The following is a 115,855-nucleotide window of genomic DNA, read 5'->3' on the forward strand; positions in this document are numbered from 1 at the left end:
GGAAGATGCTGCAGACCATGGCTCGTGGTGAACTCGTGGGCCTGTTCCTTGCTGATGTGGGCCTTAGGGGAGCAGAGTGGCAGGCATGAGCTCCCACCTTCCGTGTCCTCCAAAATCAGTATCCTTGGGAGGGCAGGAGGGCAGGCCAGGTGGCTGGCCTCTGTTTCAGGGGCAAGAGCTTCTGGGAGCACAAGCTGAGCAGGAAGGAAAGAAATCTGCCAAAACATTCATTTTCGGCGGGGGCTCAGATTCAGAGCAAGGAAGTCATTGGGTTTTCTCTCCTCTGTGTTGATTGCCAAGTACCAGCTGCCCAGCCACGTCCTCCTGAAGGGTTGCAAACCTGGGACACTAGGCAATGGGAGACAGTGTTGGGGTTACCGAGTCACTCCTTGGCAGCCAAGGATTTCTGAATCCCTAACACAAAGCAGATCCTCTGAGCTTGTCTTTTCCAGCAACAAAAAATAGGTCCAGCCACTGCCTCCACTGAGGGAAAAATGCACACCCAAGAGCAAAAGACTCTGCTCTGCAATGCCTCTTGGAGCTACTGTTCTGCATCAGAGAGCCCATCACACTGTTCAAGCCAGCCTGCTTTCGAGTCAGGGGGCCTCCTGTCTGAATTGTGGCCGCACTGTTGACTGTGTGACCTTGGCACGCAGCCTGACCTTCCTCAGCACCAACCTCTGCATCTGTAAACAGTGGACAGTGAAGACCCAAGGCTGCAACGAAGAGTCAGGCAGGCCCTCCGCACAGCTTCAAGCACAGAGCAATGTTAAACTGATTGTAGTTAACTTACTAGTGTTTCTTCTCCTGTCCATGTAGGGGGATGGACAGCGAGGTTTGCAATGAAACAAGGACCCTTCCTGGGGACTAGAGCCAAATTTAGGAGTTGCCTGGCAGGGACTGGGGTTATGATGTGAAACCCTTGGTCCATGTTGGAGACATTGGAATGCTTGATTCTATTCAGCCACTGTTCTCTAAACAGATGAGAGGACCCCTCAGAGCATCCCTCCAACCCTCCTGGAGGCCCCCTGGTATGGATAAGTCAATGGTTTGTGGGTAGAGCCCTGACAAGGATTCAGGAGGCCTGGGTTGGAGTCCCAGCTCTGGCACAAATATGCTGTGTGACATGCAACAAATCACTTGCCCTCTCTGGGCTCTGGTGTCCTCATCTATAAAATGGGTCATTCCTCCCTTACTTACCAAACTCACAGAATTGTTGGGAGGATCAGGTAGGAGAGTGTTTTAGAAAGCATTAGCTGTTTGATGAATTAAAGGAAGATTGTTACTAAAACTGAAAGGACTACAGGAAATCTCTGTACCTTCAGCTCTGTGCCTTTGCTATGAACCTAAAAGTGCTCTAAAAAACAAAGTCCATTAAAAAAAAAAAAAGGAACCCTAGATTTTCCAGCAAAGACCCTCTAAAGCCTTTAAGTCAGGCAATATAGTGCGGGTTCAGGTTCTAGCTTGTAACTTGCGTGACTTTGGGCAAATGAGTTAACCGCTGGCACTGCCAGAGGTTTGGTGTTCCTTCTGCAGAGGCAGTAGCCCTGGAGCAAGAGAAGGACTGGGAAGATGCTGCAAGATACAGGATAGATGAGATGAGGCAGAGAAGCCCAGCAGCCTCCCAACACCCTGGACAAGCAGGGAGGAGGGTTCCCCACCTGAATTTGAGCTGAGGTGGGGGCTACCTGTTCCAGTTTGCATCCCCTGCAAGCAGCCCTCTGGATCTCAGCTCCACCCCAGGTAGATAGTGACTCAAGTTGTTCTGCAGAGACTGGTCCCTCTGCCCCTGTTGCTATGGCGCTGCAGCACAGCCTGGCCAATCAGGAAGGAGATGTGTATCTGAGCCTCTGTTGCTAAAGCCGGAGCAGGACGCCCAGCCAATGGGAAGGGCAGCAGAGTGGAGCCACCGTGGAAACCTCAGCCGCGAGATTCCAACCGGGTTTTTGTCTCCATGCCTTATTTGCAGGGGGTAGGCTGGGTTTTCTACATTCCTTTTTTGCAAAGAGCATTTTGCAGCCCTTGGAGGACACCCAGGAGTCACAGCAGGGGTGCACGACCAGAGGCATCTTCAATAAGTCAGAAAGGACCCCAGCTCAGCAGGACACAGCTTCAGATGTCCCTTCATCACTCTTCTCCCAGATGCTCAGCATCACCTGTGTCTATGATCTTAGCCCATCCCCACAGCTCTGCCTAGCCCCATCTGTCCTGAGACGTGGAGGTAGGCTGCAGAAAAATCCCCACCCCCAAAGTAAGCAGAGGACCATGGGGCTCACCCCAAAGGGTGCTCTTATTCCCTGTAGCTTTGTGGCTCTACACAAACTGTTCCTCCTCTTCTGCTACGTGCAGGGTCGGGCAGGAAGAGAGAGAGGAGGATCAGACACAGGTGCTGCACCTCTGTAAAATCAGAGGATGGGGCAAGCGGGCTCTGTGAGTCCTTTCAGAGCTCACATTCTAGACTCAACGCTATTTTAACCTTCAGGCTCTGGATAAAGGGGATCTACAAGGAATAACTTTCCAAGGGGGAGCCCTGTAAATAATGCCAGTGGACACGAATAAGACTCAGATTGCTTTATGCCCTTAAAATGCCTGACCAGCAGGGCTGTCGGTTGTAGAGCTGAAGCCCACAGGGGTGAAGCTGCCCCCTCAAGGTCACACAGCTACCTGGATGCAGAGCCAAGACTGGAAGGCTAGCTCCCCGGCCCAGCTCTTCAGCCTGGAACGTGCAGCCTCCTTAAACCAGCCTTCTCACCCCTGAGCAGGCGTTCAGGGAGCGGTGCACACCCACACTCCTGACACCATTATTTTGCAAACACAGACTTAACAACAGCAAGGGAAAGTGTGTCCCACCCCTTCCCTGCGCTCTCCTGGCTTTCACTCTGTTGCCTGGCAACAGTTCCATCCAGAAACCTGGGTATCATCCTAGGCAACTCCCTCACCCTCATTCTTCCCACCACACACATCTCCCCATCATGTCCATTTATCTCTTAAATGGCCTCACGCACTCCTCCCCTCCCCAACCCCTTCCCAGTCCGAGGTTCCATCATGGATTTCCTGGACAACTACATTGGCTTCTCACAGGTCTCCTGTTTTACACCTGCCCGTCCCATCCCCCCACTTCCATTTTCTATAACCATAGCCAGACGGTCTTTAAAAAATACAAATCTGATCATGTCACCTGATGCTTGCTTAGAACCTCCAAGGATAAAAATTGAAATCCTGAACATGCCCAGGAGGTCCTGCATCATCGGGCTGACGCCCCCCAACTTCATCTTGCCATGGCATGTGCTCTGCCCTCTCTGCCTGAAACATTCCCCACCCCCAATACACTTCCAATTCTAGTTACTCCAACTTGCCTGTGAGTTCTCAGTTCAGTGGTCACTTCCCTGGGGAGACTTTCCTGACCTCCCTGTATAGGTTGAATTGCTCTGTTTTGGACTCTCCTGGCACCATGAACCCCTTTGACCTGTAGCACTTACCACAGTTGCAGTTTTACACTTATTCATGTCATTATTTGATTCATATCTGTAAGCCCTGCCCCCCTTGATGTAAGCTTCGAGTGGCTTTGTCTTGTTCTCTGCCTGAAACATGGATGGATGGATAGATGGGTGGATGGATGGATGTGTATGTATGTATGTGCATGCTATTGGATGATGGACAGGTGTATGGCTATATGGAAGGATGCTCTTATTTTCCCCAGGTCACTTAGAATCTAATCACATCTCCCTCTATTCTGTGGCAGCCAGTCCTGCTCATACAACATGCACCAAGCATCTCTCATGAGCCAGGAATGTGCCCACAGAGCCATGGGAGCCCAGGGAAAGAGATTGCCATGCCCTTGAAATTTAGGTAATAATAATAGCTACTGAACTTCCCTGGAGGTGCAGTGGTTAAGAATCCGCCTGCCAATGCAGGGGACACGGCTTCAAGCCCTGGTCCGGGAAGATCCCACATACCGCGGAGGAACTAAGCCCGTGAGCCACAACTATTGAAGGCCACGTGCCTACAGCCCATGCTCCGCAGCAAGAGAAGCCACCACAGTGAGAAGCCCGTGCACCACAACGAAGAGTAGCCCCCACTCGCCGCAACTAGAGAAAGCCCACGCGCAGCAGCGAAGACCCAACGCAGCCAAAATAAACAAATTTATATTTTAAAAAAATAGCTACTTACTAGACCCGTACTTAATAGACCACTATATGCTCTCCTCCCTGGAAGCTCCCCACTCCTTCCTCTCTACTTATCCAGACCCAGGCAGCGTCTCAAGGTTCAGTTTAAGTGTTACCTACTTCCCTGATCGCCCATACTCAGAAAGGCCCCAGCACAGACGTCTGGGCCACTCTTGCCGGTCCTTGCTCGTAAGTTGCTTCACATTATCCTTTCTCTGTGAGTCTGCTGCTCTCTACCAGACTCTAAGTAAGCTCCCTGGGGGCAGGATTCACATCTCCTAAAGGCCTCACTCCCTTTTTTAATCCTCACGGGGCCCTGAGGGTGGCAATACTTACCCCCATTTTTAATAAGAGGAAACAGAATTGCCCAGGGTCACACGGATAGTAAGTGGTGAAACCGGTGCTGAAAGCAGGTTGAATCTAAGACCAAGACCCTTAATTGGTAACCCCCAGGCCCGAATATTTTCTCCACCAGGCCCCAATGGAGCTGCCCCACCTGTGCCTGAACACTGCCGGGTGGGGCAGCCTTGTCTGTTGTTGAATACTTGCCTGTCAGAAACTATTCTAAGCCATGAACGTGCCCACCCGAAACTGCTCCCCAGAGACCCCAGGGGTGCAGGCAGAACAAGCGTGTCCCCTCTTCCACATGGCAGCCCTTTGGTAATTTGCAGCCAGCTCTCATGTCTCTCCTGCATCTTATCTTCTCCAGGGAGGGGCTGCAGAGTGGAGAGGCAGTTAAACTGGAACCAGCAACCCAGGTTCTCATCCCTGCTCAGCCACTGTCCACGGACCAGGAAATTTCAAAAGAAATTAAGTAGGTGATTTGACAAGCCATTAAGAAGGAAGAAAGAGAGAGAGAGAGAAAGAAAGGGAGGGAGGGAGGGAGGAGGAAGGAAGGAAGGAAGGAAGGAAGGAAGGGAGAAAGAAAAAAGAAAAGAAAGAAAGAAAAGAAAGAAAGAAAAAGAAAGAAAGAAAGAAAAAGAAGGAAAGAAAGAAAAAAGAAAAGCAGGAAGGGAGGAAGGAAAACCTATCACTGGGACTTCCCTGGCGGTCCAGTGGTTAGGACTCCATGCTTCCACTGCAGGGGGCACAGGTTCGATCCCTGGTCCAGGAACTAAGATCCCACATGCCGTGCAGGAAAAAAAAAGAGAGAGAGAGAGAATCTTATCACTACGTCCATCAACCTTATTTCATAAACGAAAGGGCATCCTGACACACAAAAAAGGAGGACAATCTGAGAATTAATTTAGCCTTATGAGAACACCCTATAGTGTCCCTATTTTTCTCATTTTGCCATGTCCTGTCTCAGACTCGAGGCAGGGGGACTGGCCCAGGACTGAAGCCTGCGAGGACCTCTATTCCAAGCAATCAAAGGAAATACCGTCAGCCAGAAAAACCAGAGCAGAGCACTCGGCCTTCAGGACCCCAGAGTTACCCTGTTTTGAGAGGGAAGGAAGAGCTGGATGTCTGGCCGTGAGCCAGCAGAGCTCAGGAAGCCAGACAGACTTCCCCATCGCGTCGCTGCTTCACATCCAGTTTCTATCTTGGCTTCACCGAGCAAAGGCTCTCCCAACTTCTGTAACTCTGTGGGCACTGTGTGAAAGAAAGCAGCATGCAAGCAGCGGCTGCCCCAGGCCACGTTGCAAGCAAGTGGACCCTACTGGAAGTCAGGACGGCTGTTCCAGCTCTGTGGCCAGAGGCCGGTGAGAAAGGCTGGTTGGTTCTGCAAAGGCAGCAGATTTTCTCTTGGGGTGTTGTGTGCCCAGCCCAAAGGCTTTCTCCCCACTCCTTCACTTAATATTTACTGAACACTTACCATGTGCAAACACCGTGAGTACAAAGGTGGGCAAAGGATGACTGGGTCTTTGCTCTCGTGGAGCTTAGGGTCTCGTAGGAAAGGCACGGATCGATCCAGGGAAGGAGTGAGTGCCCGCTCACAGCTATGAAAAGGGCTGCAGCGCAGGTTCACAGTGCCTGGGGGCGTGCAGGGAGGCTGAGAGGCCATGGCCACACTGAGGAGGCATCAACCAGGGGCAGGAGGAGGGAAAGGTCATTCCAGGCAGGGTGCCTGGCATGGGACGAGCATAAATCACGCGAAGAACTGACATGAGGCCCATGTGACTGCAGGGAATGGAGCAAGGGGGAAAGTCATGCAAGGTGAGGCTGGAGAGGGAGGTGGGGCTGCCAGGCTACTTCCAGGGGCTTGGTCTCTTCCCAAGTGGATTAGGAAGCCACTAAAGGGTGCTGAGCAGGCAAAGTGGCCAGGTAAGTGTTATTACTTGAAGGCAGAGAGGAAACACCAGTCAAACTGGTGATGACGGTGGTGATCACAGCAGTAGAGCTAATGGTACTGAACGCTGGGTCCCATGCACTGCAATTAAGCCTCTTCCTGCATTAATGTAATTCTCACATTCGCCCTATGAGGCGGGCACTGTTACTATCCCCACTTTACAGCCGACAAAACCGAGGCACAGAGAGAATAAGTAATTTGCCCAAGGTCACGTAGTTTGTAGGTGGTAGAGCGGCCAAGTAAATGAGCAACCCCTGAGCACTTAAAGAAATTATTGTCTTCAAGAAGTCAAAGGACAGGGAACTGCTGTCCTACAAGAGAGTCCGGGGACAGCAACCCGGGATGAACCTGATTTGTAGCTTAGGCCCTTGTGGTTGGTTCTGTGAACAATCACTCATTGAGCGCCTACTGCATGACAGGCACACTGTAGTAAGTACTGAGGACGTGGAGGGGATGAAAAACAGTCCTGGAACATGCATTCCAGTGATGAGAGAAGACAGTGCACAAGTGTGCCAGTGATGCAGGTGGTTTTGGGTGATGACAAGGGCTGTGCGGGGGAGATAACAAGGCAGTGTGATGGGCAGTGGCGGGCAGAGGGGTGGTGCTTCTCTAGACACGGGAGTCAGGCAGGGCGACAAGCAACACCAACAATGAGGAAGCAACGGAGCCATGATTTTGGGAGGAGGATTCCAAGAAGAGGGGAGAGTCATGCAAAGCCCCCGAGGCAGGGGCAACCTTGGGACGTCCACAGAACAGAAAGAGGAGACACTGCATGGTTCAGAATGAACAAGAGAAGGTGAAAACGGAGGTGGAGGCTTCCAGAAGCCCAGGCCCCATAGGGCAAGGAGTTGGGGTTTCATCCCAAATTGTCGGGAAGTCACTGGAGAGTCTTCAAGCAGGGGAGGGATGCAACCTGTTATGTGTTTGAAAGACAGTATGTTGGTTGCTGTGAGGAGAATAAATTCTTCAAGGCAAAGGAGGATGCAGGAGGACCAGTTTGGTGGCTGCTGCACCAGAGAAAGGTGGAGATGGGAAGAAGGGTCAGATTACAATATATTTTTGCTGATGGATTAGATCTGGGGGTTGAGAGAAGGAAAGACAGAATAACTCCAAGGCTTTCAGCCTGAAAAACTGGGTAGATGATGGTACAGTGACTAAAACTGGGAAGACTGTAGGTAGAGCAGGTTTGGCTGGGAGCTGGGAGGACACAGCTAAATCAAGAGCTGCGTATGTTTTTTGTTGTTGCTGTTCTTGCTTTTTTTTTTCGGCCCTGTGGTGCGGCTTGTGGGATCTTAGTTCCCTGATCAGGAATTGAACCCCGGGCCCTCGGCAGTGAAAGCATGGACTCCTAACCACTAGACTGCCAGGGAATTCCCAAGAGCTGTGTTTTAGACACAACCAGTTTGTTATGCTCTCAGGTCTCTAGAGACCGGCCAAGAAGGCAGCTGGACAAATGGGTTGGAGTTCAGAGTTCAAGGCTAGAGGTCTCACATGGAGACCCACAGGCATGTAGATGGTAATTAGAACTACAGGACCAGGTTGCCTGGGGAATGAGATGCAGAAAGGAAGTCCAGGGGCTCCGGGCTGGGATCCTCCAACGTGCGGAGACTGGACAGGGGCCCAGAGGCCAGCAAGGGAGGTCACGAAGGAGGCACAAAGAAAGCCCACCGGCTCTGCGCCAACCAACCCTGTAACCTCAGGCAAGCTGCTCTCCACCTCTAGACCTCAGCTTCCTCTCTGTAAACCAGAAGAGTGGCTCCACCCATCACTGAGGTGCCTCTAGCTTGTGTGACATTCCCGCAGCCCCTTGCCGAATGAAGAAACCAAAGCTCAGCCTTGCCCACCTTGTTTCCAGGCCTCCTACAATACCCTCACACCGGATGAAATACAAAAATACAGCAAAACCCAGCCCAAAGGGCCACTACCAAGGGGCAGGGGGCAGGGCAAGGTCACGGCGACCTGGAGTAGAATCCAGACTCTGCCACTTGTCAGTTGGGTGACCCCAATCCTCAGTTCCTTATCTGTAAAAGTGGCCAGTAATACCCAGCATGAGGGGTTGTTGCTAGAACAAAGCCAGGTAGCAAGCAGAGCACCTGCATGGCTCCAGGCACGTGTGCCCCGGGTCAGGTCCTTTCCCCTCTAGGGAGATTCCTTCCCTGAATGAGAAGAGAGGGATTCCAGGGTGGCTCTACTGTTGCAGAATAATGCAGTCCTGCTGCCGGTCAACCCCGGGGCTGCCAGCTCTGCGTCACCCCTGTCCCTCGCCTGCAGGCACGTGGCTGCCATCACAGAGACTAGCTGATCAGTCATCTGCCGGAACCTGGGGCGCCGCGGGGGCTGGGAGGTGGGAGAGGACATCGGCTCCTGGGCTGGCCATGGCTGTGGACCAGAGCCTCTTCCCAGGCTGCATTAGCGTGGCTGGCAAAGGGCAGTGAAATGACAGCAGGGAAATGCTTTATCAGAGAGCTAGTTGGAACTCAGGCCAATGTGTTCAGCCCCGATGACGGCTCCTGGCTCCGTGTCTCTTAGAAGCAGCCCTGGGCGGGGGGTGGGGGGGTGGGGGGTAGGGGTGGGGAGGCAGGAACTGCAGGCACAGCCATTGGAGGGGGAGTCGGGCTGGAGCCTGGATTCTTGGCCTGCCTCGGTCACAATTAGACTAATGGCTGCACTTACAGGGCACCTCCACCGTGCCAGACGCCGCGCCAGTGCTTTCCATAAAGGCTCATCAACACCCCTGCAAGGACTGCAAACATGTTCCTACTGAAAAGATGAGGAAACCGAGGCAAGAGGGAGGAGGAGAAAGACTTGCCCAAGGTCCCCCAGCCTTCAACACTCCTCTTGAGGATGCATCCAACAGGCGGAACCCTTACATAGCTTGCAAGATCTTGCGTGATCCGGTCTCTGCAGTGACACCAGTCCCCCTGTCCCTCTCCCTCCTGCCCCCCAAGCTTCTTTCCATCACAGGGTCTCAGCCTCTTCCAGCCAGGTCTTCCCCCTCTCTGTCATCTCTGCCCTTTGCAAGCCCTGGCATCCAACAGGTCTCCACAGAAATGCCCCAGAGCCTCCCCTGAGCCCCATATGTGGTCGGGGGCCCGTCAGACCTCCCACAGTGGTCTTTGGAGCACTTTTCACAACTATTCTTATTCCACAGCCACAACCATAGTTATTTGTGTGGTTTTTGTTCATGCCCTTCTCCCTCCTGTATCCACACAATGCCTGGCACACAGATGGTTCTTAATATATTGGTTGATGGGAGAGTGGAGGTTGAGTGTGTGAACAATGAATGAGCGAACAAACCACAAATGAACCTCCCTCGTGCAGCGATGGGCTGGCTGTAGCTCTGCCGGGAGACCGTCTCCCTTAGAGCCTAAATCATAAAAACTGGAAACAGTATGTTGCAATCACAGGGATTCTGCCCAAGGAGGCGTGCACGGTGGGAAGTAGACCCCAGCTCCCTGTGTGGTTCCCCAGACCAGGCCGGCTTCTCTTTGTCATTCCCCAGTCTCAGATCCCAGCGGTGGCAGCCAGGCTCCTGCAGGAGGTGGTGGTGAGGGGGTGGTCGGACTTGCCTCCTGTCTTGCAAGGGGAAGTGTGCCCCATTTCACTTCTGCTTTGAGGTGAGACACATCCCGTGTGTCAGACCACCCTGGAGTGCTCCCATCCTCCGAGCGCCAACAACCAACGGTGGCTAGTGCGGTGGTCAGGCCCTGGGGAGGCCAGACACGGCCCTCATCACTGTGCAGGGAGTCTAGGCCACAAGCCCTGTCCTCCCTATTTCCAGGACGTGGCTGCCCCACCCTGAAAGCCACTGTCGGTGGGCTGCTTTCTCCCACATCCCCCCCTTCTCTGTCTAAGGGAAGAGCTGTGAGGTGGAGAGTCCCTGAGCCCAATCCTTCCTCTGCCATGTGCGTGCTCAGTAACCCAGGGTAAGTCCCTCCACTTCCCTGAGAAGCGGGGGAACTGTCCTCAGGCTCCAGCACTAGGACAATGGATGCACACTAGCTTGGGGTCCAATGTTACTTTTCTTCTGTTTTCTTTCCCTCCCTTCTCAAGCTTCCAACCGGCTGGTGGTGTACCAGGCTCTCAGTGGACCTCCAGACACAATCAGAACGTTTGGACGGCCTCAATGCCCCTTTCTCTAGTCTTCCCCAGCCCCCCTGTGCAGATTTAAGCCCCCTCCTCTATTTCTGTAGTGCTTTACATGTCTGCTGCCCTCCACCAAGAAAGCAGGGCCACCTTGGTTCGGCTTTGCATAAATGTTGGGCTGAAAAAATGAATTCAACCGATTCTAAATGAGCACCTTTGTGAGACCCGCAGTGGAGGATACAAGATGAGCAAGATGTGCTCTCTGCTCTTGGGGAGCTTAGATACAGCTGGAGAGGCAAGCCACGTGTACAAGGGAAGGGAAACACAAGAGCCGCATCGTAGCACGTGGGTGCTAAATACGACCAGGATTCTGACCCTGGTTCTGTCGATAACCTGCTATGTGCCTCTAAGCAGGTCTCTTAGCCACTCTGGTCTTGGAACCCAGCAAGAGAAATTGCTACAGGACATTGGGGATGGGGATGCCATCAAGAAAGGATTCAGATCTCCACCATCAGGGGCAAGTGGCAGGCCCTCTTCCTCCAAAGTCACAGGAGGGAGGGGCCCCCCATCTGGACCGCTTTCCCCATCAGAATCTAGTTCAGGGCTTCTCAACATCAACACTACTGACATTTGGGACTGAATAATTCTTTGTGGCAGGAGCTGTCCCGTGCATCATACAGTGTCCAGAAGCAGCCACTGGATGCAGGTAGCACCTCCCGCAGTGTGACAACCAACTGTCCCCACATGTCCCTTGGGGGTCAAAATTGCCCCCAGCTGAGAGGCCGTGGCCTCTCCTGATTCTCCTCCAGCGCTGTAGCCAGGGGCTGGACAAATGTTTCTCGGGCTTGCCTCTGGCAGAGCCCTGCCCACCCCCTTGAGCTTGTGTCAGCTCAGGTTCTGAGGACACAGGGCTTGAGGAAAGGCAGGACATGACACCTTGAAAAGGGGACCCTTCCCCAAGACAGCAGCTGATCACGCCTCCCAGAGCTCTCATCATGGGTAGGAGGAGGACCCAGGATGTGAACCACTAGGGTTGGATGAACATCAAAGGCACTAGGGAAACGTTTCTCTCCTGGGATGCCACGGGCTTAAAAATAAAATTTTCTGCTGCGTAAGAGACATTTGAGGATGAACAGGGATGGGGGGCAGGGGGACGGGAATGGAGCCTGGATAAGCAACCTGGTACGTGAGACTCCATTCCAGTCACGGCCGCCACAAGCTGCCGAGGGATCGACAGGGACGCCAGCCCTCTGGGAACTCAGCTTCCCGTCAGTTGAGAAGGAGAAGTCTGGAATCTTGTGGGCTCCCAGGTTTCACCCAGACTCACTGCCAAGGGAGACAGCACTCAGAGAGCAAGGGGCCTCCCCTCACCCTCATGGGGGAAGAGGGCACCTTCTTGGAAGGACAGTGTCGTGATTCCCTGAGAAACAGATGGGTCTTGCTGCAGCCAGAGAAGCGGGTGGAGGTCAAATTTAAAGGCTGGTGTGACTGAGTTCATGGTACCCACACATTCCAGGCCAGGCTTGGGGCCAGTGTGAAGGCCAGGAGCTGCCTGGAGCACTTGCAGGCTGAAGTCAGGGGCCAGAGGGGAGGAGCCTGGGGGGAGAGGAAAGACCCCGCCCCCTTCCTACCAGAGCCTTGAGGCCATGCCCACACCTGCACCCCAGCAGGGCCACACCACACACGGAGCATAGTCAGCCAAAAGGGAGAGAGGGGCCCCCAGGACGGAGCAGAGGGTGACACCTCACTGTCCCAGCTGCAGCCGGAGGGGAGGGGGACAGCACAGTGGGCAGGGCTGGGTTCTGGGGCCCCACAGACCTGATTCCAGCCGCTGCCGGCTCTGTGGCCTGAGGCTCCGCCACCTGGGGCTCCTACCCCACATCTGGTGTGACTCCGCCAAAGATTACAAGATGGAAAGGCATGTAAAGTATGCTACACTGCCCAGAACACAGGGAACGCTCGAGAAATGGGGCAACCATTTTTATTTCATGCATCTGAAACTATTCAGTCTTCTCTCCCACTCTTTCCACTTTAGCAAAACCTCGTGGTGTCTCAGGTGTGTATTGTGTACTTGTTCCTCGTAATACCTGAAGTTTCCATTTTGTTTTGATGGGTCTCTTCCTACAAATGGGAGACGGGCTTCCGTGACTCTCCAACATAGAATTTGGCAGTGTTGGCCCATCGTTTGGGGGTCCCGTGCCTGTAGGGGTCCCGTGCCCTGGGAGGTTCTCTGTCCACCCCTGCTGCCATCGTGCTGTCACTTGTCGTTTCACCCTGCTCTTGAGTTCTCTGCCTTCCGGTGTGTGGCGACCTCTGCTCTGCTTTGGTCTGAGAACCAGATTTCCAGGCTGGTTAGGCCTGCGTGTAAAGTAAGAGGGAAGAATCCCAGAGAGGGGTTCTGCAGCAGGGTTTCTCAAATGGACCACCAAGACCGGAGTCACTCGAGCATCTGTTTACAGCGCAGAGTCCAGACCCCTTGAATCAGAATCTCTGGGGTAGGCTGTGGAATCTGTGATTTAAGCAGCTCTTAGGCACAGGAGCCTTGAGGAATCATGGGTGGGACTAACGCAGCTCCTTCTGCTTTGAAGCCCCTTTGGCTGATTTCTCGTTCCTTCGGTAAAGGGATGTGTTTCTTTCCCCATCATGTTTTCTGCATCCCACACATGTGTGATTCCTTACCCCAGACTCATTTCTACGTCCAGGAGGCTGACTGGCGCCGCCCCAGGTGTACAGGGGCCCGTGTGCATCCACCTGCCCCCAGCACAACCACAGAACTGAGAAATGTCTCCAGAGCTGCCAGCCTCGGGCCACAACCCTGTTCCCAGTGGGCAGGAGCCAGGAGGCCCTTCTTCCTGCTCTTAGCAACACGGCACCTCTGCCAACAGAGGAAACTTCCCAGCAGAAGTTCTTGGGACCCAGATAAGGCAGAACAGCCACAGCTGTTAGAGGAGTGCAGCCTCTTGACCACACCGACTCCTACACATCCTACAAGGCCCAAGGCTCCTTCCTCTTTAAAGACTGCCTCGTCCATTCCTGCCCTCTGTGGTCATTCCCATCTCTAATCCCCTGGGGTTCACAGAGTCCCAGGCAGTCATCACCATCGGCATAACAGCTCATGTTTAGGAAGGGCTCACAACCTTCCAGGCACCGTCTTAGCTCTTTATGCGAATTCTCTCAGGCAATTTTCACAACCCCACGAGGGTATTATTGTCTCATTTTTCAGATGAGAAAACCAGGGCTCTGAGAGGCGCAGTAACTCACTCAGGGTCACATGCTGGCAAGTGGCTCTGCTGAAATCTGGATCCGGTGCCTAGAAAGGTACTAGGCCGGGAGCCGGAGGTCCTGGGTCCTCCTGCTGGTCCCACCCTGAGCCTGGGGCAGGTCACTGTCTTATCTGGGAGAAAATGAAGAGGTTGGACCAGATGTCCAAGAACCTCCTGCTCTGGGGCTCTTGCCTTATGGGACCAGCCTCATCTCCACCTGCAGTGGGGTGACCCAAGGCATGTCACGCATGTGTTGGGGACTCAATGGCGTCAATTCTCAACACGAATGAGTGCCTTCCAGGAGTCAATTTAGGAAGCCAGACCGGGGATCCCTTCAAGGTGTTTCTCACAGTTCTTGTGTCCCTCCTACATGCTGGACCCCGTGAGGGGCCCTGCAGCGTGCACCAGCTCCCTTGATCTCACCAACTCATTCTTCTCTCATTAGCTGAAGAATGTGCCAGAAGAAAGTCCCAGTAAGTGAGCTGAAACGGGTCAGCAAATAATGACAGTGTCACAAGCACAGAAAAAGAGAAACACTCAGAGGCGAGCTCGCAGGTTTGTGTGTCCGGGTGGGGGCTGGGGAGGAAGCTGAGGCCACACCATCCCTAAGGGGAAGAAACAGGCTCAAGAGACAGAACCACCCCTGGTTCTCACAGCTAAGAGATGGCAGGGCTGGAATTTAAAGCCAGGTCCTCTTGGGCCCAAGCCCACTGCTTTTCTCTTTCCACCAACTAACGGCTATCACATCCTTACACCCGGTGGTGGCCTTGCGATCCGCACCTGTCCTCCGAGTCTAATCAAACCGTGCCCTCCCCAAAGGCCGGGCTCCACACCTGGGCAGCAGGGAGGGAGGGAGGTGGTGGGCGGGCCTGAGGGACAGGTGGGAGTCTGATGGAGGAGGACTGAGTTTGACTCCCAGGTTCGGTCTTGGACAAGTGGGTGGAAGGAGGTGTGGAGCAGCGGGAGGAGGGATGCAGGGGGAGCAGTTCGAGGGCACATGTTTCACGCCCAGCTCCCAAGGATGGGTGACTCGGGATTCTAACTTGTCAGCTGCCCCTTCTCCCACCAAATCATTCTCTGAGCCTTCTCCCGGGTCATCTTTGGAAGAGGGAAGAGGGCAGAAAGCAGGGGCGATTGCTGGCCTTACACGCAGGACACCAAGGATCACAGGTATGGCGGTGGGTGACCTGATCTGAATGGGCCAGCGGCTGCCGTGTCCACACAATGACTCAGGAAGCTGGCTCAGAAGCACATGAAGACTCCCGGCCTGGGGACATGAGGGTGGGCAGCCTGCATTTGTGTACTGCCTGCTGGTAAGTCAGCTCTTTCATATACATCTGTCTTTAGATCCTCCAACCACCCTGGGAGACAGCCTTCCATTTTATAAGGGAAGGACACTGATGCTTAGAAAGGAGCAAAGATTCAGCAGAGGGAAGGGAAGGCGAAAAAGGAAAAGAAAATGGGTTTTTATGGAGGACCTGCTACATGCCAGGAATCAGCAAGTGCGGTCTCACATACGTTAACAGACCTATTCTTTCAAAATCTCTACAGGCAGCATCAACACCTGCATTTGCAGAGGAGAAAACAGGCTCCATTAAATAAGCTGGAAGCCCAGGGAGTGAGGGAGAGATTCAGACGGGACACCCAGTGCCTGGCCCTCGAGCCCAGAGCTCATTCATTCACCCCATGCGCTGGGCCAACAACCACTTCTCCAGCATCTTCCATTAGGCCAAACATTTAGGAAAAAAGGATGAACAAAATAGTCAAGCCCCCTGCCACATGCCGCGTGTGGTGGGAGGAGGGCAAGGTGCCGTGGGAAGACATGACGGGGTCCCACGGAGCTTCTCTGGAGAAGGGACCTTTGAGCTGAGGGCGGATGGATGACGGCCAGGATGAGTGAGGAGTGTTCCAGGCAGATGGAACAGCGTGTGCAAAGGGTCTGAGCCCATAAAGAGTTTCTGATGTTCCTGGTTGCTGGAGAGGAAGCCTGGGACCAGATTGTGCAGCTATGTCTAAGAGTTTTGAAGTTCAAGTCACCAAAGAGGTCTAAATAGGTGGGGGGAACAATCAGAGTGGTGACTGCCGAGTGGAGAAGGGCCTGGAGGGAAAGCAGAGACGAGGTGGGAGGTGCTCCTAGCCATGCAGGAGGAGGAAGAGGTGAGGGCCAGGCTGAGAGCGGCTGCAGGGCTCCTGGGAGAGGGGTACGGACTAGCAGGCCATTGAGGTGGTAGATCAATAGGGCTTGTGATTAACTCGGGGTGGAGGGCAAGTCGCGGGCGGGGAAGTGGTGGGAGCTGTCAGGTCCCCCCACCCTCTACCCCCTGGCCAGTGAGGGCGGGGCTGAGGTTGAGGACCATGCTGAGTCTTATCCCATGGAGCAGTGGGTCCTAACCTCAGCCAGAGTCAACAGAGGCTTCCTTGGATTTTTTTCGGAATGCCACGACATTTGTGCGTCATGCCAGGCTCACCTACTTAGCAAGACTCGCCTCCCACAACCAGGCCCGCAGGATCCCAGCACCTCGTCCTGTCTGCTCATGAGGCCTGCCCGGAACTCTCCTCTCCTGCCCGAGGGCCCGTGAAGAGAAACCTTTCAGTAAACTCACAGCCAGACCCCCAAGTGAATTCTGGAGTCCTCCCCAGCATCTGTGGCCGCCTCATCGGCCTCCCAGGCCCCAGCGACAGGGCACGACTGCCCAGCCGAAGACAGGATTGCTGCTGCCCGGTACCAGGCTGGGGACAGAGATGCCACACGGGCCAGTTTATTCCTGTTACTGCTCTGTACAGGTATATACAGTTGGTGTGAGCCTATGGTACATTATTTCACAAAGTTATCTTACATCCTTTGCACACTCCTCCTGGGCGGGAAGTACCTGCGGGCGGTGGAGGAAAGGACGCTCACGGGAGCCACTCTGTTGCTGAGGACGTGCACAGGGGTGCCCTCCCACCTGCTCCCGGGTGCCAGAGGCTTCTGCAGTCTTCCTCCTGGAGCGGATAGAGACTGGCGGGGGCCAAGCAGCACCCACAGCCCCCACCACCCCAGCCTGCCTGACCCCACCGAGTACCATCAGCAGCAGGACAGTATCCCCCGGCCCCTCGCCCCCCCGCCCATCACGGGGCGCTGGCGTGCATCTTCTCCAGGCAGCTCGTCCAGAAGGTCACCAGCCGGTTGTCACGGTTGACGCAGAAGTCCGTGAAGTCCTTCAGCAGCCGGTCAGCGAACCTCTCGTCACCGGTGGCGCTGGAGCGCCAGGTCTTGGTCAGCATGGTGTTGTAGGCCCAGCTGTAGCCCACCCTCTCCTCGCAGAACAGGCTCTGGCTGGCGGAGCTGGTGGAGTTGCGGCGCCGCCGTGGCTGCCCTGAGAACTTGCGCTTGGAGTAGGGCAGCTGCAGGAACACCGTGCCTGTGGGGACAGGGGCCAGGTCACAGCTCCGGGAAGGAGGGAGGGAGGGTGCCCAGGCCAGCCCCCCGCCCCCCACTCCGGGGCTCCCGGTCCTACCTCGGCCGCCCCAGACCCCGCCCCGTCCACACTGCGCCTGGAGCGCCTCACCTGTGACATGGATGTACTGAGGCTTGGTCTCAGCAGGGAAGTTGAAAGCAGAGGCAGAATATTTATCTTGAACAAACCCAAACCTAAGGGAAGGACAGGGAGACAGGCCGATGAGGGCCCCCTGGGCTACAGGGACACGGCGGGGGGGCGAGGGGCGTGCTTGCGGGAGCGAGGCTAACACGACTGTCCGACAGCCAAGGGATCTGGAAAGTCTCTTTCAGGTGGAACATTCAGGCTGCTTCTCACTGTCCTCACCACTTCCCACCATCCCGGCCCCCTTTCTTCTCTGGGTGCTGAGAGCCTCTCACCTGCCCAGCTCTCCCTCATCCAGCCTTCATCTCCACCCAGCCACCCCCCACTCCATCGCATCAGCTCTCCCCCCCGCGCCCACCCCCAAGACTGTCAGCTCCCCCGGGGAAGGCCCTTATCTTAACTCTGCTGAGCCGGGCCCCTCTCCCCTTCCTCTGTTCCCCCACACTAAGCACACAGTAGTTCTCAATAAAGGCTTTGCATTGAGAAATATCATAACTGGAGTCCCTTCCTTAAGGCGAGGAAAGCTGGAGCCCTGCCTCGCTGTGTTCTGGAAACAGGCAGGAGGGACCATTTTTCATCCATGGCTTGTTCTATTCCTGGTTTTTTAATTTCCACAAAGTGCATTTATTACACTTTACCCGCTAAGTGCTGTAAAGGATGCATTGGCAGATATGGCCCCTGCCCTGAGTCTGAGGGGTTTATGTAATGAAGCCTGTGATGAGGCAGAACTATAGCAGGGAAAACCCTGTCTCCCTTCCTGGACTGAGCTCCAGGGAGGTGCTGTGTTGCATTCTCTACAGAAGCTGCCGGCTTTACACGGGCACTTGATAATTATTTACTGAAGAACATGTGAAGTCAGACGCATAAACAGATCAGCTGATGGGCACTGCCAGCTCATCACTGTCAGCTGGTTCTAGCACATGCAGGAACGGCTCTGGAGTCTGCCCTTCTTCCTCTCTACTTTCCGATCAAGGCTCTCTATTTACTCAGCGTGGATCAGCAGGACCTGCTGACAAACTCGTCTTCCTCATAATAACTACCATCTCCTGGGGCCCTACTAGGTGTTGGGAACGTCAGGGAACCCTCCCAACAAACCCTGTGAAGGGGGAGAACTCGAAGGCAAAGCACCTCACGGTTCCTCAGCCAGATGCCGGTGGAGGCCGAGGTAGGTGAACCAGGCCTGTCCGCTTCCCACATCAAAGTCCTTTCCCACCGACCTCTTCATTGACCACCCCGAATCGCACCCCCTCCTCCTGGACAGAGGAAGTCAGGTCCCCTGGCATTCATTTCACAGCCTTTACCAAGCATCGAAGAAAAGGGCTGAGTAAGGTCTAAGGCAGGCCTGGGCCGGCTTGGGTGGGGGAGGCTGAAGAGTCCGGACTTTATCCTGCGGTTGGTGGGGGGCTGTGCACGGAGAGGGGTGTGCCAGGTGGGGCGGGGACAGCTGAAGGCGCCTGAACAAGATGATATGACACTGAAGCAGGCACAGGAGGCTCTGATTTTCTATGAATAACACAAGGCAGCAACCGGACACTGAGTTAGTGATGTTCTAGAGACACAGCTGGACCGGCCTGGGGGATACAGCTAAGCCTAGGAAAGGCTCTCCCTGGTATACATATTAGGTACCAGTAAATATCTACTGAACGTATCTATTGCTTTTTAACCATTCATTGTCTTCTCAATATGTGTCAAGAGGCTCCTGACAGATTCTACAGTTTTTCATTTCTTGGAGAGTTTGGCTCCAGGTCTTGTAGGAGGCTGAGGAGAGAGCTCTCTGCTCTCCTACAAACTGGAAGAAGAGGGAAGCAAGTCTGAAAAACTACAGCTCCAGGAACTGGACAGGTGGTGCTCATCTCTGAAACCAAGGCAGAGGGACTAGTCAGAGATAAGCAGTGAATCTGTCACTGGTGGACTGGGTCCATCTCCCCAGAAAGGGAATGAACTGGGCTTCGCTGTGGTAACTGCTATTTGAGACAAACACTGATGCCTCCCCATGCTTCCCTCTTGCTATGGGACAAACCTGTGTGCAATGGCTTCCTGGAAAAGGTGCATTCGGTCCCAGTATGTTTCTGGTTCAAAGCCTAAAAGGAAAAAAGAGTAAATGCCGAGTTGTGATTCCAAGATTTGCAAATCTCCCTGGGTCCAGCCTTGGGTATCCTTCACTACTCTTGGCAATGCTCCCCCCCTTGAGCCTGAGCTCTGCTTTTTCACACCACCTGCTTTCAGAAAGACCAGCCTCCACCCCAAGGAGGGCTATCCTAAAGATAGTGACAGCCCTCAAGCTTCATCAGGGTCTAGAAAGGAGAGGAATATGAGTCCTCAGCGACCAGTGTGAGCTACTAGAACTTGGTATAAGACTCATTCTAATGACCGTCTGTGCCAAAAGCGGAAAGGAGCAGGATATTAAAATACAACCAAAAGATAAGCTTGAAATGAATGTCATTTACTTCTAAGGAGAAAAAAAAAAAATCCCAATCTTCCATTTTAGGGGTGGGGAAATTGAAGCAAATCAATATAAAATGATTTTTGGAAACGTGATCAGCTGGGGAGGGGAGGGGAAGGGAGGGGGCAGAGCAGGTGAATGCCCGCCCCCACCGCCCACTTCGTGCTCCAGCCTGGCTGGTGTGAGGACAGGAGCAGGGTGAGCAGGTGGCAGGGCTGAGGCAGCTGTCACACAGCAGAGGCAACAGGCCGGGGCTGCTCTTGGGATCAAGGTGTGGAGGGCTGGGGCAGCAACCACACGAGACCTCGTCCCAGAGGCCAGGGGTGCCTGCAGGGGCTTTGTTGCTCTTTCCGTATTTGGAATTTTATATCTAGGTTAGATTTGAGGATTCTGGGTAACCAAAGAGCAGAAAAGAGAAAAGACTTTGGCTTTAACAGATAAAAACAGACAGCGTATTCTTGTCAGATTTTTAAGATTTTGAATTCCCTGTTATCAGAATGGGAGATAACAGGAAGAGAGGTGGCACAGAAGCAAGAAAATTGATTTTTAGATTCAAGTCCTTATTCCTTTCAACTAGGACTCTTTTCGTTCAGCTGTAACCATGGCAACCAACAGAGGATGCTGTTCTCGAAGACTGGGTTACGACTGGCAGGGAAAACCATCGGTTCACACAGAAATGTCCTCCAGTGCCAGCCCTGCGAGCACCCCTGTGCTGTTACAGCGAAGGTGGAAAACCCCAGAAGAGTCTTTGGGTGGTATGGGGGGAGATCTAACCTTCCCCTCAACATATTAAAAACAGCAGTAGGAGGCGGTGCCTGGCTTAAAGTCATCAGATGCAGACATAATCACCTGCCATTTCAGGACGGCAAAAAACAGTCCCCCCTCGGCCACATCGTGAGGGTAAATGAGAACGTGTGTGTGCGGGGGGTTGGGGGGTGCTTTGTAAACCCTAAAGATCCCAGGATCTTCAGCCGCCAGGGGCCGTGGGGCTCACCTGGAACCCCAACTATCACTTAAAACACTGTGTCTATACACAAATGTCTTCCAAGATATAAAGAATGTACAGGTGGGCCTTTGGAACAAAAGCTCTTTGCACCCCGGGGGTGGGGGGGCCGTTTCTCTGCCACCAAACACAGCACAGACTCATAAGAACACAGGAAAAATCATCTCCTTCGCCTCAAAAGTTTTTTTCTCCACACTGATAATTTCTACGCCTGAGAGTCTACAGGGCTCTGACACACCAGCAGCGACTCTAGCTTTTTGTTATAAAAAGATCATCCATGAGCTCATGGGGTGCTTTGTAGGAGCTAATTACATGCTCATTGAAATGAGTGCTTGGTGATGAAAAGTCCGTGCTGTGTGAAGTCAGCTCATCCCTCCATCTGTCTACACCTGCCCTCAGAGTCTGGTGGACGAGGGTGGAGCAGCGGGTGGGGTCGGCCCCATGGTCTCCATTCTGGGGAAGCACTCTGAGGGGGTCCCGCGTCCTCCAGGTGCTGACGCATCTCAGCTTTGCACAACAGCACACTGTGTCCTGTTTTTGCTTTCAATGCCTCCCATTTCTGGCCTTTATTCGTGGAGCAGCAGATCCAAGCCTCCAGTGAGGATCAGATTCCTGCCGCCCAAACCAGTAAGGCTGGAGCGGAGAGAGGAGGGTGTAGGGAGAAGCCTGGTGCTGCTCGAGATTTACAGAGCACAGCGCCCTCTCCCACCCACCGTCCCCTCCAGGCCTTACGAGGGTCTTCTTGAGCTAGTGAGGCAGCTCTGGTCGCCCCCATTTCAGGAATAAGGCATTTGAGGCTCAGAGACATTAAGTGACTTGCCCAGGGTTGCTCAGCCACTAAGTAAAGAATCAGGATTAAAACTCTGGCCCCAGCACTTCCCTGGTGGAGCAGTGGTTGGGAATCCGCCTTCCAGTGCATGGGACACGGGTTCAAGCCCTGGTCCAGGAGGATCCCACATGCCACGGAGAAACTAGGCCTGTGTGCCACAAATACTAAGCCCGCACTCTGGAGCCCACGAGCAACAACTACTGAGCCTGAGTGACACAACTACTGCAGCCGGTGTGCCTAGAGCCTGTGCTCCGCAACAAGGAGGGGCCACCGCAATGAGAAGCCCGCACACTGCAACGAAGAGTAGCCCCCGCTCGCCACAACTGGAGAAAGCCCGCGCGCAGCAACGAAGACCCAACGCGGCCAATAAATAAATAAATTTATAAAAAACAAACAAAACCCTCTAGCCCCCTGTCTACAAGGCTCCTTCTTTTCACTAGCCCGTGAAAAGCTGGCCTCCATTTTACCAAATTGAAAAAAAAAAAAAAAAAAAAGCTGGCCTCCAGGCGCCTAGAGAGGCGACCCTGGCGGAAGGGTCTACGCGGGTAACAGGCCCTCCGGAGAGGGGTGTCTCTTACTGTCAAACAGGTGCTCGCTGCCCTCCTTGAGCAGGCAGCTGATGTTGAGCGGGATGAAGAGCTGGGCCCGGAGCGGGTCGCCATACAGGTAACTGGGCAGCGCAAAGGGACCCTCCAAAACTGGCACCAACAAAAAGCCACAGGACGTGGCCTTGCGATGCCAACCTTGGACCTGGTGGGAAGCACAGAAACACACAGCGTCACCTCCAAGTTCATTCTGACAAGAGAAGTAACTTCCTGAGAAGCGAAGCCACCGGAGTGATGGCCTGCGTATTGATCCACAGGTTCACTGATTAATGTCCACCGGCTCCAGACCCGCCCTGGGAGGAAGAAACACCGTTGAACCTCCTGTGAATCCTTGGAAGACCGGGAGGTAAGCGCATGGCTCCTCACAGCCTGAGCTTCTGCAACTTCAGGGGCTCTTTCGGGAGGAACAGGCTACAGAGACCTATGTCCTGCCTCTTCTTGCTCCATAGGATGTTGGAGGAAAGTCACAACATATAGGTTAAGTCCTTCTAATTTTGTCCTTTATCAAAAATTTACTAAGTCCAAGGTATCAAATAGGAAAACAATGCACTCAGGCTGGCTGAGAGGGACAAGACGCGGGCTGCAAGATGATCATGGTGGCCTCTGGCCAAAAGTGACAAGCGCTGACCTCGCAGAATGAGAGCTGCTCTCTGCAAGCTCCCGAACGCCATCTGTCTGAAGATTGACCGAGAATAAAAGTTACTGGGGCTTAACGACAAACCTCCCCACTCTTAGCTTTTCTCCCAGGAACACTCCTAACCATGACCAAAACACCAAGGTCTCTGCTTGACCAAGTAATTTCTAAGGCTTATGTAATATTTATCTAAATAAAATGTGGTTTATAACAAATGTGGACATGGCCTTAAAATAATAATTAACCTACACTTGAGATTCTTAAAAACTTAATAAAATCATGATAAAAATGAGCAGCTTTCAGTGGGTTTTACATGAATTGATGTGAAAAGTGTACTTTTTAAAAGATAGATGCTAAACTCCTCTGAGGAAATAAATACTCTTCTTCCCACCAAATTATAACTGTATCTGTGTGTGTGTGTGTGTGTGTGTGTGTGTGTGCGTGTGTGAGTGACAGAGAACACTGTGGCTGTGTGGTTCTGAGACAGTGTCACCTGGTGGGGCTTCTGAGGAGGACGCTATCGCACTGGGCCAGAGGGTTAGTTCTGGCTGGAGGGAGTGGTCATCCCAGCGCTGACCCGTTGGGGAAGAGCTGGTGTCCCCTGCAAGCTGAGCGGAATGGGCAGCTGGGTGTCTTTTTTGATTTGGACCTTAACAATGTTCCCTGGATGGGAATGTCTCCATGGGAGGGGTCCTCAAAGACAGTAATGCCATTTGGAGGCAGACAGGGGTTGGGCAGACAGAGACGTGGACCAATCTCTTCCACGTCTTATGGGGATAAAACTAGGCTTTTGAGCCCCGGACAAAAAAACCTGTACGTTGCCAGCCGACGCTGTGCTCCTTTCCCTTTGGTCATCTCCTAGGCTCTTCACAAACTGTTTTTGAACTTTCCAGCTGCTTTCAGCTGTGCAATGAGATGTTTGGACCAGTGTTGGAGGGGCGTGGGATTCAGTTGAAGCCACAGAGAAATACTCTTTGGGGCTGAAGGACAGAGCATATAAGAAAGAGTAGGAGACCGTAAAGATGGCTCACGAAGGCTCCTGGAAGACACTGACAGCTCGGCTAAGGAGCATTTATTTTAGACACACAGCCTGGGACGGGGGGTGGCCAGGAGCAATGAGTGACCTGATGGGGCAGCTGGACCAGGGTGGACGAGAAGCAGAAACAGTCAGGAGACCAACCGAAACAGGGCTTCTCAGCTTTGGCACTCGAGACACTGGGGCTGGGGGATTCTTTGCCGTAGAGGCTGTGTTGTGCTCTGTGCTATAGGATGATGGGCTACATCCCTGGTCTCCCCACCACCCGCTAGACCCCAGGGGCACCCCCACCATTTGGGGCAAGTAAAAATGTCTCCAGATATGCCAAATGCTCCTAACAGGTCACAACCACACACCTCCCCCACCCCTGTAGAGAACCAGTTAATAGCAGTGATATTCACGATCAGAGGATTGTGTAGATAAACTATGATACAAACAAGCAATAGAGTATTCTTAAAATACTCTTAAAAATAATGAGGCAGTGTCTTCCAAATTGAGCTGATGTAGTATGTTCTTGGTTACCAAAATACTCAGGTAGCTTTGGAACTTTGAAATGGTAAATATTCATGGTGTATAAAAAAAACATGATACAGGGACTTCCCTGGTGGTCCAGTGGTTAAGAGTCTGTGCTTCCACTGCAGGGGCCGCTGGTTCGATCCCTGGTTGGAGAAGTAAGATCTCACATGCCACACAGTGCAGCCCAACAAAAACAAAACACATGATACATAACTGTAGAATCTTAATTACATAAAAATGGATGCTTAGTTGCATAGATACACAAACGGGACCTAGAAGGACATGTCAGACTCTAAAATACTTGTGATTACAGATGACTTTGATTTTTACTTCTTGTGTTTTTTAGTTTCCTATTACACACATGTTAACTTTTAAGAAACAAATGTTATTTTAAAAACTTTCCCCCCCAAATGAGGCAAAACAAATTAAAAAACAACAACAGCGAAGCCGACTTATTTCTATTGATACAGAAGATATATAGGTGATAGGAAAAGCACAACATGAATAGTAAATATTCTGAGCTCCTATGTCTGTTAAAAAAAAAAAAAAGTAAAAGTAACAGGGCCTCTATATGCACAGAATCTCTCTGCAAGTACCAGCAAAGTGGCAGGGCAGTAGATGGAAGTCCCAGGGAACAGGGTGAGGGTGAGAGAGAGGGTTACATTCTGCTCTACACCAGTGATTCTCAGCTGGAGGCAATGCCTCCCCTCCCTGGGGACATCAGCAATATCTGGAGACATTTTTGGTTGTCACAGGAGGGTACGCTACTGGGATTTGGTGGGCAGAGGCCAGGGATGTTGTTCAACATCCTACAAAGCACAGGCCGGGCCCCCCCATGACAGAACCATTGGCCCTACGTGTCAGTAGCACACCAAGGGTCAGAAACCCTGATCTACATACCCTTTTCGACTGTTTGAATTTTTCACTATGCTTAATATTTTGAAAGAGGCTAATCCAACGGTCCACATGAAGGTAATAGGAGCCTGAAGTGAAAATTTTTTGAGTGACGTGAATCTCTACCGAGCACCCGCGCGCCCGTCTGCCAGGTGAGCCCAGGCCTGGCCGCACGTAAGGGAGTCTCACCATCTCAAAGAGCACAGCGGCGGTCACCGCCATCCAGTGCAGCTTGATCTCGAAGGCCGCGTTCAGTGAGAAGTTGCCGTGGTAGTAACAGCTGCACCACTCCAGTCGGTCTGTGCGGTTGTTCACATCCACGTCCAGGGTCACGGTCCTCTGTTCTGGGACAGTGGCAGCTACATGGCATGGGGGGAGGTTGGTGGCCGAGGGGAGGGAAAGGAAGGCAGGGGGTGAGGAGGAAGAGAAAACAACTGAGCATCCAGATGTGAAACTGCAGACTCCAGATGCTTCCTGGAAATCAGCTAGTCCAGGGCTCGGCAAATGCTTTCCATAAAGGTCCACGTAGTAAATATTTTAGGTTTTGCAGGCTACAAGGTCTCTGTTTCAACTATTTAATGCTGCTGTTATAGTGCAAAAGCAGCCTCAGGTATTACCTAAACGAGTGGGCGCAGCTGTGTTCCAGTAAAACTTTACAAAAACAAATGGATTTTTAGGGCAGTCAGGCTACTCTGTGTGACACAATAATGGTGAATACATGTCATTATACATTTGTCAAAACCCATAAAATGCACAGCACCAAGAGTGAACCCTAAGGGAAACCATGGGCTTTGGGTGATAATGATATGTCAGTGTAGGGTCGTCGATTGTAACAAATGTCCCACTCCAGTGGTGACGCTGATAGCAGGGGAGGCTGTGCATGTGTGCAGGTTGCGGGGTGGGCCAGGAGTATATGGAAACTGTACTTTCTGCTCAGTTTCGCTGTGAACCTGAAAGTGCTCTAAAAATAAAGTTTATTATAAAACAAACAAATGAACAAACAGGTGACAGGCCAGATGTGGCTGGTTAAACCATAGTTCACTTCCCCTAATCTAATCCAATTCCTGATTTACAGATGAGGAAACAGCAACCCATGGAGGAAAAACGTCTTGGCCAAGATCAGAGTCAGAACCTCAGCCAGGCTGAGCCCCAGATCTTCCAATTCCAGTGACCACGAAGGGACATGATGGGACACACAGCCCGGACCACAGCAAGGAGAAGGTCTTGCTTTTCTGGTTTCAACCCAGGAAGGCAATAGTTCTATAATCGTTTCTCAAGAAATGAAACCTCTTAATGAAGGCTAACGCTCTGTCCCAACAACCGTGTGCTGCCCAAGGATGTCAGGTCAGTGCCAAAGTGGCTCATCCAATCTGGGCTCCTGCTCAGAAATCCTTCTCAACCAAGACAGGGGTGTTTTAGAGACGGGTCAGACTGTCAAGTTCCTGACCAGACTAAAGGCCCGAAGCTGGCTCAGAAGTAAGAAGATCAGGGCTCTGCCCCGCCTGGCTGGGCACTGCCACACGTGGGGCTTCCGCAAACTACGATCGGACCCTCTTTCTCCCCTGCCCCCTTGAACCCAGTGACATTTCTTTGCGGCAGTCAGCTTAGTTCTGGGTTCTGCAGGTAGAAGCCCCGAGTGGCTTTTATCACACACAAGTAATGGCTCTTGAGTCAGCAATTTGAATGAACTTGTGCTGGGGGGGCAGTGGAGCTGCCGCTCGGACACTGAACGGGACCCGGGCAGACCAACACTCAGCTGTGAGGTACACAGCTTGTCATTCTCTCAAAACCAGAACGTGCAAAGTGGGAGACGCTGTCGACTTGGACTGGGAAGACCTAAGCCCTGCCGTCCAAGCCCTGCACCCCTGAGAACATTGCTCCACCCCTCCTGGTTTGGCTCCTCATCTGCAAACTGAGAGGGCGCCCGTCCAGTTGCTCTGCAGAGAAGAGGGGAGGGTCAAGTGAAACATGGATGAGAAGGGCTCTCGGACTCCCCTCCTGCCTTCTCCTCTGGCCACCCTCCCTTGTGACTCTCCTCCTTTCCTCCTGCTCCTGTTATTCCTTCCTCCCAGTTTAAGCCAAGGGTTTATCACCACTGCTCCATCAGAGGTCTGCCTAAGACTCCCATGGACGCTGCTTAAGCCTAAAGAACTAGGTGGCTCTGGTGCTAAAAGTCTCATCAAAACGAGTTTCTGTCTCTGCCTCGTGCTCCTGACTCCTGACACCGCCAGAGGAACCCTTTACTGAACAGCCCAAACTCAAGGAAGGAAGTTTGCTCTCTGGGCTTGGACAGTGTGTTCTCTGTAGGTGAAAAGCCCCAGTCACAGAAGAAAGGGCACTCAGAAAACACCAGCAGTGACCTTGCACATGTCTCCTCTCCCATGTGGCACGTCAAGTTCAGAACAGGCTGGTCTGAGGAAGCCAGAGGAAGCGCACTGTTCAGCCTAGTGGTTACGGGCTCAAGATACCACTGGCTTCACTCCTCAATAGGGGAGGTGACAGTGCAGACGCTGCGGGCTGAGGCTGCTGACAATGGTGTGAGCCCAGCTGAGGTGCAGCCCCTGGCCAGTTCTCTGCATCTCTTCTCGACTTCCACGAGGACCAGCTTGTTCCCCTTGGGATAGGGAGATATAGCGAGGCCAGTGAATAAGGACAAACCCAGGCTGAGCACCCTTCACCCGTGTCACAGAGATGGGTTGTCAAAGACCTGAGGAGAGGATCGGTGTCACAAGAGGAGAAAGAACAGCATCTCAGGGAGGGGAGTGAAGGTAAAGGTAACAACCAGCTCTGCCCATCGACAGAACGAGCGATCTCAGGAGTGAGTGCCACGTGGGTGGGAGTTTTCAAAAAGCGGCTGGCTCCCCACTCCTCAGGGCTGCTATGGAAGACTCAAACATCAGGGTTTGGACCGAGGTGCCCTACAGCCCCTTCTGAGCCTCAGATCCGGTGGGCTGCAAGAGAAGGCTGAGAAGTAAAAGGCATGGGACTGGCTCAAGGGATGCAGCGCTGCCTCTTCCGGGGTCTCGGATCCCCTGAACTTCACGGCTCAGCGACACAAGATGACAGGGGTGGGGAAGTGGAGCCACCACAGACCAAGCCAGACAGGACCATGTGCCACCGTCAGGCATTTCAAAACAGTTTTCTGCTGCTAACTTCCAACTGAGAATTAGGAATGTCTAAAAAGGAACACATCAAAATGAATGAACGAAAAAGGGAGCAGGTCATAAATGATACAAAGGCCTTCTTCCCCTTCTATGTCCTTTTGATTTTTTTCTGAGAAGACGACTCAACACTACAGATAGACCAATTTCACTTAAGTAAACAATACAGTAAAAGTCTATATTCTAACCTGAAAAAATGCTGGGAAGAAGGATCTCATGTCCTAACACAGAGGTGGGAGGGGTGTTACTGGAGAGAAGTAGCTGTAATAATGCCGTGTTGGGTTTAAAAGGAACAGAAACCCACTTCCTGTGGGAGGGGTGGTGGGAAAGGAAGCCAATGGAGTAAAATTCCGCTATAACAATCATGGGAGCCACTGAAAACCTAGTAAGTGGATGTTTTCCCAGAAAACATGCACATATGAAAGATTCCGCCTAGTTTCAGAACCACTGACCCTCCTGACACCCCTGCACAGGGTGAACAATACCCCAGGTTGATAAACTACCCGCTGTAGACATAAATCTCTTTGCCCCTACTCTTCCTCGTTTTTGGACATATTTTCCCATACGCTTTTCCTTTTTGACCACACTTTTTAAAGTAACTAAGAACCAAAGCTAAACCAAATGACACAAATCTCATCCTGAGCTTCAGATGATGGCAGTCACAAGAGGGTCGTACCAGCGGCTGCGGGAGAAGACTCTGGAAATGAGGATGTCCCTATAGAGACTGTCAAGATAGCCTCCAGAAGCAGTAACCCTAACCAAGGGGTAAGTGCAGCACATGGGCTGGGACCCTGCACACACTCCCGTGGAGACCTTGGTGAGAAGGGTCTGTCCCCTGCCTCTCACACAGAGCACTGGCCACACTGGCCCTGAGCAACTCTGAGAATCTGGAAACTGTGATGACTTGTAACGTTTCCATTCCACCAGCTAGGCAAGAATTCCAATTAGCCGGGCACTTCTGGGCTAACCAAGTAGAATGGGGGATTTCCCTGGAGTTCGGCCTATGTTACGTTTGCTTCCCTCCATCCAGAGAGCTTTGAGGGTCTCTCCAACCTGCCTTTGAGGGAAATCTCACGACGCCCTGCCTAGAGCACGCATTTTCTAAAGACGCTCACATCTCGACCCATCAGTCCGGTCCTTGAGAGCAGAGGTCACCACTGTTCAATAAGCAGGTGCTCACTCCATCTTAGGGCTGCAGGAACCGAGGAGGGGAAAGAAGAATCCCGGTGTGCATCCCTTGATGGGGTAAGCACATTTGGGGAGGGAGGGCAGAGAGGAGGGTCACGCACAGGGTGAGTGCCTGGAGTGGACCACCTCTGAGGTCCCTTCTTCTTCTGAGGTCCTAGGATGTTGCAGTCATGGGACAGCCTCTGGCAAGAGCTAAACCAGCAGTGAGCACCAGCTCACGTCCCCTGTGTCCTGAGCCTCTTGGGAAAAGTGGCCACACCGTCTGTCCCCTCCTATCCATGGATGATTGGTGTCCTGCCCTGATCTGACAACTGCTGAGCCCTGTTGGTTGGTTGGGACAATGATGAGCTTGACCCACTAGGCTGGTGAAAGCCGCACAGGAGCCGCGGTGCTAACAGTCACAGTGTGACAGCCACGGGGGCCCTAACCCTGGTTCCCGTGGCACCGCCCCTTTGGCTGCCCCTCTGCTCAGCCACCCACCAGTGTGTCCCCGGGCTCCGTCTGCTTGGGCACCTACCTAAAAGCGCAGCCGCCTGGCTCCGGCCCCCGAAGCTGCGGCTGAAGGAGCTGTGCCTGCTGGCGTAGGAGGCTGGCCGGCTGGGCAGCCAGGGCAACAGGAAGGCAGGGATCTCCGAGTGCAAGAGCTCCTCGGCCACGAAGGCCACCTCAAACCACTTGCGCTGGAAGCTGGCAAAGTCGTCCACCGCCGTCGTGTGCCAGGCAGTGGGCTGCTGCACGGCCACTGGGAAGGGCAGAGGGGAGGGGGGAGCCCTCAGTACAAGCTCTCGTGTTCTCACCGGTTCACGCCCAACACGGGTGAACCTGAAAACACAATGCTAACGAGCCAGACACAAAAGACCACAGAGTGTGTGAGGCCGCTTGGGTGAAATGTCCAGAACAGGCCAGTCTTTAGAGACAGAAAGCTGATTGGTGGTGGCGAGGGCCTGGGGGAAGAGGAGTTTTGGAGGGAGCCCTAATGAGGACGGGGTTTCCTTTCAGGGCGATGGAAGAGGTCTGGAACTAGATAGAGGTGGTGGTTGCATGACACTTAGAATACTCCATGCCACTGCCTTTTAAAATGGTTAGTTTTTGGAACTCCTTGGTGGTCCAGTGGTTAGGACTCAGTGCTTTCACTGCAGTGGCCCAGCCAGATTCAACCAAGATCCCGCAAGCCGTGCCCCACGGCCAAAAAAAAAAAAAAGCCAAATAAATAAAAAACTAAAATGGTTAGTTTTATGTTATGCAACCTCTCCTTCAACTAAAAAAATATTTTATCCCCAGTTTCAGACCTCTAATTTCAGAGCATGTGACAGTAACTGGGGGTTTTTCACCTTGAAGGTAAAGTGGGTATCTACTGGTCAAACTCAGAATTTAAGGGAAGAGGAGTGATGGACACACTTGGTGTCTACGAGGAAAAAACCTAGACGGATCCACTTCCAATACATGCTTGGATAAGAGCGCCAGTGAGTGGCATCAGCCACTTCATCTGATGGAGTATTCCCAAAGCCCAGAGGTAGAGAAGCCGTCTGTCTGCAGGGTAGGAGTCACTCCCCTCCAAGGTCCCTGTGTGCTCAGGAGGGACTGGAGATGCTGGTCGGAACCCTGGGTGCCTGCAGCTCTGACCAGGCTGGAAATTGCTCCCCTTCTGGGAATTCCTTTTATTCATTAAAAAACAAAATACTTGAAATTTATCTTGGAAAGCTTGCTAGTCATCCTGGGGGAAGAGATGGAGTCTGAAGTCCCAGCAAGTAATAAGTGCTCTCAGTTAGATGAGAGCTGTCATGTTATACTCAGACCCACCTGCACTGGGTGGGGGTCGGGGGCGCTGTGAGTAAAGACAGAGACCAGCAAATGAGCCGCGGGCATTTCCTTATCATCTCCCTCAGCCTCTTTTAGGCTTATCTTCCATCCACACTGTGCTCACCAAGAATGTACTGTGGCTTTAAGAAACCCTTTGTCACTCTGGTGATGCTCAAAGTAAGTACAGATGCTCAAGGAGGCTGACGGATCCATCAGCTTAGGGGACAGCATCACGTGAGGAGCCCGAGAAGCACCGTCATTTAATGGAGCATGTCACCAGGAAACACCTGCCCCACGGGCAACAGTTCGCCTCACCTCGCTCAGGCTCTCTGTCCATCACTATCTTGTAGAAATAGAAGCCATATATGAAGGTCCGCCAGACTTCACCAGAGGCGTGTGTGATGAGCTGCTCTTCCAGCATTTTCTAGAAGGAGAGACAACGAAGCTCTGAAATTCCTGCAGGGGAACATCTCAGAGGTGCAGCCCTCAAGCCCCACTCTCCACCCCCATTAGCGGTGACGACTGCGCTGTGTTAAATGCTGTGCCTGGCGTAAATTATATTATAAAATGCAAATGCATAATACAGTATCATCAGATATTTCAAACATACAGAAAAGTATAAAGAAAATCCAGGTCATGCCATCAGCTAAATTCAACTAATTTAACTTTTTGCTATACAGACTTCAGAGATTTTTGTTTAAAAAAAAAAAAATCTCAGGAATTCCCTGGCAGTCCAGTGGTCAGGACTTTCACTGCCGAGGGTGTGGGTTCGATCCCTGGTCGGGGAACTAAGATCCCACAAGCTGTGCAGTGCGGCCAAATAAAATAAAATTAAAATTAAAAAATCTCTGTGGAGTCTCCCATGTCTCACTCCCCTTCCTCTCTCTCCAGAAATAAATGGTTAGCGAAATGTAATTCTCATGCATGTTTTTAATAATTTTATTATAGAGACAAGTATTGATCAAACAGCACGGATTCCCCATGGGGGCCTCTGTGTGGACAGTACGGTGTGAACCGACCTCTCCCTTTCCCCTTCTCTCGAGTTTAATTCCAGTTCAGAACAGTGTCATTAAATTCAGCGAGTGCTTGCTCAGTGCCTACCATGTGCCAAGCAACACGGCGGGCACTGGTGACGTGGAAACGCACAGTAAGGGATGGCCTGCGCTCGGGGGGCCTGGTCAGGGCAGAGGACGAATGAGGTGTGGACCCCACTCTGCAGTGCCCAGTGCTCGACAGAGGACGCGCAGGGTGCCAGAAAGATGCTGAGGCAGAGGGAGGGCGCTGCCTGGGGATCCTTCACAGAGACTCCCCCAAGGTTCAAAGGCACAGATTCTGCCCAAAACATTTCAGTTCCGGTGGCAGATTATGCCCGATGTTTAAGTCAAGGTAAAGTAGCGCCTTTCGAACCAAGACCTGCTCTATGATTCATTGATCCCAGACAGGCCTCACACTGACTAAAAACAGACTCTTACTCCACCTGGCGACCTCGTTACTGGCGAGGGCCCCCGCTCTGTGGTCTCACCTGCATGATGTCGATGGCCATGGCCTGCGTCTGCACCCCATCCACGTTGCTCACCAGCCAGTGCACCACCTCTGCACTGATGAAGCAGCACGGTGAGAGGCCCTTCTGCTCCGGGAGCAGCTGGACTCCTGTCCTGAGTTCCAAGGCGGCAACAAGCAGAAAGAGAAGGTAAAAAAGAAGGGACCCCCACTAAAGCATTTGATATCTGAAGTGAGGATCCGCACAGCTCAATTTCTCCACATTAATCCTAGACTCAGAGAAGTCCCTGCGACAGGACAAAAGAAGGTGTTACAGGGGAAAAGGAGAAGGGGGAGGAGAGAACCTGGCCTTCAGAGAACACCTATGCTTGTCCGGCGTTACACTGGGTAATTTACATGATTATTTCATTCAATCCTCACATCGATCCTGTGAATCAACCATTATAATCCCACTTTACAAACAAGGTAACAGAGGCTCAGAGAAGTCAAGTAACTCACCCAAGGTCTCACAGCTGCTGAGCAGTAGTCAGGTATACACCCACCAAACCACGCTGCCTGAGCACCACCCCAGCTTGGGCCACGGGATCCTCCCACCCCTGCACTCATTCATGAGAGAAGCCACTTACGAGGGGTGCTTCATGGCCTCCAGGATCTCCACCAGGGTGGAGGAGGACGTCAAGGAGCTGGCCGCCAACTGCTGAGAGCTGTAACACAGAGAAGCAGAGTGAAATTCCCGAGTCTTGACCCTCTTGCTTTGCTTCTTACAGAGCTGGAAACCAGGCTGATATGGACACTGAAGGCATTCAAGCAAATTCTGGATGGTTACATCCTGGAGATATATCACAGGGGGGTTCCTGCTTCCAACGTGTATACATTTTTAAAAAAAAAGGATTCAAAGTGGTTTTGTGTCCAAACTTGCTTCCTTTAATAAGCATCTCCCCTCTGAATAATATGTCAGGCTTGACCCCTTCCAAGAAATCTCTCTAGAAGAATGCTCTGGGCCTTTCACACATCACATCATTTAATCTCACCAAAGAACGCTAGGTAACATGGTCAGAACACAGGGCGCAGAATCCCAGGATCATCACCATCAGCTGGAGGGCCTCTGGTTTTTCTTGGCCTAAGTTTCCCCATCTGAAAACTGGGGATGATACTGTTCCTGTCTTCCAGGGTTGCTGTGAGGTTAGTGTATGTAAAATACTGTGCATGGGACTGACACCCACAAAGTCCAAAATTGTAGACCATACTAAACACAGTAACAGTAACATCCACCCTTTGGAACTTGGAGATGTAAAAGGAGCTGGTGAAGGTCAGAGCTGGGAAGCGTCAGGGTCAACATTTGAATCCCGTCTGTCTGCTCCAGCGCCCAGATCTTTCCGTCACCTGCTGCCCGAGTTCTTCCTCGATGGTACTATGGTCCCTTAAACATGCTTAATACTCAGCGACCGAGCCCAGATTACTGGGCATGGGACACACAGGGCCACCCATCACACCAAACCTGGGGCTTATCCGGAAGCTCCTTAAACCCCTCCCATTCCTCAGTCCCAGCCTCCTCTTCCTACGAGGCAGTTCCAGGACCCACTGGAGCATTTCAGAATCTCAGGGTTAAAGAAGACTTTAAAGACCCTGGAAGTGAACTAATGCCTGAGTCCTCGCGACAAGAGTCTGGACAGAGGCCGCTCCATTGTGTGAACATCTTCAGCGGCAGAACCAGCTGCTTGGGAGCTCTTTATCGTGAGATGGAGTGTGTTCTCTGTAATTCAGTCATTGGTCCTGATTCGTGTTGTTTTTGGCCTTCTCATCTCCAGCCTAAACATTCCCAGTTCCTCTTCCAAAAGCAGAAGAGAACCTGCCACGTGAGCAACGAGGAAGCAGAGAAGTGCACGCCTTTCCTGTGCCCTGGGCTGCCGGAGCCGAAGCGTCTGCCAGACTTGGCAGGGACGTGGGCCTGGGGAGACGACAGAGGCCAGACAAGGCCAGGCCTGCGGCCGCCTCCAAACTGACCACCTCTACCAGCCAGTATAGACGAGATGCAGGTAAATCCAGCACCGGATGTGTGACATGCAAAGGAAACTGCGTGGCCGCTGATGGGGACCAGCCAGGTGAGCTGCCTCAGATGACCTTCTGCGCTCAGGTGAAAGGTCCAAAGTCATGTCTCTTAGACCATTTAGCTGAGGACCACTCAGTCAGTGCAGTGAGGGAACAAGAGCAGACTGGGCAGAATTACGATAAACCAAACGCAGCTGGGAAGGAGATAAAAAAGAAGTTTCTCAGATTTGACAACAGCATTAAAAGCTGGGCACTTCCTCCAGCAAATGAGCTCCAAGCAGCTTCTTTTCCCCCTGGTTATTCAGGAACAAGAAAAGAGCCACGGAGGGACTTCCCTGGCAGTCGGGTGGTTAGGACTCTGCGCTTCCACTGCAGGGGGCACGGTTTCCATACCTGGTTAGGCAACTAAAATCCCACATCCCACACAGCGCGGCCAAAATAAAAAAAAAAAGAAAGAAGAGAAAAGAGCCACATTGGGCACGATAATCGACCCATTCACTGTTCATCCATTTCCTCGGGTGGCGTGGACTGACTGCACCTGACATAGGCAAGGCATCGGGCCACAGGCGCCCGTGCAGCAGGACGGGTTCGCTCTGGGCCCCCTTCCCAAAGCCCACTCCTGCACAGTGCCTGATGCTTCTCTGTGTCTCTGCGGCAACCTCTTAGCTGTCCTGTGAGGAAGGCAGGGCACTGACCGCTAGCCCTGTCGAAAGGTGCTGGTGAGGACTGACTGTCTGGGCTCCCAGATATAACTTATGGCCGAGTCAGACCTTGGGCCTGGGATCCGGACCCTCGGCCTCTGCAGCCTTTGAGGTCAGACCAGCCTCACTGCCCAGGAGCATGAGTTTGGCCTTTCTGAGTCTCACCTGCTGTCACTGGAGTTTGCAGAGGGGAAGCCCTGTTCCGCTGAGCTCTGCGAGTTCCCAAAGGTCTGGCTGTTGCCTCTGTCCACGGACTGGCCTGTGCTCACCCCCAGACTGGTGCTGTCCGACATCGGGGTGGCCGTCTGGTCCACAGACACCTGTAGGAGATTTAAAAGTTAACACCAAAGGGAAAAAAAAAATCTTTCAGGCTATTCACATGCACGGTCCTACCCATTCCTCTCATTCCCAGTCCCCACTAGTCCCTGGTTGAGGAGCTAAAGGAGTCCAGGGACCACCCTGCTGGCGTGTGCCCCCTTCTATCGGAGCCAGTTTTGGGGGGGTATTCCTGTGCCCCAAACTGAGGCCACGGGAGGCCAAGGTGCACAGTGAACCCCTGGGACCAGGACCTGACTCAAACCACAAGATTTACACTAAAGAAAACCCCCACCAAGGGAGTAAAGAGTCAACATCATTCCTCAGGGCTGGGAGAAGGGAGAGAGCACGGTTAGAGACAAGCAGCTCTCCTGGCCCCCAGTCTTCCTCACTCGCACGTGTCGCAGGTGCAATCAGTCTTCCCATTTGCCCAGGTTCACAGCTCAGGTGCATCTGAAGCTCCCTTCTCCAGCTTCACCTCTAGAGGCCTCGTCCTGTGGCCTCCCCTCTGCCGACTCCCACGACCCCTCAGGCGTGCCTGCCCCACTGCCTGGCTCCCACTGACCCCCCAGCTCACACACACCCTACCTGTGAGCACTCCAGCTTCATCTTCCTAAAGGATAGCTCCAATCCCATCACTCCGTTACTCTGAAATCTTTCAAGCCTCCCCACGAGCTACCAAACTGAGAACCGACTCGCGGCACCGGAGCTCTGGCTCAAACTGCCCCATCCACGCTCACCCACGGCTCTGTTTCCAGCCGAGTCAACCCTGTGTGTTTAAAACTGTCTGTGTGCCCCACCAACCTGGGACGCCCCTTCCCCACCACCACAGGCTACAAACGCTGTGTTTCAAATGCTGCTCCCTTAGTGAAACATTCCCTGACTCACTCTGCCCCCATCCCCAAACAGAAACTGTCTCTCTACTTTGGGTCTCTGACCCCTGCCTGGGAGCTGCCAGGTTTTGCTTCACGTCATGGTTTTCTATCTGTCTCATTCCCTTTAAACGGCCTGGAGGGCAGGACTATGACCTGCCCACCTAGAGAGGCTGCACCCCACAGCAAAAATCTGGAGAGAACAGCAAGCCTTCCAGAGCACTTCTGGAAAAATCTAAGACTCCTAGTCCCTCTTACATGGGGTTCTCGAGTACTTCCAGAATGGAGCCTTATATTATCAGATACTCTATTGGATGATAGAAAAATCACTCCTTCTAAAACAGGGTATCTCGGGACTTCCCTGGTGGCGCAGTGGTTAAGACTCCACACTCCCAATGCAGGGGCCCCGGGTTTGATCCCTAGCCAGGGAACTAGATCCCACATGCATGCTGCAACTAAGAGTTCACATGCCACAACTAAGGACCTGGAGAACCACAAGTAAGGAACCCACCTGCTGCAACTAAGACACAGCTCAACCAAATAAATAAACAGTAAAAAATAATAATAATAAAATAAATAAAACAGGGCATCTCAACCACGGCATTATCGCCGTTCGGGGCCAGATAAGCCTTTGTTGTGGGGACTGTCCTGTGCGTCCTCGGGTGCTGAGCAGCTCCCTGGCTCCTACTCACCAGATGCTAGTAATGAACCCCTTATCATCGCCCTCTGCTCCAGCTGTGACAAATAAAAATGTTTCCAGGTATTACCAATCGTCCCCTAGGAGACAAAATCACCCCTGGTTCTAAAAGAACCAATTTGCTCTCCTACATCAGGTTCAATGAACTGCCAAAAAAAAAAGGACCAATAAGTCTTTGCCAGCACCCTAAATACTGAGAAATGCAGCAAGAAGCAGCTTGCAATTACCAGCCACCACCTGCCCCCAACCAGTAAGACTTAGGAATAGATGCTACACCGAAAAATTAAGTGAGAAGCTAACGGAGGGGACTAGACTCAGTTCTCAGGCACAGAAGCCTCTAGGTACTGCCTCTCTGGTGGGGTCATCTCTCGTCTACTGCCCCTGAGAATTGCCCCACCAGCCGGAGCCAGGAAGTGGTTAAGAATTATCCTCTAAATCAGAAATTGGCAAATATTTTCTGTCAAGGACCAGATGGTAATTATTTTAGGCTTTGTGGGCTATAAAGCCTGTTGAAACTTATACAGTTTCTGTATAAGTGAAAAAGCACAAAAGCAGCCATCAATGATGTAAATGAAGGGGTGTGGCTTTGTCCTGATAAAACTTTATTGACAAAAGCAGATGGTGGGCCAGATCTGCCCCTCCCCTGCTCCATATCACACAACGTCCATCTTTCAAGAGGCTGCTCAGATGGGACTCCTCTGGTGGTCCAGTGGGTAAGACTCTGCACTCCCAATGCAGGGGGCCCAGGTTCAATCCCTGGTCGGGGAACTAGATCCCACATGCATGCCACAACTAAGAGCCTGCATGCTGCAACTAAACATGCCTCAGTGAAGATCCTGTGTGCCACAACTAAGACCCAGTGCAGCCTATATAAACGAATATTTAAAAAATAAAAAAATAAAAAAGAGGCCACAGAGAAAGGCATTTTGCTCAGATCTTAATACCAGGAAAAGTTATGCTTCTCCCCAACAACTGGTTTGTCTTTATCTCATGACCACTCTGAATCCTGGAACAGATGTTTCCCACTTTTCTTTGGCTACCAGGAAGTGCAGAGCTGAATTTAGCAGGAAACTCTAAGTACGTTATAAGACCTCGTAGGATGTCCTGTCTTATTTTTTCTTTTCCTGAATTTCCCCATCTAGTCACGTTTTTATTCTGGAGGTTGCATTTATTTCCATAATCCACCCGAAGAAACTTTTTGGAATAAGACCAGTGGGAAAAAGACAGACAAAGAGATGGACAGAACCGCCGTTGTCTCACACGGAGAGCTGAAAAGAGCCAATCAGAGGGAGGTGCTTGGTCTGGGATGGGTTTTGTCTTAGGAACCTCATTCAAAACCTTCCTTACAGAAGGACCCTATTAAACCTGTGCAGATGGGACCTTCCAGAGGTGAGTTTAATCTCCTGTCTCCTCTTTGGAGTGGGCTAGATTTAGTGACCTGCTTCCAGAGTATGGAAAGGGGAAACAGCAGCTTCACAGTGGAGACAGCTGGCAAGTACCACGTCACCAAGCGATGACGGTTCACATCACCAATGATGTTGTGTGGACCTTGTGGACCTCCATGGGATGTGATGAGATGGGTACTTCACCTCTGAGGATTCTTTTCAAAAACCTATAACTCCCGTCTCGCCATGAGAAAAACATCAAACCAACCCAGATTTGGAGACTTTCTATAGGATATCTGGCCAGGACTCCTCCAGACCATCAAGGTCATTAAAAAAAAAAAAAAAAAAAACCCAACCCAAATAACAAGAAAAGACTGAGAAAATGTCACAGACCAGAGGAGACTGGGGAGACATGGCAGCTAAATGCAACATGGTGCCCCGGATTGGACCCTGGAACAGAGAGGACGTTCACAGAAAAACCAGTGAAATCCAAATAAAGTTTGGCATTTAGTTAATTAAACAAACAAACCAACAACCGTCAGCAGCAACACCAACCCCTTCTCCTCCCACCTTCCCACAGGCCCAAAGCTGTGGGAGAAGCTGAGGGAGGGACCTTTCCCAAGGACGCCTCTGAGATGAGCATCAACCACAACACGTGCCCGCATGGCCCCCAACCCCATGCCTGTCAGAGCCCTGCTTGCTCCTGCTGGAGGACAACCAGCCACCAGGACACAGCAGGACCCGCCAGCCCAGCCCTCAGCTGTGCATTGAGGCCAGTGTCCCACCTGGAGACGAGGTGGGTTAAGCAGGGCTCCTGGCCTCCAGCCACCCAGCACCATCCGGGCACAGAGAGGCCTTGTAAAAGCACTCATGACAGAATCCCATATACCTTGCAGAGCTGGAGAATAACCCCAGTCCCACAGCCAGGATGTTTTCCAAGGTTTATATCATCAGAGAAGGAAGGAATATCACCCCTCATCAAAACCCTCCCCTGAAGTTTGCGACTGACATGTACACACTGTTATATTTAAAATAGATAACCAACAAGGACCTATTGAATAGCACAGGGAACTCTGCTCAATATTATGTAACAACCTAAATGGGAAAAGAATTTGAAAAAGAAACAAACAAAAAAAAAACCCCAAAAAACAAACTTCCCCTGCCCTCATGGTGCTCACCCTCTGGGGGTGAGGAGGGGGGAACAGACATCAAACAAGCAACATCCACAGGGTGTCGTGTTCATCCCTGTATCTCCCACGGCACTCAGCACAGCTCAATTTAACTTCATGTCAGTACAGAGCGCTCCCTTACTACATCTTACATGGGATCGTTTTTTTTTTAATGGTGGGTAACATAAACTCCTCATCTCTGTTTGCTGTTTCCAATTCCAGGAACTTATCCACTTCTGTTCTTCCAGTGAATTCCACCACGTGAACCTGTGTGGAGTATTATAGGATGTATAAAACAATTCTCTCCCGCTCTGTTGATTTTTCTTAGGTTAAGTTCTAATCTAAGTCTGAAGCTTTTCACAAGAGGGTCTATTGTTAAAAAGTAAAAGGTTAAAAACTCCAACCGGAGTCTGTTTTAATCCACAAGGACAGGTTGCCTCCTACGGATGGTGATTGCTGGATTAGGACTCAGAGGCCCCAATGGGGACCTGCCCAGGGTCACGCTTTCACTGGGAAGAGCCCAGCACAGACCCAAGATGCCCTCTGGCCTCCCAAGAAAGGGAAGACACCAGTGTGAACTACAGAACAGTGGAGGGGCTCTGCCACTTGCTAGTTCCGGGCCCTTTGACCAGGCAACATACTTAAGCCTCAGTTTCTTCATCTGGAAAATGGGGTGATAATACATGTACCTCATGGACTCACAGGCTGTTTGCAAAGCCCTTTGCACAGTAGCTGGCGGAGCAGGTCCTCAATCCATGTTGGTTTTCTCACTTCCACCAAATAAGGGTTCCTAAACCTTTGCCCCGAACCTCCCACATCTGTCCTCCTGAGCCTGCCCTGCTCTGCATAAACCCTCTCCTCCCTTTCAAATCTCTGTGACCAGGTCAATCACATATACTCAGGGGCCTCAATAAAGGGCAGGGAGCCCAGGTTCTCTTCACCAAGATCTGTCAGCACAGCAATGACCGATGCTAATTATGGGGTGGGGGTAATGAATCAAGCATCTTGGTCTTGATTTAAATCCCAGCTCAACCCTGTACTGTGTGAAGCACAAGTTCTTTGGCCCTCAATTTCTCCATCTGTAGAACTGGGATAAAACTTCTGCTTAACTCATAGGCTACGCTGTGAGGATGAGATGAAATAATACCATGAGCCTGGCACATAGTAAGTGAAGAGTTTTAAGGCTTGGAAGCCCCTTGAGATGGGTCCAAACCCTTTATGTGACACGCGAGTTCAGGACAGTCCAGAGGCAAGCTGCCCAGGGACGCACACCCTCAGTCTATGACAAAGCACATGCCTGGTAGTAATTGCTTGCTCTGTTTTTCACCACTTCCTGCCGCACTGCTATAAATTTATCTGCTTGTACTAGGAAGAAAAAAATAAGAGTTCTGTCCTTAAGTCAGCATGTATCATGTTGCTTATGTCATATGGCCAAAAACACCTAAATAGGAAGATGCTGCCCCGTGGCCAGGAGTCAGTGGCAACACATGACAAAGACGGGAACACATTAAGCCACACGTGCCAGCGTGTTTTCTGACGTTAATCTCCTCATCCCCCTGTGTCACCACAAACACCAAGAAAGGAAATGCACCTCTGAGACTGAATTCAGTTTCAACTGCCCCTCAAACTCGGCTTCGGCCCAATTCCACGCGTTCAGAGCCGAGCTGAAGGCCAGGTCGCGGCTTCTGCGACGGACAGGCATGCACGGGCCTCGGGGCCCTGGGGTTGGACTGACCTGCGGGTAGAAGGTGGACGATGCTGTGCGTGGGCTGCGGACAAACTCCATAAAGAAGGCCCCGTCCTGAGGTCAGAGCGGCAGGAAGCGGCAGCAGGTGCGAGGGGGCGGAGGGACGGAACGTGGCCCAGCAGCGAACCATCGGGGAAGGAGGGGGGGACGAGAGCAAAAAACAAAACAAGGAGGGAAGGAGAGAAAGAAGGGCACATGAGGGGAAAGGGAAAAAAAAAAAGAGAGGGAGAGAGAGAGAGAAAGAGAGAGAGATCCACCCAGGAGGAAAATATCCAAATGCAAAGCATTAGCAGAAACTCACACCTTCCTGGGCAGAATATCCCAGTGGGGTGGGAGCCAGCACCTGGGGGAGAAGGTGTGTCCAAGCGCCTCAGATCTCATCAGAGCCTGGCTTGGCTGCTTGCTTCCTCCCACATAGCTCTGAACATCCTCAGACCTATGCCGAAGGGAGGAGAAGGCCGCAGGGCAGCTTGCAGAGGGGCGCATGGGGCAGGATTGGGGGCAGCGTCCTGGCCTCCCGCCTGGCTGGGTGACCAGGAGGCCTCTGGGAGACGCACGGAGGCCTGACGTTTGCGTTTCCGCCTGTAACATGGCAGCCAGATGGGAGAAGAGGATTCACTGCAGGAGAAGTTTTTTGTTTTTTGTTTTTTATTTTCTATATAGATCATATATTGAAAGTGATGGTATTTTGGATACATTATGCAGGAAAAGTTCTTGTTTAATTTTCTGAGCAACCTGGGGACACAGGAGCAGCAATACCTTCTCCCCCACTGGTTGTGTAACAAAATCATATGCAGTCCCCGGGAGGGGCTCCTGAAGCAGCCTTCCCCTCCCCACCCTATTCTTGTGGGGTTCAAGCTGCCGTGTACTTGAAACATAAATGACAGAGAGAACTTTTCCAAAGACCCACTCCCTCCCTCTTTCTTAAGGTCAAGAAGTGTCCTCTTGTCCCTTCAAAATCTTTTTACTTTTTATGCTTTATTATCACTGAAATTCGGAAATGCCACTTGATACACCTGAAGGTCCCTGCTTTCCTAAAACTTTTTAAATTCTAAAAGTAGAATCACTGAAGTATTTCGGTGTCCATTTTACCAGGACTGCTGCCACGCCCATCAGCCACTACGAGCTCAAGTAACAAGCTGAGGAAATGCATGTCTGCGGAGATGCACACTTGGGTACCCTCTACGCATCCTGACACAGCTGCTGCCTGGAGAGTGCTGGGCCATCTCCTAACACCTCTGCTTCTCCTGGACCACTTGGGAATCTACACCCAGCAGACCGATGGCTATCCACATGGATTTCAGTGTCCAGCTGGAAGATGAAGGGAGTGTTCTAGACCACGATCTCCTATTTGGCTGTTGGTGTATTTTAACCATAATGCTTGTGGTTCTGTAATTTCTGTACTTCTCAGTACTGTCCCCCGCACTGTTTCTAATCCTCAAAGACAGCAGTGGGTGGACGTAACAGCTAGTGAACAGCACACAGGCACTTGTGTGTTCTCACGTTCTATTTGCGTCCCTTCTCTGCCAGAACATACAGAAGCAGAGGTGCTAACGCTGCTGAGATGATGTACCCATGAGTGAGGACAGGTGAAAAGACTTTCTTCACCAACAGGTCATTCTTGACGCACAGACTATCCTTGAGACTGTACCTAGAGTCACTGCCTTAGAGCTGGGTTTGCGGAAACGACAGCCTACAGCCTAATCCAGTCACCTGGTTATTCCAGCCTGTGAGCTGAGAACCATTAAGATTTTAAATGGTTACAGAAGAGCCCACACAATAGCCTTGATCTTCCCTCTCAGCCCACAAAGCCTAAAATATTTATTGAGGCTTGCTGTCTCTGGCCTATGGATGCTACACACTGCCTGCAGCCTCAGTTGCTACTTTTTCTCAGATTTTAATCCCTCCATCCTAGAAGTCTAATTCTAGGAACTTACCCTGTAGAAACAATCAGAGATGTGATCAAATAATTATGTGCAAGGATGTTTGCAGTATTACTTGTAATTTTGATACACTGCAGAATAACTATACAAACTTATGGAATGATTGCCAAAAACTATTTTTAAAAATCTGAAACCACCTTTTTTAACAAAAAATGAAGTTATTAACAAAAGGTCTAATCATATGATGAAATATTATATAGTTATTTTTTAAAATCAAACTTTGGAGAAATAATGACATGGGGAAATTTTCACGATGTGAAAGTAAAATAAATAAATATGCAGATGGATATACAAGTTGACCACAATGCTGAAAAATAAAATACATCTATTGAATCTCCTTCATTTCCGAGTGAGAGAGACCAGGTAAGAGAATGTGTGGCCAGCTCACCCTGCCACATCAGAACGATATCAGATTCTGAATTTCCAAGGAGAAGGAGTTGGCAGAGACACATCTATTGGTCTTAAAAGCTACAACAAGCCTGACCTGTGGAGCTTTCAGCTCCTCTACTGTACTTGCTATTCCGTATAGAGGCCAAAGCCTCAGGTTTTGGTTTCCGTCTCCCAGGATGCTCCCGTCTGACTACTTCTTAGAAGTCTAAGCAAACTGATGGGAATTTCATTCACCAAACAGTGAGCTCTCCCAGAAGCCGCTTCAGTCATTTTCTACCTCCCTCCCGCCACCAGGAGGGCTGAAGATGGGGCTGAAAGAAAACCAGAGGCCAGTGTCACAGCTTGAGCCAGATCTCGGATAGATAGAGTTTAGCTTGACTGATTTACACCCGCTTTCATCTAGCAGTTAGCGTCCTTACAACCGTGAGCAGGCAAGTCCCTGCATCAAAATAGCAGTGCTGTAAAGGGTTCCTCCAAATCCTCAGCACACTTAGTCCTGGACTCATGGGCTGCGTTACCCTCCATACCGGGTCCCTGAGCGCACACGCCAGCCGCCCGCCGGAGGGGCTCCTTTACCTTTCGTGGGCTGTCCACATAGGTGGGAGTCATGGCTACGCCGCTGCTCTCGGCTGGGGGTGCGGAGCTCTTGCCCCCATGCACCGCCGCCTGCTGTTCTCCCAGGCACCTGCAAGGGGGGAAAACACAGGGCGGTCCTTGCTCAGAGCCCCCTGGGGAAGGACCCACGTTAACCACAACGAAGCGAAGGCAGCTCTGTTGCCAGCACCTTCGAAACACGCTCTTCCGCTTTGTTAATCCTCAGGCCCTACGTGGTGCCCTTAATTTCATTCATTGTCCTGAACAATCACCAGCTGCCACGGAAAATCAGAAAACAGCTCAATTTTGAAAGCCTCTTGGCAGCACCTGGGCTTATGTATTACTTTGAAAAGGCAAGTGACATGGTTTGAGTGACTCTGTCCATGAACACCATTTTTTTTTAACTCTCTGGGAGAAACTTTTTCTCCGTTTTTATTAAATATACCAGCAGAAGCACATTCTGAACGTTAGGGCTGCGTTACCATTCCGCATTAACTAAACAGGGTGAAATGTGTCGACTCTTTATACATTTTGAAGATCCGTTAATCTTGCAAATGCACACACTTGAGCCCTCCCCACCCCCCAAAAAATGCCACACACTAATCTAACAGGCATTTATCTCAGACACAAGACAACTATGGTTTTCTTATGACATCTCCTCCCATCTCAGTTCTGGTATCCATAAATGCCTACTTTCACATATATTTTCCTAATTTTTTTTTCCGTACTAAGATAAGCCATGAACTATGGTAACTTAAATGCTACCCCCAAATTAGACTGTTTTAATATACCACTGAATTTTTATTTGGTAAGTTCCAGGAGGCTCACATTACAGTCTAAAGTGCTTCATTGTTACCATAACACACACTTCTCATGGTGGGAACTTCGAGGCGCCACCCAGACCCTCTGCCGTGGCCCTGCTGACACGGGAGCTGGGCATGTTGTCCCCCTCCAGAGACGGCCCAGCTGCAGAGCCCGAGCCCCTCCCTGGGCTGCCTGTGGACAGTGAACCATCACCAAGGGGTGTAAAGGCCTGGCCCTGTTGGTCCAACCCGGCTCATCTCCAAATGTGGCTCTAGCTCCAGGGCTTGAGGGAGTTGCTCGAGGCCATCACTGGGCTTTCCTGCATCTCAGCTTCTTCCTCTGTCCCCTCCGCCTTCCGCCCCCTCCCTCCCACGGGGGCTGAGCCCACGACTAAATTCTGTCTCCATCCGTTTCCCTGGGAAGCCAATTTGTGACATTTCCCTCATCTTAAATCCTGACACATCTCTTACTGATGGTGAAGTAACCTCATATCGGAGATTAAAAATCAGTTTCCATAGTAACCTGTTACACTCTCTCTTTTTGGTTTTTGTCATGGAAAATTTTCAAACCCATATGAAAATAAGGAGGATAATGTAATCGAACTCTTATCTACCTGGACCCCAGAATTATTTATTGATAGAGCCAATCTTGTTTCATCTATCCCTATCCACCCGATTATTTGGAAGCAAAACTCACACATGCTATTACTTCATCTATAAACACTTCAGTATATATTGTATCTTTAAAAGATTTTAGGACTTCCCTGATGGCTCAGTGGCTAAGAATCTGCCTGCCAATGCAGGGGACACGGGTTCAATCCCTGGTCCAGGAAGATCCCACATGCCAGAGAGCAACTAAGCCCGTGTGCCACAACTACAGAGCCTGCATTCTAGAGCCCGCGAGCCACAACTACTGAAGCCGGTGCACCTAGATCCCGTGCTCTGCAACAAGAGAAGCCACCGCAATGAGAAGCCCACGCACTGCAACTAGAGAAAGCCCACATGCAGCAACGAAGATCCAAATATAATAAATAAATTTTTTTAAAAAATGATTTTACTGTGTTTGTTCAAAACAGGATTCAGTTAAAATCCCTACAATGCAGTCAGTTATGTCTCTCAAGTATTCTTTAAGCTAAAAGCTCCACTCATCCCTCCATCTCCCTGCAATTTATTTGTGGAAGAAAGTAGCTCACTCGTCCTGTAAATTTACAGTCTGGATATGCTGATCATATCCCTTTACTGTTTACCGTGTTCCTCTGCGCCCCATACTTCCTGAGCACTAGAAATTATATTTAGAGGTTTGAGCACATTTAGGTTTGATGGGGCAGTAATTCTTCCTCAGTGTGTTGTGTGCTTCTACATGGAGGCCCACAGCATCTGGCAATGTGAGCGGTCACTGGTGATCTCTGCTAGGTCCGTGAGCGCATCAGAGCCCACATGTGGTAATGTTCCAGTGCTCCTTCTGGACCCATTAGCTGGAATATCAGAGAGAGACGCCTCCTGCACCAATCACTTGGGTACTCTGAGGTGTAATTCATATAAGAAAAGCAGACTAAGAGCCTGACTCTGCCTGGTCCACGTACAGAGCACTGTCTCTGTACCACATCGTGGTGTGTTCCTCTGGGCCTCATCCGCAAACACACACTGGGACGTTCTCCTGCGCCTCCTGGGGGCTGTGGCCTAGACCGTGGCTGGGACGGTGGTGGCAGGAAGCCTCGGTTGCCCCCCAGGGTCCCCTCGTCTGATGCACATGACAACCCCCATGTACTGAGCTGCCATCTATGTGCTGACCCGTGGACTAGGAGTCGGGGATTCAGAGACAAGTAGGACCCGTCCTTGCCCTCAGAGGTTCCTTGTCTCACGGTTCAGGAGAGGGGATGTCACAAAAGGACTAACTATACTGTGCAAGCCCACACGTGAGAACACGCATGGGGCACGCTACCTTCTTCCCAGAGGCTGCAACAGTTGCTACGTGGGCTCTCTCCCCGCTCTGACTCCCCGACATCAGTTTATCCCCATCTAACAGGAGCCGCAGAGCTGCGGACTGGCACCTGCAGCCCAGACTGCCCACAGCCACGCTCCTGGGACCTCTGCCTCCCACGAGAGCCTGACAACAGGTGCACGTCTCCAGGTAAAGACCCAGGGGAAATGGAGGAAACAGACACGCGTGGTAAGATGACAGGACTACGGGTGAAACTTCTGAAACTCTTCTTCATATGGCTATAACAGTTTTCCATAATAAAATTGGATCTGCTTGGTGTAGCAAAACAATAAAGAAAAACACAAAGTAAAAAATGCTGTGTGAGCAAACGTCATGTAAAGGTCTCGCTCCCTCTGCTCGGCCTCCGGCTCTGAGAAATCACACCACATCACCCAGGAGCGGTCATCTGTCCTGCCTCCTGCTGTGGGGTCAGCTGAGTTCCCCACACACACCCAGGGACACTACCACCCCAAAGTACCTGTCCTCTTCAAGTCTGAGCAGAAAGAGGCTCCTTGGGGTGCACTGAACGATGACTCACTGACACATTAAAATAAGATTCCCCTGCACCCAACTTCACACCCCTCCCAGCAACATATGTTCCTTGTTCTTTTTTCCAGCAGGAAAGGTCTGTGATTAGCTACAGGGACAACCTGCCAGGTGGAGTTCTGGGGTCTTTCCTTGGTCAGATAAAGGTATTTTCTGGAGGCCCCAGCGCCCTCAGTAATGAGCCCGACCTACCCCAGCTCTCCTCCTCTCATCTGCTCCCCTGTCACCATGGCCACGCTCTTCCCTTCTCTCTCTGCATCCCTTCCTCTCCATCCCATCCTCACCCTCTAGCCTCTTCTGCCTCTTGCCTGGACTAGTGAGGCCTCTGCCTCCTGGGCCCACCCACCAGGCCTTCCTGTACGCAGGACCCATTTCTGCAAACACCACTTCTGCCAAAAATGCTGAATGAATATTACATGATATTAAGGAACTGCTGTGACTTTTTAGGTAAATTATGGTATTACAGTTTTGTTTTAGGAGTACTTATCTTTCAGAGATGCACACTGAAATATTATAGACAAAGGGGTGTGATGTCTGGGATTTCATAAGAAATAAAAAGGAAGATGTGAGCAAGCAGGATATAAATGAAACAAGATTGGCTGTGAGTTGATAATCATTGAAGCTGGGTGATGGGTAAACAGGGATTTATTACACGAGTCTACTTTTTTTTAATCTGTTTGAAATTTTCCATTAAAATAAACTTTCAAAGAGTCGCTCTTGCTATGAGAATGTATAAGAACAGCCTGGAATCCGATTTCCCATGCTGTCTTTGCAACTGCATCTCCCACTGGGCCTCGGACTCACTCATGTTACCTTCTGAAAGCTTAACATATTTGGGCTCCTGTGGGCATGGCACGGACCCCCTCACCAGACAGACACCAGGAAGTACAGCAGGGATCTGATCTGCCTGGAAGGCTGGAGGGGGCAGGGAAGGCCTCCCAGAGTAGGTCCCACCTGCTCGTGGCAATGTTTTCCCCTTTTCCCCAAGTCCTCCCCCTACCCCCCATATAAATGCATCCCTTTCTACAAGGACATCTTAAATCCTACCTCCTGTGACACTGTCCCTGCCCTCCCAAAGCAAGATGTGGTCCCATGGGGGTCCTAAGAGCTGCAGCACCTACTGTTTACAAAGGGACCACACACTCAAATGCCTAGAGAAGCTGGTCAGGTGGCCCTTGTCTGAGGGGCCAAGACAAGTTCAAGAGCAGACGGCGTGCTGGTTCTACAGTAAACCAGGGGCAGTAGTCCACCTAAAGTGCCAGCCCATCGTGGCTGGGCTTGAACGTGGACCCAGTGGTAACTGAGCCTCCACCACTTCGAGCAAAGTTGGATTTTACATATTACCCATAATATAATTTCGTATTACATTATCTATATTTTTTATACAATATAACCATGTTATATATTTTTTCATGTAAGAATTCATTAAGAAATCAAGATTTTTATATGAAATCTTCAAACGAAAAAAATTTGGCTCAAATATTTAAAAAGTATTTTGTGTTTTTAGGGCAATGTTAACTACTCTATAACGGTGGCTACATGTCATTATAAGTTTGTTTAAACCCATAGAATGTGCAACACCAAGAGTGAACCCTGATGTAAATAAACTGTGCTCTTTGGGTGACTATGATGTGTTAATGCAGGTCCATCGATTGTAACAAATGTACGGTTCAGTGAGGGATGTGGATAATGTGCAGGGACAGGGTGTAGATGGGAACTCTCTGTACCTTCCATTCAATTTTGCCTTGAACCTAAAACTGCCCTAAAAAAGAAAGTCTATTAAAAATACAAAACAAACAAAAGACCAACCAACCAAATAAAAAACCACCTTGTGGACCAAACCAACTGTATCTGTAGTTCAAATCAAGTCCCAGACTGCAAGTTTTTAACTTCTGACCTACTTCATGACATTCGACACTTACCAGGTATTAACCTAGCTTTCTTTTCACATATGTGTCTTTTTGTCAGTTACTGGCTCCTTGGTAGACAGAAGTCACATTTCACAGCACTGGGGCCTGGGGGATGGGAACGAGTCTCTGTCCACCAGGTACTTACTTCTGAGTGGCTTCCATTTCCAGCAGGGCAGACAGAGCTGAGGTTCCCTTCTTCCCAACCGGGGGGCCGGTCGACTCGAGGGAGTGGGTAGGGATGGGCCCAGCCATCTGCAAGCCTTTCATGGCGGCCCCTTTCTAAAGCACAGAGGAGGAGACAGGCCATCAGATGCTGCTGCGTCTGCTGTGCCTCAGGCTCTGGGGGCCCATCAGTGCAGTTAGGGAAGACGGGGTCTCAGGATCAGGAAATGCCAGGAAATGGCTTTTTGCTTGAACTGAAGGTCCCAAATAGCTGTGGACTCAAAACACACTGCCTCCTTGAGGCGGTTTACGTATAGCATCTCATTTTATTCTCAATCAACGGCTCAAGGATTTCCTTGTAAATAACATCACATCTAATTTATGGAAAAAGAAGCTAAGTCTCAGAGAAGTGAAGTAACTTATCCCAAATCGCACTGCAGCTGGAATTCAAACTCCAGTTAACTGACTTCAAAACCAAGGTTCTGGGCTTCCTTGGTGGCGCAGGGGTTGAGTCCACCTGCCGATGCAGGGGACATGGGTTCGTGCCCCGGTCCGGGAAGATCCCACATGCCACAGAGCGGCTGGGCCCGTGGGCCATGGCCGCTGAGTCTGCGCGTCCGGAGCCTGTGCTCCGCAACGGGAGAGGCCACAACAGTGAGAGGCCCGCATACCGCAAAAAAAAAAAAAAAAAAAAAAAACTAAGGTTCTTTCCACTTCATAAGCTCTCCCAGAAATGATGCTGTGTACGAGAGGCAGCTGGCCTGGGTTAAAGAACACTGAACTTGAGGTTAAAAACAAAAAATAAAAACATGGCTGATGATGGAACACTACTCAGCAATGGAAAGGAATGAACCGTGGATTTCAGCGACAAGTTGGATGAACCCCAAAGGCATTATGCTGAGTGGAAGAAAGCAGCCTCGAAAGGTTACGTATCGTATGATTTCACTTATAGGATATTTGGAAAAGACAACAGTATAGTGATGGAGGACAGACCAGTGGCTGCCAGGGGTTAGAGATGGGGGGACAGTGTGACTCTAAAGGGTAGTGTGAGAGTTTTTTTGCACTGATGGAACTATTCCATGTCCTGCTTGTGGTGGGGGGGGTGGTTATGTGAATCTATACATTTGTAAAATTCACAGAGCTGTTATGTGTACACACACACATACACACACACACACACACACACACACACACACTCTGAAATCACCCCAGATCAGCCCTTTATTAGCTTGGTGTCCTCAGACACATCCCATCACCCCCACGAGCCTCAGCGTCCTCACTGGGGAGTGAGCGGTTGAATGAAGGCCCAAGGGTGCAGGAAACACTACAAGTGACATTGCTGCTGTCACCCTCTTGAGCGAGTTTCTATCCAGCAATCCAGCACCAGCAATCCAGTCACATAAGCAACTGTGCCTGACGCCGGGTCCCCAGTGGGGAGCTCACAAAGGACTGTATCCTCAGGTCAGATGCGTGGCCCCAGCCCGGTGGCTGGCTGTGTACCCTGCTCCACCCTGCTCTGGAGGAGAACCCACTTCTTTGGACTGAAGATAAATGCTGGGCAGCTGTGGAGTAAAGAAACTGGCCGGCGAGAGGCCTCAGACACAGGAGGAGACGGTCCCTGCATCCCAGACCGGGCCCAGCCCCCAAGGGGTCTGTGGTGCCTCACCCGCATCATGCGATCGGAGCGGTGCCGCCGGCGGATCCGGTTTAGGCCCTCCACGAATCGGATGAAGCCATCCAGGAGCTGCCACTCCTCCTCGTCTGCCCGAGGCCTGTCCCCGTAGATGTCACAGTGGGCCTCGCCCTCCGTGATGCGCTTGGTGGCGGTGACACAGGCTGGCAGCAGCAGGAAGCGGGTCCTCCAGAACTTCAGAGACTCAATTAAGCTACAGAGGGCCAGAGGGGAAAAGGGGTGGTGGTGAGAAAAAGTAGATGATAAAAGCACCCCAGTAAGCATCTCATCTCAACACCCACGCCCCCGGGAGTGAGTGTGCAAGCGTCCATCTGCCCAGGAGCACGTGCTCATCTGATGCTGCATCTCACGCAGGCTGAGAGGGAAGAACTCCAAGGCTGCTTTTACTTTCTATCCCAGAGACGTCAGAATGCTTCTGTGCACCCAGGCCCAGTGCCGCTGTGGCCTTTTATCATCACAACCATAAATCATGCATAAAAATGAAAAATTGAAAACAAGATGTCACAGGGAATTCCCTGGTGGTCCACTGGTTAGGACTCGGCACTTCCACTGCTGTGCGCCCAGGTTCAATCCCTGGTCAGGGAACTAAGATCCTGCATGCCTCGTAGCATGGCCAAAAAAATAAAATAAAATAAAATAAAAACAAGACGTCACAAAGCTTTTATATATAGAATGGATAAACAACAAGGTCCTACTGTATAGCACAGAGAACTATATTCAATATCCTATGATAATAAAAAAACAGTGAAATAATGCTATTTGCAGGGATATGGATGGCCCTAGAGATAGTCATACTGAATGAAGTAAGTCAGAGAAAGACAAATATCATATGATATCACTTATATGTGGAATCTAAAAAAAAAAAATGGTACAAATAGACCTATTTATAAAATAGAAATTGAGTCACAGATGTAGAAAACAAACTTATGGTTACCAAGGGGGAAAGGGGCGGGGAGGGACAAATTGGGAGACTGGGATTGACATATACACACTACTATATATAAAACAGATAACTAATAAGAACCTACTATGTAGCACAGGGAACTCTATTCAGTACTCTGTAATGACCTACATGGGAATAGAATCTAAAAAAGAGTGGGTATATGTATATGTATAACTGATTCACTTTGCTGTACAGCAGAAGCTAACACACATTGTAAATCAACTATGCTCCAATAAAAAGAAAGAAAAAATCTATATTTATATGAAACCATCACATTGTACACCTTAAATATGTACAATTTTTGTCAGTTATACCTCAATAAAGCTGAAAAACGATTTTTAAAAAGTCCTATGATAAACCATAATGGAAAAGAATACAAAAAGAAAAGAATGTATATATGTGTATAACGGAACCACTTTGCTCGACAGCAGAAATTAACACAACATTGTAAATCAACTAGACTTCAATTAAAAAAAAAAAAGATGTCACAAGCAGTCAGGAAAATGTGAAGAGCACTGACATTCCACCAAAGAGCACATTTTGGGACTTCCCTTGTGGCACAGTGGTTAAAACTCCGCACTCCCATTGCAGGGACCCAGGTTCGATCCCTGGTCAGGGAACTAGATCCCACATGCATGCCGCAACTAAGAGTTCACATGCCACAACTAAGGAGACTGTGTGTGGCAACTATGGACCCAGAGAGCCACAACTAAGGAGCTCATGTGCTGCAACTAAAGAAGCCCGTCTGCTGCAACTAAGGAGCCCATGAGCCACAACTAAGGAGCCCACCTGCTGCAACTAAGAGCCGGTGCAACCAAATAAATAAATAAATATTTTTTAAAGAAAGAGCACATCTTCACCAGGTTTTTTGCTGTTGTTTGCTGTTTCATGTGGTAAAATATACATAACAAATTTACCACTTTAATGATCTCTAAGTGCACAATTCAGCAGCATTCAGTACATTCACACTGTTGCACAACCATCCATGTCCGTCTCATCACTGAGTTTTTAACCCAATGTAGATGTGCTATTTCCCTCCATTTTCTTTTTCTTTTTTTTCTTCTAAAACAGGCATCATTTTGCAATCAGGAGAAAGGACAGAGACATTAAAATACGGACACACGCAAGGCGGCGAGGATGGAAAGTGAAATCGGGGTCTCTGACCTGAAGTCCTCGGAGCCGGCAGAACAGATGTACTGGTCTAAGTAATTCCACTTGTACTCCTCCAGCCGCTCGTGCGAGAATTCCACCCAACAGGAGACAAACTCCGAGTCTGAGTGGGAGGGGCAGAGGCTGTAGGTGTAGTGGATCTGGGCAGATTCGTAAGGGTACCTGAAAAACAAAGGGTGTGGCCTGAGGTCCAAACAAGGATCCCCCCCCTCCCCCCAAGTCTCCTGTACCTTTTCTGTCTCAAGACACTTAGCAGTATCCTTGGCACTCGACCCTCGACCACAGTAACCAAAACTCATCCCAGGGAACTGGTAATGGAGATTTCTCAGTTCTTCTTAAACTTTCTCATTCTTCTAGCCTCATACTCTTTATTTTTAATTGGCATGTTAAGACTCATGCTAAACATTATAAGCTGGATCAAATTCCTTTTGGAAGTAGGTGAGCTACAACCATAAAATACAACCCTAGAGAGTAAAACAGTAACTGAAAGAAAAACCAATTACTCACCCTCCTTGGTTTGAATTATGTGTTATACACATATTTCAGTATGTGGACAGTATGTGTTAGAAACATAACTTAGTAGCTTGACATAATTTAGGACAGAGCTGAAAACTTTAAATACCCAAGGGACTCACTTGGGAAGGTATCGTGTCACTGTGATCATCTTATCCTTCAGTGTGACTTTGTGGAAAGTTCTGCCCATGCTCAGCCAGTACTGGTCTTCCTCCTCAGGGCGGTTTCGGGACACAAGGCCTAATAGGGAAAAAAATAAATAATTTCCTCCATCTGGTTGAGGGTCATTCCTTTAACAGGCAATTGCTCTCTTCCATGTAGATTTAGAAAAGGAGAAACAAAAGAGGCAACACTTTCTTTCCAGGGGCAGTTTCATGGAGAAGAAATATTCTTGGTTTAAAAAAAAAAAAAAAGTCCTGAAGTGGGCAGATTTTTCTGTTACTGAACCAGCCAGCAGGAGGTTAGAGCCTGGGGGGTGCCTACAACAGCTGGCCGAACAGCCCAATGCCTCGTCCTCTGTGAAGGAAAGTTCCGGAGTATATGTTAATTGGCTAAAATGGAACTCCACTCCCCTCAGGCACAAGCTGCCACCCAGCATCTGAGGCCCTCAACCGCGGGGGTGGCCAACCTAGCTTTCGGCCCTCAGCCCCCATGACGCCCACACTGCTGCACCACATTTCAGACTTATTTGCTCGAATTTCCTTCTCCAAACATTTGCTCCTGTTGCTTCTTCTGCCTTCTCTTCCTGGGCAACTGTCGAAATCCTAGGGATCATTTAAGGTCACCATCAAATGCCACTTCCTCCAGAAAGCTATCAGACCCTATCAGTGGTGAATTCTACCCTGGATGTAGCTCCTTGTGTGCCTCTGTCTCACACCCTGACAAACCAAAAGTTCCAGGAGGCCAGGACCCAAATCTTGTTCGTCTTTGTATTTTCAGTAGCACCTGATAAAGTGCTATTTCACAGAAAAGGAAGTAGGCAACCTGGATGGAGCCACTGACATGAAAAGCAGATTCATCCCACTGCTCTTGGGATAAGAACAAAATCCTTCACGTGGGCCTGTGCAGCCTGGGTCTCCTGACATCTCCGGCCACATTGCTGGCTTATTCCCAGTGCTCTCCACGCCAGTCTTCTTTCGGGTGCCTAGAAAGTCTCACGAGGTCTTCCAGCCAACAGGGCCTTTGCACATACTAACCCTGCTGCCTGGCATGCTTGGCCCACCTGTTCCTGCCCTCCACTCCTCTCTCACTAAAAACTCCTGCATGTGTTTCAGGTACAGCAGCAGCTCAAACATCAACTCCTCAAAGAAGCCGCCCCTGACTCTCCAGACCAGATCAGGTCCTGTATTAAATATTCTCGCAGACCTCTGATTTTTCCCTCACGGTCGTTATTGAAACGTGGAATTGTATACATAGTTTGACTAATGTTATTTTCCCCCACAGAGCAGAAGCTTCAAAAATATTAATGAGGGGCTTCCCTGGTGGCGCAGTGGTTGAGAGTCCACCTGCCGATGCAGGGGACACGGGTTCGTGCCCCGGTCCGGGAAGATCCCACATGCCACAGAGCGGCTGGGCCCGTGAGCCATGGCCGCTGAGCCTGCGCGTCCGGAGCCTATGCTCCGCAACAGGAGAGGCCACAACAGTGAGAGGCCCGTGTACTGCAAAAAAAAAAAAAAAAAAAAAAATACTAATGAGGACTTTCCTGGTGGCGCAGTGGTTAATAATCTGCCTGCCAGTGCAGGGGACACGGGTTCGATCCCTGGACCAGGAAGATCCCACATGTGGTGGAGCAACTAAGCCCGTGCGCCACAACTACTGAGCCTGCGCTCTAGAGCTCACGTGCCACAACTACTGAAGCCCATGCACTCTAGGGCCCGTGCTCCACAACAAGAGAAGCCACCGCAATGAGAAGCCTGTGCACCGCAACGAAGAGTAGCCCCTGCTCGCCACAACTAGAGAAAGCCCGCGCGCAACAATGAAGACCCAACAGAGCCAAAAGAAAAAATACTAATGAACGAATGAATGAACACAGTCATATATTCATCAAGACACACTGTCGTACACCAGGCACAGTGGTTTCTGTGGTGGAGGACAACAAGATGCAGCTGAAATCATCCTGGCACTCAGAAAGGTTACTATTCAGTACAGTCTACAATGTGCAAAAAAGGCATCACGTGATACATATCACAAGGGGCTTTTAGAGAAAATCCAGAGGGAATCCAAAGCTTTGTCGTGAACAACAGGGCCTGGACTGGAGGACTGCTAAGCTCCCATTAACAGGTCCACGCTTCTTTGATCCTCTAACCAGAGGAGATTTTTTTTTAATTTTTGGTTGCTTTGGGTCTTCATTGCTGCGCACGGGCTTTTCTCTAGTTGCGGTGTGCGAGCTTCTCATTGCAGTGGCTTCTCTTGTTGCGGAGCACAGGCTCTAGGCAAGTGGGCTTCAGTAGTTGCATCACGCAGGCTCAGTAGTTGCGGGTCCGGGCTCTAGAGCGCAGGCTCAGTAGCTGTGGCACATGGGCCTAGCTGCTCCGTGGCATGTGGGATCTTCCCGGACCAGGCTCGAACACGTGTCCCCTGCATTGGCAGGCAGATTCCTAACTACTGCGCCACCAGGGAAGTCCCCAGAGGAGCTTTAATGAAGCCAAAGATGGCCTGAGGTTTGGTGCTGGCTGGTTAGGGAGGAGGGGAGCTCATTAGCTACAAGGAGGAAGCAGGGGACTATCAGATGCTCAGTGATGGTTCCAGGAAGTGACCGCCGCTGTGTGGTTCCAGGCCCCTGCATGTAATTCTCGCTGCCTGATTTGTTTCAGAGGAGCCCTCCAGAGCCCAGCTCTCACTCAGCCGGTGCCACTGAGTCTCCACCGCCCACTAGCCTCTGCCACTCAGGGACAAACCATCCCGGCCTCAAGTCACTGAGCTGCAGTGACAAACAAGAGAACATGAATCCAGAATGGGAAAAAAACCCAAAAAACAACAAGTATAAACTTGAGATTCAGGTAACATGAGAAGACCTACTGTGTCAGGCACTGTGTAAGACATAAACCCAGGCTCCTGGGTCTGGAATATTCACCCTGTAGTTTGACAGTTCAGCCCCTGCTTGGCTGCCTGGGACCCCGAGGTACTGCTCAAGCCAGGCTGGAACTTCCTGAACTTGGTCATACCCTCTACCTTAAAAGGAGAGTTTTAAGATAACTCTGAACCCAGTGGAGAGTTTAATTCTCATGTAAAGTTAGATTTAGAGGGAAAAAAAATGTGTGTTGAAAAACAATGACTCCTAAATGTATGTATTCCCTACTATCTTGAGAACCTGCTTGCACAAACTTAGTAGAGAAGAGAAACTACAGTCCAAAGAGGACAGCTCACCACGGCCATAGAGCGGGCTGCTGCTCAGCGGGGGCGGGCCAGCGGGGCTGGGCTGCTGTGCCCTGGGCTGCACGATGATCTGGTAGCCCTGCATGAGCCGCTGGCAGACAAACTCCTCAAACACCTGCTGAGCCGTCATCTGCACACCTTCCTCGTCCCTCCTGAAAAGACAGACGGCTGTTCACAGGACATGCCTGGCCCAGGGCCATGTGACACTCATAGAGTCCCCTGGTCCTTGGCTTCATCCCCACAAGCCAGCCCTGATGACCCTTCCGTGGTGGTAAGTGAAACTAACGATTTGTAAACCAGTCTTGGGAGAAACAAAAGCTGTGCGCCTTTCCTCTGCCACCGACCTGTCGATGTCGGCCTCTGGGAGGAGATCGTAGCAGCCCTCTGTGTAGTCATTCTGCAGGCCCTGGCGGTCGGGGAAGTAGTCCGTGGTGAGGGGGAGGCACGCCGGAGTAGTGAGAGACTTCCAGTCCACGCCAACTGTGCAACAGAAGCCTGGCACTACAGGGGGAGCAGACAGCGTCAGAACTGCCTCGTGTGAACAGGGAGGAAGGTACGTGTAGTCACCAGGCAGGTGTAGGATGGCGGGGGGGGGGGGGGGGACGGGGGGGAGGGACGAAGGGAGGGGGAAGGAGAAAGTAGGTGGTGACAGGTGATAAAATTGCCAGGAAAGGGGTGGGGGGGGGAGAAAGAGAGAGAAACAGAGGCTGTTAGACAACGCAGTGCTTATCCAATCCCATCATGCAAATGGGATGCACAGCCGATACTTTTCATTTTCTGCTGATCATGAGCTACAGCCGCGATGCCAGTGAGGTTACTGCAGTGCAGGCCAGGCCAGGCAGTTACACATCGAAGCAAATCAACATTCCGAAACTGGAAGAGAGGCTCGAGCTGGAAGCCTCCCCTGGGCTGATGGAGAGGCTGGGTGGGGAGAGGAGGAGAGCGCAGCCGGATTTTGGAGCTGGATTTTGGAGCGAATAGCACACGGGAGCAGAATTCAGGAACACTTTCAGGATTGCAAAAATAAGTCACAGATCCAAAAGGGTAGGAAGAGGAATCAAGGAAGGATGTCCGGGAGTTACAAGGCCGGAACTTTAGGAGACAGAGTTTAACAATCTAGAAATGAAAGCTGCCATCAGCAGAGTGGGCCCGACCACATGGGTCTGTCCAAAACCTCCTGCTCTTTGGGTAAAGCAGGATTTCTCCACCTCGGGGCATGAAGGCTATTCTAGACCAGATAACTCTTTGTTGTGGGGGCTGTCCTGGGCATTGTAGGATGTGAGCAGCGTCCCTGGTCCCTACTCACTAGATGCCAGTGACATCTTCTGGTTGTGAAAACCAAAAACGTCTGTAGACATGACCAAAAGTGCCCTGAAGTGCAAAATATTCCCCGGTTGAGAATCAGAGTTAAAGTAATGGGGCGGTAATCTCTCTAAGTCATTTAAGTGAAAATTATTTGTCAAATCTCCATGCGAGGGAGCAATGAGCAACAGAAACACTCCACGCCTCTGCCTCTGCATTCCCAGTGAGACCCTCACGCACCTCACTTCTCGTGGTGCCCTGTGACTTACCGTGTGCTGTACCCCCTCACATCACCTCCTCCGAGCAGGTGTGGAGGCATCATCGGCCCCTTTAAACACCTGGCCGAGCCGAACCCACCAGAGGTCACAGGGCCAGAAGCCACTCTGCTCAGGGATCTTTCCTCCATACAGTGACCGACACACACCACCCAGGGCAATAGAGCCTCCCTGAGCCCAGAGTTAGGGACAAGAAGGGGATTGCACCCTGAGTCCCAGCAGGAAACATGCCCTGTGTGGCAGCCCTGCTTTGGGGAAGATGACTTGACCTGCAACAGGCCTAACTCCACGGTCTCCACTCCAGGTCCTGGGCTGACTTTTGGTTGGTTGGTTTGAATTTTATTTTATTGTGGTAAGAACACTTAGCGTGAGATCTACTATCTTAGCAAATTTTTAAGTGTAGTGGAGGGTAGGGTGAGGCGGGGTGGGATGAATTGGGAGAATGGGATTGACATATATACACTAATATGTATAAAACAGATAACTAATTAGAACCTGCTGTGTAATAAATAAATAAAAATAAATAAAATTTAAAAAAACAAACAACAAAATTTGTAAGTGTCCAATTCAGTATTGTTAACTGAGGACGGTGCCGAGCAGCAGGTCTCCAGAACTTACTCATCTCCCAGGAATGAAGCTTTACGCCCACCAATCAGCAACACCCCCCCCCCCCCACTGCCCACCTCCCCACAGGCCCCAGGCAATCACCACTCCACTCTCTGAGTCTATGCGTTTGACTCTATACAGGTCTTGTTAACTCCTTAATACTTCAAGAACTCAAAACACAGCCAAGGGGGAAGGTGGGAGGGAGAGGGATGGACTGGGAGTTTGGGGTTGGTAGATGCAAACTATTACATTTAGGACGGATAAACGACAAGGTCCTAATGTATAGCACAGGGAACTATACTCAGTCTCCTGTGATAAACCATAATGCAAAAGAATATGGAAAAAAAAAGCCTATATGTGTATAACCGAGTCACTTTGCTGTACAGCAGAGATTGGCACAATGTTGTAAATCAACTAGACTTCAATTAAAAAAAAATAATTTTTAAAAAACGACACAGCCCACGATAACCTAGTTAACACTCCAATTCCCCATAGGGCAGACGAGGGATGAATTTGTTCACATTTCTTGGTTAGAACCAGCAGCAGAAGGTGGGCACACAATACAGCCCCCGTGGGGAGGCCAGAAACAGAAGACACTCTATTACTTTGCCTTCTTACATCGTTCTGGCCGTCACCAGCTTTCTGACCCTCAAGATTATAAAAACCTTTTAGAAATGGTGTCTGCGGGCACACACTGAGATACGGAGAATTCAAACCCTGTGGTGAGAAAAGCTCCCAATTCTTAGCTTGATGATGTTCTTTTCATGGGTAAAAGGTCTGTGTGGCCTCTTTTCTACCTCCAGTATCTTCAGGCCCTGCAGAGGCCTCTGAGGAGGTCTCACCTCAGAATCATTCAGTTAACAGTAATAAACACAGATGACAAAATCCAGTGCTGGGGTTGTAGAGAAGAAACAGGCTCATCTATTCAGGGCTGGCAGCTTTCTAGAAAACAATCAATCTGCCAACTATTCTTTGGAATATATTCCGAGGATCTGAACCAAGAGAAAAAAACACACCCACTGCACCATGCATTATATGCTAAAAAACTTGAAATCACCCAAATGGCCACCATTAAGACATGATTATCCAAAGCACGATTTAATGATGTGTTTGATATTGCCATGAAAAATGACCAGTATGCCGGACCTGGAGAAGTAGTGAAATGATTGTTAAGTTCCTCAAAAGTGGGGATAAAAAGACTTGGTGATGTACATATACCCACTGGTCACAATGAAGTAAAGCAAAATCGACCAAGCAGCAGAAATTTTTTTTTCTGGTCTTTTGCTATTGTTGATATTTAGATGTTCAGCTATTTCAATAGACAAGGATGATCAAAGCAAATGCAACCCAGACAAACACTTCCAACTACAGGGATGTAAACAGTTTCGGGTCTTATTCCTCCCGACTTCTCCCCAGAGCCATCATTAAGCATTTGAGAGCCAAGGCCAGCTCTGGGAATTCTGCTACCCTTCCTGTGTGGCCCCGAATCACATTCCAGAACAGGTCATTTGGCCTCCCTGCCACTCATGTTCCATCGGAGAGGCTGCAGAGTTTCCCCTCTCCCCTCACCACCCAGAGACATGTGAACTTCCAGACCATTCTCTTCCCAAAGGGCTCCCTCTTGCTCCCCCAGTGCCTTGACCATCCACCCCCACGCCCCCACCTCCCTGCCACCTTCCCCCATCAGCAGGCCTCTCTTACTTGGGTCTGGAGAGGTAGAAACACTGTCCTCTAAAGAATCCTTATTCTGGGTCCTAGGATTCATACCTGTGGAAAGATGAAAAGAATCTGTGTCAGTGAGACTCATTCTGCAATAAAAGTTCTGACCAGTTATGGTTTTAAAAAAAAGCCCCAAACTGTAGCTAAAAATAAAAAACCAAGTACAAATTCTGTGTTGAGTATCTCCAACAGCACAAAAGAATCCATCAAAGAAAAATGAGCAATCTAAAGTTCGGGAAGGAGCCAGAACTTTACTCTGAGGTTATCAATACTGTTCGCCTAACGAGACCTTTAGGGTACATGCACAAAAGCAAACAGCAACCCACCACTTAGAATAAGAAATGGGACGGGGCTTCCCTGGTGGCGCAGTGGTTGAGAATCTGCCTGCCGACACAGGGGACACGGGTTCGTGCCCCGGTCCGGGAAGATCCCACATGCCGCGGAGCGGCTGGGCCTATGAGCCATGGCTGCTGAGCCTGCGCGTCTGGAGCCTGTGCTCCTCAACAGGAGAGGCCACAACAGTGAGAGGCCTGTGTACCGCAAAAAAAAAAAAAAAAAAAAAAAGAAAGAAAAACAGAAACGGGACGAATTTCAAAGTAATTTCAACTAATTAGAGCAAGCTTTAGCAAACACAAGATGACCTATTTAAATTTAGTCCACTTAACAGTCATCCTCCGAAATTTTCTTTCCTGAATCATGGCTCCCTGGAATATGACACAGGACATCAAAACTCACTACTGCAAGAGAAAAGCAATGATTTTGCCTGTAACTGGGCTGAAAGGAAAAACAGAGAGTCTTTGAAATGCAACTTATTGACTGAAAAGTAATAGAACTAATTTCAAAACACACATTTCAATATTTAAATGTCCCTTTCAGGGCTTCCCTGGTAGCGTAGCGGTTAAGAATCCGCCTGCCAGTGCAGGGGACACAGGTTCGAGCCCTGGTCCGGGAAAGTCCCACATGCCACGGAGCAACTAAGCCCGTGCACCACAATTACTGAGCCTGCGCTCTGGAGTCTGTGCTCCGCAACAAGAGAAGCCACCGCAATGAAGAGTAGCTCCCTCTCGCTGCAACTAGAGAAAGCCCGCCTGCAGCAACAAAGACCCAACGCAGCCAAAAATAAATAAAAATTAAAAAATTAAATGTCCCTTTCAAAACACATTTACTAGGGAATTCCCTGTCAGTCCAGGGGTGAGGACACCGCGTTTTCACTGCCAAGGGCAGGGGTTCAATCCCTGGTTGGGGAACTAAGATCCCGAAAGCCGCGCGTTTACATTTACTAGAAAATTAGGATAGGACTGGAAAGACCCTCACAAAACTGTCAACAGTGGCTATCTCCTAGAAGAAAGCTGGAGGAAGTGGTGGGAGGGAAAGGAGATCTTTGGCTTTTTACTGTAAATACTTTCGTGTCAGCTGAATCTTTTCTAACAAGAACAAATACTTACAAATCCCTTGTGAAATTTTTGAAAGGACAAGCTACGACCTGTGAGAAAGTATTTGCAAATCGCACCTCTGGCAGAGGACATGTATCCAGAACACATAAAGAACTCTAAAAACTCCAGAGCAGGAGAACAACCTGATGAGGAAATGGACAAAAGATATGGACACACATACAGAAGGCACGCGAAAAGATGCTCAATGTCATTAGTCATTAGAGAAATGGCAAATCAGAAGTTCGGTGGGATACCTCTGCACCCGGGTCTCTTGGGATGGCTAGAAGGACTGCTCAAGCCAAGTGCTGACCAGGATGTGCAGCAACAGAAACCCTTATCCACTGATTGTAGGAATACAAAATGGCACACCACTTTGGAAAACAGTATTGCAGTTTCTTTAAAGGTTAAACATATATTGACCATTTGACCCAGCAATCCCACTCCTAGGAATTCACCTAAGAGAAATGAAGGTTGATGCTTACACAAAAACCTGTTATGTAAGTTACGTAAGTGTGGCTTTATTCACAACCCAAATGTCTTCCACCTGGTGAAGGGATAAACTAATACATCTATACAATGGAATACGATACGGCAATAAAAAGTACTGAACAGGACTGGGGATGCCGGCAACAACTTGGATGAATCTCGAATTATGCTCAGTGAAAGAAGCCAGACTCAGAAGGCTTCAAGTTGTATGATTCCATGTGCAAGACTTGCTGGGAGAGACTAAAGGGACAGAGAACAGATCGGTGGTTGCCAGGGGAGGAGGGAGGGATTGAGTACAAAGAAGCAGCACAAAGAATCTGAGGGGTAATGGAAATGTTCTGTATCTTGATGTCTTTGTTGGTGCTTATGACTCTATGCATTTGTCAAAACTCATAGAACTGTACACTAAACAGAGTGAATTTTACTGTATGTAGATTTAAAAGTAAATAATTTTTTTTTTAATTCAGAAAGATGATGTCACTTGGCCAAAACAATTTTAGAACTTCTTTTTTGGAGCTGCCTTCAGTAGATTTTTAAAAATTACTAGCCATCATAATAAGAAGATACAATCTATTAAGTCAGAAAAATAACAGTGCTTCATTTTATTCAAACCCACACTGAGGCAAATGTGAGGTAGGTGTTATCCCTTTTCCACAGATAAAGAAACTGAGGCACAGAGAAGTTAAGTAATTAACTGAAGATCACACGGTAAGGAAGTGACACCTGCATTTAGACTCTTTCTGCGCAACTCTACAGATGCTTTATTTCCTGACTATCCAAATGGGGCACCAGTTTTCATCTACTGAAAATGTTATCTGTTCTCTGCCAACAGCCAAAAGCCATTTGTAGCTAAATTTTCTGAAAAAGCTAGCCTGACTGACAGCATCCATTTTCACACAAACACAAAGCATAACAAAGAAGAAGCAATGGGGTGGTTTTCCTTGTCTGGCCTGAGAACTGGTATGAAGGCAATTATAAAACCGGCATTCTCCAAGCGATGCGAGCAATAGGAGAATTACTAATACATCGCCTCATGGGTTTGGATTCTAAATTTCATCATCAGAGCACCTTTTTTTTTTTTAACCCAATCCAGACTTCGTCTACGAGAATTGAAATTCTTACCCTCATAAAGAAACAGTTCAACTTAAGAATTGTGTGAGCAATTGTTTGAGTTCAAAGAGGCAACCCATCAAAGGGTTCTCGGAGCACCTCTGGCTTCTAGGCCCAGAGCAGACCTGCCCATCTCTAAGGGATAAAGCACGCTCAGCCTTTTGTGCCTCCCCTGTCTTCCGTCCCCAAACACATTTTATTTGAAAGAAATGAAAAGAATTTAATGAAAAGAATTTGAAGAAATAAATATTTTAAAGGCTTCTTCGAAGCTACTTTCACAGTTTCCTTGCAGCTCAAGCCCAGCACACAGCCTCTCCCTGCAGCTCTGTCTCTGAGGCTCAGCTTTAGGCCCACAGACTCACCACTGGCATGTGAAGAACCCAACGACCTGGGAGGGCGGGGGAGGCGGGGGGAGACCTCCTGGGCAGGCGGCTCTGCTACAACCCAACATTTGGGAATGAACCTCACTCTCAAAGTTGAAAGCCAGACGCACCGCTCGGGGAGCCAATGCTCAGAAGAGTCAACTCAGCTCTGTCTCTTCTGACAGCTGTTCGGAGTCAAGCAGTGTGAATGTGTTCGCTGGTTGCTAACGTTTGGCCAAAAAAGGTAATCCATGTGGGGCCTTTGGGGCTGCTTCCAGGGGACACCTGTGCCTGGGGCGAGTCACTTCTTCTCTCTGGGCTACAGAGATGGTACTTCCCCACAAACACCCAGCCTGGCCTGGGTGAGTAGCTCTGTGCGCTCTGATTTACTTTGCCTGGTAGCTCTCGGCCCAAATCTGCTGCATGTACCTAAAACTCAACACAAACACCAAGTTGCAGATTCTGAGTCCCGACAGTAAAGAGAAAGAAAACTTGGCATCCACTGATTTTCTTTATCAAAATTCTCTAGCACAGTTACCCGCATCAGGGGGATGACACTAACAAGTCTTATAAACGGGTGCCCAGTTAAAGAAACAGAGGGATAAACGCTGCCTGCCCAGACCAACCAACCACCTGGTTCCTGCTGGGCAGCACAGGGCCAGGAGAGACACCCGCAGAGATGCCAGCCCTGTGAATCACAGCTCACCTATGAGTCAGGTCCAAATGCAGGCGAAATCGGAGTCATGCCTGCATGCCTGCACATGGTGCAAACCGCCAAGGCCAGGAGGCAGAGGTGGGTCACAGATGAGGTTTTCCCATTTCTCTTCCATTTTTTAATGAGGGAAATGTTCACTAGTTTTGTTTCGGCCCCCACTTTGTCCCCAGACAAGGACCCAATGTGATAATTTTGCCCTTAAGGAACCCGATCTACTTCTGGTCCTTCAACAACTCTGTGAGGCAGGCAGGCAGTCAGGTGAAGATCTTTATGTCCATTTCATGATCTAACTTCTATTTTCCAAGGGTCACTCTGAACCACTGTGCTGAAAATAAACTCTATGGAAGGGCAAAGGGAGGAGGCTGAGAGACCAGTCAGCAGGCCACTGCAACAATCCAGGTGAAAGATGAAGGCCTCTTGGGTTGGGCTATGAATGGTGGAAGTGATGAGACATGCTAAGATTCTGGATATACCTGAAGGTAGATCTGACAGTAACTGGTCATTGCACACGGTAATACAAATTAGAATGATTTTCCCTAATTTCTCTCTGTGGTTAGCTGACATAATTGATCAAGAAGTACAAGAGCGGGCTTCCCTGGTGGCGCAGTGGTTGAGAATCCACCTGCCAATGCAGGGGACACGGGTTCGAGCCCCGGTCTGGGAAGATCCCACATGCCACGGAGCAACTAAGCCCGTGCGCCACAACTACTGAGCCTGTGCTCTAGAGCCCACGCTCCTCAGCAAGAGAATCCACCGCAATGAGAAGCCTGCACACCACAACAAAGAGTAGCCCCCACTCGCCACAACTGGAGAAAGCCCGCGTGCAGCAACGAAGACCCAGCGCAGCCAAAGAAAAATAAACAAACGCAGAAACAAACAGTGGGCCCAGGATATGCCAAGTGTACAACTGCGTCTGGAGTTACGTGGAAATGTGCCTCACACCTCCTGGGAAGGCGCAGGGGGAAGCAAAACCACCAGGGAGGGCTCCAAGGAGGAGCTGTTGTTGGAGCTGATCCATAAAGACCAAGTGGATGTTTACAAGGCAGAATCAGGGGTTGAAGATAAAGGAAAAAGCATATTCTTTAGACGGACTAGTCTATGCACAGAAACATGAGGACAAAGATCTTCTGAGAAGGCACGACAACAGCTGGAATATAAACTGTGTTCATCTAATAAGAATAATGACAACAACAGCTCTCGTTTGCTGAGTGCTCACCACGCGTGCCAGGCACTGTCCTTAGTGCTTTGCGTGGATTATTATCACACTTAATACTCAACCCTCCTCACAGATGAAGAAACCGAGGTACAGAGCAGTTAAGTACCTGGCCCAAGGGCCTCGCTGCTCTTTAGAGGTGGAGTCAGGACTCACGTCCTAAGATTCCAGAGCCTGTGTTCTTCCCACATGCAGGGCTACGTGGGAGTAGAGGCAGGTGAAGGTGTAAAGGCAGGTGGGGCCCAGGTGACGACAGGCATTACAAGCTGTGAAGAACCAATAAACGGTTCATATGTGGGACAGAGAGGGTGATCAGACCAGACCTGCATTTGGAAATGGCTCATTGGTGACAGTACAGGAGATGGATCGGAGGGGACACGAACAGAGCAGGAGGATGATTTGAAGGCTACGGTGACAATCGTGGCCAGAAATGACATGGGTCTGAAACAAAGCAACGGTGGTGAGAATGGATAATGTGGCCCAGAGTCAGAAAAGGAGGGGCAGGTGGGCAGGCGGGGGGACAGCAAGACGCGAGCTCAGCTGCCGGTAATTAAGGATGAGGTAGCCGGGGGTCATCCAGGTGGGGAGGCCCGTCAGGTAGATGGATCTATGACTCAGGAGCCCAACAGCGAGAAGGTGAACCCGAGGTGCAGGGGGCAGCAACCGCTTTCCCAATGCATGTGCACCAGGGAACTCTTAGCTCAGAGGCCTCTAGGATGGTGTCATTTGAGGATCTTCCACACCAATCGCTGAATAAGGATTCTTTGCAACTTCCTGCTTTTCCCCAGACTAGATTGTAAAGTTCCAAGACTCGTCTTCTGAGGAATCATCTGGTCTACGTGAGCTACCCACCCCAGGCCCGGAAGCACTCCACGACCACTGTGGGCAAATCCTGGTGCTGTTACCACCTGAGCCCATGGTTCCCCAGCTTCAGGTCACCAGGAAACTCGCTCAAAGTGTGGTCCCATGAGCCCCAGAGCAGCCCTGCTTGGTACAACCTGACCCCAAACAGCCAGGAAGGTCAAACACTGGGTTCCTATAAAATGGCTCCTTCTTTTAGCAAAACAATAGAAATGTTCCCTTTAGCATATTCTGAAGGTGCCTTAAAAGAGTCTGGTAGACAAGTAACATTTTTAGCCCCCTGAGTACAGGGATAAAAAGTATCTTACTCATCCCCCAATTTTTATTCAATTTGTTTTCTCATTCAAAATAATGACAGAAAAGATGCACTAGAAATAGGAAGGAAATAAGTATAATCCTTTAGTAATTCTCTCACTGCCAGTCCAGTTTCCGAGGCTTAGCTATAGGCCTCTAGAAACGTCGCTGGCTGAATTCACCCGTGAATGGAGGAAAACTTCATTCACCAACTTAATACAACTTCACTTTCATTACGCCTTCCTTAAGCCAAGTTCCACAAATGCAAGTTAACTGATAGAAAACTAAGACACAAAGTAGCAGCACCATTTTTTCTTTCCGTTTTAATGTTTTTCATATTCATTTTGTACAATTATCTGTCCTTTGAGGCTTTCCAAAATCTGCCCCCCACCCATCCAAATTCATGTTCCCCTACCCCGGTAAAGGCTCTCTGAATACTGCTGCTGAAATCAGAAACAGCAGGACACCTGGCTACTGGCCTGAGAGATCAGTGTAACATCTCCACATCTCTGGGTGTTATGTTGCCGTATATGTAAAATATACTTAATAACCTACTCCCTACTGGGATGATCGCATAAGAGAACAGATATACAAGTGCTTCCAAAAAGCATAAACCCTGTATTAATACAAGTTCCTACTCTCCCTCCACTTAGAATCCCTCACCTTCTCACTCTCCTCCTGACCAAATCCTACCCCTTCGCGTCTGAGATGCGTGCCCACTTCTGTAAGCAACAACGTCACCCTTCCCTTCTCTGAACTCGTAGCTGGAACCACACTGCTCCCTCTGGGTCTCTCCTGATTGTTTTTATGGGGGTGGGTTTGCCCACACACACACACATAATTTAAAGCTCTCAGGCCTGGTGTTGCCCACTACAGTGATCTCATAAGCAGCCCTCAATCATGACTCACTGACAGTCCAATGATAAATGTGTTCTTGACCAACACGTTCTCTGCTAAAAATGTAAAGTGCAGCCCATTTATAATTCCGTGCATTATACAGCACTGCTTCTAAATAGGTCACCCGAAATTGTGGCTGAAATGATCCGGAAATAGACATGGTCCTGCTTTTCTGATTCCCACCTTGCTTCTAGGTGTAGGCCTGCTCTGAGCATCCCCACTCTGTTACCTCTTGGGTTGCTTACCTGCACCACTGCTACTGAGCAGGCTGACAGAAAGCTCTTCTGTTCCAGTGAAGTTCAAGAAGGATGTGCCATCGCCAGGCTGGTGGGAAGTGCTGTGCCTGCAGAGAACAAAGCCCAGCCGCCTGGCTTAATGCGGATCATCACCTCTTTTATCCTGCTCACCCTGTCTCCAGGGGGTTTTCATCAAAACCAGGCCTGAACATTTGGCCACAAAGGCTGGCAAACACTAAGACCCATACCATGGCCGCCAGGCTGCGGGGCTTGGAGTGTGTGCCAGCTCTGGCCTCCTGCCCTGGCACCCCAGCTGCTTCCCCACTGCCACGTCAGACGCCTGCCCCCTCTGTCCTAAGCCTCCCCTTGCTGATACCCACAGGACAATGTGAGGTGCTTGAATAGAGGTACCAAGTTAACCTGGGAAAGAGGTTATGCCCTGCCTGTATCCCTCATCCATCCCATGGGATGTTGGGATGACGGAAAAGGGATCAAAGATTGCTCTTTGCAAAGGTAACAGATCACAGCAACAGCGGGTAGTGTAGCATGGACTCGAGCATGTCAAGGCTTAAATGACTCTTCCTAGGCTGACTCTCCTCGGATGCCTTGTAACACATTCAGGATCCTGGTTTGAAAAGACTTGTTTCTATAAACACAGGCCTTGGTTTCCATTGCTTTTAGCATCAACTTCTTCTAAACCCAACAGTGGAATTCCTCAATGACCAAAATGACAAAAGTCATAGACTGACTGCCCAAAACACACAGCGGGAACCACCTGCCTTGGAACTTGTTTTCTCCCATGACTGAGGATTAGGAGAAACTCATGTTTGAGGTTGACAAAGCGTGTTTTGACTTAAAGGAGAAGCTAAAGCAGGGCCTGGGGAACATCTCTGGCAAAAGCATCTCAGGCTATTTGCTGTGCACTGGCCCGGCGGCAGGGACGACGCTGACAGAGGAAAGGCCCGCACGCGTGCACACGGTGTCTCCGAGTCTCACGGACGAGATGTTTCGCGGGCAGTCTATTCTGCTGTTGCCCTGGGTGCCCGAGCGCGTTCTCGCAGTACCTCCCACCCAGTACCCCGTGCCCGGCCTCACCTTCCAGTGGCTTCATGGTATGCCAACTCCAGCAGCTCTGCAGAGGAGTGGGTCGGGTCCCTCTGCCCGCTGCCCTGCAGCTCTGCCATGTTCTGTCGGGTCTGGTGATGGATCTGGATGGCCTCTCCAGATGGTCCTGCCCAGACAAAGATCCACTGAGCATCATTCCCCCGACAGCCAGTGCTGTGTACCTCACCTCAACCTTCCTTCCTTCCCGCTGCTGGGACGCGGGTGATTGAAAGGTGACCACACCACAGAGGCGTGTCCTGTCTGTGACCCTCTGGCTCCCAGATGGGACATCGCCTCTTCCAAGCAAGGCTCATCCTCCTGTGAGGCCTCAGTCTAAAAATATTTGGGGGTCCTCTGTCTCGCACATGTCAACTGAGACACAGTAAAGAAAGATAACAGTATGGGAGACAAGGGTCCCTCCCAGGACGGTCAACGTGGGCGAAACGAGAAGGGACACACGAGAGAAACACCGATGACTCTGTTAGTACCTGAGATGATAACAGCTCCTACTTCAAGAGCAGAGGACGCACAAGGGCAAAACGGACATCGAGTAGGAGATAAGTGAGAATTAGTCGCATCTACGGAAACATGCTTCCTGGAGAATGATAGGTTTCAGAGCTGAGTGTCCAACCAGGTTAGCGGGGATTGAAGGAGAGGGTATTGGGCAAACCCCAAACGTGGAAGAGGCAAAACACAAGCTGGAGGCCACAAACTCGCTTGGGAAAGAGAAAAACCTCTGAGGATGGGGGTGAGGAGGCGGGAGGTTGGGCAGCCTGGCAGAGGAGGGCCTCGGCTCTTAGAGGGCCAGGTGGGCAGAGTATTTAGTAAATACATTTAGCTTTAGAAAAGCGTGTGTGATGGGGGGTGGGGGGAAGCACAGAAGCAGGAAGAGCTGACGGTCATGGAAGAAACATCAATAGTTCTCGTAAGAGAACCTGAAGGGAGCCAGTGGGGATGATGATGGGGAGGAAGGGACACCAGAAAGAAACAGGTAAGGTGACAGATTAGGATAGAGATAAGAGGGGCAAAAAGGGGGCTGGGAATGACCCCCAATTACAGCCAAAAGAACCAGATTCATTGCTCACTTATTTAACTTGTAACTCCGAAAGCAAGTACCAAAGAAAATAACTAGACACTTGCAAGCATTCAGCAGGATGGCTTCATGAAAACACCCAGGAGGTTAATGTACCTGTTCCTCCCCAGCCCAGTAACAGCCCATCAAGCTGAAGTTTAATTTTAGCCACAGCTTTATAAAACCTTACTGTCATCTTCTTTAGGACAGAACACAGATCAAAAAGGATGAGCTAGGAAAAACAGTGAATTTGAAATAAAAAAATTTATTTTTTAGTTTTGATTGGTTTTGAACCTTATTTAAATGGTATCATACAGAAAGTACACTTTTATGGCAGGCTTCTTTCATTATGTTTGTAAATTTAAACATGGTTTGGAATATGGCTGTAGTTTGTTTTTATTTCAGCTTCCCATTATAAAAAATAGAACTCGTTTATTTTAAGCTTTTTTCCCCCAATTTATTTAAACTAAAAAAAAGAAAAAGAAGAAAAAGAAATTGTTCACCCATTTCTCAAAAAAAAAAAATTTTTTTTTCCTGCTGTCAGAGACCCTGAGAGGAAACAAAGTAACATAACTCCGTGTAACAAAGACTGTAACACTGACATCCAGAGAGTAAGGAAAGGAAGGAGTGAACAAGAAGAGGGACATTCGTCTCAGGAAAGAAAGCAGGTGGCAAAGCACAGTCCCTGTCAAACAGAAAAAGGAGCCCTTGGGTCTACACAGCTGGCTAGCTACAAAGTCCTCAAGGATCCTCACAAGAGCCCCAGGACAGACAAAGTGGGCATGGCCACCCCATCTTCCAGGTGGGGCACCACAGGTGCAGAGAAAATGACACCCTTGACCAAGGCCACTCAGGGGACGCCAGGACTAGGAGTTCCCAGTCAGGGCTCTTTCCCGAGCGCCCAACTTACCCACAGGAAAAGTGTGCATCCAGCGCCTCCTGTTGGACGTAAGCTTCATGGGCATCCGCGAGGGTGCAAAGGGGTTGATCAGTGCCCGCTGGGGCATGTATCCCCCAGGTCGAAAGTGCAGCATGGACTCTGCGCTGCCCACGTGGAACCTCCCCGGTGCACTGGAGTCCCGCTGTGGTGGCTCCATCATGTTCTCCAGGACATCTGCCGGTTACCGTGGGGTGGGGGAGGCACAGAGAGAAAGCACAGGGTCACGGTGAAAGCAGAACTAGGAGGACGATCTGCGGAGGCTGACAAGGACCTTGGAGAGCGTACATGTTAGGGAACGAGGGAAATGAGTGAAATCGCCAAACTATAAAGGAATGAAATATTGGGTTTACTTTTTAAATACCTGGGAGAAGGGGGTTCTGGTTCCTAAATTACTGGCCCAGTGAAGCCACACCCAAACCTGATGGGGAGGACCACACACTGCCTGGAGACCTTAGATGTTGAGCTGGATGCAATGACTCAATAGTGGGTCTTGAGTTGTCTCCCTTTGGGGAATGGGGCGGGTGCATTCGGCATGTGGGAGGAACAATACATGTAGATATTTGGTGACCAGAAGGGCAGACCCTAGCAGAGATAGCCAATGTGTTCACTAGACCTGTTTGATTTTCCTCTGAGACACACAAGGAGACTGTAGTTTCCAGTCCCTTTGCGCTGGGGCCAAATAATTGAGTTCCAGCCAAGAGAACACAGGCAGAAGTGACATGCTCTACCCGAAGGCCTGGACCACAAACCTCTCCACGCATGATCTCCATTCTCCTCTGCCCTGCTGTGGAAACTTTGGAGACCAGTGTTGATGACCATGGCATCCCGGGATGGAAGGACCATGGGGCCCTGAGTGACTGGGTGGATCAGAAACCCCTCCCATTAATGCAGTGGCCTGGAACATGAGTAAGCAATCAAACATTACTGTGTTAAAAAATCTAAATTCTTGGGAGAAAAGAATGAAGAAATGGATGCATCCAGCCTTGACCAGGTAAGGAGACGGCATGATATTTAGGCTCAACCTGTCCCATTCAATGGCAGACAGGTCCCTAACCTGAGTAGATCAAAGAGCTGAAACCTACAACCAACTCTGTTGGTGAGCATCCCATGTTTACTAAGCAAACACCCAGGTTAGAAAGTGGGTCCAGCAGATACAAATTCCATGGCATCAAGGAATGTCTTGTCCACCATTATCTACCCAATTCCTACCAAAGAACATGGTACATAGTAATATTTAATTCCTCAAGCCATTGTGCATGCAAGAAGAGAACATTCAGTTCTCCATGAAAACTGCATTTTTCACTGTAAACTAATGAAATTGATGGTCCAATTTATCAAATTAGAAAGAATACAGTCTAGCTAGTTATCATGGAAATAAAAGGAGAGAACTCAACTTTAAAAAAGGTGAGTACACACTTTGAAAAGGGTAAGAAATAGGACTAAGGGCTAAAATGGGTCAAAAATATGGGTAGAGGAAAGGGGAAATGTTTCCTATGCTACACTGGGTAGGTGGATGGGTGAGAAGCCCTAAATATAACAGAGAAACTGGAAACAAAGGCCATGTGGATGGCATTGCCTGACATCGTTCCAGTGAATTGCTTTTTGGCTTTTCCAATAAACTCTCACATATCATTAAGGATGTTGAAATCAATTCTACCATTCAGATAATTTTTAGGAAAACTTGTTTTCAGGGGCTTCGCTGGTGGCGCAGTGGTTGAGAGCCCGCCTGCCGACGCAGGGGACACGGGTTCGTGCCCCGGTCCGGGAAGATCCCACATACCGCGGAGCGGCTGGGCCAGTAAGCCATGGCCACTGAGCCTGCGCATCTGGAGCCTGTGCTCCGCAGCGGGAGAGGCCACAGCAGTGAGGGGCCCTTGTACCGCAAAAAAAGAAATACTTGTTTTCAAAGCTACTTGGATTGGGACTTCCCTGGTGGCGCAGTGGTTAAGAATCCGCCTGCCAATGCAGGGGACACGGGTTTGAACCCTGGTCCGGGAAGATCCCACATGCCGCCGAGCAACTAAGCCTGTGCGCCACAACTACTGAGCCTGCGCTCTAGAGCCCACGAGCCACAACTACTGAAGCCCACGTGCCACAACTACTGAAGCTCGCACACCTAGAGACCGTGCTCCACAACAAGAGAAGCCAACGCAATAAGAAGCCCGCACACCACAACGAAGAGTAGCCCCCGCTCACCGCAACTAGAGAAAGCACACGTGCAGCAACGAAGACCCAATGCAGCCATAAATAAATATATATATAATTTAAAAAAATAAAAAGCTACTTGGATTAAGAGCAAATTTATCTCCTCAGAGGAGAACTGGCTTTTAGAATAACAAAGGTTTTTAAAGGATTAATGTGTAGTTTAACTTTTACTACAGACCCTTCTAAGAATACGTTTAACAGAATGGGAATATAACTGTCATGCAAACTCAGAAATTTCCAGAAGGTGGGAAAAAGCTAACCTAGAATTTTTTTTTTTTTTTGGCCGCAGAGTTTGCGGGATCTTAGTTCACCAACCAGGGTTTGAACCCGAGCCCTCAGCAGTGAAAGTGTGGAGTCGGGGAATTCCTAGAAATCTTCAAATGTATTAAAATTCTTTTGAATACTAACCCTAATTAATGTAGGTGACATAGGTTATATCCTATAGTTGTGTAATTAAATATCTCCTTTCTCTTTCAGAATTTCCTTTTTATACTTTGAACCAGTTTAAAAAAAAAAAACACTTTTTTCAGCAGTCAAAAGATTTCTGGCTGTTGGCTCAGTGTCTATGGTGCCTAATGAATGAAAGATGAAAGCGCCCTGCTCCTCGGTCCTCAGGCCCCAGGAGCCACCAGCTTCCCCTTCAAAGTGCTGGGAAACACCCCTCACCCTTTGGGAATCCTTCCAGGGCAACAGGAGGCAGCTGTGTGCATACAACAGTCCTAAATCAGTGATTAAAAGTCAGGAGGGCTACTCCTCCATTTAGAAAACATTCTTGAAAATCAAAATTATGGAGGAGAATGATTAGTGGGAGGGTATGGCTCTAGAGGGGTAGCAGAAGAGAGGCCGTGAGGATGGAATATCTTAATTGTGGTGTGGTTACATATGTCTACACATGTGCTAAAACTTCACAGACACACACACACCCACACACACCCACAAATGCATGTACGACCAGTGAGCTCCGAATAAGCTCTGTGGATTGTACAAAGGTCATGTTCCTGGTTTTAATACTGTACTAGTTATGCGAGATGTTATCACTGGGGAAAATGAGTGAAAGCTACACAAGACCTCCCTGGATTTTTATTTTTGGCATTTCCTATAAATCCATAATTATTTCACAACAGAAAGTTTTCCAAACAGGCAGGAGGGGGCTGTATACTTGAGTTGCAGATGCCACTGGATGGGTAAGATAAGATATAGGAAAAGCAGCACCTGTGCTCCCTGGGCCATGCCAAGTTAACAGGTCACTTGAAGTGGGATAGAGGAAAGAGGCTGTTTTAAGTGTGGCTCGAATGGAAATGCTAAGGAAATAAGTAAACACTTTAACCTTAGGCCTAAGAAAAGCTCTACCTTAACATATGGAAAGGTAGACAGTTATAGGGAAGAGAGAAGAAGAAAGGGTAAAGACGAAAATAGTATAACACACACACACACAAACAGCTAAGGCCATTCGTACTCACTGCACCTGCATGGAAATAATTAACACATGGGACTTACAGCCCACACCTATCCATAGTCCCGCCCATCCCCACTACAGGAAGGCAGCTATCCCCACCCTGCCCAGCCCTGCCCTCTGACCTCGAGTGCTGGTGTAGCCCAAGGAGCTGCTGACTTCATACTGGTGCAGGTGGGGGTGAGGGATCATCAGGATGTTGGCGCTCCTGCCCAGGGAACTGTCGTCAGAAGCCTGGCTCCTCACCTCCTCTGTGGGCAGCGGCTGGCCAGGCAGGGAAGGGCTGGATGAGACATCACAGGAGCTGGCGCTCTTCCGACTGTGACTCTCCCGCTCTCGCACGGACCTGGTGAGTAGAGACCAAGTCACACCAAGCGGGGGGTGCTGTCCCACCTAGAGTTACAACTCCCAAACGGATCCCCAGCCTGGGCTACATGGGAGGCCAATAACGAAAACCCCCAATGGGATCTCCGAGGAGGTAATGTAGGAGGGACTCTGCCCTGAGCAGCTGGAGACGTCGTGGAAGAAACAGGGGAGATGACTGACAGTCATCCAATGGCCGGAGTCCCAGGATCAGAGTTGTAAAGAAGCAATCGCTCAGCCTGACCCCACCTCATCCCACCATCAAGCTCGTGTCACTGAGAATGGGGTTGTGAACCGATGTCACCCAAGAGGAAACACACAGCACAGCCTGAGAAGTCTTCCGGCATCAAAAATTGAACCCAAATCTAACCAAGCCTCTAGAGATAATTGCCAGTTTACAGCAGATTCAGAGACAACAGGAAAAGTTAAATGTCATATGGAAATAAACAGACAAAGGAAGAAAGCAAGACACTCTGCGGTCACAGAAAATGACATAAGAGAAAATGCAACATGTGCATCTTCTTCAGATCCCAACTCAAACTAAGTAACTGTAAAAATCACAGTTTTGAGACCATTGGGAAATCTACAGAGGGACTGGCTATCGGGGATATTAAGGAATTAGTGTGAATTTTGTTACCAGTGACAAGGGTACTGTGATCACATTTTTTTTGTTTGTTTTATTTCTTATTTGTTAGAGACACACATGCTGAAACACTTACAGGTTTAAAAAAAAAGAAAAGGGGGCTTCCCTGGTGGCGCAGTGGTTGAGAGTCCGCCTGCCGATGCAAGGACACGGGTTCGTGCCCCAGTCCAGGAAGATCCCACATGCTGTGGAGCGGCTGGGCCCGTGAGCCATGGCCGCTGAGCCTGCGTGTCCGGAGCCTGTGCTCCGCAACGGGAGAGGCCACAACAGTGAGAGGCCCGCGTACCGCAAAAAAAAGAAAAGGATACCTGATATCTGTTTTAGAATACTCAAGCGAAATTTCAAATGTGGGAGAAGTGATAAAACAAGATTGACAACACACTGATAACTGTTCATTTCACTGGTCTGTTTGAATGTTTCCTTAATAAAAATTTTTAAAAACATATGCCCTTATTAAAACATGAAACTCCCTGAGGGGAAAACCTCTGGAAACAGCAGGAAGAAGGATCAGCAGGAGAGGAGCCCAATGGGGTACAAAAATTCAGAATGGAAGAGTCAGCAACCGCCAATAGGGCCACCCCTCTGGCATCAGAGCTGTTCTCTTTCCACCTGGAAGGATTTTAAGGGAGAGCTTAAATGGAACCTGAAAATAGATCCCAAGGGCTGACTACACTTTTCATTATTTCAACAGTAAATATTTGAGTGCCAGCATATGCTCAGCCCAGCGTGGGGATACAGCACAGATTAGGGCACAGTCTGTGCCCTCAAGGAACACAGCCTGAGTCTCTGAGACATCAGGTCTTGCCGTCTTTGATCAGAAGAAAGAAAACCAAGGATCTTGGACCATGAAAGGGTTCTTAGACACTCAGAAGAAAAGCACCGCCGAGGCCCTAGGCAGCATCTACGTGCAGGGGAGCTGCTGTTAACAGCACTCACTGTGAGCTCTAAGCATTCTCGGGACCAGACATCAGGATGGGATGAGGGGAAAGGACAGAAGAAGAGCACGTGGCCACTCTAAGCCCATTTGTCACAATGTGAAGAGATGGAATATTCCTCCAATCAGTGATTCTTCCAATCAAAGCACACTTTCCATGTCTAAGAAATGTGGAAAATGGACTCGCGGTACTTCTCGGGAAAAAAATAAGCTAGAGCTCTGTTTCACATTTCATTAAAAAAAAAAAAACTCTATATAAAGAACTAAGTATAAAAACCAAGACCAAAAAAGTATTGGAAGAAAATACAAAAGACACGTTTCTAACCTTGGAGTAGGGATGGCTTTCTTACACAAGATCCAGAAATGAGCATGGTGGTAAATCTGACTATATCACAATGAAAAACTACTACATGACCAAAATACCATGGAGCAAATTTTAAAAACAGGAATAAAGAAAGAAAAGTCTCTCGCCCTCTGGGAATAATAAACCTAAAAGAAACTCTGGGCCCTGGGATCGATCGGTTGATCAATCTATCTATTTACCTATCTATCTATCTATCTATTATCTATTAGTGGCTGCCTATCTATCTATCTATCTATCTATCATTAGTGGCCTCCCAGTGAAATGAAAATTCCAGAATTCACGAATTGCTTCTCTTGGCTAGAAAAAGCAGAATGCTCTCCTTATGAGGGGACAATACTTCATAGCAAACATAGCTAACAAAATGGCTGGGCCAGAGAACCAGAAAACAGACTCCCTAATGATCCACATACTACAGCTTCCACTTGGCTAATTTTAATTTAAGATGTTTTCAAGGTTGCTCTCATGCAGGTCCCTACTGGGTCTCAGGTTTTCCTGATCAGCTTTTACATCCACCCCAAAGTGCATCTGGCAGAAAACCTGCAGGTGGCGAGGCGCTGAGCCCGGGATGGGCCTGGCAGCCTGAAGACTTGCGCGTCATAAGCATCGTAATCCACTTGGATGGGAAGGGTGTTCTCAGATTCTTTGGGAGTCCCCAGAGCTGAAACACACAAATAATACAAACTGTCCTCAAAACACATTTCAACAAGAGGCCTTCGGATGGTCTTCATGAAAATCTGCAAGATATAGGTCATCATCACCATCTCTCCCTGAAAAAAATGGGATAATAACCCATTCGTCAGGTTACTAAGATTAAATGATTTATATGTCAAAGCGATATAGAGATTACTATTTACTAGCATTAAGTAAAGGCAAGATGATGGCAGCATTTCCTTCTGTGATCCCACTTTAAAAATATCATCTTGGGCTTCCCTGGTGGCGCAGTGGTTAAAAATCCGCCTGCCAATGCAGGGCACACGGGTTTGAGCCCTGGTCCGGGAAGATCCCACATGCCACGGAGCAACGAAGCCCGTGCGCCACAACTACTGAGCCTGCGCTCTACAGCCTGTGAGCCACAACTGCTGAAGCCTGCACACCTAGAGCCCGTGCTCCACAACAAGAGAAACCACCGCGTTAAGAAGCTCGCGCACCACAACAGAGTAGCCCCCGCTCACTGCAACTAGAGAAAGCCCGCGAACAGCAACAAAGACCCAATGCAGCCAAAAATAAATTAATTAATTAAAAAAAAATAAAAATATCATCTTAATGTGTATATTTAGTCCTTTAAAACTTTCCACCCAATCCCTACAATTGACCTATGGAAAAGAAAAATAAGGTTTTGTTATCACCCATTTTGCAGCTGACAGGACAAAAATATACAGGATCACTAAGGGACCTTCCAAAGATCACACAAGGGGAACTCTGGTCTCCCAAACTTGGCTGTGAATTTTTTACACAACCTCACAAAATCTTGTTGCCATGGGTTAGGTGACTCTTTCTAAAAGTGATGAAAGGAGAAAAAAATACTCACACGTATCACGGCCATTTTTTGCTTTCTCAGAGGCAGGCTGCAAAATTAAATAGAGTTAATCACTCCTGGGATTTGCTTTGTTGTTTATTTATTTAATGCAGAAAACTATAAAGTACTAAGACAAATTTCTCAAATGCTATTCATGACCACTGGGGGACAGGAGGTTTCTTAGGCCCAAAATAACATCAGTGACAGTCCCTAAAGGCTCTGCTGGTGGGTGAAACCTACCTTCTTTCCCGCCAGTTTTATTCGTGGGGTGAAACTATTACAAAAGAGCTGGCTTTTGGATGTGTAGAAACTGCAAAAGAAACAGACAGGGTCATTCATCTAAACCCCTTTCTTTTTTTTTTTAATTAATTTTTTTTTTTGGTCATGCCACACGGCATGCGGGATCTTAGTTCCCCGACCAGGGATCGAACCTGTGTCCCCTGCAGTGGAAGCGTGCAGTCTTAACCACTGAGGAAGTCCCTAAACCCCTTTCATTTTAAACCTCAAGACACAGCTGGAATCCCAGCCATGGATCAGCCCTCCCAGGAACACCTTTGTCTCAGGCCTCACTGATCTTCCCAATTCTTTCTTTTGTAATTACTACAAAACATTAATTATGTTTTAAAATATTGTTCTATTCCTTTTTTTCCTATAAATTGTCTCATGTGCGCTAGTCCTGATTCCTAACTGGATTAGAACCTCCTCCTTGAGCTGAAGTTAGCAGGAACACTGAGGCCTGGTCTCATGCGAAGAGGAGGCATGGGGATTTTTCTACAAATGAAGAGAGGCCCAGGCCCTGTGCTGGTCCACTATGGTCTGTGTGAGTTGGGAACAGGGGGAATTGGGAATAGTTGTGGAAATAAGTCCTTCAAACTTGTTTTTATGTTTTTCACCATAGACTGTTCTTATGTCACAGCCATGGCTTTGCATATAGAGATGCTTTAAACAAATGTTAGAACTTTGGTTTCCACATTCTCGTCACAAAAGGTTTTGTAGTAAGAACTTAACAGGTTTGAAGAAAAAAATGGCAAGCAAGCTAATGGAATCCCTGATCCTCTACGGCGAATCCAGATCTCACCCACCTGTGGTTTATCCAGTGAGGGATATTGTAGTCGTCACCCAGGCGAGAGTCGCGAGGGCCGCTCCGATTGTGCAGCTGAAAGGGAACGAGGCAGGGCCCCCAGGTCAGCTGGAAAGCAGGTAGGGCCCGGAACTGCTCCAGCTTCTCTGATTCTAACTATTCTCAAGATCACCCTGCACTGGAACCTGGCCTTCAGTGAGCACTGCAAAATCAATCACCTTGAACAACGGGACAGCATGCAGTGGCTGCTCCCCCATGCACACCAAGTCCACACCGATTCCTAAAAAAGGAAAGACAGAAAGAGTTGGTGGGGGGGGGGGCAGTGTAGAGATACGTATCCCAATCTATTAGCTGTGTGATTCAAGTGGGTCAGGGTACAAGGCACAGCTGACTTATTCTCCTCACCAGCTCTGCCCACGCGGTTAAGAAGTAAATAGGTGCATTTTGTCTGTGTCCTCTTTACCAAGTCCCACCGCATCTGCCACTAATCAGTGCTTGACAGCTTTTGACGGCCTTGCAGATCGTGATTTGTCAAACAGACCGCCAGGCCTCCATGACTACAGTTTCAAGGCCCGAAAGGAAAGGGAACCTTGTCATCTCAGTAAAAAGCAAAATAATCCACATCATTCAACAGAGTTTCTTTACTGGCCACCGGGATTTACGTTCCCAACTCCATCTTGTTGTTAAAACACAAATCAAATAGGGGGAGGGGGTGCAAGTCGGAGACGCACGGCACATCACAGAGGGAGGACTGGATGATCCCATGGCGCTTCCCAGGATGGGCTGATGGACGCTGGATCCTGGAAACAATCCCCCAAAGGGGTTCTCCAGCGTCAAGTATGTTTGGGAAACTCAGAGTGCCAGTTATGTCCTCTAGAGATAAACAAGATACACTAACATATTCAAACTGGCAATTAGGAACTGTGCCGAACTGTGCATGACCCAGCATGTCCCAAGCCGACTGACCATGGAACTCTTTTTTGTCACCTGACATTACTCATGTCCCCATATCCCGATGGGTAAGGGTAAATCAGGCTATAAACACAGCAGCGCCCCGGAAGCATTACCGTTATCTATCATCCGCTGCTTGGTCAGGATCATGAGTAGCCGGTCCACTTCGAACACACCCACCCCGGGCGTGATCACCACAGACATCTGCCCAGTTCGGTCAAAGTTGCGGTTGATGTAGTGCTTGTCAAACACTTGAAACAAAGTAAAAAGTCCTCCTGTGAAGATGCTACAGCTTATCAGAAACCAGCCAGTGGCAAGCGTCTCTATGCTCTCGGACCATTTCGTCCATGTTTCTGTTAGAGCGGTTGTCACCTCCCGGCCTGAATTCACTTCTGTCCTTCCCCTTCTACAGTAAGAACTGCTTGAATACAGGTCTATGTCCCTGTTACCTTTGTTAATACCCCTCTTCGAGGCTGAATACTTGCCTTGTGCAGCCTTAAATATCCAAATTTCATGTCGCTAATTTAAACCATCCATAAATGGATCTGTATTGAAACTTAGAAGAATCAAATATTGATTTAAGACAATATTTGAGAGAGCTGACCAGAATCTTGTGATGACTTTTTAAATTTGGCAAGTTAATTCTTACTTCTTGTTTTTTTTTTTTGGCCGTGCCATGCCACGCAGTTTGCAGAATCTCAGTTCCCTGACCAGGGATTGAACTCGTGCCCTCAGCAATGAAAGCAGAGAGTCCTAACCACTGGACCGCCAGGGAATTCCCTAATTCTTATTCCTGTGCTGTGCGATTTTTACTATGGAAATTTAGTGCCATTCAAATGTGACAAAAAGACTTACTAATAAAAGACCCCATGCTCTAGAATCCCTAGCACCTGAGTACAGTCACGGGCAGGCGATACACACAGTGAAGTGACCACACACCATCTCTTCTGTCAGTTGCCAGTGATGGACAGACACCTAACCAGAGCTGGGAATGTGGAATTCTAACCAGAGAGCAGAGACAGGGTCACTGGGAGCTGAACTCGTGTCTAGGAATTCCTGCTGCTGCGGTTCCCAGAGCCACCCTCATTCCCACCCTCCTCAACAAGGTGTTCAAGCCTTTTCTGGCTGCCCCAAGAGCCCCTGTATCCTCAGAGTAAACTTCCTTTTTGTTTGAATTCAGTAGGTTTCTGTTATCTGCAAACAAAGTATCTCAGCTAACACATAAATGCAGGGAGAAACGTTTGGAAGAAATCACATCACACTGTTAACAATGGTCCCTCTTGGAAGGGTCTGACAGTGGAGGGAAGGGGGAGATTTTCATTGTACTTGATATACTTCTCTATTATTTGAATTCTAGGAACAATGGGCTCCTTCTGTAATTTAAAAAAAAAAAAAGTAAATTAAAAAAAATTACCTGGAAGCAACTGAAGGATGGAGTGGAAAATAATAAGAACGCAGTTTTTAGGAAAACAAAGGGCCCAAGGAGGACTTTCTCCAGCTCTTTACTCTTGGATCACAATGAGAAGCAGATGAGAAGAGGAAGTTGATTCCCAACAGAAAACCCAAGAGCTACATGGTGGCCATTAAAACCATCCAAACAGAAGTTACTGCTTTCAGTTAATCTGGGGGGTAGTTAGGTGGGGGCATCACCAGCTAGGTCTGGGTCTCTGCACATTAGTAAAAAGAAGGTCACAGCCATGTGGTCAGCAAGACATCTGCTCACTGTGGCTGGCGCCCTTACTCACCATTGAATGACAGATTGATGGCCTCTAGGTAGTTTCCTTGCGCTGAGGTAGAATTGTCTCCTTGAGGAAAGCCCTCTGAAGCAAAAGACACAAGAGAAGGAACAACATCTCATGAAAGATGGACTCGTAAGAAGCAAGTGGGGGGATTTCTCTGGTGGCGCAGTGGTTAAGAATCTGCCTGCCAGTGCAGGGGACACAGGTTCGATCCCTGGACCAGGAAGATCCCACATGCCGCGGATCAACTAAGCCCATGCGCCACACTACTGAGCCTGCACTCTAGAGCCCACGAGTCACAACTATTGAGCCCATGTGCCACAACTTCTGAAGCTCACGCACCTAGAGCCCGTGCTCCACAACAAGAGAAGCCTCCGCCATGAGAAGCCCGCACACCACAAACGAAGAGTAGCCCCTGCTCGCCTCAACTAGAGAAAGCCCGAGCACAGCAACAAAGACACAACACAGCCAAAAATAAAATAAATAAATTTATATATATAAAAAAAAGAAACAAGTGGAAGGTGCCTTGATCCACAGGCCCCTCCCCCTGCAGAAGGGACGTGACTGAACTTACTGCACGTGCAATGACCAGCGGGACCCAACCTGACATAGAAACCCCGCCAGAAGCAGAAGCCATACTCAACACTGGAAGGGAAGCAAGCAGGAACCTCTTGGTCCCCCAGCCTCCATCTGACACCTCCTCCCCTGCCGCACCTTCCAGCACATAAATGCAGTACCTGCCTGTTCCAGTCGCACCAGCACTGGATACTGGATGAAGAGCTTTTTAATGGTCACGAGGAGGGAGGTCCACTCTTCTCTCCTCTCATTCTGCACCACCACCCTGAAAGGAGCACGATCACAAAATAGGTGTCGAGCAGTGATGACACACAGGACATAGGGTCCCTTACTGGGTTCAAGGAAAGGAGAAGAGGGGACGCCTGGAGCTGGGGTCATTTATCATATAGCAATATGTAGTAAAGTTGAATGCCTTTAACAAATGTTAACAAAGAAATGTAATCACATCAAGAGAGTGAAAATTAAAAATTGAAAACAAAAAATATAAAAACATTTCAAAATTGCCTAGAGATTATATAAATGCCCAGTGCTGTGCAGGGAAATGAACATTCTTACAGACTGAATTACAATTAGGTAGCATATACGAAAAGCCTTAAATGAAAACATCCATATATATGTTTTTACACAGACAGCCAATAAACATATCTAGGTCAGGGAACTAGATCAGTGGAAAAGGATGGGTGGGAATCTGCTTACTGTATACCTCTGAACCTTTAAAATTTTGAACCATGTGAATGTATTCCAAAAAATAAGTAAAATTTAAATTTAAGAAGAGAAAGATACATTTCCATTTAATGTTAGGAATTTATCCTAAAGAAACACACAGGATCCAGAATAGCCAACACAGTACTGAAGAAGAACAAAGTTGGAGGACGGACACTATCCAACTTCAAGACTTATATGAAGTTACAGTAATCAAGACAATGTGATATTGTGAATGAACAAATAGATCAATGGAACAGAATGGAGCCAGAAATAGACCCACACAAATATAGTCAACTGATCTTTGCCAAATGAGAAAGACAATACAATGGAGCAAACATAGTCTTTTCAACTGGTGCTGGAACAACTGGCCATCCACATTAAAAAAAAAAAAAAGAAAAAAAAGGAAGGCAGGAAGGAAGAAAGAAAAAAAGAAAGAAAAAAATCTACTTGCAGTCTACCAATCAACAGCATTGGGATCATCAAACTCTCAGGATCCATCCCAGAACTTACTGAATCAGAACCTACATTTTAACAAATTCCCAGTGATTCATTTGTACACAGCGGTTTTAGAAGCACTAGTACAGTGGACCACAAACACTAAAAAGGTGCTTTATAAATAGCTCTGCTGAGCTGATATTTAACATACTCTCTACAAAAAAAAAAAATCTAGACACAGACCTTACAGCCCGCATAAAAATTAACTCAAAATGGATCACAGACCTAAATACAAAACATAAAACTATAAGACTCTGGAAGATAACACAGGAGAAAACCTAGATGACCCTGGGTATGGTGATGACTTTTTAGATTCAATACCAAAGGCACAATCCATGAAAGAAAAATTGATAAGCTGGACTTCATTAAAATTAAGAAATTTCTGCTCTGCAAAAGACAGTGTCAAGAGAATGAGAAGACAAGCCGCAGACTGGGAGAAAAGACTTGCAAAAGACACATCTGAATAAATGACTATCATCCAAAATATACAATGGACCCTTAAAACTTTACAATAAGAAAACAATACAATTAAAAAGTGGGCAACAGGGCTTCCCTGGTGGCGCAGTGGTTGAGAGTCCGCCTGCCGATGCAGGGGACACGGGTTCGTGCCCCGGAGCGGCTGGGCCTGTGAGCCATGGCCACTGAGCCTGTGCGTCTGGAGCCCATGCTCCGCAACAGGAGAGGCCACAACAGTGAGAGGCCCGCGCACCGCAAAAAAAAAAAAAAAAGTGGGCAACAGACCTGAACAGACACCTCTCCAAAGAAGATAGACAGATGGCAAATAAGCAGATGAAACGATGCTCCACCTCATACGCCATCAGGGAAATACAAATTAAAACAACAACAAGACAATACTATATACCTATTAGAAAGGCCAAAATCCAGAACACTGACAACACCAAATGCTGACAAGGATGTGGAGCAACAGGAACTTTCATCCATTGCTGGTGGCAATGCAAACTGGTGCAGCCATTTTGGAAGACAGTTTGGTGGTTTCTTACAGAATTCTTATCATATAATCCAGCAATTGTGCTCCTTGTTATTTATGCAAATGAGGTGAAAACTTATGTCTACACAAAAATGTGCACATGGATGTTTACAGAAGCTTTATTTATAACTGCCAAAATTTGGAAGCAACCAAGACTCCTTCAAGGGGTGGATGGTACAGCCAGACAAAGGTCCATTATTGAACTCTAAAGAGAAATGAGCTATCGAGCCATGAAAAGACATGAAGGAACCTTAAATGCATACTACTAAGTGAAAGAAGCCAATAGGAAAAAATTACATATTATATGATTCCAACCATATGACACTCTGGAAAAGGCAAAATTATGGAGACTCTAAAAAGATCAATAGTTCCAGGGGCTGGGGGTGGAGGAAGGAATGAGTAAGTGGAGAACAGAGGATTTTTAGGGCAGTGGAAATACTCTGTAAGATACTATAACGATGGAGACCTGTCATTATTCACTTGTCCAAACGCAGTGAATATATACCACCAAGAAGCCCATTTTTTCATCTTGTTTGTTTTGGGTCTTATCCCTGGTCTGACTTCGCAATCCAAAGGGAAGTACTTTTAACACTATGATATATGTTTCTCTAGACCCTTTTCAGTTTAGCCTGTTTTAAAATTGGACGTTCCTCTTTTTAAATTTTTGTTTTTAATAAAATCAAATATACTTTGTTAGAGAAAATAGCACTGTGAGCCTCCATGTACCTACCACTCATATTCAACAATTATCAAAGAGGATTACATCATTTTTAATGGGATGGCTGTATAATATTTTGTCAGTCTGAAATTCTACCATAATTTAATTCTTTATTGTTTGATATTTAATTTTTTTCTAATTTTTAAAATTATATGTCACTGTGAGAGACAGATACACAGTTATGCATCCCTGAGTGTTTCCTGCTTTTTTTTTTATTCAGACTTTTTTTAGAGCAGTTTTAATTTCACAGCAAAATTGAGAGGAAGGTACAGAGATTTCCCATATACTCCCTCCCTTAACACATGTTTCATGCCCCCCTCACCCAATTATCAACATTCCTCACCAGAGTGGTACATTTGTTGAAATTAATAAACCTACAGTGACACACCATAATCACTGAAAGTCCATGGTTGCCCTCATTCTTTAGGAACAAAATGTTTTAATATCTATAGTTTGCTCTTAAGTAAAATGTAGCCAAAAAACAAATGAAGCGGGGCTTCCCTGGTGGCACAGTGGTTAAGAATCTGCCTGCCAATGCAGGGGACACGGGCTCGAGCCCTGGTCCGGGAAGATCCCACATGCCACAGAGCATCTAAGCCCGTGTGCCACGACTACTGAGCCTGCGCTCTAGAGCCTGCGAGCCACAACTACTGAGCCTGCATGCTGCAACTACTGAAGCCAGCGCTCCTAGAGCCTGTGCTCCACAACAAGAGAAGCCACCGCAATGAGAAGCCCGTGCACTGCAACGAAGAGTAGCCTCCGCTCTCTGCAACTAGAGAGAGCCCGCGCACAGCAACGAAGACCCGATGTAGCCAAAAATAAATAATTTTTTAAAAAAAATGAAACAAATATAGCATGATAATAACTGTTTAATCCAGGAATTGGGTATATGGGTTCATTATTCTTTTCTGTGAGTTTGAAACTTTTCACAATAAAAAGTTTGGAAAGTCTAATTGCAATGTGGTATCCTGCATTGGATCCTGGAACAAGAAAGGTACATAAGCGGAAAAACTGATGAATCTGAGAAAAGTCTGATATTTAGTTCATAGCAATGTACCAGTCCTCATCTCATAGTTTTGATAGATGTACCTTGGTTAGGAAATATTCACAGAGGAAACTGGGTGAAGGGTATATGGGAACTCTCTGTACTATCTTTGCTACTTCTCTGTAAACCTAAAATTATTCCAAAGTAAAAAGGTTAATTTTTTTTTTCTAAGTTAGGGAAGAAACAACCAAGGGAAAACAAAAGGCAAAAGCAACCCAAAAATACTTATAGAAGTCTTCATAGAATCGCCCCTTGTGATCCTGCCTAATTGAGGCTCGGTTTATTTCAGGAAATTCATCTGAAATAGAGAAAACAACATATACAGGTCAGATTAAAAAGAGAAATTCAGTTTCTCCGCTTCCCCCTTCTGGGTTGAAGAGTTGCATCACACTCACACACACACACACACACAAAGATAATTATGTATCTGTTAAGTTGGTTTTAAGATGAATCACAGCCCACAGACTCCTTGAATCTGCTAATGGACTGTGTCATTTTCCACTCTACCCTACCCTCTAACAGAAAAGATGGGACAGACGGAGCAGTGCCAAAGGAAAGAAAATGATAAGGAATGAATTGGGATGGGCGTGTGGAAAGCTTAACAAAAAAGTTACTGTAGGAGACTTACGCACCAAGAGATTTTGCATCATAGAAAGTCCTAGAAAATAGGACCACTGTCACTTCATGACTACAGTTCTTCTCCTAGGGATGAGTAGAGAAAAAGAAGACTCAAGTTTATTCCATTTACTTCAATTCTGGGAGGCTTGGGGGCTCAGGCATTGGGTAGCATCATGTAATTGTAGGCTGCGTAATGCAGTAGACACAGCTCTGCCAGAGTCAGAAGGCTGGGACTGACTCCTGCCTCTGAAACTACCACTACATGACCTTGGGCAAGTTATCTAAAGTCCTAGGAATGTGGAAGGTGTTTTGAAAACTGCAAATCACGGGACTTCCCTGGCGATCCAGTGGTTAAGACTCCATGCTTCCACTGCTGGGGGCGTGGGTTCCATCCCTGGTCAGGGAACTAAGATCCTGAATGTCGCACAGCACGGCCATTAAAACAAACAAACAAAAAAAACCCTGCAAATCACCAATAAGTTGGGGAGTGCTGTCTCCCAGCTCTTGATTTGGCATAAAATAGATCAGCCCATTGTCAGAGGATCATGGTATTTGTACCTGCTTCATGGTGTTTTTTAATTTCTTCAGGACTGTGGTTTAGGGAAGAATGGAACCCATGGTGGTGGATGTAAGCACCAGACACTCCCACCTACTGCCAGGGCCATAGGACGAGGACTGGGTGCTGCTCAAGATGCACGGGTTGAAACCAAGGTAATTACCTTTGGACTGCGATGGGGACGAGTGAGAATACACATTTCCATGCAGTCTGGAGTTCAACATTCTACAAGTAGGGTGTTTACAGACGGCATGAAATTTGGCTTGCACCAGTGAGCCAGAAAGCTCAGTTTCAGTTCCTCCTGGGTCTTTGAAGACAACAGCCCATACTGACCAACCCTATCTCAAACTGAACTTACTAACCACACAATTCAGCATTCACCGTATAAGACAACATAATGAACATAACATGTCACCTTATATTCTTCCACCGATATCTCTCAAGTAGACAGAAATTCCTAAATACACGCCACAGTACCAAGAGCAGACCTTCACTAGCCACCAACTAATTTATTGGACGCCTAGTGCTCCAAACACAGCTCCAAACTCATCTGATTTTGGTGTAAGTTTTACACAGGAAAAGTGCCTGACAGTGGGCTGGTGTGGGCATGAGAGCCTCTCAACTCATGTGCGATGGAGGAGGTAACATACAACAGTGGTGACGTGACTCAGGATTACAGAAACAAACAGGACGGCCCAGGAGTTACGAACTCAGGTGAGCACTGGATGAATGGATGGAACTGGATTAGAATCCTCGCTCTGTTTTTTCGGGCTATCGATCACAGGCAAGTTACCTAACCTCTTTCAGCTGTACTTTCCCTACCTGTGTAAGAGTGACAAGAGGATGAAGTGAGATAAGGAGGATAAAACACTTCCCACAATACCTGATATGTGCTCTTATATTTAGGTCTCTGATTCACTTTGAGTTAATTTTTGTATATCATGTGAGGTAAGACTCAAAATTCATTCTTTGGCATATGGATATTCAATTGTCTTGAATCCATTTGTGGAAGAAGCTATTATTTCCCTCATTGAGTGGACTGCACATTCTCATCTAAAATCAACTGACCATAGATGTATGGGTTGATTTCTGTACTCTCAATTCTATTCCATTGATTTACATAGCTACCTTTATGCCAGTACCACACTGTTTTGACTACTTTGGCTTTGTAATAAGCTTTGAAATTAGAAAGTGAGAGTCCTCCAACTTTCTTCTTCTTTTTCAAGATTGTTTTGGCTCTTCAGGATCCCTTGCAATTCCACATAAATTTTAGAATATTTTAACAATATTAAGTCTTCTAATCTATGAACACGAGTTGTTTTTCATTTATTTAGGTCTTCATTCATTTCTTTCAGCAATGTTTTACAGATTTTAGTGCATAAACCTTGCCCTTCCTTGGGTAAATTATTCCAAAGTATTTTATTCTCTCTGATGTTCTTGTAAATGGAATTGTTTTTTAATTTAATTCCCTTTAAAATTTTTTATTCCTTGTTTTAATTTCCGGAGCAGATTGTTCACTGCTGATGAAACACAAATGATCTTATGTGTTGATTTTGTATCCTGCAACTCTGCTGAATTTATTAGCTCTAATAGTTTTTGTTTTTATTTTTTTATGGATATTTGGGGGTTTTCTACATACAGGATGTCATCTGTGAAGAAAGATAGTTTTGCTTTTGCTCTTCCCATCAATATGGATGCTATCTCTCTTCTCTTTTCTTTCTTCCTTTCCTCCTTTCCTTCTTTCCTCTTTCCCTCCTTCCTCCCTCCCTCCCTCCCTTCCTTCCTTTGTTTCTTTCTTTTTTCTTTCCTACTTGCTTTGGCTAGAATTTTCAGTAAAAGAATGAATACCAGTGGTGAAAGCAAACATCCTTATCTTGTTCCTGATATTCTTAAGGTGGAACATTTTCAGTCTTTCACCACTGAGTATGATGTTAGCTGTGTGTTCTTCATAAATATACTTGACCATGTTGAGGTGATGAAGGTAACTTAAATCTAGAGTCTTATCAATTTAGACTTTAGCTAAGGTACCTCAATTAAATTCAGCTTAATAGAAAGAGTAAGTTTTTAAAATCTGAATTGAATAATGTTTACGCAATGAGATTTAGTGCATGAGAAGAAACGTACCTTCCATTTGGTAAAGAGATCAGCAAGGAAACCATTCACAGCTTTCTCAAAATACAGATCCCCTGAAAAGAAACAATAGAAAGAAGGTGGGAATTATCTTTATTTCTTGCTTACATTTTCTTCTCTCAGTAAATTAACAGGAATAGGACTAGTCAAAGAGAAGGTAGGTACTGCTACATCCTAAAAGCATTTTCAACCTAGACTTTCTATGGAGCCAAATTTAATATTTACCTCACTCAGTAAGAGGTCATAGCTTCAAGGTAAAATACAAGATTGAAAAGCTTTGATGATTGAAAGAGACAGTGTATCTTCAAAATGAGAGAACCGTCTAACTTTTAAATATAATTATTCTCACAGTGATGCTTCCAGTTTGTTTGAAGGTGATCTGGTAGCCCCTGGGCCTTCACTAAATTACCATTTGCAGTTTCTGCTGTTCTTGAGCATCCATGATACCCTACATCAAAAATTAATTTGTAATTTTGCTAAACACAAATTAGAACTGCATGCACCATGAGGCTGGTGTGTCGGGCACAGTGTCCACACCTCATAGCAGCTTTATTGTACTCCACTTATTGTGTAGTAATTCTAATAAAATGAGACAAACTTGGTGATTTCTGTGAGTGATAGGACATAAGATGAAAGATATCAAAGAAGGTGCTGGTTCCTGGCCATACAGTCACTCCCTCTATGACTTTTGATCTATGCTTATAGAATAATTGAAGATCTGAGAATTCAGATTTTTCATTAATGTTTTACTACATTTCATGCAATTCACTAGATATATAAAATATTTATCTATTTTAGCATTTGAGGATTTGTTAAGATCTCAGGACATATCTTCAGAGAATGCTAAGAGATTGCTATAAATGATACCAACTTGGGGGAAACCAGAAACTTCTCCCCATTAGCAGTTATGACCCGCACTTAGGAACAGTACCATAAATATCAAAATCCCACATTTCACAGCTCATCTGAATAAATATGTAAACCATAGCTGACGTAGAACGGAATACCACCTGAAAGAAACAAAGACATAATTGCATTAAAAAGCAATGACGGATAGAATCTCAGTTCTGCAAAATGAAAACGTTCTGCAGATCTGTTTCACAATGATGTAAATATACTTAAAACTGCTGAACTGTATATTTAAAAATGGTTAAGATGCTAAATTTTAGGACTTCCCTGGCAGTCCAGTGGTTAGGACAAGGTGCTTTCACTGCTGGGGCCCGGGTTCAATCCCTGGTCAGGGAACTAAGATGCTGTAAGCTGCGTAGCGCAGCCCAGGGAAAAAAAAAAAGCTAAATTGTATATGTTTTTTACAAAAAAAAAAAAGCAATGCTGGAAGATTTCTGTTAATTGTGAGACATGGAACTTCTAAAAGCAAGCTCCATCCCTGGCATCACAGGCCATGAGGGGAAGATTCTGTCTCTACCCTCTAGGAGCTCATGGCAGAGGATAAAGACATGCAAAACATTGCAACTATATACAAATATTCCTTGAAGCTTCCCACAAGAAACGTTGGAGAAGGGGCAGTGAATCTACTGGGAAAGTCGATGAGACCTCATTACAGAAGGAGAACTTGGGCTAAGATGCACCAGTTGATGAGTTGTTGATCTAATAACTAATCCACATCGTACCCCTCTCCACACCCAGAATGCCTCCAGGAAAAGCCCTAGTGGTTTCCCTGGCCTGTGTGCTTTACCACAAAGCCCTTTCTTTACCCAGCCCTTCCCTCCTCCAGCAGACTTTAAAGAGCTTTGGTGGGAAAGCAAAATGTATAAAATGTGTAAGTTGCAGGCATCAATACTCCCTTTCCTTTTACATTTGCTCCTTCGAATCTTTTGTGTGCCAGGTAATTGAACTGATTATAAAGATTATCTCAAGTAAAAGAGCCTTGGGACATTAAGTGCCAGGAGGTATGCCAGACAACTTTGGGATACAAAGGTAAAAGACACAGTCCTTGCCCTCAAAGCGCTTGCAGTCTGGTGGCAAGGCAGGTGAGAAACACATTCACCGGAGTGTGACAAGTGCTGATATAGATATATGTCCCAGGTGCCACGGGGGCACTTCCAGCCTGGTGCATCCAGGAAGGCTTTCCAGGAGCAGGGAAGCCTGAGACTAGTGCTGAGGGATGGATGAGAGGCTTGGGAAAGGGGGAAGGCGAGGAGCAAGCACCGCAGGCGGGAGAGAGCAGCACGCAAAAAGACACGGAGGCAAGAGAGCACGCTGCCATGTTGGAGGGATGGTGAGCGGTTCCCGTGGCTGGATGGGATGGGGGGCTACATGGGAGAAGTGACAGATTAGCTCCAGACTCAACTGCCTCCCCTGATTTTTCCACTCGGCTGTCCAGACATCTCACAAACTGAAGTTCCCCTGAACGACTCCTCCCTGGCCTTCTCCATATGATAAATGGCACCGCCATCTCTCCACCAGCTGCTCAATTATTCCTTTCTTCACTCTTCACACCCAACACATTAGCAAGTTCTGTGGACTCGACCCCAGAATGTTTCACCAATCTGCCCATCTCTCCCCTGCTCCAATGCCCAGCCTAGCCCACGCCACCACCTTCTAACTTCCTAACTCATCTCTCTGCTTCCACTCTTGCCCCGACAATCAACTCTGCTCCAGAGCCAGAGGGGCTGCAGCGGGTACTGTGGACGCCTACCCAACATCCTTCCTTTCTAAGTCAGAGGAAGCTGATTCTATTCTGGGAGGCAAGGGACCCGCCAAGAGACCAGACCTCCAGGCATGCTGAGCAGTTCCACATGACTCAACCCTGGTCAGTAAGGTATAAATGGAAGTGTGTCCTGAAAGGAAGCTGACTCGGCTGGAGCGTGCCCCGTTGTTGTCTTTCTTCCCTTCTTCCCTCCTCTGCCTGGCACATGGATGTGGTCACAGCAGCTCCAGCCAGACCACGGAAGCCCAATCCTGAGATAGGCAGAAAAGGAAGGCAGAAGGGGCCTTAGACCACCAGTAACTGTGACGCTGTCACACTAGCCATAATTTGCCTACCCATGGACTTCTTTTATATGAGAGAATAAAGCTGACCTTTAAGTATCAATTTGCCACTGTAACTCTGGGAGTTTATTTTTTTTATATACAGTATTATTTTTTTAAATAAATTTATTTATTTTTGGCTGCATTGGGTCTTCGTTGCTGCATGCGGGCTTCCTCTAGTTGTGGCGAGTGAGGGCTACTCTTTGTTGCAGTGCTCGGGCTTCTCATTGCGGTGGCTTTTCTTGTTGCAGAGCGCGGGCTTAGTAGTTGTGGCTTGCGGGCTCCAGAGCGCAGGCTCAGTACTTGTGGCGCACGGGCTTAGTTGCTTCGCAGCATGTGGGATCTTCCCGGACCAGGGCTCAAACCCGTGTCCCCTGCATTGGCAGGAGGATTCTTTAACCACTGCGCCACCAGGGAAGCCCATTTTGGGAGTTTTGTTCAACAAAATCCAACTGAATTAATAAGTGATCTCTTAAAGGCGTAATTCAGGTATCACTCCCCCACTTAAAAATCCTTCAATGGGGAATTCCCTGGCGGTCCAGTGGCTATTACTTGGCGCTCTCACTGCCATGGCCCCGGGGTTCAATCCCTGGTCACGGGACTAAGATCCCACAAGCCGCTCAGTGGGTAAGCATGTGCCAAATTATCATGGTCTTTATAAGCCATACTTAAGAGTCACTTCCCAGAAAACTGGGGGAAAGATCACTGTAAAATACCAATGTATGCCCAGTAGAGTGGCAAAAACTTTCAAAATCTAAGACCTGGTGTTGGAAAAAGTGAAAAACAAGATTTTATATATGGCTACGAGGAGTTTAAAGTGGTCCAAAGAGTTTGAAAAATAATTTGGCATTACCTTACAGAGTAGAACCTATGACCCAACAAATATACTCCTAATCAATGATGAAAAATATAGTGAGTACAAACGAGATAGCTAAAGTGCGGGGTGGTGGGGGGGGGAAGAGAATACATTTTAATCCACTTTAATAAAACTTAAACGTGAGCAAAACAAATAATATACTGTGTAGGGTAAAATACATATGTATTATCACTATGTAAACAAGGGAATTACAAAAATAAAATTCAGATAGTGGTTACCTCTAAAAATGGCCCCAAGTTCTCAACTATTTTGCTTGCCCAGGGAACATCTGGTAATGTCTGGTGACATTTCTGGTGGTTATGACTTGCAGGGGGTGGGGATGGGTGCTACTAGCACTTAGTGAGTAGAAGCCAGGGATGCTGAACACCCCACAACGCACAGGACGGTTCCCCACAATGTTACTGCCCTTGGGGCCCAGGTGACCCTTTGTTCTGGAGGGCTGTCCTTTACACTGTGGTGCGTTCAGCAGCGTCCTCCACATAACCCCAGTTGTGACGACCAAAGATGTCTCCAGACTTTGTCAAAAGACCCCTGGGGAGGCAGGATCACCCCTGGGTTGAGAACCACTGCTCTCAAGGGAGGCTGGGGGATAGGAACACGGAAGAGCAGACAGGTGCTTTCACCAGCGTGGGTAACGTTCACAGCTGTTCAGTTTGGATTTTTCCAACTGGAACAGAGTCACAGGAGGAGATTCCTTGGCAAAGGTCTTTCTTCGTGTTTACCAACACAATCTTTTACTGAATTTAACTTTCGCTATGTATTAGTGAGCACAGAAACCTGCGAGCTAGATGTTCCATCTCTACATCTGATATTAAACAGAAGAAAATGAAGATCAACCCCAAACTGGAGAGATCCAACTGTAAAACACTAGAATTTCAGGAGTCCCCAAGTATATTACAATATTATCCAGCTGAGCAGATAGTAGCTGGTCACCAGCTTGATCATGAGATCAAGTTTTTGCTGGTTTCTGTTTTGTTTTTTGATTTCACAACTTATAGACATAATACCATGGGGAAACAAACCGAAAAAAGCACTTTATCACCCTTACCCTGGTATCTTCGCTTATATAACCACACATGACCTTCTCATTCTTGACCCACAGCTCCCCAGCCTGCGCCCTGAAAGGAGAGGCACACGCGTTATTACGAGTCCTACATAAACCGAGAAGAAACAGGGGTGCCTTTGGGGTGTCCCTCTCTACTCTATCATTTACACCCAAATGACCTGGCCAGTTACAGATTTCCAGAGGGCCATGAACAGATTACACAACATAAAGAATTCTCAGAGTACGCTGAATCTGTACAACAGGAGCTCTTAATTTGGGGGTCTGCAGACAACATGTGGGTCTAAGGAAGGGCTTCGGGGAACCCACGAACCTTCTGAAATGATGCAAACTTTCCTGAGCACAGAATTGTACCTTCTAGCAAACCTCAAAAGGGCACACGTCACAAAAACAGTTAAGAGGCACAGATGAACAAATTTGCTAACCCCAGCTTTGAGTCAATGAGTTTCAACAAAAACAAGATCCACTGCAGTATCAAATTAGAAGATAAGAAAGAAGTCAGGGGACACAAAGGGACAGGGTCCCTATTCAATGAAGGCCATTTTGCTGAAAAATTTTTATGTCAATATTCAGTAATGTAATATTATGTCTTTTCCCCCTGCTTCTTTATTCTGTTTTTCATATTGTCTACAATGAGCAAGGACTGTATGTAAAAATACTTAGCATAGGCCTGATACATAGCATGTGCTGAACAAGTGGTACTTGACAGTATTAATTCTATAATCAGGACAGGTGTGTTGAGACTTGCCACCATAGAATCAGAGCTCAAGTCAGAGAAGATCCCAGAAGATCCTCTGCAGTGGGGCAGATCTAGCAGGAAAACACCCAAACTGGATGTTCCAATGGGCTTTAAGTATGACTCTCAAACAGATCTGTCTGCCCCAGGACAGCTGGGAAGTCAGGGCCAGAAATTATTCAGTGTTGCTCTCTCTGGAGTGTGAGTTAGAAAAAAACAACAAAAAAAAATTTTTTTAAGTTAAAAAAAGTAGGCAGCTAGTCAGTAATCCCCAAAATTATATCTGGGAAAATGGTATCTCTTCACAATAAGATCAAATAGACTAGGTTTCTAAGTTCAATTTTTAAAAGATATTTATTTTTTTACTGAAGTATAGTTGCTGTACAATACTATATGTTACAGGTATATAGTATACTGATTCACAATTTTTAAAGGTTATACTCCATTTATAGTTATTATAAAATATTGGCTATATTTCCCCCGTGGTATGATATATCCTTGTAGCTTATTTTATACCTAATAGTTTGTACCTCCCACTCCCCCCCAGCCTATAATGCCCTTCCCCACTTCCCTCTCCTCACTGGTAACCACTAGTTTGTTCTCTATACCTGTGAGTCTGCTTCCTTTTTGTTATATTCACTAGTTTGTTGTATTTTTTAGATTCCACATATAAGTGATATCACACAGTATTTGTCTTTGTCTGACTTATTTCATCTAAGTTCAATATTTTAAAAAAGCAGAGTGCTGTTAGGAGATAGATTTTAGTGCAATATTTTTCTTTAAAATTTTTCTTCAATGTTTTAAAATACTGATTTTGAAGTTTTTTTGTTTTTTTTTTAAAGAATACATTGTGAATTTACTGAGAGAAAAACAAAATGTTTACCTTTAAGGAAAAATAACATTTCAAAGGTAGGGTCTCAAGGTAATAAAACTATGTCCTTAACTATTGACTAAATTACCAGATTAAAAGGCTAAATTACAGAGAAATTCTCTAATAATTTATTATGATTTGATTTTATTTTCTCATATGAGACCCAGAACACTTTTTTTTTTTTTTTTTTGGAAAAGAAAGTGACTTCTGATTCAATGTAGAAAGACTATAAATTTTTTGGAAAAATGACAGAAGATTTTGTGGTTTACATTTAACCATGAATGAGCAAAATATTAGGACAGATCTTGAAAAGTCTAAAACTGACATTATGTCAGGGTGTATGAAGGCACTTACATGGAGAAACAAGGAATTTAATTATGAAAGGGATTCTGAGAGGGTTTCTAAACCAGGACTCATCAAACTGTAGCCTGCAGGCCAAATCCAGCCTATCTCCTGTTTTCGTATGGCCCACAGCTAAGAGTAGATTTTACATTTTTAAACGTTAAAAAAAAAAAAAATTGCAACAGAGACCTGAGACTCACGTGGCCCAAAGTCTAAAATATTTACTATCTGGTCCTTTACAGAAAAAGATCCTAAACCTACCACTTCATTTTGCAGAGGAACAGATGCAGAGGCTCCCTGAGCTGCCCAGCTTCACCCTGCTAACCACTGGTGCTGCAGGAATGGAATACAGGTTTCCTGACTCCTGGCCCACCACCTCGGAGAGACCAGCTTGTATTTGATGGCATAAATAGGTTGCATTTCTTGTTCTGCTTGAGACTTCATCACTTCTTGAACTGTGCTTTAGTTGCTAAAATTTTTTCAAAGAATTTTTGACCTTATAACAACTTCTAAAACATCCCTTTTTGGAAAGAAAAAAATGAATCTTTTATCCTTTCTTTCTTTCAGGATCAGTAGTTCAGACTAACCAAATAGCCCTCATTGCTGGTGAAAGGTCTTTACAAAAGGATTCTGGACAATAAAGGTAGGAGGAATGGCTGAATTAGAAAATCACCATCTTGCAATAATCATCAACAGATGAAACCATTCTGTGAAAATCTGATGAGGAATTTCATAACAGGGGACCAGGCTGCATCACCAGAATCCAGTGGTCAATCTCACATTAAAAGTGAGTCAAGGGCTTTCCTGGTGGCGCAGCGGTAGGGAGTCCGCCTGCCGATGCAGGGGACATGGGTTCGTGCCCCGGTCCCGGAAGATCCCACATGCTGCGGAGCGGCTGGGCCCGTGAGCCATGGCCGCTGAGCCTGCGCTCCGCAACGGGAGAGGCCACGGCAGTGAGAGGCCCGCGTACCGCAAAAAAAAAAAAAAAAAAAAAAAAAAAAAAAAAAGTGAGTCAACCAGATGTAAATATGCTTGAGTATATACAGTAAGTTTCAAGAAAGACACAGTTTCCTCTAGGGAAAAGGACATATTTCTAACACACTTTTTTGGTGCTGTTAAGCCTTCACTATGTGGATATTTTGATTTTTGAATTTAGAGGGGGTTTCAAAAAGTCCCCTTTTCTCTCTTTTTCACAAACTGAAATACAGAAATCATTTTAATAAATCAAGAGCAGTGTGATATCTCTAAAAAGGCAGCAACTCAGGAACTATTGTACTAGTCATTTTATGTCTCCAAACCTGTTTCTTAAACTGTAAAACAAGAAAGTTTGATGAAATATGTTCATCTAAGGCTTTTTCCAGTTCTAAAATTATGAGTCTATCCCTCCTTCATTCAGAATACCAGGCGGCTTCAGCAACATCCACCCATCTTAAAACTACTATAGTGCATTTCGGGGTCTTTTGGATTGTTTTAGCTACCACAATCTAACGTTTTAAGCTATTGTGTATTTTATTATAAGGATGTCCACATGCCTCAAAGGTTGTATGTAGCAGTTACTGCACTACATGCTATTCCCAGTTACAAGCTAATCAATCAAGAGTGACACAGTATCTACCTGATGCCAGCAAATTCCACCTTCTGAGTGATATAGGCACATGTGCTGACCTAAGGGAAAAGAGAAAGAGAGAGATTCAACAATACATCAAGGCCATGAAAGGTCACAAAGAACATCTCCTGGCTTTCGAATCTCTTCTATTAACCCAAAGTTCAATTAACATGGGAGTAATAGATTTATCCCATAGGAAAACGTGTTGGGGCAGGTATAACAGTAGGTTCTTACGGGTTTGGCAAGTATAGACAATAGTAAAGACCAAGTGGATAATAAGTGGCCAGCTTCAGTAATATTCTTATGTTCACACACACTTGCATACATATGTACATTTACATATGGAACATTTATTTCTCATTTTAGAAAATGGAACCTTCTCCCACCAAATAAAACATGAGCAAAGATATCTCTTTCTGAAAATATACACTGTATGGACATTCTACCTATGATTTGTTGTTTCATAACAGCCAAAAAGTCCAAAAGGAGAATTTTCAGCAGCAGCTCACAATTCTGATGAACTGATCATGTTCAGCGGAAAATGTCCATTAAAAATAAATAAACAGGGGCTTCCCTGGTGGCGCAGTGGTTGAGAGTCCGCCTGCCGATGCAGGGGACACGGGTTCGTGCCCCGGTCCAGGAAGATCCCACATGCGCAGAGCGGCTAGGCCCGTGAGCCATGGCCGCTGAGCCTGCGCGTCCGAAGCCTGTGCTCCGCAACGGGAGAGGCCACAAGGAAAATGGAAGGAGGGTAAAGCAAAAAAGCAGTCTAACCTGGAAGGAACAAGATCTGGGTTCCAGGGACTTCCCTGGTGGCGCAGTGGTTAAGAGTCCGCCTGCCAACGCAGGGGACACGGGTTCGAGCCCTGGTACGGGAAAAGCCTGTGCACCACAACTACTGAGCCTGTGCTCTAGAGCCCGCAAGCCACAACTACTGAGCCTGTGTGCCACAACTACTGAAGCCCACACGCTTCGAGCCCATGCTCCACAACAAAAGAAGCCACCGCAATGAGAAGCCCATGCACCGCAATGAAGAGTAGCCCCTGCTTGCCGCAACTAGAGAAAGCCCGCGCGCAGCAACAAAGACCCAACGCAGCCAAAGATAAATAAACAAAATTAATTAATTAATTTTTTAAAATGTTAAAAAAAAATTTAAAAAGATCTGGGTTCCAGCCCAGAGTCAATTGCTTACTAGCTTTCTCATCTTAACTCCTCAATCTCAGTTTTCACATCTATAAATTCAGGATAATAAATACCTGTCCACAAGAGGAGATGTGAGGAGCAAAAGAGATCAAGTGAAAACCTGAAAACTAAAGTTCAAATGTAAAATAATATTACACTCTCCCCATTCAAACCAAAAATGCAGAGTTAAACTCTCTGATAACAAACAAGCAAAACAAAGCTTATAAAAACCATGAAAAGAGAATGGGAGGAGACATACAACATGTTTACAGTAATTGTCTGTGATGCTGGAATCAGAAAGGATTTTATACTCTTCTCCATACTAGATCTACATCTCCCTGGTGACACGGATTATTAACATAATGGAAAAAGTAACAGACTTCTTAAAAAATAATATCTTACCAAACTTTTCTTCAGTCGCCACATATCCCCACGGCCAATATATTGATCCTTAAAGGTTAATTCCACTAGGTCAAGGGTCACATCCTAAAAGGGATAATCAAATATATGTCTCTGCTTTACTCTGCCATACTTTATAGTCTAAGATAACACTCACTCACCATGGAGAAACCTTTTGACAAAAGAACAACTACTGGAAGACCATTCAGTAGTAGAACCCTGACAAACAGAATTTTACCCTGCCCAAGAAGGCTTTGGAGGACAGGTAAGTCTCCAACAGATACTATAGCTGCTGTATCGTGTGGTTAAGTGCAAAGGGTACCAGAGTAGTGATTCTGTGTTTTAGTCTTGATTCTGGCACACAAACATGACATGAACTGTGGGCTTTATTTCCCTAGATAATGTCAACAATTGGACAACGATTTTTACCCCTTAATTTTATAGCATCATTTCTCAAAGAAAAAAAAGAACACATAAAGAAATGTTAGTATTTTTATAGAAAATTTTACATTTAGCTTCACAAACACACATATACATACAGAATCGTTTTAGGACAAGATTTTTAAAAAGGGGTGAGGATTTTAAATGCAACCTACATTCTACCTATAATCTAAATGACCTACGTATGACCACATATTTAATAGCCTAACACTATACTTAAGTAACTCATTATTTCCTTAGAGACCTAATCTTGAGGAAGGGTGTTAATCATTCCTCAAAAGATATTCAAATCCAGAACAAAGACACACCTTAGGGTCTACGACATTCACATACACATCTTGATAAGGTCTTAGCCGAAACACTTGAGTCACCGTCTGGTCCACACTGATAGTTTCTGAAATGGAGAAGGAATCTGGATCAGGTAAATATATTCGAATCCATAACTACTCAGACATTCAACAAACAACATCCTTTGCCAAGGGCAAGACATGTTGTCAGCCTTCAACAGCTTAAAACTTAGAGAGTTCTTTGCTTTTCAGGTGAAATAAGACCTGAACCCAAGCAATTAAAAAATGAGAGAGACAAACAAATAATACAGAGAGACAGAGATAGAGACAGACAGAGAGAGAGAAAGGAAAGAAATTAAGAAGCAACATAAGAAAGTTCGAAGGGTTGTGAAAATTCAGAAGAGGAAATCATTCTTTTGGAATGAAAGTAGCAGGGGTAGTTAAGGAAGAAATAAACTTTTCGATGAGCCCTTAAGTCTGGTAAGTAAGAAACTTAACAGGTGGCAGGAGATAAGGTAAGAGTAAGAAGGACACTCAGGATCTAGATTTTACTGACTGTTTTCCCAACAAGTTAAAAAATACAAAAGAAGTGGTTGACACCAAAATCCTTTAGAGCAAATTAAAAGTTTTTCCTTTTCTTTTAAGTCCCAGTTAAGGAAATACTTAATAGCTATCAATAAACATTTTAGTTCCTTGATCAGTATGGTATAGTCATTAGAGGAAAAAAGAAAGGATTTGGATCCAGAATGAATAAGTAGAATCACTGCTCTGGCTCCTTCACTTACTGACTCCAGGCAAGCCCACTCATACCGGTAAGACAAAGCTTCCTCACTCTCTCAAGAGTTGGTGGGAAAATCAAGAAAGATAAATGACAAACAGGGTTTCCCTTGTGGCGCAGTGGTTGAGAATCTGCCTGCTAATGCAGGGGACACGGGTTCGAGCCCTGGTCTGGGAGGATCCCACATGCCGCGGAGCAACTAGGCCCGTGAGCCACAACTACTGAGCCTGCGCGTCTGGAGCCTGTGCTCCGCAACAAGAGAGGCCGCGATAGTGAGAGGCCCGCGCACCGCGATGAGGAGTGGCCCCCGCTTGCCACAACTAGAGAAAGCCCTCGCACAGAAACAAGGACCCAATACAGCAAAAAAAATAATTTTTTTTAAAAAAATGACAAACAGCTCCCAGTACAGTGCCTTGCACAAGTGGCAGGTAATCAACAATATATGTTCCTCCCCTGCCCCAACCCAAAGTAGGTACTTAAATATTTTGTGAAGAAAATATAATATTGAGAAAAGCATGCTTTGCCAACAATCTTTAAGTGTAAAGCTTCACCTATTCAGATTAACCGTCCTCTTGACTCTAAATATAGTTTTTTCAGTGCCCTCAAGATGCTAACAAATGAGATTCCTTGGCAATTTTGATATCTGACAATTTTTTTTTTTTTAGCAGGAACACAATTTGATAAGGAGAGAAGTACTGTGCCCTCATTCTCAGAGATTGTGAAGAGGGGTTTCTTACAGTTTCTCAAACAGTAAAGTGTAAAAATCTTAGAGAAGCAAGATGGAATTTTTACCTTTCTGCAAATCCTCCTTAAGTGACTTGACCTGCAAAAGCAGAGGGCTGGGGAAAAAAAGAAAAGCAACAGAGAGAAGGGATGTTGTCAGCAGTAACTAACCAGCTTTCTTCACCACCCACAAAACACAAACAGATCACTCTGGACATATTCTAACTGGCAGCGCAACAATGGGAGAAAGTTCCCTTAGAAAACAAACCCTGCACTTGTATTAAAGGAAATGGATAAATGCTACAGAATTGTTCAGAGTTGTCATCTCAGCTTTAAAAACAAAAAGAATGGACCACTTTTTAAAAGATGATTGGTTTATCAAATCCTGGAGGGCAGGAGCATTTTTATCCAAAGGCAAGGAGCCATCTTCCCCTTCAATCCCCTTAGACAAAATATCACCTGGAAAGAGAGGGCTGCCCAGTTAGTTCCCTGCTCCTGTCGGAAGCTCACCTGTACTCATCGTTGGGGTGAGCAATCTCCACAATGTCTCCAAGCTTGATGTAAGGAAACACTTTGGGGTTCACGACTAGCTCATCATCTGAAAGACAATTCAGCCATCTCAGGCAGCAAAGAACTCACTTGGGCAGCAGGTTGCTGTGTATGTTTTCACGCGGGGTCCTTACAACCCCATCATTTGGTATTATGACCCCATCTCGCAAGATGAAGTTCCATTTAAAATTGAGATTTAGCTCAACTGAAGGATTTGCACAGGAATCCAGAGCTAGTGAGTAGTTGAGGGGGACGGTGTTCGGGGACCTTTGTCTCCAGAGCTTTTCCTACTAGCCTACTGCTCCCAAGGAGAGGGTAACTCTTCTCTGGGAATTAGGTCTCTGCGGCAATCCTTGACTCCCTCAAATAGCATGTATCTGGCATATGCCAGGAACAAAACAGCCGGGGTCCCACATACAGCAAAATCCTTTCTATTTACAGTGTTCGCAGAACTTCTAAAAATACTGTCTGAATGTGACCCTCACAATAAATCTTTGGATCTAACAGAAGCAGGGAAATGACCTAGGAGATAAAGCAACTTGCCAAAAGGTAGATAGCTAGTAACAGTACACCAGGACTGGTTACTAGTCCAGGGTTCCTAAACAAACCACCTCTTACACATGAAAATCAAGCCAGATAAAACACCCTGGACTTTGGAGGGCAGCACCTGATCAGGGGAAAACTTCATATATCAGTTCACATTAGAGTCCAATGAGACCCTTAAAATATAAGGAGAATGTGATTTCATATGTTTATCTACCCCTGCCCCCCCACTGGGGGTGGGGGAGAATTCTTTCAAATATAACAAACTCAGGATCATAAAGATAGGGTGATTATTTTTTTTTTTCTGTTTTAGCTTTTAGGGAAAGACATGGCCTTCAGTTATGCTAAAACCATGACAAATAAGTATGTCCATATTTCAAATATAATCAGACCCAACAAAAATTCAGCCTAGGAAAGCGAAGTACTGGGTTAATCCCACAGTTGCTTTTTTTTTTTTTTTTTTGTATATTGTTTCCATCGATAGATGTATACCAAATCCTCTATGAAGTCTTCCCCTAACTTCCACAGTCTGAATTAAGATCCCTGAACACATATTCCTTCCTGCTCCATTTTATCATTTCCTTTTTGCATGTCTGTCTCATCAAGCTGAAAGCTCTGTAGGGAGAAGTGACCTTGTCATATTCAAAATCTTTATGTTTGGTACAGGTATGTACTTAATAAATACTTGTTGGATGTATTTTTTAAATTTGATTTTTACTTTACTCATAGAAATACAGTTGATTTACAATATTGTGTTACTTTTCAGTTGTTCAGCATAGTGATTCAGTATTTTTGCAGAATATATTCCATTATAGGTTATTACAAGATAACAAGTGTATTCCCTGTGCTATGTAGTATATCCTTGTTGCTTATCTATATATAGTAGTTTGTATCTGTTAATCCCATACGCCTAATTGTCCCTCCCCCCTTCAGTAACCACAGGTTTGTTTTCTATGTCTGTGAGTCTGTTTCTGTTTTTTTAATAAATTTATTTATTCATTCATTTATTTATTTATTTATGGCTGCATTGGGTCTTTGTTGCTGCGTGCAAGCTTTCTCTAGTTGTGGCGAGCGGGGGCTACTCTTCCTTGCAGGCATGGGCTTCTCATCGCGTTGGCTTCTCTTGTTGCAGAGCACAGGCTCTAGGTGTGCAGGCTTCAGTAGTTGTGGCACGCGGGCTCAGTAGTTGTGGCTCTTGGGGTCTAGCGCACAGGCTCAGTAGTTGTAGCACATGGGCTTAGTTGCACCACAGCATGTGGGATCTTCCCGGACCAGGGTTCAAAGCCCTGTTCTCTGCATTGGCAGGTGGATTCTTAACCACTGCGCCACCAGGGAAGCCCTCTGTTCCTGTTTTACATGTACATTCATTTGTATTATTTTTTAGATTCTATACATAAATGATATAATATAGTATTTGTCTTTGTCTAACTTATTTCACTAAGCATAATATTCTCTACTTCCATCCATGTTGCTACAAATGGCAGTATGTCATTCTTTTTTATGACTGAGTAATATTGCTGGATGTATTTTATTTATTTTTCTTTATAGTCCTGCAGCAGACTGGGTACAGCACAGAGCTACCTTTGTCTTGTACACGTGAAAAAGAAGACTCCTATACATTGTATATACACTGTATATACTGTAGCCTTGTATCTTTCCCTCCTCTGTCAAAAGTTATTTCTGTTGTGCGTTCAATTCTGCTCCACAAACGTTTAGGCAGCTTCAGCTGCATACAAAGTACAGTGTTAACAACAGACTGTGGTTTTAGCAGAAATAGTGTTTTAAATATAGCAATGCTTAGTATATCCTTGTCCTGGTAATTACAATGGCTACATTTATTAAGCAGGTCGAAGGAGCCTGGTACTCTACTAAATACTATACATACATCATTTTACTTTATTCCCGTAAGACCTTATGATATAGAAACTATTATTTTCCCTTTTTGGCAATCCTGGCCTTTGGGTGTCTTATACATATATAACACAGGAGCAAATACATAATAAAATACAATTTTAAAGACACTCACTGTGTTGTTAATTCTAATTTCTGAAGTAAATAAGGTTGTTAGGACAGAGGGAAATTTATTCCTTTACGAAAGAAAAAAAATCATATGAGTAGGTGCTTTCCTATTCTACAGGTTTATAGACTCAAGGTTCTAAGAGAAATGGAGAAATTATTCTAAAGAGCTGGAATTTGTAGTTAAGATAAACTAGGGGCTTGCCTGAGGTCACAGGGAAAGTTAGAGGCAGAGCTGATACTGGATTCATGTTTAACACAGGACAAGATGCTGTGTCCTGCCCCATCTCACCGTGCTTCACAGCCAGGCAAAGGTTCATGCTTTGATCATACCTGTCTTATGCACATCCACTACTTCTTTCATTAAACATAACTTTCTCTTATCTGCCAAACCAGTGCATACTGGAATTTTGCAGAACATACACAGTAAATAAGTAATAAAAAGATACAAACAAATCAACAAGGACCTAGTACAGAGAACTATATTCAATATCTTGTAATAACCTGTAATGGAAAAGAATATCTAAAAAAAAACCTATATATAGGTATATGTATCTATATATCTGAATCACTTTGCTATACATCTGAAACACAACACTGTAAATTAACTATACATTAATAAAAAAAATTTTAAAAACAAAAACAAGTGAAGAGAAGTAAGCTGGCAATATTCACAAAGTTTGTTAAAATGCAGGATGCAAATGCTTCTAGAAGGGGCCTGCTACTCTCCCCACTACAGTATCACTTGCTGCTTCACTCAGTTAAGCTACCTGCTTAGCCTCAATTGTCACGAGTCAGTTTGAAAATTTCAAGGCACCGGACACATCAGAACCTCGGCCAACTTACGCAACCCCCCGTAAGACCAATCAATACTGACCACTGCCCCCAAAGCCCTTCTTGTGGATGACAAGTTTGTAGACCTTTGTTGTTCTCATCTTGTACTGTTGTTTCCTTCAGCTGTTCCAAGCTTGGGGAAGAGAAATCATCTTGCCTCCCTGCCAGTGAAACACAAACAAAAAGGCTGGAATGTCAGACTTTTCTTTGCAACTGCTCTTTGATTTCAGGGCAGTGAAAATACTGCCCTTGCTCAGCTGAGAGGTGGCACCAACCCTCGGATGAAATCACTCCTCCAATTACCAGGAGGGACGTTGAACAAACAGAACCAGTGACTCTGGAAACGAAAGGGAATTCGGGCCAGGGTCTAGTCCAACCTCCAAGAAGATATTTTATCACACCCTAAAGGGAAAACTTGGAGTGAATGAGGCATTCATTACCTTGCCTCTATATAAACCAATAACACCCAAATATTAAAGAGATCTTAAAAGAGATTAGGCACACAATCTGTAGATGAGGAAAGTGAGAGCCAGCGCAAGGGACTTGCCCAAGGTCTCTGAGACAGAGAGGCATTCCCACTGCTCACGTTTCGCCATCGATGTCCTGGGCAAGAAGAGTGTAAACAGAGGAAGGCTCATTCCCCAAACCTCCATCTGCACAAACTCTCAGTGGTTCCTCCCCGTACCCCCCACCCCCATTTCATAGCTGAAGCCACGGAAGCTCAGAGACGGAGAGAGACTTGCCTAAGGTCACACAGGGGGTTGGGGGTGGGGCCAGGTTTCGAACCTGGGCCCCGGCCCCCTTCCTCCTGCTCCCCAAACCCGGGCCCCGGGCGGGCAGCTCCACTCACCCGCAGCTCCGGAGCCCCTTCCCGCTTGAGTCCGGGGTTCCGGGGTCCGGACCCTGGCCAGGGCCCCCGCGCCTCCTCGGGACGCCCCGCCTACGCCCGCAGAGCCTGTGCAGATCCCGAGCCAGAGCTGCAGGCGCCAGCCGCCCCGCCCCTGCCACCAAGCGCTCACCTGAGAAGCCGCGCGGCTCCGGTGGCTCCGCCCCGGGGCACCGCCCCCTTCCCGCCCACCCGCCCTGGGCCGCTCTGGCCGGGCCTCCGCCTCGTCTCGGTGTCCGCGCCACTTCCCCATCCGGGGCTCGTGCCGGGGGCGGGGCCTCGCGTGAGGCCTGTAGGTCGGGCTGCCCACCTGCGTTTCCCGCTCCCGAGCCTGAGGGCCGTAGTCCCGGGAAAGGAAATCCTTTTTCTCCAGACGTTCCGAAATAGATCCGAGCACAAGCGGTTCTCTTCCGACCTAGTGATTTCCTCAACAGGGCAAACTCGGGCGAATGTCCCCGGATCTGTAAACGATGTTATGGACCCTCACCAGGCCTCTCACGGCTACTGAGAGGCACAAAATAGAGTTTCTGGGAGAACTTTTGTAAAATGCAAAGGGCTAAGCACGTGCGATGGCCCCTGCTGGGAAGTATCCACTTGAGGGGCTTTTCAAATCCTTCCAAACCCCAAGTGGTGTTCCGTGCTTCTCTGGTTGTTAACAATAGCTACCAGAGCTGTCACAGACATTCTTATGTAATCGTCACATCTCTTTTAGGTGGCATATACTATCTCATTTCACAGACAGGGGAACAGGCTGAGGACACCAAACTCCTTCGAGGACAGATCTTGACCCAGTGGAGTCCAACTTGGCTCCGAAGGCTGAGCGTTTAAACAGCATCCTCGTGTCTCACCCAAGGGTTCAGCCTAAGCCCTTATCTGTTGGGACATCTTTCTCTTCTCGAGTTAAAAATCAGAGCTGTGTGGGCAGTGCCTGAAGCTGGCCAAGGGCTGCTGGCAAGTTGCCAGCTCCATCTAATTGACCAACCGTTTTCAGAAATTTTCTGAATGTTGAAATAAAAAAAGCATCACATACCACAGAAGGACTAGGGAGTGAGTGAAGGATTCGATTCGGAAGTTAACTCTTAAATAATTGTAATTTATTTATTTATTTATTTTTGCGGTACGCGGGCCTCTCACTGTTAAGGCCTCTCCCATTGTGGAGCACAGGCTCCGGACGCGCAGGCTCAGGGGCCATGGCTCACGGGCCCAGCCGCTCCGCGGCATGTGGGATCTTCCCGGACCGGGCACGAACCCATGTCCCCTGCATCGGCAGGCGGACTCTCAACCACTGCGCCACCAGGGAAGACCTAATTGTAATTTTTTAATAGTAAAGAAAAACATGTAATCAAGCAGACTGCAACAGTTGCAAAACCTGTCAAGGATAAAATGTTAAATATAAAATACATGTTTATGTTGCCAATTCGGGGGGCACACCCAGATCCCCCAGGCTGTTTTTCAGTAGCTGAAGTCCTTCCATCCCAGAGTTTAGGGGACTCTGTCCCTGGCCCTCAGGGGAATTTGATTCCGTCTCCTGAGAGATGTCCATAATTGGTGTGTCGTATCTTGGAAATACAAATATTTCACTTTTTAATTTGGCAAAAATTTGTAAAAAACCTTGACGAGTTTTGAGATTTTAAAAAATTGCCTAGGGAATTCCCTGGTGGTCCAGTGGTTAGGACTCCATGATCTCACTGCCGAGGGCATGGGTTCAGTCCCTGGTGGGGGAACTAAGATCCCACAAGCCATGTGGCCAAAAAAGTCTAAAGCTGGTCAAAGTTAGGGGTTAGGGAAGGCTGGAGGGGGTAGCTCCCAGACTGGAGAGCCAATGGCCTTCGTTCTACAATGTACAATCACTGTGCTACAACCACATGGAGGATTGCCTGTTTTTAGCTGTGTGGCTTTGCACAGGATACTTCTCTTTCCTCAAATTTCTCCCCTGACAGATGGGAATAAAAAGTACGTGTTCCTCCTCCTTCACAAGGTGTTTGAGGGCCAAGTGAGGTGAGGGACATGTTAAGTCTTTGAAATTAGAAGAACTTAAAGTGCCAAGTAAATGTCACCAAAAGCATGGAATTTGTCGGGAAATTGGCTCTTCTCGACTTTTAGGGGATTGAATTATATATATGATGCTTCTTTGGGGTCTCTTTGTGCTTAACACAGAGCTAGGAGCAAGACTGGAACTAGGGTGTGGTGGGTGGGGCTAATGAGACACTTGCCTTATTTAGAGCACAAAATGCTAAGGGGGTGCCAAAAAACTCAACAATGAAAATAATGTGATTTTTGTTTTTAAAAAAAGAATACAAAAAAATCCACGTTGCACAAAATATCACATTTTTAAAGACGAGATCAATAATGGTGCTGTGCAGTAATATTAGATCCTGAGGGAAAAGACAAACCAGTAATACTGAGTTTCTCAGATCCTCTTCTACAGGCACGTAGTTGCCTGAGAAAGAACTTGAGGACTCGGCTACTATAAGTGTAGAAATGTTCTAAAGTGAATTTCTAGTTAATTCATCCCAGTAGCATCTGTGGTAGCCTATATGTGAACTGTGTATGTATATAGATGATGGATGGACTTACAGGCTGTAAACAATAGGGTTGGCATTTAGGTGTGTATATCTCCAGCCCTAACTAAAGCTGGCAAAACCACTGTCTTAGATAAAATGGTCCACATGTTGACTGGTTCAAGGACACGTTAATTAGAGAGGAGAAAGTTAAAATCTCCCACAAACCACCAAACCTCTAGCTCTCTACTCAGCCAAGTTGATAAGCTCCAAGAGACAACAGATTTCTGTTTAACACAGGGCTGTGTGATTTGGGGATTGATTGCATTCTCTGGACCGTCTCAATTCCCTCTTGAATAAACGCTCTTTTCCTTCCTTCAAATATCTGTTGAGTGCCTGCTTGTGCAGGACACTGCTCTAGGTACTGAGCAAAGAATGATGAACAAAACAGACAAGGGCGCGAGGGACAGATGATAAACAAGTCGATAAACATGAAATAGCAATTTTGGCTACTGTTAAAGCTATGAAGAAATTAAAACAAGATGCCAGAAAGGAGATGGATCAGGGGAGTGACATGATCTAAAATACTGATTCCAGGTATAAAAAGATATCTTGGGCTGCCAGGGTAGAAGCCGGGAGGCCCGGAGAGTTGCAGCCGTTCGGGCCAGAAAAGAGACTGGACCAGAGTGGTCTCAGTGGAGTCAGACACTGGACCTGAAGCTCAGCAGGAGCGGAGTCAAAAGATGTGTTCCCCTTTAAGAGTCCTGGCCGCAGGGGCGGGGCAGAGGCCGCTGGAGCTAGCCGAGGGCGGGAGGCTCCACGCGGGAAGAGCCGCCCCAGGAGAGCGCGCGCGCAGTGCGGGGGCGGGACCTGGGCGAGTCCGCATGGCTAGCTCGGGCCCCGGATGAGGAAGTGAGGGGCGACCATAGAGACGAAGAGGCGGCGGCGGCCGGAGCGCCCCCGGGCTCTCGGCTCCGTAGGCTCAGGTAGACTTGGAGGCTACGGGGCAGTGGCTGCAGAGGCTGGGCTGGCGGGGCGAGCGCGGGCCGCGGAGCCGACCTGAGGGTAAGAGGCTGGGGGCGGGAAGGCTTCGGGCGTAGCCGCCCCGCCCCACTCCAGTCTGAGTGGACCCTTCGCCGGGCGGTGCAGGCTGAAGGGGAGCCCGGGCCCCCCGCCCTCTCGGGGCGCCGAAGGGAACGCAGGCTGCGCTGCGGGCGCGGAGCGACCCGGGGAGAGGGAGGAGACCAGGCCCCGCGTCGCGAGGGGAAAACAGCTTCTTCGAGTCATGGCTCCGGCGGGGGAGAACGATTCCTCTTCGACCTCGATACGGCGGGGGACCCCCAACTTCTCTCCTCGGGGCGGGCGACGCCCCTTGTCGTGGGCGAACGCGCTTCTCCGGCTGCGGCGCGCTTGTCAGCAGAGGGAGACCCGCTCCCGGGGTGCGAGAGGGCGATTCTGAACTTATTTTCAGGAGGGATAAGATTTCTCTCGATTTGGTCAGCGCCCCCCAGGTGGAGAGGAAGACTTAAGTTGCCTAAAAGTGACAGGGGGCTCTTCCTTCCCTGTAAAAGATAGACTTATCTTCCCTTCTTTATTTTTTATCTTTACCCTGATACAGAGGAAGGAAGACCCTGAATTTACTTTATGGTGTTAGTCAGCCTTTCTCCCCTCCCCCAGTCGTGTCCACAGAGGGAGCCTCGCTTCTCCGCCCCCGAGCTTCTTGGTGTGCCTGGAGCTCTTTTCCCTCGCACAGTGAAGAGCGTGGCGTTTGAAGTGTGATGGATGCAAGACGCGTGTGTCCCACTTTCCACCTTTGTGACCTTGACTCATTTCTTAACCTTTTGTCAGTCCTCCCATCTCTAATTTGGGTACTCTCTTCAAAGAATTGTCCTAAGGGCTAAAGTAAATTTTGTGTAAGTGCTTAGTACATAGTAACCTTTTGGAAAACTGTTGCTATTACTGTTACTTAATTTTTTTTTTAAAGGAAACTAGTATCTTCCACAGAGAAACACAGATTTTTCCATGCATGTCTCCTCCACCCATCCCTCCCCACCCCCTATCACTTTCTGAGGAGGCATTTCCCCGGGGCAGAGAGACACTTGTACTGTCTTAGATCCGACCACACTTCCCAAATTAACAAAGAGGGCCTCAGTTAGAATAATCTGCAAAAAAGACTGCTTTTGGAAGCAGGTCTGTACTCCAAGAGGGAGACCTGATAGGAGAAGCCAACCTTTCCTTTGTCCACAGAAGCTATCACTCCTTCCCGACTGGTTAGAGATGCCCTCTCCCACTCCCCCTACTTGCTCTAGTGACGAAAAAGCTTCCTTCTATCTGATGTGCACACCCCCCTACACCCAAGATGGAGATTCCAACTTCTTTCTCTTGCTCTCCCAAGAAAAATAAGACTCTAGACCTATGAGAGGAGGACGCTTTCCTGCTGTATATTTGGAGTGGCACAGATGGTTTCTTTTCTCCCCTTCCTTTGAAAAAGGGATGAAAATCTTTTATGCAGACTCTTTGTCAGTAGAAATCAGGAGCATTTTCACTGTTTCACTCCCCATGTGGAGACAGAGGGATCCTTTTTCTGCATGCTGATAAAGGGAGGAACGGGGGAAGCCGTGCTTGATGCTATTGAGATTTCTTGTGCTTGTGCACTCCGTGGGGAAGAGCCAGGCCCTGTTCAGTATATGGACTTCCCTGCCCCACTTTCAGTTTGTCTAGAGATCTTCTTCAAAGATTCTTCTTTATCTGTTACTCAAGAAGAGGCCCCCTTCTCCGAATTCCCTCAGGGAGGGATTGGCTACAGTGTCCGAATCTTTGGAAAAGAAAGCCCCTTTCTCAAGGTGAAAGGAGTGTGGTGAACTTCTGAGGGCCTGATCGTTATTGTGAGTATTGTCCCTTGTCACAAGTGTGGTAGTGCCTAGTGTTATTAACTGCTTCGTTTGGTTGAGAGCAGCCCCTTTGCTTTTGGAATTAAAGGGAAGGGAGACCATCAGATGGGATTATTGGGGCACATGGCTTTCTGTTCTGTTGTTTTCTTTGTTTGATTTTTTTTCTTCTTTTGCTTACTGCTGTAAACTTTGTACCCCCAGAACTTTTGTTTTGGGGCATGTTTGAATGACGAAAGTTGCCACTTTGTCAGATTTTTAGTATTATAAAATGTATTCTAATGAGGTTGAGAGCTGCAATGTTAATCTTCATTCGTAGTTTCCCCATCCTCCCCTTGGCTTTTGTTATTTGGTGGGATGGGAATTAACACTTCCAAATTGCCTGAAGACACACTGAAGAACAGCTTTCTATCTTTTTCGTATGTAAAGTGTTCTTAAATTACCTCGTTTGCCCTTGAGTACTTGCAGTGGGGATTAGTCTGAGCTCTGAACCACTTTTGTTGGTGTCTGTAGGTCTGCTGTGCTGAAACAAACTGGAGTAGAAAAGTTATTTAGAGTCTTGGGATTTTTACGGGTAACACAATGCTTTGCGATTATTTTGTTTAATTTGTCCATTTTACATGTGAAAAACAAGCCCAGGAAAGTTCAGTGACACACTCAAGGCCGTGCAGCTAGTAAGCGAGAGGCAGGATAGGGACCCTGGTCTCCCAGCTTGGAGACCAACAACTAGACTGCTTCCCAGGACTGATTCTGCATTTGAAGCAGAAAGACTGGGAGATGATAATTCTCAATTCAAAGGGCTTTCTTCTTTTATTGGAATAATTGTACTGCATACTCCTTATTTTTTTTTTTTTTTTTTTTTTGCGATTCACGGGCCTCTCACTGTTGTGGCCTCTCCCGTTGCAGAGCACAGGCTCCGGACGCACAGGCTCAGCGGCCATGGCTCACGGGCCAAGCCGCTCCACGGCATGTGGAATCTTCCCAGACCGGGGCATGAACCTGTGTCCCTTGCATTGGCAAGCGGACTCTCAACCACTGTGCCACCAGGGAAGCCCTGCATACTCCTTATAAACGTTAGTCTTCACCCCCATCCCCACCCCTGGGATAAATCCATCCCCTAAACAATGTAATTCTTATTTGTGTTAATGGTAAAGATGACAAGCCAATAGCAGCAGGAGAGAGTTGTTTGTGAATTTATGGGTTATTTTCTGCTTATACCTCAAACTAGGTAATTATCTGTGTCTTCACCCAGTAGGTTGGTTATAAATCATTAGTAAGGATTAAGCCATAAATCCCTGTCTACATTTTATAAGCATGTGTTACTCTTTCCGCTTACTTCAAGTTTATTTAACACTTTAGTGTAAAAACTTTTATGATTGAGGGAGAGAGCTGACATTTGGAAAGATACTGATAAAGGGATAGTATACTTACCGGTTATTCTTTATTGCTTCATATTTGGATCTTGAGATATAACGTTTTAAAAAAATTTTAACACGTGTGATAGACGCTCATTGTTAAAAAAAAAAAGTACAACATGCAGATAAGTCATTCATGATCCCATCACCCAGGGTAACACTGTTAATATTTGGCTTATAGTATTTAAAACAATTTTCCTATATGGATATATATTTTTCCAAAATAAAAGAACCCTAATATTTATCTAGCTTGATAAGACATCTCAGGC

General features: G+C 47.7%; 1 protein-coding gene across 8 annotated transcripts; it reads right to left on the reverse strand.

Annotated features, from left to right (window-relative positions):
• Positions 1-16,913: 16,913 nt before the first annotated feature.
• DEPDC5 (DEP domain containing 5, GATOR1 subcomplex subunit) lies at positions 16,914-107,997 on the reverse strand. 8 transcript variants are annotated; one of them, XM_065890538.1, is made up of 42 exons: positions 107,940-107,997; positions 104,465-104,552; positions 104,024-104,070; positions 102,475-102,560; positions 101,729-101,812; positions 100,154-100,203; positions 96,575-96,644; positions 92,590-92,668; positions 91,653-91,714; positions 88,987-89,056; positions 88,580-88,652; positions 84,565-84,668; positions 83,834-83,908; positions 82,205-82,339; positions 81,356-81,417; positions 81,139-81,212; positions 80,297-80,366; positions 80,069-80,105; positions 79,078-79,198; positions 76,362-76,582; positions 72,549-72,752; positions 70,558-70,693; positions 69,472-69,569; positions 61,838-61,903; positions 58,298-58,454; positions 57,945-58,105; positions 54,701-54,818; positions 54,060-54,227; positions 51,926-52,145; positions 50,243-50,376; positions 44,840-44,948; positions 41,919-41,984; positions 35,911-36,065; positions 33,622-33,699; positions 33,018-33,150; positions 31,811-31,919; positions 30,213-30,437; positions 25,536-25,705; positions 22,240-22,411; positions 19,407-19,467; positions 17,354-17,436; positions 16,914-17,206 (listed from the first exon to the last, which is right to left on the reverse strand). In XM_065890538.1, the coding sequence occupies exons 1-42, from the start codon at positions 107,995-107,997 to the stop codon at positions 16,914-16,916; spliced, it is 4,782 nt and encodes a 1,593-aa protein (XP_065746610.1). The 8 variants fall into 8 exon arrangements, with proteins under 8 accessions (XP_065746610.1, XP_065746609.1, XP_065746612.1 ...); XM_065890537.1 differs by having other exon boundaries at positions 58,298-58,481; XM_065890540.1 differs by lacking the exon at positions 101,729-101,812 and having other exon boundaries at positions 58,298-58,481.
• Between the last annotated feature and the right edge of the window lie 7,858 nt (positions 107,998-115,855).

The sequence above is a fragment of the Phocoena phocoena genome, chromosome 13, assembly GCF_963924675.1.
Source record: "Phocoena phocoena chromosome 13, mPhoPho1.1, whole genome shotgun sequence".
In the NCBI taxonomy this organism is placed as follows: domain Eukaryota; kingdom Metazoa; phylum Chordata; class Mammalia; order Artiodactyla; family Phocoenidae; genus Phocoena; species Phocoena phocoena.

Excerpts from the sequence above, each read along its gene's own strand:
- DEPDC5 (XM_065890537.1), bottom strand. The coding sequence starts at position 107,997 with ATGAGAACAACAAAGGTCTACAAACTTGTCATCCACAAGAAGGGCTTT. Across the intron at positions 72,753-76,361 it reads GGGCTACACCAGCACTCGAG|ATGTCCTGGAGAACATGATG; the intron begins GTCAGAGGGCAG and ends GGTAACCGGCAG. Across the intron at positions 33,700-35,910 it reads GCAAACTCCAGTGACAGCAG|CTCTCAGCAGTTGGCGGCCA; the intron begins GTGAGACTCAGA and ends TCTGTGTTACAG.